Source organism: Mastacembelus armatus, chromosome 18 (assembly GCF_900324485.2).
Source record: "Mastacembelus armatus chromosome 18, fMasArm1.2, whole genome shotgun sequence".
Taxonomy (NCBI): domain Eukaryota; kingdom Metazoa; phylum Chordata; class Actinopteri; order Synbranchiformes; family Mastacembelidae; genus Mastacembelus; species Mastacembelus armatus.
The window spans coordinates 5132507-5235917 of record NC_046650.1 but is presented as its reverse complement, the minus strand read 5'-3'; the positions used below and the strand labels follow the sequence as shown (position 1 = coordinate 5235917).

The 103411-nt window shown below is 41.0% G+C and overlaps 3 protein-coding genes across 3 annotated transcripts; all 3 read left to right on the top strand.

Moving 5' to 3' along the window:
- The first annotated feature begins 558 nt into the window (after window positions 1-558).
- On the top strand, window positions 559-64322 carry fgf11a (fibroblast growth factor 11a). The gene is made up of 5 exons (XM_026292221.1): window positions 559-958; window positions 35812-35922; window positions 46654-46757; window positions 62879-63077; window positions 64180-64322. The coding sequence occupies exons 1-5, from the start codon at window positions 766-768 to the stop codon at window positions 64320-64322; spliced, it is 750 nt and encodes a 249-aa protein (XP_026148006.1). The 5' UTR covers window positions 559-765.
- Window positions 64323-73868: 9546 nt separating this feature from the next.
- chrnb1 (cholinergic receptor, nicotinic, beta 1 (muscle)) lies at window positions 73869-90277 on the top strand. Its single transcript, XM_026313055.2, has 11 exons — window positions 73869-74123; window positions 76048-76181; window positions 76814-76858; window positions 79502-79611; window positions 81807-81915; window positions 82047-82191; window positions 82542-82727; window positions 84069-84292; window positions 86093-86268; window positions 88981-89128; window positions 89397-90277. Exons 1-11 carry the CDS (start codon window positions 74063-74065, stop codon window positions 89541-89543), a joined length of 1485 nt encoding a protein of 494 aa, XP_026168840.1. The 5' UTR covers window positions 73869-74062; the 3' UTR covers window positions 89544-90277.
- A 3567-nt stretch (window positions 90278-93844) lies between these two features.
- chrnb1l (cholinergic receptor, nicotinic, beta 1 (muscle) like) lies at window positions 93845-102392 on the top strand. The gene is made up of 11 exons (XM_026296659.1): window positions 93845-93914; window positions 94275-94408; window positions 94693-94737; window positions 95097-95239; window positions 95339-95447; window positions 95570-95717; window positions 96028-96213; window positions 96673-96896; window positions 96992-97167; window positions 101756-101894; window positions 102109-102392. The coding sequence occupies exons 1-11, from the start codon at window positions 93845-93847 to the stop codon at window positions 102247-102249; spliced, it is 1515 nt and encodes a 504-aa protein (XP_026152444.1). The 3' UTR covers window positions 102250-102392.
- The last annotated feature ends 1019 nt before the right edge of the window (window positions 102393-103411 follow it).

Sequence of the window (103411 nt, the reverse complement as noted above, 5' to 3'; positions counted from 1 at the left end):
TTCTACTTCTTTTCTGAGATATTTTTTTTGATAGAGAAATTTTAGAGATTAGGGACAGAAAGAAAAGGAGCTGCAGTGTGTACTGACAGCGTCACTCTTGTAATTTTGGAGAGTTGTGTTTCGGACGATTTCTGTCCCACTGAATCAGGCTTTTTGATCTGCAGGACTGAGTGTATTAGGAGGACTAAATGTGATTTCGGTTTGGGTCTGGATTCACAATGCAGCGAATGTGTTTGCTGCTGGACCCCTTCAGACTGGATTGAGTAAAACTTCCCAGGATATCCAGGAGGGGGGTACGGGTACATTTGGACCGGGCATCGGGGAACATTGGCTACAGCGCACTGGTCTTGGTTGGATAACAACATGCCTTGTCCTAACAGAGGAACAGTGACATGCCAAGGCTTCACTTGAACATGACCCCCAACCAGAAAACTAATAACTAGAAGGACACACAAAGACAAACGCTGATCGGTCCAAACACCAACGAGCATTGTTTGCCTGTTTTGGGAGGGCCTTTTGAGGGATCCACCCTTCTTTTCTCCCCTCCTACCCTTTCTCCTTTCCTCTCATACTTTTTTCTGTCTTTCTTTCCCTTGCTTCGGTCCATCCTCAGAAGCCCCCTGCTCCACTCTGCACCCTTTCCTCAGCAGTGCTCCATCGCCCTGGGTGAGTGGGTAGGGGGGTGGCCCACGGTACCCCCCAACACCTGGGCGCCACTGAGCCACCAGAGACTGGTGAGGTGGCGGCAGGGTCAGCGCTGGGAAGATGGCCGCTCTCGCCAGCTCCCTGATTCGCCAGCGCAGGGAGGTCAAGGACCCCCAGGCGAACCGGCAGATCGCCAGCAAGCGCAAGCCCTGCCCGAAGAGCAACAAGTCTCTCTGCCAGAAGCAAATCCTCATATTAATATCAAAGGTTCGACTATGTGGCAGTCGAGGGAGAAAAATGGACAAAAGACCAGGTGAGTGTCCCCAGGCCTTTCTATTAAAATCCCCTGTTTTCCAGAACACTTTCTTCCTTCACCCTGTTCATCATCTCTCCTTATTTGCTGCCTTATTTTCTGCCTGTATTGGATAAATGGATTTTGATGGTTGACTTGCCAGACTACAGATTAATCCTCAACTGTAAAGCCTCAATACAGAACATCCACAGTCTGTAATTTCTAGTTGAGGACTTAATCTGAATCTGGGAAACATCCCAGCCCATCTTCCTGGTAGCTATACACAACACGCCCTGTATTTATGATAGTACAGGAAATTCCAGCTAAGTACACAGGTCTCTACCACTGACCAGAGGCATGACCTAGCCTGTGCTGAGACCGTGGCGATGACTGTTGAAGTGCATGTCATGTCAGCACATCCACATTCGTGTTGGTGATCTGGAAGCGCACAATTAACTTGGCTCACACGTATAGTAATTTACTGTGATATAAAAATGTCAAGAGGCACCTCATTTGCGATTCTAGGGGCCATTACTCTCCCTCTGCTTCCCTCAAGGCAAGTGAAACACAATGCGTCCCAGTTTGTCTTCTGTTTTCACATGTTAAATGCAATTGAAATTATTCACTGAAGCTAAACAAGAGAATGACACTCGATGTTTTGAGTGTCTGTGCTGCACACACTAATGACTTTTGACATTATGAATCAAAGATAAATTTAATTTTGAAAATAGTTCAGACATTTTATCTCGGTCCCTCACAATAATGCGGTTGTTCAGAGATTGTGTGGTTTGGTGATGCTATTTAGAGCCAGAAATATTTAGTTAATGATATTCTACTTGTAATTCAAGAGGCATTTATATCATATATTAGAAAGTCATATGTCTTTGTTTCTTAACTTTTTCTGTAAGTAATTTTAGATTTGAAGGCGTCTTGCCCTTTTTGCTTTATTGGAAATCATGTCACCTTTTATCTAAATGCACACTGCCACTTGTGGAAGTTAAAGTTTCTTCTTCTTTTAGTAATTTAGATTTTTGTCAGTCCTATTTGTTTGTTTTGCTTTTTCAGCCATATTGTCTACTCCTATGTACAAACTTGCAGGTTTAACACTGTACTATATATCACATAGATCCTGGGCTACTGTGTGTGTGTGTGTGAGAAGGTGTCTTGAATGAGCTTATCCTCACCTCACCATGCATGTGTGTGCTATTTGGTGTATGCTTATGCACTGTACAGTCTATGTGTGTCCTTGCCGACCTGTAGAACTGTATTTGTATTTTTGTGTATGTGTGTGTCTGTGTGTGTGTGTATGTGTTCTGTGGTATTTATTACCGCCGTGTCCTAAGTTCATCATGATAATTACGTGGGGAAGCTCTAACATGGGACAGAGGCACCTGCCATAGAGGCAGCTGCTCTCTATATTGTAATTGTGGTTGTAAAATATGTTGGACAGGTCACGACAGTGCTGGCTCTATGGGAAAAGGCCACACGTGCACCGTGCCCATTGTTGGAGACCATTTTCATCCTAATAGCTTGAGTGTGTCTCACATTCTTATAGATTTATTATGGTAATTGTGGGGACAAGGTACAGAGGCTGTGGTGGAGACACTACTGGCGTCACCATGTGAGACTGTGATTTACAGGGGCCTATGTTAAGTACCGTGTGTGGCAGTGTGCGTCTTCATCATTCCCTCAGTGAGTCTCTGCATGTGTGTACTCCTGACCCCAGGCCATGAGTGTATGTGCTGGCTTGTGTATGTGAGTGTGTATTTTTCATCATGTATGAGTGTGTCTCTCTCTAAGCTTCAGCCCGAGGCCACAGTTGACCCCTAGCCAGGAATAAACAACTAGAATATTCCTGAGCCACATCATCCTCCTCCTTATCTCCCTCTGCTTTTATTCTACCCCCAACTAGCTTCCATTGTTTTTACTGGCATGATTTAGCTTCTTTGGCTTATTCTGCACTCTATGGCTTATAGTCCTTTCTATTGTCTTGTATTTCGATTGGTTCCTAATGTTTTATGGTGGCGTCCTTTGTCTTAGATTTTTCCTCCTTTGGTTCTGGTTAAGTGTTGTTGGCTTCTGCTAACTTTGTCAGAGCCCATCACAGCTGACATTGGGGTACACTCTGGACAGACTGCCAGACTATCGCAGCTAACCAGAAGTTTTAATAAGAATGAAAATGTTCAGACAAAAATTGTGTAAGAACACATGAGGTCCTGAGCTCAGGTTTAAAAATCTGGTCACTGTATTTACAGTCCAGTATGTTATGACTCTTCCCTCAAACTAATGACACTTCAAAAAAGGTTTCTCTGTCTAACTCTGACTCTGTGTGTGTGTGTGTGTGTGTGTGTGTGTGTGTAGATGTTATCATGCATCCAACACTGCCTGCTACTGTCATTGCATTGTCACAGTATAGCTCGGGTTCTCTTTGTACTGCTGTACAGCCAGCTGCTCCGCTAATGTAGCAGGGGAGGAGTATTTCTGAAGAAATGTGTGTGTGTGTGTGTGTGTGTGTGTGTGTGTGTATATATGTATTTATGTACCTATATACATAGGTATATACAATAATGGACAACGGCGTCATTAAACACCTGTGAAGTGGAAACCCTGGTGACAACAGGTGCCAGTTTTTGGGTCCCCTCTTGACATGCTTTAATTCATAAGAAAATCATGTTTAATTTGCTCTGAGGATTTTTTTTTCAGTTTTGCAAAGAGGAGACCTGCAAGTGAGTAAGTGTTAACACTCCACCTCCCTAGTGCCCCCGCTGGTTCGAGCAGGGACTGTAATGACCCATTCACACGTTGTTTTTAAACACTCTTCCAGTTTGAATGTCGACTGCCTAAGGAAGCATTTGTGACTATGGAGGGGCTACTGAGAAGTCTTCCTACTGAAGGACGGAGTCTCTTTTGGATTTAATTTTAATGATAACAAATACAAAGGCCCAATTTCGGTGGAGGCACTAACAATTTTAACATTTAGTATTACATTAGAATTACCATCTGCCCCACATACTAGCTGTATTATAAGCATTTAAAACTTAAAAAGGTGCAAAAAGGAAAAATAAAGCAAAAAAAAAAAAAAAGCCAAACATCATGACTTTTTAAAAAATTTACGACTGAAATGTACATACTAATGTAGACTTATTCATCCATCTTGGGGTTTTACCCAGGGCTTACTGTAAATTTAAGAGTGCACAGTCCTCACAAAAACAGAAATCTCTCCAATGCTTCTTTAAAAATAAAAAAATAATAAAATTGCATTGTGAGAATATGTATTGACAAACAGGAGGGAAAGATCCACACTTTCACTGTGCAGAGCGACAGGAGTCTCCTGTTCCCACTAGGGCGACATTCACACTCCACAATAGATCAATTACATAAATGAACAAAGATAATAACAAAAATAATAATCTAAAGTGATTAGAATCTAAGTTTGTTGGTAATATTTTACGTCAATAAAATAAAGTTGTGCTCATTAGGACATTTAGGACTTATTTTCTACACACATTGATAATACAAAAATTAAGTGTGGAACATGTTGTGTAAATGACACGTGAAGGTTTATGACAAGAAGGTCCACTGTTGGACTGTGGAACGGTAAGTGTCCCCTGTTTGCTGACAGACAACGACACGTGTCCATCGTTAGATATCATGGAGCAATATTCACACTCAAGTGTTTAAAGACAGAGAAAGGCATGAGCCTGATGAATGATTTAGCAGAGTTACATTTCAGATGCCAGCAGGTAGATTTAACAATTTGCCATCTTTTATTAACTCCAAATACAACATGAATCCACTCAGTTTAACTGTGTATGTTAAAGGATGTCTATGCTAACAACATTAGCTCTAAGTATAACACTAAATATCTAGTTTTAAAAATCATTAACTCAAGTTGATGATCATAAGTGTTTTATGCAACACTGAAACTTAGATTTGAACACACATAATGTGTATTTGCTAAATCCAGTCAGGGAAGCTGGAGGGTTAACAATGTCTCTAAATTTAAAGTAATAATAATTTTAGAAATACACCATTAGCAGGTGTTCAATGACAGGCCCCTCTTGCTAAGTAAAGGTATGTGTGTATGTGTTTGTGTGTGTGGGTGTGTGTTCAAACATTTCCTGCCTACCTGCTTCTCAGCGATGGATGGGAGTGACGTGTGTTTTCATGTCCCAGCCTGACCCACATATATCCCCTCTAACACTGTCATCCCCCTTCTCTCCCAACTCTGTCATTCATCCCCTCACCTCTTCACACACACATACACACACGCACACACCCTGTAACCCTCACCTAACCCATACTAATGATGCCCCGGCACTACAGCTCACTCAGCTAATAACAAGGTCAGCTTGCCCTGCACAAACACACACACACACTCACAAGCAAGCCTGGTTTAACAGACACAAGTGGAGATATGCACAAGTACATATATTTATGGACACACACACACATACATAGATGCAAACAGAAAAAAAAAAAAAACATCCACACATACTCAAAGTAAATCAACAAGCACACAAACAAATGGTGAGGTTTCATGATAAGTTAGGTAGAATGTAGGAGAGAGATGGGTTTGTGTGTCTTTGTGTGCAATGTGTGTGCAAGGCTGATATGATCTAATGAGGATGTTAAGCTGCCTATTGGATATCAAAGCTAAACCAAAATAGCTCGTGTTGTGCTGTGACTGCCTGCTGGAAATGCTGTGGAAGCCCTCCTCTCTTCTGTTAACAGGATAGAATAACACTCAGAGTTGTTACTGCAGCACAGGGGCCAAGTGTTCGTCCGGCTACTGCAAATTGGTTTGTGTGAGCGTGTTGGTTTGTGTGCAGAAGAGGGAGGAAATATGGGCGAGCTTGTGTCACAGACAAAGACAAATGACAGCGTGACAGTAGTCGGCACACCCGCCTCGGCCAGTCTCTGAGACCTCGTGTGTGCCGGTGAGTGTGTGTGTGCGTGTGTGAGAGGCTCATTGTTGTGCTGTGACTCATCGGGTCACATCAGCTCCTCTCATTAACACACTCTGATTTATCAATAATGTGCAGCAGCGTTTGGACAGCGCGCATTGAACTGGGGCGATTTACTGCCTCATAGACTGGACATTGTGGATGGGCCACACTGGGGAGGACTATATTTCTCTCCCTCCCCACCCTCACCCATTTTGACTCTCTCTTTCTGACTCTATCACTTTCCTCCCCCTCTCCTCCTCCTCCTCAATCTTTTGACTTTGTCTTCCTCACCCTATCTCACCTCCCATTCTGACCACATTCTTGATCGCCCTGTCCCCCCTCCACACCACACACTTATCTTCTCAAGGACATCAGGCTTTCTTATAACTCTCTCTCTCCCTCTGTGTCTGCTTGTCTCTTCACTCACTTTATTTTCCCACAATGTCTAATCATCTTGTTTTGGGGCCAGTCAGTCACAGTCCCTGGCTGCTACAGTGGCACTAGTATTTTACTGCCATGTTATGTAACACAGGTCCTACTGTTAATGGATCAGGAGAGATCATGATTCACGTTGAATGTACATTTAGCAGCTGTAATTGCTGAGCGTAAGAGTTTGTTTACTGTTCTCCTCGGTGTGTACAAGTAACCATATTCATATTTCTCAGGTGGATTTGACAGTGTAGCTTTGGTTAGGGAGATACAATGACGTCTATATGAGTGCTATTCATATTCATTTATTTTAAGACTTTCTAATGAAATCTTTATGATGCAGGTCACTGGCAAAGTTGTCTCAATGCATAACTTAGCACCACACAAGCCACAAATGTAGTAGCATTTCAAACAAAGGCAATGTCAATTTAATGCTTTATATGGGATTTATCTCTCTATTCTGTATTTGTATGGTGAGTGGAGGATCCATCCTGAACACCAAAGTTAGTTAGATGACTTTGACTACTTTACCACCTGCCCTCTATGACTCTGGGGAAGTTCTTTAGACCTCTGTCCTGCAGCCCTGCTCCAGTCTGCTGCTGCTGATTTGGTAGACCATCACGCTAAAGGAAAACTTTGCAGCATTTGTTGTTTAACAATTTACTGTAGCGTGAATACATGTTAGGAACTGTGGAGCTTTTTATTCAATCTAACTTAAAGTGCACAGTGGTACTGAAGTGGGAATGTAATGTTCAAAAAGAAGGGATCCTAGAATTTGAAGGTGAAATTGAGAGAGGCAGCCTAATTTTAGCAGGTGCAACAGGTGTAAAGTGTGCCTAAACACTAATTCAACAGCCACGAATCTAGGCCAACTCCCTCAGTTCAGCAAGTTTCTGTGGTTATGTTTATATTATTATTATCATTTTGTATATGGAGTAACACCGACTTTCCACTATGCAGATTTTATTATGTTTCCCACTGACCCAATTATTGCCACAACCAACCAACACTGACATGCTGTCCATTCATATTCAGATTTTCTTTATTTGGCTGTTTTAATTTCATGGTTTAATCAAAGTTCACTTACAGCATAGAAGTGTATAGAGTAATATTGCATGTCAACTGATGGCAGTCTAACATATTCTGAAAATAGCACTATAAAGCACATTACTCTAGATAAAGCAGTGAGTGTAACATAAGCCTCTAGGAAGGAGGAGGGTAAGCCAAGCAACAACAATCTGGAGCTCAAAGAGTTAAAGGACACTCCCTGTATTGAAACAGTGCAGTGGAGATGCACAAATGAACAGTCGTACAGTAAAACACAGTAAATTAACCTGCTACAAGGCAGAGGCCATTTAAAATCGCTTCATTACACTGTTGGTTCCCAAAAGATGCTCATGAAAGTAGTTTAACAATGTTGTCACTATCCAGCAGGCTAAAGCTGTCTCACATTTTATCAGGTGACTTGTCTATTCTGCTCTCTGTGAGTTGGCACTGGCATGTACTCTGCACTGAACACACGTGACAAATGACACGTTTAAATTTGATCACAAAACATCACGGTGAAGCATTTTCACTCCATTTGCAACAGTCTTGGCTTATATGTCCCAACAAAAATAGTCCTCATGTCATGTAGTGCCAAAAACAACAATATTTTGAAGTGGTAACAAATAACCAAAATTTTTAATAAGGCTCATCTATTAAAAAAAAGCAACACATGCCTTACAGTGTGTGTTGCCAACAGCTGATGGCCTCCGTTGTTTTGTAACAGGTCCTGCCCTCTGTCTCTGCCAGTATGGCAGATGTGTATGAAATGGTGCCTGGAATAAATGATTTGGAGATGCTAACATTTGGCCTGACTGATGATCAATATGGGCTTTCGGTGGGGCCCCTCCCACCCAATTGATTTATGGAGTCAACCACAATTTGTTTTGCTGCAGAGCTGTTTTTGGATGGGCATCAATCATCATCAGACAAAATTTCTGTTGGATGTGCCTGTGCATATTTCTGTGTGTGTGTGTGTGTGTGTGTGTGTGCTTCCTGTTGTGTTTCAGTGTGTTCTCCAAAATAAGTGCCTGAAGCATGTCCTGTATGTAAGTGTTGGTGAGGATGTGTTTATTTAGGCTGCAGTGCCCTGGTAGGCATGAGGTGAGCTGCTTGGACTGAGCAGGGCACATTCCTGGCATGGCAGGGCACAGAGAACACCAGAGTGTAAGGAAAGCAAGGCGATGAGGCCGAAGGGTTTCAGGTCTGGGGACTTTGCTCTTCAAATGACCTCCAGTTGATATTGTACCAAGCACATTCATGCAAATATGCTCATGTTTATCCACAAGAGCACTCAATATCTTATTTTGCATCGGACAATTTCCACTCCACTGAGATTTGCTGTCTTTAGAGCCCAAATAACAAATGACCGGCAAACGGCAAGTCAGCATCTTATGCCCCAGCACCAAGTCAACCTTGTCTTCTTCAATGTCACAAACCCCACAGAAACAGTGCACTGTCCCTTTAATCAGAGCCTATAGTTTAAATTGCAATAATAACATGCAAAGGACAGTGAAGCCTGCAGAGGCATTATATATGCAATCAATTTGCTGCATGGTTTGTGTGCAGAGCTGAGTGGGACGTGTCACATGGAGACTGAGGACACAGACTCACATATACTCAAATTAACCGACACAACTTTGGGAAGATACAGGGTGTGTGAAAGCTTTCTGGCTAGATCACGACGAAGACACAGAGGCACGCAGCGGTACAGAGAGATCTACAATGGCTCTGAGCACATACACTCACACATGTCCTGGGCATGCGTCAGCAGTCTGATCTCTCTCTGTGTCCCTGACCGAAAGACAACTCATTATGTCATATGGCATTTTTATCCCCTCTCTCTGAATGTGTGTGTGCATTCCCCTTTCACTCTCACACGTTTGCTGTCAGCTGCCGAGCGATGTGCGAGAATAAACAGGCCTTATGGGAAAAGTCTGTGTGCATGCTTTTCTTCTTGCATCCGTATCTGATTACACATTAATTTACTTTGATCAAAGAGACTTTGGCACCCATGGGTGGTGTAGGATTTAGTGACAGGTGCTCTGGAAAAACAGATCAGCACAGAGTGGACATGGTCCTCACATATGTCTGTTACTGAAAAGGTCAAATGATTCCTCATAAATATTTAATCACATGAACCTTAAAGGGTCATTAAATTGAATATTATTGGTAAGAGAGCTGACAGAGAACATGGAGATAAGATATACTGATTATATGACTGAGCTCTGAAACTCACAGAAGTCTTCATGGCAAAGATTCTTTAGTCTACACTGTGTAATTAGCTTCTGGTGACTCTAAAACTGGATGGATGGTTAACTTTAATGAGTATAAACCTGCCAGAGTTGTTTAGTGGATCAGTGAAATGCACTTAATGCCTTTTATCAGAGAAAGCCATTGTAGTTTTTGAGTTAATTGTAATTTTGCATTCAAAAATGATAAATATTACAACCAATAATAGAGTAATACTTTTAAGGGCTGTTACACTCAAATTACAAGGAAAGTTTGGGTGTGAATGGCCACTAAAATGTGTAACCTCTTATTTAGATTATAGTTATTAGCTAAGAAACTGTACTGTTAATGACAGAGAACAACATCTTAGCATGTACCAATTAATGTGACCAGATGGCTAAAAAACAGATCCATCATGATTAAGGCTGAAGGATTCTGTTTAAACTGAAAGTTAACATCTGCTGATAATAATATGCTGTGTTACCGTTTTCCTTGCTTCCTCAACAAAACGTTGGATTTTACTAGCCGAAGAAAACTGTTCATAAAATTATGTATCATGTAATTTTATGAATGTATTTGTTACTTTGTAAATAGTTTTTAGCTTTGTTTAAAGTACACTAAAGTATACAAAATTGGATAATCCAGTTTTGTCAGTTAATCCTTTTAAATGGGTCCTATAAATCCTTTTGAAAATTATTTTACTTTAATGGGCAAGTTCCATTTATCCTCTAAAAACAGATTTAAGATCCTACATGGCTTTAGAAAGTGCTGTGTAAAGTCTTAGGAAATCACCCTGATGATGCCAGACAGGATGTTTGAAAGCCAGAGGCATTCATTAAGCACAGAAGGTCTAATAAAAGTTACTGCAGGGTTGTATCATGGGAAATGCAGGATCTAGCATTTCTGCAGCCTGACCCGTACTAAGGAGTAAATTCTGAGCTTATCTCAGCCCTGCTGCTTCAATTTGGACCATTCCCTTTTTTTAAAATGTGCCTCTTGCGAGCCACAAAGTGGTTATATGGGAACGTGTAACCATCATAATGGGGCTGATCTGACTTTATTACAGTGTCCAGCACCAGGGAAGGAAATTCATCTTAAGCAGTGTTTTCTGTTCCTGGAGGAACAAACACACAGAGACACAAGCACGCTAAATTTATTATACTCTGATTTCTACTGTATCAAGCTCCTCCAAGCATAGTAACTGAGGACCTGCAGCAGATACATGTGCTCTCTGTGTAAGGATTTGGCATGTGCTTGCTCCCTTTGAAAAATATACAAGCCAGGTACACAAGTGTGTATGTGTGTGTGGGGCACCTTGCTGATTCCAGCACCCTGTCTACCTGTGTGTTGTTCCTCTGTGGTGCACAGGCACAGGTGCTTGACACGTCCTTCACTTTAACGTGTCATCAATCAGTAAAGCTGGAGACAAGCCAGAGTGCAACTTCCCCAGCACCTCACAGAAACACAAAGCCATACATATGTATAATACAATACAACAGGTAGTACTGGTACCTAAATGTAACCAGAGTGGAGGTTCTACATGCAGATCTAAAGCCCTAGTTCTGCCCCTGCCATTAAATTATCCATCATGCAATTAATACTCCTATTCTGCCGAGAGGGAGAGAGATGAAGACTCAAACACACAGAGACAGAAAGCACTCATAGCCATTCATTAAGTCTAATGCTCTTATTAGCCCCGTGAAAAATCGATATTTTTAGATATTGTTGTCCAACATGTCTTACTGTGTGCCTACACCGATTGATTATATCATGATTACATCATCAGTTACAGTGACAGTGGAAAAAAATGTGGTATTATCTCTGTAAAGACTGTTTCAGGCCCTTCTCATAAAATGAAACTAAATGACTGAAGACAGCTGCACTAATCCAAATGTTATATTAACAATGTGTTAAATTACTACGTCTAGTAATTTAGTGGTTGCTTGTAGTGACCCACAGAGATTGATCACCCATCTCTGTAGCTCCCCCCTCAGCATTAAGTGTTCTAAGGGACTGGTACACTTTGTAGGAAATGCATGTGAGATGAATATAAAGGTCCTGAATTCCCCTCCACCCACACCTCAACAGTGGTAGATTAGGAGGATCTGTGTCCGACCACTGTCTCTAGCTGCACAACAGTTGAGGCTCTGACTAAATCTACTTATCCTCAAGATGAAAGTTGTGCAAGTTAACAGAAAGTCACTTAAATAATTTTCATCCATTTGCGGCAAATTATGAAACTCACAGATTCATGCTGGATATGTGACTCACACAAGCATCAGGCGGCTAAAGGGCGGAACCAAGATAGCACGAAGAGTGGGTGCTGCTTAAAATATCTGCAAGTTGAGACATCGTAAGCCCCTTAAAGCCATCGGGCCATGAAGGACAGCGATTCACAGATATTTATAATCATTATTTTTAAACCATTTCAGCTTTATTAGACATTTTGAAGTGGAAAGTGACGGGTTAGAGCAGCAGACTGGTGCTGACATTCACAAAGGTCACAAGACAGATTCAAAACCAGGATGCTTTCTACTATGGTGACATATTAAGATATGTCTTCCTGCTCAGTGTGTTCCAGAAGCATTAAACACTAACCAAACTAGATGACATAACTTATTCAGTCACTTTTCATCACAAATTCATATGACACTCTTTAATGAAGGCTCACCATTTTAATATGTCTCACCGCAGATCGGATTCTAACATTAACACATTAATGTTGTGAACACATAAAACTTACTTCAGACTTAGTGCGTACAGTGTAACACAGCATATTTGTGTGAAACCCATTGCCATGAGCTGTCATCTGACACACAAAAAAATAAAATGTTCATCGTAGAGGTTTGTGGATTTCTGCCCAATGGTGGCACACAGATCCCGGCTAGAAGACGGAACAGGGCAGATAGAATGACAGAGATGTAGAGCTACTGTAATTGGATGTGACAGAGAACACGCTGGATTCAGAGAGCTGAAGCAGAAGCAGACAAGTCTGTCACAGATTCATACAGTATAAGCTAAAGTGTTTCCCTCGAACTTTCACGACTTGGCTAGTGAACCTCCCGTGAGCTGCCTCACTCCAGACCAGCTGAAGTCCCCCAGCTGTACAAACAGTGTATCTACTCAGGCAGTGACCGGCTTCTGCCAACACTCCCCAGAAAGTGGCAGGACGCCATCTTAGCATCCCAGCACAAAGGGAGAAAGAAAGAGAGAGAGACAAGGATCTGTTGTTCGCCAGAGCACTCTGCACTGGCTCCATCCAACAGAATGAGGGACTGAATAAAGAATATTTATACAAAGGTGAGACCAAATGCCACAAGTGGATTATTTATGAAATCACCACCCACATCTCAGATTTGCAGTGGAGAAACACCCACAGCTTTGCAGCAGGAATTACAAACAGGGAAATCATCTTTACACAGCATGACATCAGCCAAGCTACACTGACTTAAACTAACTCACACAAAAATAGTCACAACTGCCAATGGGAAGTTAAATAAATTATACATTTTTAAATTATTAAAACTAGTGTGCATATGCAAAGTTAAATTGGCAGAGGACTTTTTCAAGAAATGTTTGTAGTAAGGCAAAGCATCTGTCTAAAAGACTGAAACTAGAAGTGAATTGGGAGATGGTTTGATTAGCGCACACAAGGACAGACTGAAATCTGACTCTTGGCCAGAGGTAACCAAGAGACAGGACAAACAGATGCAGGCAAAAGGTGGAGGATGGAGACAAAAAGAGATATGTGATCCTACTAATGCCCGTTTTCCATTTCACAGTTTTAGCACTACTCGGCTCTACTCCACTTGACTCGAGTAGCGAATTAAAAAACACTAAATTAAAAAAACACTACAGGGCAATAAGCGACTTTTCCCTCTTCCAGATGTGCAAACCACGTGGATTTGACCCAGTAGTGATTAGTGTTACCCATTTGTCTCGCTAAAGACAGTAAAACTGGAAAAACAAATGGTCGCTGGTTTTTAAAATTGACGGGTTGGATTCTTGTGTCGGACGCTGTCAGACGTAGTGCTCATGACTCCTCTAGTGATGTCACTCCTTGGCCAATCAGGGGCCTGCAGTCTGTTGACGTCACATTTTAGTATCGACTCAGCTCGCTTGGAACCTTGGCCAAGGAGGTACTAAAAAAGTACCTGCTACCATTTACTATTCCCTAATGGAAAATCAAAAAAGTGTAGCTGATTAGTGCTAGTTTAAAAGCCCCATAAGAGAATAAGACAAAGGTTTTTAAAAAAAAAAAAACATCTAATGTTCATGATCAGGCTGAAGGAGGGTTTTTCTTCTACTCCCAGTTTTATACGTTTACACTGAGATGTAGTTTTTTAAAGATCACTTCACTAAGCTTGATTTAGACAGAAAGGTCCATTTTGGTTTCAGTTTGCCATGTTTGGATTTTGCAGCCATCTCTTTCACAAAGTGGGAGCCTCTGGAGGGTATTGACTTTTTGTCAGCTCTTGTTGAACCACAGAATTTCGGAGGGCTGTAACTTTAAAGTGCTGTGATATCAGCACATCTCTGTTTGGGCTTAGAGACATAAAAGCACAACCAGCAGCAGGAATTCCACAGCCTCCAGCCTGAATGTTTGGTTATATAGTACAAGCTGTTGCTATAACCTTCACACACTGTTAACAAAATTTCACCATTTGAACAATTTTACCAAATCACGTGTGTGTTTGCGCATATTTGTCTCTAAGTCTAGTGGTTCCTAGACTTGGGGGCAGGACCTCGATGGGGACCACTGAAACAGTCAATGCAGCACCAGCAACAGGCATTTTTTAAAGTTAATTTTAGTAGAGTAATAATTATTCTAAAAAGTGGGGACCCTGCACGAAGAATTGGGAACTACTGCTCTACTTTATGTGTCAGTGTTTGTATGTAAGCATAAAATATGCAATCTAAAACAATTTCAATTGTATTCAGGCCACTATGTGTATCATTTACCATTGAGCACAATTCCCATTGATAAAGAAAAATACCACTTAATTTGTCACAAAAAACCCTTAAAGGTGCAGTGTGTAAAATGTAAAAGATATAGTGGCATCTAGTGGTGAGATTGCAGAATGCAACCTTTTGAGCACCCCCAACCCGCCTCCCCCCAAACACACACACACACACACACACACACACACACACACACGCACACACACGCACACGCACACACACGCACGCACACACACGCACACACACACAGAGGTATTTTCCAGTGATCACTAGTGTCAACATATTTGTAGATACTATATTCCATTTCTGCTAATAGACCACACTTAATATTGGACCTTTAAGAAATCTTGCAACACATTTTTTTCTGATGAAATTGCACAGAAAAAAGAAAAACAAAAAAACGGATGAGAGACGAAGGTAAGAAGGGAAGGAGGTGAGCATCTACACAGTTATATCTTGGTGAGCCAGAGAGAGATGGACAGATAGGGAAGAAGAAGCAAGAACTAAAAGCAGCTCTAAAATGGTGAGGAAGAGATGGTGTGATAGAGAGATGGAAGGATAACAAGAAGGTGTGCCTGGGTGGAAAGCAAGGAGGGAGGTAAGAGGGCTCAGGAGCAGCAGGGAGAGATGGGCCGATAGAAGAGACTAGAGAAGGAAAGGGTAAAAAATGGAGGAAGAAAGATAATTGAAAAAATAGAAAGCAAAGGTAAGGAGTGATGGAGGGAAGAAAGGATGAGATAAAGGTAGGCCTGGGAAAGATGAAGCCACCAGCAGTGATCAATTGTAGCAAGAAAGGCAGGAGGAGGAGGAGAGAAAGAGTGAAAGTAAAGAATGAAAGAGGCTGAAGTCAATTCATGACTCTCATAGGAACCTTCATCAGATAATTTAGACCGAAAAATACCAATAATTCAATGTGTGTGTCTGTGTATGTGCGTGTGTGTGTGTGTGTGTTGGTATTAACATTTCAGTGTTGTGCTGAAAAGACACACAAGTTATGTACATACTGTGCCTGAACTTTGGTTTGTGTGTGGCTGCGATTGGAGTCTGGGGGCAGCACTGGTGCCTTAGAAAAAGATAAGCAGACATAATTAAGAGGTCATTAATAATTTGTTAATGAGCACTCCGTGAGCGTGAGCGTGAGAGAGAGGGATGATGGGTAAATGTGTGTATGCGTATGAAGCAGAGAGGGACAGGCACACTAACTTTGTGCACATCTCTCATATTCCATATCAGGCGTATCTGCTGGCTGCGATAAGTTATCATTATGAGATATGTCCTTTCTGTGAAACACACACACACACACACACACGCACACACACACACACACACACACAGAGTCATCTCTGCTCCATTTGCATAAAGAGAGCTTTTAGCGATGCCCTTGTACCCTCAATGACAGTATCTCTGCATTAGTCAGTGCGCACACACACACTAACTGGCTCACACAGACATATTTGCAGATACACACATATGCTTTAAATGTACCAGCTGCTTATCATATAGTCATGTTTTAATGAGCAGATGGATTTTATTCCAAGAGTTGAAAACACTAAATGCCAAAACATATATTATATACCAGTAATAATGGCCTCCACAGAAAAGTTAGTCACTGACAACAGATTTTTCATGAATGAAATTAGACTAAAACTTGGTAAAATGTCACATTTGATAAACAAAACTTTGAGGAACTATATTTTGATTTTTGTCATCAAACGACCTTAATGTGAAAGATGGACGACTAGAAATGAAGTGATTACTTTGTTAAAGTAAAGTCTTATTCAGCAGCGTCTGTGAAATCCCAAACTGTAGTTTTAGATCAATAAAACAGCTTTCTCCTTCAATTAAACCAGAAGGTAGAAAAAAACAGCTGAGACAAACTAGGAAACTGCAGGCAGCATGCCATCTTTTATGATACTGTAACAGTTAGGCCTATGGACGTGGACGTGACGTTTTACTTTGAAATCTTTTATCTTGCTATCAAATAGGTAAGTAATGCTGGCCATTTGAAGCTTCCTCTAAATATTCGTTACAAAGATAAAGCTGTAAATGTTGTCGGATGATTTAGCTTCTCTTCAGCTGGACCCATGTAGTGAACAGGATTTTAGCCACTGTGCATAGTGCAGGGACACAGGCCTGGTATATGTACAAACAAACGTACTCTTCCACAAACCTCGCTACAGATGACAACAACTCCCATAACCATGGTAACTATACACAACAAACACGGCAACCGCTGCATCCTCAAACCTCTTATGTAGTTGAGATTCCAGACACATAAACACCATTTTATTATCCTAAAATTAGGAACGTTCACAAAGGCAATAAAACAATTATGAATGTATTTTTAAATAGCTGCTTTGGGTATTCAGAGTCCACAACATTACATTAAGGTCCTCTATTATATCAAACCTGAAATATTCACTCTGGCAGGTAAATACAAACTCTACTCTTGAGTTGCCCTCCAGCTAGAATGAACATGACTAACAGCTTTGTAAGTTGCAGATTCGCTTGGAGCAAGAAAATGTTTATGTCTTTATAGATTGCTGTGAAAAAATGAAGACTGGTCACCGGTGCCTACAAGCTGGATCTTAATAAGCCGTGTCACATAAAATGAATTAGCTGGGTAGAACTTCTACATATGGAGGACTCCTCCTCCCAATATATGTCAAGGTAAAGTGAACACTCAGCCTCACACACTGCAGCTTCAAATATTAAGCAGCTCAGACACCCCCCCCCCACACACACACACACACACACCCCTTAGGGTTGTGTTGGCCAAGTCCCTCCATTGAGAATGATCAATCCTAACTACACTATGGGCTTGTGGCACGTGTACAGGTGAACTGGAACTCATGCTGCTTCAAACTCAGCTGCTCATACAGCAGCTGCCTTGAATCATAATGATATCGAATGGAAATTACTTTCAGCTTCTGTGAGCTAAAATTGCTGGATAGCTGTTACAGAAGGAAACATATCTGACTAAAAACCTGCTGTGGAAATGGATTTAACATTGACATTTTGTTTAGTGGATGCCATATTAAACAGGAACACCATTCAATTTAAGAGTGCTTGCAGGTTATGCTTATAGCATTGGACACTCAAGAAAATAATTTCTGGAAGCCTGAAGCTCCAGTGCCCAGACTGTAATCCGTAATGTCAACATGATATACAGCCTGGAGGTTGTCCACTGACAATGACTGTGTGGACTCATAACAATGTTTGCCTGAATTTATCAATCCAAACAGGCTTTTTGCTCTGGTATTGTAATCAATCCAAAAACACAGGTTCTTTTCATTGTGCCCTGTCAAGTGACAGAAACAAAATAAAATACAAATAATAATATAAAATACAAAATAAACAGTAATAATGCCAAATGTATCATGTACAATGGTCCCTTATGCTTAGAATATATATTCATTTATCTGACAGATTAGCTTTTACTGTATGTTTTCGCAGAAACAACAAGGCGGTTGCTTTGAGAACTACCTTTGCTCATATTAATGTACCTGTTTTTGCTCAATTAGACATATGGAGTAGATACGAGGGTCTAATTGACTTATCAATTAAACATAAGCTATGCTGTGTACATGTAGTTCTTTACTCCACCTCCATGGAGCACTGATTGGGTGCTAGGTGTTTCTGACATAACTGCAAAGCTTCTGTTCCCCTTCAAACATAAGTATCTAATATCTTTTTCCATTCCCACATTCCTCAACCTCCCTGGTCTCAATCCTCCAGCAGGCTAACGGGACCTTGACTTAACTATAATCTGACAAAAAAAAAAAAAAACTACTCCCATGCCCAGGAGCAATTATAGATGGTGGCAGTGGTGGATTTCTTCTACCACTGCCTTACTGTCCCTCTAATTAAACAATGGAGTTGGAAAAGGAGAGATTTAAGCAATGTGGGAAGGCTGATCACCTTATTGAAAACCTGCCTCGCTACACCCTCACCTCTCTATAAGCCATCATTTATGTACACAGTAAATCTCCCAGGACCTTAGAAGAAAACAATTAGTCTTGTTTTGCCTCCCAGTTGCATGACAGTAATGATCGCCCTGACAATAGTCATTATGGCTTAACATGTTGGATCTGTGAGGTGGTTGCCAGATTCTTTACATACTCCACCTTAAACAGCAAGTGAGCTGTCCTCAGAATAATCTGTGGCTCTTGAGGAGTCTGGGTGGTGGTCTTAAGTGTGCTGCAATTACACTTCCCTGTTGGGAAGCATCTGCTCTACTGGAGCGTCCTTGAGTGTCCTTCAGAAAAACATAGACAAGCTCCCAGAGATGCTTCCTGTATATGACCTTAACCTCTGTGATATAGAGTTTAGAGACTTTCCACACAGACTCAATGTATCACATTATTATTTTTAACATTATCATTTAGCAGTCTGTAAATTAAAGTAAAACTGAGGAGTCAGTGTTTCAGTGTGGAGAGTCTAAGTATGCTGATACTGTATATTGATGTGGCCCCTCTATTTGTAAATCTTTTGGTGCACAGTGTAATCCTGACTGCTACAATCTATGTATTTTAGGATTTTTGGAAAGTACAGCATGTTCTAGTTTGGTGTCCCTTTAATCTTTAATGGCTATATGCTTAACCAAAGCCAGAATTTACAGAAAAGTCAGTTAAAATTAAAAAACAAAACAAAAAACAATTCATATATGTGTTTCTACATATTTATATTTGGCAAATTATTTGCGCAGTAAAATGTCACAAAAATAATTCAGATGAATTTTTTATATCTCTGATACCTGTCTGCTGTGTGTGTTGGCCCATGTCTAACGTGCCTCAGTCAGCAGCCTCAGATGTTATGTAGACCCATGCTGTTGTCGAGTCTAGTTGACTGTCAGACTTCACTTCATCACAGGAGCAATAGATTGCGTGTTTGCATGAATGCTTTTTAGTGGTCATGGTTTTACTTGGGTTTGTGCGTCTATATGGGGCAGACACGAAGTTTTCTAACCACTGTACCACTAGAGAATTGTTATTTTTGGCACAATACAATATGTATATACAGTGTACAGTGCAGCAATGCATCCTCAAGACATGATTTAATTTAATCCCTGGATAAATTTTGTTCTGCACCTAAATATCTCAATAAATCACCCACACAAAAACACTTAAGTCTTCCTAAAGAAGCTCAGTTACTTTTATCCCTTTGAATAACACAGCACACACCCTCGCAGGCAGCCCCGCTCTACTGCAGTGTAATGGAGATACACGACAGCAATAAATGAATCACGAGCAGCGAGCCAGACAAGCTGACCCGCCGATAGAAAAGTGGGGTACTAAAGGCACGACTGGGGGAAGAGAAACAGAAACGACAGATGAACAGATGGACAGATGTAGAAGGAGATCACCGGGCCTGCTTGATATGACGGGGTTGCCCGGATGGGTTTTAAGGGAAGGCTCGTCTCTGTAAGCATAAAGGGAATTATCCACATCCAGTTCAATAAAGCAGCTTGTATAATTACAGTGCAGTTTACTAGCTGGAGGGAAATTGAATCCTTCAGAACTGAGGTGAGAAAAGTGAGAGAAAGAGGAGGCAGATAAGCAGGTGAACAAAGAGGAAATTATAAAGAGAGGAAGAGCGGGGAGGGGAGCATACTGTAGCTTCTCTTTTTCTATTATCTCTGTGCAGCAAATTAGACTCAGAGGCACAGGAACCACTGTACAAATAGTGTGTGTTTCAGCTTGTTTGCTGTGATTAGCTGCGGGAGGTTAAGAAAATGAACCCCATCCCTCTAGGTTCAATTTCGGCTGACAAATGAACTGCATGAAAATTGGCCGGAGACAATTTGACTTCTCCACCCGCCCCGAGGTGTCATCTCAGGACATTCTGGTTGGCCGGCTATTGTTGAGTCGCCGCTGTTTGGTGTCACCAATCAAAGAGCGATTGTACTGGATGGGAAACAGCTGCTTCAACGAGATCAGGAAATAATTAGGAGTAACATTTTGTGAACTGCGTGGCATTTCGGCTGATTGCTGAGCTGCCAACAAGAACACAGGGAAATGAGGACGTACTGCACGAGCGTGTATGCGTTTTTAGTATTGGTGCATGAATGAATTGAGGACAGACTGGAGGAGAGAGTCTCGGCAAATCAGTTTAATTAAAGACCACCGATGCATGAGATTAGATTGGGAGCCTATGGTGTAAAGGATATGATTACACAGTGAGGGAGACACAGACTGGGAACAGAGAAACAGAGAGAAAGAAAGAGAGTGAGAGAGGGAGTGAGTGATGGTGAGAGATTTCGCAGTAAATACAACCACATTGCAGCCAACCCCCATGGTAACTGTTGTCCCTGGTGATGCACAGCAGGCTCTTTAAGTTGCCACAGCACACGGGGTGTTTCCTGTCTTGACGATGTGGTACTTTCCGAGTCAGGCTGTGTGTGTGTGTGTGTGTGTGTGTGTGTGGGCACGCACAATATATCTCGTGCTATGCGGCTTCTTTGTCACTTAGAGCCTGATTATTGTGTCGTACAGAATCTGGTGACAACACAACTGCTGCAGGACACACATGCAGAATTGACTGTATGTCCTGGGTTCTTGTTCATGAGGAGACCAAATCCCTCTGTCAAACTCTCCCACACCTCGGGCACCTCTGTTAATGTCATGAAATAAAAAGCATTTGCTGCATGGCCAGTTTACATTCAGAGCTAATCATGTTTCTGCTGCAGTGTTTCTAACCATCTTTGAAATTGGATTTACAATTACTGCTGTCTTGCATGAACCTGCGTAGAGTGTCAGAGTGAAGTTAAGCAGCAGCCAGTTTAGATCATTGTCAGGTCAAGTGTGAATAACAGCATGGTATATAAAACTGACTTGTAGTTACATGTGATTGCTTATTTGACTATTTTACCTTTCTTGTCAAAAATTAAATGGGAAGACTGATGCTTATGTTTCTATTGAAGGGCTTTCCAAAGTCTGACACTGTGATCCATGAATATACAGTTTCCATAATTCAAACAGGTAGATAAACAGGTAGTATACATTCTGTTGAAGAGGAATCAGTTACTGTAGTTAACTATGTCTATTAATTTGGGACCTTTTTGTTTTGCCTGCAAGCAACATTGTATAACTCTTCTAGTCCTTTATTTAATAGATGTATTGTTTTTTGAGGTGGCGGCCATTCACTCTGCCAACACATCAGGTGATTTAACGTGTAAACAGGGATTTTAGTGTGGCACCCTACCACAAGCTTCCTAAGTTGCATGCTTAATCATTAGCACACAAACACAAAAGTTTTATGCACTTCATTCCTGTGCTTGTGGAGTCCATATTTGTCTACACGCACAGACTATGCCACTTAAACAATTCATAGACCTGTGCACTAAACAATTACCAGTGATCAAACCATTGAAGACTTGGGGATACTGTAAGAAAACTGCAGGGAGTGTGAAAGTTAACTCTGTAGTAATATAATCATAAATACTGTACCAAAGGTGAATCATATTAGACTCATTAAATGCCAATTAGATGCTTTTCTCTGCTACAGGTACAATCTCAGCACTTTGATGATTGAATTTAGCAGGCGCTTGCAACAACTAGCAAAAAAGCTGTAATGGGATCAAATAATCTGTGCTTAAACTGGTGGTGGGTGAGCTCAACAATGGAAAACATATGACAAATACATATACAGGATATTCAGGGTTGATGTGCTGGGTTATGCGCTGGGTGTGTGGTATGCCACTGCAGATACCAAAAAAGACTGAATGGAAGGAATTTGTGCTTTACATGTGTTTCATACTGTGAGCTTCCATCCTCTGTAGTGAGTGAAAATTGATTAAAATCAACAAATCCATACACAAAAAGGTTGCTGATTTGTTCCTCATGGTGCCCTGTGTATTTCTGGTAGAGACCATTTTAAAGCCATTGTCCTTTAAGCTCTTCAGGCTGCTGACAGTCCAGAGCTGTTCTGGCCACAGATCTAAAATGCATTCATTGTGAACTGCATGGAATTACCCTTCGGTAGGGCTAACACGCTGCTTATGTCCTGCTTTCAGTGTGAATTCCCAGTAAAAAAACAAAAAAAAAACAAAACAAAAAAAAATGCTATACTCTATGTTTATTGATCTCTGATCCATTTCACTAACACAGACATTGTGGCATCCACACATGCACCAGCTACACAACAAACTCTGTCCATGGTTCTGAAGATACAACACAAAACACAACCATCAGACACAATCTATTGCTTTTAATTTTGTGGGTGTGCAATTTTTAGGCTTTGACGTATCACCAGTGGTACCTGTACCTCAGTTTGGGAATCACTGGTTTAATGACGTTAAGGTAAAAGACTGAGGTGATTTTTAGTCACCATCACCAGTTGGTGGCAAGTGAAGAAGCCTTTCAGATGAGAAGCCAAATGTCGAGAACAGACAGTTCAAAAACCTCAAGCAAGCAAGCACTTTTGAAAGTGGGCAGCAGGATGATCGGCTGGATAAGATGCCATAAGAATATGTGAGCGAGGACAATGCTGACAGTGTGGGAAAGTGGAAATTGGAGCAGGAAGAAATAAAGGGCACAAGCAAAAAGCTTCATATGATATTAAGCATCATTTGTGTGACATTCAGAATCATTAAACCCACCCATAGGTTGGATTTATCAAATGACACTATTATTGTTCAACTTTCAGATGGAACTATCACAGTCTACTTGACAGATGGCTGTAAAGTACCAGGGATATAACCTGAGGAAAAAGCACAGCATTATAGTTCCATGGCTGCTGATTGTCTCATTTGGGAGCTGACGTGACATAAAACAAATACAAAGGAGAGAGGGAGAGAGAGAGAGGAAGGGACTGGGGGAAAGGAGGAGGGAAAAGTGAGCCAGATTAAAGGCGAGGCTACGTTTGCTTTCCTCTTACAACTGCTGACACTCGTTACACGGGGTTTTCTATCTGGTCTGTGTGTGTGTGAACGAATGAGTGTGTGAGAGAGAGGGAAGCGTTTGTACAGGGGGGGAGCCTGATTAGCATTGTGCTCCATGTTCCACTGCTGTGGCTTGTGAGGGAGGGAATGAGTGAGGGAGAGAGAGGGCTGAAGGAGGCAGAAGTGCTGGCTCAGCACTGTGCCAAAGGAAGAAGGAGAAGAAGAGAGGAGGAGGAGAAGAGAAAGAAGGTGAGAGTTGTTGGCTTGGGATGTTTAGAGATGAATGAGAGGAGAGTGTTGGAGAAAAAGAAGCATTTACGCCAGGAGAAGGTAATACTATGTGTCCCATATGCATACATTGTTTCTCGAAGTCTAAAGACCCCTATGGAGACTGAAAACTTTTAGGGCCAAATGTCTCAAAATGTTAAAGCTAATTTGACCCACACGTGCAAACCAACCAATGAGAAAATGGTATGAATAAATGCAGAACACAGGTGGAGAACAGGTGGAGTTGACGACATGTCCGCTGAGTATCTTCCTCTCTGTTTACATTGCACTAAGAGCCACTGTTCATCACATGCTCTGCCATGCCTTAAAATGAAGGTCGTGCACTCTGATACAGTCTGTGAAGGTTTTTATGAGATCATTGTTTCACTTTCACTTGTCAATTTCACTTTTCCTCCCTCCTATTTTCTAACATGCACACTTTACACCTCTCCCTATATACAAGCAAAAATGGTCTACTTTTCATCATTTACCCTTAAAACAATGTTTTTAATTACTGTGTGTCTGTACTACACTTTAACAACACATCATGAGGAGGGCTGCTGGTGGTGTAGTGGTAGTGTGCCTGTCCATATATGCAGGGGGATGTTGTCATGTATGACCTGGGTGATGTATAACCTGCATGTCTTCCCTCGCTCTGTCCCCTAATTTCCTGTCTCTCTCCACTGTGCTATCAAATAAAGGCAAAAACTGCCCAAAAAATAACTTGAAACAAACAAAAAACCCACACACATCATGAGTCGCATGTTTCCTCAGTGCCATCAGCACTGTAGTTTATTTTGACTCACCAGCTAGTAGAGCACTGAATGTTAATTCACAGCTGCTGTGGATGAGAAAACCTCAAGAACCATTCACAAGTACTGTTCTATTTTCAAAACAAAGCCTCTGTAATTTCCTTCATTGTCTGGGACACAGCAGGATGATGTGAGACTGACTCAGACAGACTACAGTGTGTGTTTATGGTAATAAAGGAACATGTCACCCAGTGCAGCAGTGTGGTTCATCCATCCATCATCTATACCCGCTTATTCCTTAACCAGGGTCACATGGATCTGCTGGAGCCTATCCCAGCTCTCTTTGGGTGAAAGGCAGGGGTCCACCCTGGACAGGTCACCAGTCCATCACAGGGCCACATAGAGACAAACAACCTCACACACTCACACTCACTCCTATGGGCAATTTAGAGTCACCAATCAACCTGACATACATGTTTTTGGACTGTGGGAGGAAACCAGAGTACCTGGAGAAAACCCACACAAGCACAGGGAGAACATGCAAACTCCACACAGAAAGGTCCCTGATGGGTTTCAAACCAGGAACCTTCTTGCTGTGAGGCAACAGTGCTCTGTGTGGTTCATTTATGTGTTTTTAACAGTTTCTGCACAACAAAAATATAAAATATGACCAACCTCATTTTTTAACAAATACTTCAAATGTATGCATGTCCTAAGACTACCTAGTATATTATTAAAATCAAATAAAAACGTCATAATAATAAAATGTGAGTGAATGATGGCTGATATTTATGTTATCTGGAATACCGTATCAGTCCAACCCTCACACTCATATCCAAATTAATTTCCTGATGACATCCTGATATTTAGAAGCACCACACGTTGAGAGCTGTGAAGTGTTTCTGATAATAACGTAAAAGCAAATTGATTCGTCCTCGTTCTATCAGCCACTCTGGACAAGATCCAAGTGAAAAATTGAGCAAAGAGTCATTCTGGGTTCTTTAAATTCGTCAAGTCATTGTCGAATCACCCTTCCCTCCAGCCTATTACCCATTGGCTCCAATACACACACACACACACACACACACACAGACCACATGACTCTTCCTGATTATGGAAAACCCACCAATGTATGTATGTGTGTGTTTGCAGGAACACAGTGAGTGGTTATTAACTAATGCAAGGTGGGAGAATGTGTCGGCCTTGCCAAGGTCAGAGGTCACTGACGCAAAAGCGCACCAGTCCCACGCAGGACCGTCACAGCCTCATACATCTCTGTCAGAGCCTCAGCCAAGAACACACACAGTTCAAGAACACGTGCAGCGAGACACATATAGTGACTCTCTGGTGGATATCTAGACACAGAGTTTTCATGTCAGACATGCACACAAATATACGCACATGCACTTGTGTGTTCCCTACATACACACCTGTACAGAACATCCTTTAAGCAGCTGGTGTCACTTTTCTTTGCTCCCTCCAGTGTCATAACCTGTTTTCTGTCACTTTCCTGCACCTTGAAATTCAGCGTTTCACTTCCATTCATTTAACAAAAACCACACGGACATGGTCACATCTACATTTATCTAATTTCTAAGTGCTTTGACAATCTGTCCATTTGTGTCTTTTCAGGTATTATGTAATATTTATTCCCTGCACTTGTGAGTTATGGTATAATAAGTGTCATCTGGAGAGCTTCAGGAAGTTGGCTTGTATTTGCCCTTAATGGTGCTTTAGGGAATATTCCTGTTTATCTCTGTATGGGTCAGCACTTACAATGAAGAGCAGAAATATAGTTCGGTGTTAAAAAGCTGAAAGATGTAAGGTTCTGTTAAGAGAGGCGGAGGGAATAAAAGCAATAAACAGAGAACAGGAGAGAAAAAACAGGAGGGTTTTCCTGAGAAGGAAGAGATGAAGAGAGAACGAGTGTGTGTGGGTGGAAAGCTTGGTTCCTGGCTGCTGACTCTCTTCAGTGCTACACCACCAGGCCCTGAGGTGATTGATCTCTCCACTCGCCTCCCACCCTCTGCGATCACCCTCCGCTCCTTCGTCTCTTGCTGAATCACTCGCTTGTTTCATCCTCCACATCTGCAAATGTTTTCACACAGTCTGGCTCTAACCTTTTTACTCCCTCCCGTCTTTTTTAACCCCTAATGCTGCTGCTTTGTTGTCTTTTCTCCTTCCTTTCTCATTCCACTTCCACCTTTGCATTTCTCCTCCATTTCCTTCTTCCTGCCTTCCTTCTTTCTTTTTTTTTACTCTTGAATTTGTTTTATCTCCTTCTGATCTCCCTTATTTATCTCCTCTGTTCTTCCCTTCTTCCTTCCTCTGCCCCCTTTTACCTCTTTCACCTGGTAAACCTGCTATTTATCTTCCTTCTTATTCTTTTAGGTCTGCAGTGTTCTTCCATCCTCCTTTCCCTAACGCTCCACCCATCAATCATCCTTTCTCATTCCTCTTCCCTCACTCCTTTCTCTCTTCTGCAGCACTCTTTCCTATCTCCCTGCTCTTCTGTGTCCATCCAGTCCTCCGTGGCTCCTCCTCCCTACACCTCAGGTGAAATAGGGTCTTGGCCAGAGGCTGCAGTGGGTGGGCGGGGCGCCGGCTGATTGTTAGTGTAATTAACATCAGTAGAGAAGGGTCCTGGGATAGTGGAAACCTCTGCACTGACTGCTTACACTGCTCTCTGTCTCCTTCGATCTGGCCTCTGCAGCGTCCAGTGAAAGCACAAGTTCTTTAAAGACGAAACACTAGAATATAGAAATATTGTGTTATTGTGACTGGTTGCTGTAAAAGGAAAAGTACAAAAAATAGATGGGTAATGGAGTGACTGAACTAGCTTTACCTGGGTGGTAGTCCAACCTGGCCTTACCAGAAAAATCCCTTGAGTGTTTCTACAGCACCTGCTTGTGTAATTTCTCTCAATGTATAAAATCCTTTGTAATAATTCTTTGGTGTAATCGTTACGAAAATGTCTAACAAACATCTGTGTTTCTGTGAGCTGGCAAATACTCATCAGGAACAAAGGGAGGATGAAGGATGACTTGCTGGCAAAAGCTGGATTTTCTTGAATAGGTTCAGATAAGTTCAGATTTCACTTTGGTATAAGATGTTTGTTCTCTCTCATTTGCTTTTCTGCCTCTTACATTTTCTCTTTGACACTTGCTCCCACCTTCCACTTGTTTTCTGTCTCTCTCTCACTCTGATCTTACTCTGGGTTATTTTTTTAATCAGTTGTCTGTTCTCTTATTCTGATTCTGGGTACGTCCGACTCACAGGGCAGCTTCTCTTTGCTGCTTCTCTCTCTTGGTTTTCACATCTTTATGTTTGCCTATTACAAACACAACAACCCCCAGGGGTATCGTTCCTTTTGCTTAGCTGAAGTGTCGTCTTTTTGTCTGTACTCTTTTCTTGATTGATGCCCACCGCCTTTGAGTGTGTCCCTCTCTCTCCTTCTCATCTCATTTTTTATCTCATTCTTTATCCCTTTTTCTTATCTTCCCCTCCATATACGCTGCCTCACTCATTTCCTGAGACAGCTGCTTTTGTTTCTGTGTCTCTCCCACTCTGACTTAATCATTAGGCCATTCATTTAAGCTTTAAATCATTAAGCTTTAGAGCATGGCCTGAAAAACTTCACCCATTGCTTTTCTAATTAATCCTCAATGTCTCACTCTTCCCGACCTAGGAGTGCAGTGAAAGCGGTTTCCTTTTCCCAGTGAACATTTCATCAGTGTGTATTCATGGGCCGATATGTCCTAGTCCAGGTGTGGTTGCTATGCCATTCTAGTGAAAATGTCATTACAGTTATATTTATATTGAACAGTCCAGCAGGGCCTCCAGTCCCAGTGAGGGTTCAGTGCAACCTAATCTCCTGAAGATTATGTTGATTTTTATTTTTATTTATTTTTTTTACTTTAACTGCCACTTTCTATAGCCATGTGCACAGAGCACAGGTGCACACACTTTTTTACCTGCCTTTGTAATGATGCAGCCATGAGCCCATCCATCCATCCATCCATCCATCCATCCATCCATCCATTTTCTTTACCCGCTTATTCCTTAACCAGGGTCACGGGGATCTGCTGGAGCCTGCCATGAGCCCAGATCTCATCAAATGCTTTAGTGAGGACAATGTTGTCATAATCACAAAAACAGCACAGTTCAAACCACAGAACAAAAGCCTTTAAGTTGAAATACACAGGCAGTTCTCTCCTGTCCAGCTCTATAGTCTTTCTTGCTGTTTGAGTCATTGATCTCCTCTGAAATACACATCTGACACATCCGAATTAAATTTCCACAAATGTCAACCTGATCATCCCTTACGAAGCAGTTATTTTTCTCCTCCACTTTAGCCCACTGCAGGGCCAGGAAATTCATCTTTGCTGGGTTTTTTTTTTTTGCTTTTGTTTTTTTTTTTCTTGCTACCTCACCTCAGCCACTCGCTCTGTTGTCAGGGCCAGGCCACAGTTTATGTCATTGCTGTGTTAATTTCATATGATCCTTCCTATAACCAAAAATATGTCTTAAAGTAGGGGGCTGGTAAACTTTCAGCAAGGTCGCACTTCATCACTTTCATCACTATTGATTTTCCTAAAAGCTGAAGTTGAACAGCAGTGAGAAAGAGAGAGAATGATTGGATGAGAAAGAAGGAGAAGCAGTTTGTTTTCAAAGTGTCCCGCCCCTTTCTTGCTCTCCATCCTATGAGGGATGAGGCTGCTGGCGGTTTGCAGGTGATTGATGGTCCTTGTAAATACAGCCATTACCATATAGGCTCTCCCCGCCTTTATCCCCATTATTCACTGTCAGCTGGTACCAGTGTGAGCCCTTAATTTTATGCAATTTAGCTATGCACTGTGCGAATGGTGAAATATGATAATTTGAGAAGATGTGCTGCTGCCTCGTCTTAGATCCAGGATCAAGGTTTCTGAGCTTTTTAGAAGTGTAATTACAAAAGAAAGAACTTCACTATAATATATATATATATATATATATATATATATATATAAAATCTTCACTTCACTTGTTCTCATTTCAATACCGGATGTGTTATTGCTTTTGTGGCTGCCGTCGAGCGTTTACCATTGGATCCAATAAATGCTGGAAGATGAAATACTAGCAGTTGTAAAATCCATATGTCCATGGATTAATAGCTTCAGGCTCTCATGCTAGTGGTGAGAAAGACAATATTAGAGTCAATGGGGAGTAACAAGCTTATTAACTCTGGAGAAAGCTCAGAAGAGTTTCTGGGACTAGTGTGCAGAGGCATGGCATGTTAAGTAGCAGCAGCCATGCAGAAATGGAGTGCTTTATGTGCTAAAAGAGAATTACATTGAAGTGACCTTTGTCCACTGCCTGTTGAGGGAATGAAAATGCTCTGAAGTGGATTGACCAAAAATCCACAATAATAAAGAACAAAACAGCTGAGTGCACTGCGAGTTTGCACGCGAAGATGCCTGCATAGCCTTGTGTTGTTCAGTGACAGCAGTGCAGGCACTAGAAGGATGACACACTCTTACTGCATGAACAGTGTGCAACTATATATTACTGCTGCTTTGTTGCTCGGCCTCAAGGAGTAATTACTTGAAAAATTCAACTGTGCCTTGTTTCCACCTGTCAGGCAGCACAAAGAGCAATCTGTCAAGCAGCTGACTGGGAGTTTTGAGTTGCAATATGCCTATTCAGTTCTGCCTCGTGGCTCAAAGAATGGAAAGAAACAACCTCTGCAGCAGTGTAAATTTTGGCACCTTATTTCTATACAGCTTTAGTCGATTGATGAATTTTTTTCTCCGGCTTAAAATGCTGCTGCCAGAATTCAGCTAAGCCCTAGGAAATGACACCGATCCTGGTGTCCTTACACTGGCTACCAATTAGTTTCAGTGCTGACTTCAAAGTCTTGATGTTGATAAATAAGATACTGCAGGGCACCTCACTGTCATATCTTGCTTCTGTGCTGCAACCTATCACTCCCTTCGATCACTCCATTACCCAAAATGCACTTTTTCTTGTCATCCCATGGGTACAGAAAAGAATCAGCTGGTCCACGTGTAACGTCCTGCCGTACTCCGCTCCTTTGGAACTCACTCCCCTATATCAAAACTACATCCTTGTCTGCCTCTTTTCAAAGTAAACCTAAAATGTTCTCTCTTTGTCTGTACAATGTGTTGCTAAATTTGAGATTTGATGGAAATGTGTTGTTACGGTAAGATTCTAGCCATTCGATTTAAATTCAGTTCAGTCATTGAAATTTTAATCTCTTTTGTTACGTTTCAATGTCAGGATCAAATCATTTTAAGCCCTACAGCTGTCGCCACCTTGTGAGAAGTGTCCTTCTCATCTGTCGCGAGGTTAGTGGGAAACCTTCCGCTGCACAAATATAGAAAGAGTCCCCAGAAATTCTTGGTGTTGTGTTCACTGTCTGGGTTTTCACTTAAGCAGCAGCTAAAACACTGAATGATGAAATTACATTTCTTTAGTAAACATCTAATGTCTGCATTAGTTGATGAAAGGCTGACAGCACAATACTACTTATTTTCGTTATATGAAATAGGTGTTGCATTTTAGAGGATGCTCCAACAAACAGATCAAACCATCAGCTACTGTTGGACCACTTTCAGGTGGTGTGACAGACTTTAGTGCCTGAAAACAAATAAATGAAACATCACCGGCTGTGTATGCCAATACTGCTAAAGTCAACTGACTTCCTGTCGGAAAGACTTACTTTCTGTATAAATACACAGTTGTACAATAAAGAGAGACTTTATCTACCTGTCTCTCTGCCATTCATTAACTAACTTCTAACATACCACTGTCTCATTTCCTTTTCTTTTTTACCTCCTCCTCAGCCTCTGAGTGACATGTTGGCAGATTTTGTTGCTGTTTAAGTAACTTTTAATTGATGTTTTGCTCAAACAGCTATTCTTCCCCTTTCTCCTCTTGCTTCCTCTCACTTTCATCCTCTTTCATTATTTAAAAAGAGCAAAAGTAAGGACGTCCGTGCAGATTAGGTATGCATATTCGACATAAGATAGGGAAGAAGTTAAAAAAAAAAAAAAAAAAAAAAAAGAGAGGAAGAGAAAAAAATGAAGTGGACAGAGGAGGTGAGAAGGAGAACAGAGGGAAGGGCAAGGCTGGATTCACCTGTTCACTAAATACCCTGTGGCTTCCATTCACCTTAATACAACCAGCATCCCCATATGTGTGAATGATAGTTTATGATCATTCACAGTGATTTATGAACATGCACCATGTGCACCACACTGAAACATTAAAACCAGATTTCTCTGCTTGCCTTCGCATATATTACATTTCAGTGACAATTTCTCCATGAATGTAAAATACTAAATTACCAAAAAGGGGCTGAATTGCTCACTTTGGTCAATTGGTAATTCAGCCTCCAGCAGAAAAAGGCATTAGATTGAAATAAAAGCAGTGAGAAGCGAGGGAAGGTAAGAGTGGACAAAGGAAAGTCAATGGGGAATTAAAGCAGAGCAAAACCAGCGAGGAGGAGGAAGGAGCTGAATAGAAAGACAGAAAATAATTTGTCTTTGTCTTTGCAAAGAGAGAGGTTTAGAGATTTCAAGAGAAGTGCACAGGCCTCCTTTAACTCTGATTCTACTAAATTAAAAATGACTGAGGAAACAAGCCTGGGAACAAATAACAACCTGAATATTTATTAAGATTCCCACCTTTGCTAATGCAATCAGAAATCTTCCACCACCCTCACCCCTACACCCAACTCCTGCCTAGCTCCATATAGCAGGACACTGTTCTGTCACTGGTTCTGAATATTGGCACCAGACATAAAATCGTGCCCTTCACAAGTGTCCACTGTGGGCATTTTCTGAGGCTGGACTGTACATGGTGAGAGGAGAAAGACGGGGATGGACAGTGTGAAGGAGACAAAATGTTTCAACTCTGTGAGACTGTGTGATGACTGACAATGTCCTTGGCAGACCGTGGCTGATTCTTCAGCCAACCCCATTCTCTTGGTGTCCAACACATACAACACACATTAAGAACTGCAGAGTGAAATGGGGGTGAAAATATCTGTAGCTGCTGCCCAGTTGTCATTTGACTCAAGCCATCGGGCAGCCAGAGGGTTCAGGGTGACTTTAATGGTTGAAATTCTTAATAAGTAAAATTAATCTTGCTCTTTATTAAGGTCACTCTATAATTGGTGTTGAATGTCTGTGGAATTACGCATGCAAATCCTCACCCCACATGTTCTTTTGGTGTAGGGTATGATGCACTCTGATGATAAATTTAGTCTGTTGTATAATGCTGTGATATTCCCAGGATGCATTCTAATATGACAGAGTATCAGAGCATGAATGAGTTTTAGTCCCATAGTCTTTAATGTTGTTTCAAAGGCTGTTCTACCCTGCCAAGAATAAAACTCTAAGGGAAACTCTGCACAGTTGTAATTCTGGGGAAAAAAATACTGTGAGCACAAAAATGGTCAAATCGGCAGCTTTAATCCCAAAATGTCACAATGTGCTTTCAGTTAAAACCTGAGGCTGGACTCAGGCTTTAACTAGCCCAGTGTTTTAGCCTCAAATGTCTTAACCCAGGATCACTCTTAACCCATCTATCAAAACTCTCTGAGAAGGGGTCCTGTCCAAAGAGAAGATACTTAGCAGCTGCAGCATAAGGGCCCAAAAATATGCCATAGATTGTAGATCATTACAGTTTCAGTCTTTAAAGTCAGTTTAGTGATGTAGCTTATGAAAACAGTCATGCAATATTATCTGTTGCTCTAGATGAGTCTGAGAAAATAACCCAGGTGAAGTCATCAGGGAAGATTGGATAACAGAAAGCCTGCGTTACAAATGGAGGTGTTGAGGAAAGACTGTTATTATCTTTATGGGAGTACACTACCAAATTGCCAGATTACCCCTTTAACAGTGTCCTAAAGGACCAGAGTCTTAATCACCTCCCACATCTGATGCAGACTGGACTGTGCTGTCTGTACACAAATACAGATAAATACTAGCAACTTCTTTTCTTCTACACAGATTGAGTATGAGATGCTCTGTGTGCAGCAGCAGCAGCATTTCCACTGAACGTTTTGGATCACAGTGTCTTTACCAAACAGGACTGTACTGAGACAGAGTCACGTTAAAGGTCAGCAGCAGCCTCCTCCCTGGGTTTGCTGCTCAGCTCTGTGTAAAAGCAGCACATGGCCTAGTGTGTGGTCTGAGGCTTAATTTAGGATTATCACTCAGGATATTACAGATTACCACACTCCACATTTGACCTTCTGTGTCTAGCCAACCAGCGACGGATGGATGAGCTTTTATTTTTTAGTAGTTACAGAGACTCTATTTTGTTGCTGAGACCAGAGCCTCCAATGAGAAGCTTCCAAACATGGTGTGTCTCACTGCCAGCATTCAAAAGAGAGGATTACACACTAGCATTACTTTGACTAATTCACATACATCACAGCTCAGCTCAAAAACTAATGAGCTGCAATTTAGCAGCTTCCAAAGGTTCGCAGAAAGATGTGTTAGTTGTGCAATGATGAAACAAACGATTTCAACACTTTTAATCAAGCATTCATCTTCTTAAAACTGAAATAAAATACTGTAAAAATAATGAGATACTGATGAATTTGTTAGGAAACAGTAAACTGTAATGATTTCTTTAAAAGGGATATAATGCAATAGAATATAAGTAAGTAGAATATGAGGTTGTCCTGCTTCTCCCATGATGCCAACATTTTGCAAAATAAAAGGACACAATTTGAAAGCATTATGGGACATGTAGGATTCAGACAAAACATTAGTTTTAGGCCTACACTTTAGGATATCTCGGACTGTTGTGTTTTTTTTCTGTTTACTTTTAATCTGTCTCTTGTGAGAGACTTCTTGTACTTCAGGGACAATTTCAGTACATATGTCTGTGTGCTTCTTTCTCTCTCTCTCTCTCACACACGCACACGCACGCACACGCACGCACGCACACACATGCACGCACGCACACACACACACACACACACACACACACACACACACACACGCACGCACACGCACACACAACACACACACCCCTGCTGTTAACTTAGGGCTAACTGCCAGCTGCCCCTGCACTTCCCTGCCTTCATTCATATTTGATGAGTCTCATTAAAAGTTGATCGTGGGAACACTTCAGCATTCTGACATTCCTTCTGATCCACTATTTAGTCTCCCTCAGCACTTTACAGTGAAAAGTCCCCTCAGTCATACGTGTGTGGCCTGAGAAAAGATATAACGCAAACACGTGGTTGAAGGATGATAACTTAGATCCTGAGAAGAGGCAGATGCCTTCGAGTGCACTGAGGAAATGACAAGCAGCGTAAAAAGATGACGGGGGGGGGGGGGGGGGGGGGGGGTTTGTTTCATGTGTTTTTGCCTCTTGCATGGCAGCAAATAGGTAAATTTTCAAAAGCTGTAAACATTTGACACCTAAATATTGTGTTGTGTGTAATAAAAAAGGCCCAAAAAATAAAAATAAAAGCCATTCAAACAAAATTACTAAAACTAGCAAAACACTTTACCAACCCTTGCTCACCCCACCCCTATATATACATCATACTTTCCAATTAAACCACAAATCAGGGCAAACTGACCTTCCAATCACTCTTTATCACACATTCCCTAATGTTATATCTAATGTGACATTGACGCCCCTTTAATCACGATGGAAGGAGAGATGCAGGAAGAGATATAAGGACAGAGGAAACCAGGAAATATGTTTTCAGAGAATTAAGAGGTATTTTCTTGTCAAAATAAAATAGCCCAAATATTTGAACTATTTTATTCTAGCTAGCAAATACAGTTTTACTAACTCATTAATGCTGATACTGCACAGTAAAATAATCAAGACTAATAGTCTCTCAACTGTTAACATCAAGAAACTAGTGTTAGCTGATATTACCAATAATGAGCAGCCTATAGCTTCTCTTTTTCTTTAATTAGAAAAAAGTTTCATTCCTTGATACTGAACAGCAGGATTGATGCAGTTCTCTGCTCATTTGTGTGTGATGGGCACCCAAACACCTGCGCGGGTGTGAACACACACACACACACAAAACGAACAGCATGCCTCCCTCACTTCAAACTGTCTATGAAAGATGCTTCTTTTTAGCAGACACCCAAGGGCCCATCAATCCTGCTGAAGGCCACAGTCATACACACACACGCAACGCTGTGTGTGTGACACTGTTTGACTATTTCACAGTGTAAATATCAAGACCTTCCTCATGTTTAGTCATTGCGCACACTCACAGGTAAGTGTGTGCGTCAGTATCTGTGCACTGATAAGGGTGGATCTGCATACCTGAATGCTAACGTCTTTAACCCTGCGTTTGTTCTGCAGAGCCTCAGCTGAAGGGCATCGTCACCCGGCTCTACTGCAGACACGGCTTCTACCTCCAGATGCTGCCAGATGGCACCATGGAAGGCACAAAGGACGAAAGCAGCTCCTTCTGTAAGTGAACAATCACACACACAAAGATGTTGCCTATTAGTTTAATCAAGCTGTGTATTTAATGGCTGAGTCAGTACCTGCACTGATGGGAGTTTCCCTGCTTCTGAGCCAAAAGGACTTTCTGGTAGGAGAGTCATATATGTGAACATCTTGACAGCACATGAATGCACAGCAACACTGCCATGCTGTGAGGTTTGATTCACACTATAGGATCAACCAGGCTGAAAATGTATGCACGCTTGGTGAGGCCTTTGGGTGAACACCAGCCAGATGGAATTCATTCACATTAAAAAATATATCACAGCTGATTCCTTGTCCCCGATTGTGCTTTTCACACACATTTGAATTGTTTTATTTGCAATTATTAAGACCTTTAGGTTACAAGCTTTGCATATCTATGAATAACTCATCTGTCCAAATCTTTTCAATATACTGCATGTGTGTTTAAATCATATGAAACTGTAGTTACTGTAGGCACAACTTGTTTACTATGTTAGTTTAGTGTGTCAACATGATAAAACTTGTTATTACAAAGTAGAGCATGGGAAGGTCATTGGTTTTCAGGTATTTTGTCATAAAATTGAGTACCAGCCATAATCACATTTTGATTTAATAGGCAGGAAAGGCCAGGGGGATTAAAATTTGTATGAAATTCCTCCAAATACTAAATGAAAAAATGATCTTCCACCCTCAATATTTAGTGTTAAAGCAACTCAAAAATGTATTTGATGTTCACTGAGCAATAGGGAGGTGCAAAGCAGAAAAGCACCTCAATACAAAACGTAATTGCTGCCCTAAACTGTGTCGACATGGCATGCATATTCTCTGTGCCCCATATCTCACATTCATTAAGCACCGTTTTGGGATGATTATATTCACTCGGCTTGTAACTGCAGTATTTTAAAATCACTTAAAAGCAGCAGAGAATCCTCTGAGGATCTGAATCAAGACTTAAAGTTCTACCTAATTGTACAAAAACCTGTTGTTGTCTTTTGCTGCTGAGACTCCAGATGCGCACATACACATAAACACCCAGAACAACAATGTAAATCCACAGCTGACCGTGGTAGGGGTCATCCCCTGGGTGATTATTGACCAAAAACATCACATCCAATGATCCCCCACAGTCTCTGGATTCCCTCCAACATACCAGGGAGATCAATATTGTATTACAGCATATCCCTGATGTGTTAACACAGCCTTTTTTTCTGTCAGAACACCAGTTTGAATGGAAAACATGAAGTTAGCACAATTCTGGATTTACAATCTACAAGGAAGAGGAAAAAAACTCTGTCGTTACTTCAGTAAAGTTTGTATTTTAGCAAAAATACTTAGTGTTACCCATTAAGAATAACCTGGATTTAACCCCAAAGTTAAACTTTTTAGGAAGTTTTCCCTGTCTTCCCAGAATTGTGTTTGGTAGACAACTTGCAGTTATGTTTAATTGGACAACAGTGGAGTACTGGAAAAACTTGTGAGAGGCAGCAGGTATGGCAGCAGGGCTAAGGATTTATCCTCCAATCACATCTGTTTGGTTCGATTAGACACACACACACACACACACACACACACACACACACACACACACACACACACACACACACACACACACACACACACACACACACACACCTCCAGAGAGCTCCTTGGTAATGGATGAGACCTGCTCTCAGCACCCCCTCTTATGTAACAGCACATCTACACTGAGGCAAACATCACCGCACAGTGAACTTTAAACATTTTCATGTCCAATCTGAAATATTCATCACATGGTACCATAGGGCACATCACATGGCGACCGAGGCTCATTTTCAGGCGGATGCACAGACTCTTATTACATAACAGTGCTCTGGTGTGTCAAGGTATTAAACATCAGTCAGTGGTGATCATGCCACAAACTGTTGTTCCATTGTATGACTTACGGTTCATTTTACAACAACTATAATTCCATCAGTCCCAGGACCAGTTTTAATGCTATCTTGGTTTCTCAGGGGACAGAGTGCGTGGGGGGTAAGTCCTGTAAAATTTTCGCTTTTTATCTGACTTTAGGATTATTTATTCATTCATGCAGGCATTGTTGAATGACTGACATGATTGTAACTGAGTATCAATCAGCAGCACAATCATTATCCAGCTGTACAGAATACTGAAAGGGCAAAAAAAAGCTGTGTGAGCATGTGCAGCACCTTTGTGGAAGTATGTGTGCATATGTGTGTGTGTGTGTGTGTGTGTGTGTGTGTGTGTGTGTGTGGCGAACTGTCAGTCTTTTCTTCAGTAGTCTCGCTGGGAGCAGAGGCTTTTACTGTGTGACACAAACTGGACTGCAACCAGACAGCATTCAGGCTCACTCCATTTCAATCATAGCCTTAATTTCCTCCTGGAATCTGGTTTTTGCTTCTTTTTTGATAGACATCATATTTGGCCACTGGAGACCAGTGACTGTATCAACAAAAGGTTATTGATATTGTCAACAACTTCACTGACCGTGTTTGGATGGCTCGACTAACCTGCTCAGGGATCACAGGACAAAAATGGGCCTTTATTAACCACCTGTTTCTCCCCCTCTCTGTTCACTTTACTCCTGACCCCAGATCTTCTGGGAAGTAATCTCATTAAATACAGACTGATTTTGAAATTTGCACACAAAGTAACCCTGAAATCAAAATGTATCTTGATCTAAACCTGCTTACTAAGTCTTTGAATTAGATAGTCGCAAAATAAGGTGACACGCACTAGCAGTTAGAGGAGGTGACAGGTTGTAAATAAATTCTGGCAGATTATCTGAACCACTTTGAGTTCTCAAAAATGCCTCATAGCACACTCACTCAGTTCCACTGCAAAATTTCCAAGTGCTTTAGGGCTCTCTGGGTGCCTTTTCGATGACTTTTTACACACTTTCTGTAACCCTGCAACTTTGTACAAGGGAATAACCCACAATTCACAGTTTCACACCATTAAAATGGCAATGTTACGTAAATTCCATATCATTAAAAACAAGGCAAGAGAGGGGACTGCAAGAAGAAAGGTTCCTTTTAAGTATAAACATACCAAGCATGGCAAGCACTCCGATTCCCAAAACTATTTCTGCCTCTCAGTTGACTGTCCACAGAAATGTCTGTCCATGTACAATGGTGTCACACAGCGCCTCACTAAGAGAATCCTGAAACTTGTAACCTACATGTAATTGGCATCAGATTCCAGTCCCCTTCATCTCCAGCCTTGGTTGACTAAATGATCAACTGATGCATGTAAAAAGAGTGGTGTCAGTGGAGCCTCATATTAGCACACGCATACAAACACACCTTTTCCAGGCATGCATAGTATCTGTTCAGCTACTTCACAAATACAGACCTTCTCAGTGCAGCAGCGCTGACCTCTCCCAGGATGACTACCTCTCCTCCTTCTCTTCTTGTACCAATTTTACTTTACTTTCCCCTCATGACCCTGATTTCTCAGCATGTTCCTTTACACTTGTGACCTGCTGTGACTCTGCTGTAATGATAAAGAACCGATGACCTCTGGAAGACAGGGATGAGCGCAGAGGAAAGGGGAGGAATGAGTAGCCTTCTGACCGCCTCCTGTCACCTCTCTTTTTCTGGGATATCTGACTTTAACCAGCTGCTTTTACATACTGGGCCTCCAGAACATAAATGTGTCAAGATGGCAGGATATTGGAAGGAAAAAAAGTTAGAAGAAGGAATGGAAGGCTCTGAGGAGGATGTAGCAAAAGAAAAAGTGACAAGTCAGTTTTGTATGGCCTTGCAATACTTTTATGTTTTTTTTTTTTTTACTTCCCTTAGGGCTTGAATGAATAAGTAGGCAAAAGGGGAAGTTGTCACAAAGCTGGAAGTGACTGGATATTAAAGCAAAAAATGTCAAAGGGATGGGAACAGAGAATAAGAGGATCAGAGACGAGGAAGAGAAAGAGGCCATGGTGAAACATGCCAGAGAAAAGTGAGCAAATGAGACAAGAAGAGCTGGCACAGAAAGTGAGAGGGAGGGGAAAAACGTGAGGATGACAGAGAGGACGGCAAGAGAAAGGGGAGGGAGCAATGGAGAGCGGTGCGAGCAGCTGGCACGCAGCTGATCGCTCCTCAATCACCGTGTCTCCCCCCTCTGGTGGGAGGTCAGAGGAGCTGACACCCCCTTCTTCCACCCTGCTTCTGTCTCCTTCCTTGTTCTTGGCTCCTCCAGGATGTTATGTAATAACGCTGGAAGAGGAATGAAGAGAGGAAAGAAGAGAATGGTGAAGACAGGGCCATACTGTCGTCTGTCCGTGTGGTAATCACTTCACTATGAAGTGGATGTAACAATCCCTTATTCTTTTACATTGAGTTTTAGGTCTTACTGCAGTTTCACAGATGACCATAGGCTTCCATTCAATTCAGTGTGTCGTGAAACACTTTCCTATGTCTTTAGGTAAAATTTCATAGACAGATACACTAAAATATTAGACAAATTACATTTAGGACAAGATGATGGGACTAGATAAACAGTAACAACCACAAACCTTTCTGTGGCCTTTAAAATATTCATGTCATACAGTATGACTGTGTTCATCTGGGAGCAACTTGGGGCCAAAAGCACAGAAAAGCACAGCTGTATCGACTACTGCAATAAACATCAGACAGGTGACAGAGCCACTTTTCGTTTTGGTTATGGAAAAAGCCCTGATGGAAGCTTTAACATGCATAGAAGAAAGCAGAGAGAGAACAGATATACTGCGCAAGTCATGATGGACAGGCCTCTCTCTGGATTTGGTCTTTTTCTGAATTCTGTTTTTTAAAGTTGAGGAAAGCAAAAAAAAAAAAAAAAAAAAAAAAAAAAAGAGACAGCTCGACAGACTAAAAGAGAAGAACTGCAAAAAAGAGAAGTAAATTGATTCTTGGGAAGCCATGAGGAGAAGCTGGATTCCCTGAATTGTATCCACTGTAATTACCACTGTTAGAGGGAAGTTTTACATATCTCTCTCTCTCCCTCTGCTATGAAACAAGTGTGCTCTTTCTTTCTAACTTTCCCCAGCGCTCGATAAAGCACTTTCTCAGAGGGCAGAGAGAGAGAGAGAGAGAAAAAAATCAGACTTGAAAGGCAGATAAGGAAAACTTCAGTCTGTGTGAGAGCTGCAGCACTAAAGGATCAAAAAAATGTGATCATGGAAAGCAAAAGCTCTCTCAGCCAGATGAGGAGAAAGGTAAAAAAGTAGCAGAGCAGGGTTGTGAGGATGAGAAGAAGAGCAGAGGGAATGCCAAACGAAGAGAAGTTGAGCAAAAGAGAGGAGGGAGAGAGAAGAAAGCAGGGTGATGAAGAGACAGGCAGAGGAAGCAGCAGGGCAAAATAGGACAAAGATGAATGGATATGGATGGAAAAATATTGGTTTCAGTGGACTGACAGCGACAGCAGGCAAAGCGGGAATTGAAAGGGAACAAATAAAGAAAAATGGAGTGATGTGTAAAAAAAAAAAGAGATAAGAGAAAGGTTGTTAATTTGGGACAAGATGGGGTGAAAAGACAGAAAAGCACCAGGGAAAGAGCAGAAGAGAAGAAAGGGAAATATAGACAGACTGAAAGGAAGACAAATAAAGGCCCAGAGATATCTGTTATGGAGACGAAAGCCTGGGGGAAGAGGAAGTGGTTAAAGAACAGGAGACTAAAGGTAGTTGTCTTATCATCAGAGTCATCAACCACCTGGGAAATCAGGTGTGAACTTTAGCTACAAGTCATTTAATCCACTACTTTAAGGGGTTTAAAACTTTTTTTTTTCAAAACAAATGACAGCAAATAGATGGAGAGATGCTCTGTCGTTTGTTGCCAATGCAAACCACCTTGATTTCTACAGCATCATTTATGATCATCTTCACTGAGATCAGTAGAGAACATAGATTCTTACAGTAACAGAAACAGAAAGAGGACAGCTCAAGTATGTGTCATTAAATAGTAGCATAAATGACTTTAGATAATACTAATGCCATATTCTGCCCATGAGTGAGATCTTACTTTAATAGTCAGGCCTTGGTATCAAGTAAATCTGATGTGAAACTCAGTATAGTGATTTACAGTTGCTGGTCCACCCACTGGGTTCAGTGTCTTGTCCAAGGACACTTGAACATGTGGACAGGACAAGCTGGGAACTGAGTGAGGGGACAACTTGCTCTTTTCCAAAACAACCAAAATTAGTGCAAAATAGAGCAATATAAAATAATGAAATTCTGTATGACTGTATGAAAACACGTCAGAAAGATTTGATATCTTTTTGAATGATGTATTTGATTGTGTGTTTTAATCTTGGCCCTGTCTACAGAGGCATGCATTAACCCCATATGGGATAACCTATAAGCTATTTTCTGAGACTGACTCTCACTCATGCAGATCAAAAACTACCTGAGTGATGTAGGTTGTGTTTTTATACTGCCTGATCAAAATACAGTGGGAGTGCCAGTGCAGTAATAAAATATTTCTGATTAACGTGTCTTTTAGTCAGATATAAAGTATGTGTAGGTGAAAAAAAAACATAAAGATAAGAGCTCCTTAAAAACCTGTACTGTATTCTGGGTACCAATCATTTCAGCATTAAATTTTGAGCCTGCTACTCTTCAGCCTCAGCCTCTGTGTTTAAGATTTATTTGCCGATGCACTGACGACTGATTTCTCAGGTCATTTTCAAAAAGACCACCTGATCTCAGGAAGTCTGGCTGGATTTTTTTTTGTGCATTCAAAAGGAGTGAAAGACACTTCAAATGAATCCATTATAGATGCCTAAGCAACTATCGCATCACAAAGAAAAACTCTGTGTGACTTCTCACAGATGAATATAATGCTCATCTCAGTCCAGTAGAGACCAACGGGGCTGCACAATACAACACTGCAGAGCAGCCGCACAGTGTTGGCCTGCAGATGCCCTCTGCACAGCTTAACTCTGTGTCCTGCCACTGCTTCCCCTCTCCTCTCCTTTATCCCATCTCTTGTTTATTTATTGTGTTGATGATCTCAAGCCTCAAATTGACTTGTGGAATTGATTTGGCAACACCCTCCTCCCCTTCATTTCCCTCCCCTCTTCTTCTTTCCCCTCCCTCTGTCTCTCCCTCAAAAGATTAATCTGGTGGCCTCCTCTTTAAATCACAAAGAAAAAAGTGAGTTAAATGGAAGGGCGAAGAGAGAGGGGGAGGTGAGGGAAAAGGGAAAACAAATAGATGCTTCAATTATCCAAGCAGAATGTTATACGATTAATGTGATAAGCAAAGATCTTAATGATTGATGATGAGAAAGGAGGCAAACTTTATATGTGGAGGGGGAGAGTGTGGGGGGAAGAGAGGGATGATGGGAACAAAAAGTGTTGCTTCCTGTGAGACACAGTACAACAGCAATCATTCAATAAATTATCACATTAATATACACTTAAAACATCCTCTTACCTCCTCATAACTACTTTATAGTAAAACGAAACAAATTTACTAGGTGTTCATATTATGCTAATGAGTGCTGCAAAGTCCTAGTGGTGAGGTAGAATTTTATGGTGCTTTGGTGTGTTCATTATTATTAAAGGCAAAAGGCTTGTGTTCTGTAATGTTTTATGTAGTGTTTATGAGGATCTGCGCCAGAGGTCTCATTTTGGCACCAAGAGTTTAAGTACCGCATGTTGCTAGTAAAATTAGTCATTTTATGAACAAATAAAACATCTAATATTTGTATTATCACAAAGCTCCATTCTGCTCTACTCGCTCCGTCAACCCGAGAATCCAAAGTGACACATGTCCAAACCTTGAGCCAATACTTCACAGACCAGACTCCTCAAACTTCAGCATGGCTGAGAAGTTTTGCTGTAAGGACCTACAAGTACGACCTAGTTCAGGACTTGGTAGAAGTCAACCACCAGTGAGGCGTCCAGAATGGTCATCATCAAACCTCTGGAGATAAGAAAATCCTGCAGAGACCTAACAGAACCCTGGAAAGCAGGAGGAGGAAAAATGGTAGAGGATGGTATCTGTAAAAACAGACAACTAAACTAAACAAACAAACAAAAATGGTCATTTTTCAAGAACGATTTCAAGAAATCATCTCCCCTGAAGGCACACGAATGAGGATGACAAGTGCAGGGGAGAAATATAAAAAGCTACACAGCACCACTGCAAAGGAGCCTTCCCCTCTGGTTCAAAGTCAAGTGCCAGAGGAGGAGGACTGCAGGTCTTAGAGTGATACTAGAACCTTCAACAACATGTTGAGGAGGAAGAGGAGGAAGGACTCCAGAGCAGAGAAAAAAAAAAAAAAAACTATGTGGATCACTGGGTATAGTAATATTCACTGTGGGGAGAACACAGCACATAAGAAGTTCAGGGAGTATTTTGAACTTTAATACCAATGCCCCCCCCCCCAAAAAAAAAAACCTGCACATGAAATAGAGGGAATTGACTCATCTCTATGAAGAGTTTCCCTCAATGACATTTGCATATTCCTGCATCAACGAGCAGAGGGTGTGGGGAACTGGATGGCCAGGGACGATCAATAATGACAGGAAGACAGTCAACACAGTGATGAGAAAGGCTGTTGGTAACTTTGGTGGTGAAGTTATTGAACATCCCCTCCTGAGGTTTTACAAGACGATTATGTTCCTTGCAAATGGAGTGCACTTCACTGAGGAGAGAAATGATATGTTCGTGACCAGCATCCATAGAGCCATGAAGAAGATCCTTCAGACGTCTTTTCCAGGAAAGCACACTTGACTTCAGCAAGATAACCGGCCACTCTAAACTGAATGTAGATGAGAATGTGAATATGTGTCAGCCCTAAATAACTAAATAAATAAAAAATAATCATTAAGACATGATTGATTACAGTGCTGCAATGATGGTATGGACAAAACAAGAGTAATTAAATCCTAAACAACTTTCAAATGTACAATTAGCAGAAATTAGCATTTTAAATGTAGAGGTTTGTCTGATGGCTGTCTGGTCTCACCTCTCTGCCATCAGCTTTATGTCTGAATTATGGCTCTTTGATATGCAGAAATAAAGTGTATGACAAATGCTCTTTTCATTTAACAGCTTATTATTTAAAGCAGTACTGTGCTGCTTGTGTGGTGGGGATTTTCACCGTGTGTACCTCAATGTGCAGCAGGTTATGGGCAGTCACCGACACCACAGCGAGGCTACCAGTGAAAGAGAATGAGAAGCCAGAGTAAGGGGGCGGATACGCATGTGCATTGCTCTATTCGTCATCTTGGTCATGGTGTTGATGTGACACCTTGTTCATTTGTGAAACCGACTGTTTGATATGCAGGAATCGATCGAGCAAATAGAAGTGGGGCCCTGAAGCCAGAGAGACAGGAACAGAGAGACACATTTAATCTTTGCACTCCCAAACTGAGCACACAGCGTGATCCGTGTTGCTTTGTTTCATTTAGACTTTTTTGGTAGACAATGGACATATATCCTGTTTCATTTGACCCTACACTCACATTGGTGCTAAAAGCTAAACATTTTTTCTTTCCACCATCTACAACACACAGAACACGAAGCCAAACTACATTTTCCAATTTATAAGCTTTCCTCACCTAGAAGAGGTGAATTATGAGAATAAAAGAGAAGACATCAAATTTCCATTAATAAAAAGGGAAAAAATTCTTGAAGTTTAAAATCATCTTTCTCAAAAACAGTACTGACGAGGTATTTGGTTTTTTTTTTTTTTTTCCATCGACTTTTTTTTCTCAGCTTCATAGCTCAACATCCATTCATTATGTTGGCTGAACTTCTGGCATGAATCTAAAACACGGTCCTGTGACAAAATTTGTCATCTGTATAAGAAATCTGTCATTCGCAAAGCCATGTTGTCACTTTATAATACACAAAAACAAAACCACTCACAAATCACTGCTTGTTTTGATATTGCTTACAAAAAAACTCAGTCTGCTGATTAAGACCACAAACCACTGACCATGACCATTCTTAGAAAAAATAAAACAGATATGTAAAACAATCCATGGATGCTCTTCCCGTTTGGCAGTCTCTCTGCTTTGTAGGCTTTGATCATCATTTAGTCATAATGACAATCTGACAGTGGAGCAGCTAGAAGCCAGAGGCTATTTCGTCAGTGCCACTCAAGCTGTCATTTTCACATCTTAAGACACCACTTTGCGTGGCACACTAAACAACAGACACTCAAGAGATAAGGGATAACACACAGGTGCTTTCAAATGTACACAAAATACATATTACATCAACAAGTTGAGAAGTTGCTTTAGTTACTCCAGGGGCCAGATTCTTTTTATGTTAGTTTACATGGACAGCTATGCACATAAGAAATCCAAGGCTCCACAGGAGGGGATTACAGAGTGCTGTTTACTGTGTCAGGACAGAGGAAGTGAAATTCAAGCAGGCTTTAGAGATGTCACTCTCTAATGTTCTGTATTCCTAAAGCTAAACTATGCTCTATTCACTGTACCTCTCTCTCCATAATGTCTCTCACCATGTGTGTCTGACCCCTGTTGTATCGTCAACCAGACTTATTTTCTCCTCAGTCGCTTTCACCTAATCCCTTCCTCCTCCACTCTCACTCTCTCTCTCACACACACACACACACACTCAGGCTTCCTATAGTATTCCCACATTCGGCAGATATACTGTACAATGGAGTAGATGGAATAGGTGACAGCTGGGAAGCAATTGTCTGTTCTTGCCACAAAGAACCACTGTGTATAGTTATAGCTCTAACATCACTCCCTCCTCTTTGTTGTTTTTTCCAGTGCAGTTCAACTTGATTCCTGTGGGGCTCAGGATTGTGGCCATCCAGAGCACCAAGACAGGGCTCTACATTGCCATGAACAGCGAGGGCTACCTCTACACTTCGGTATGGTCAGCACAAACAGTACATTAATGAATATGAAGACCTCACTAGTGGCTTTTTTTGTCCTTGTACTGAAAACACAGGTCACACATGCATTTATTGTTGCTGTAGTGGTAGTTGAAATGAAGGCAATACAGACAAATGATATGTTATATGTGGTTTTGAAAGCTTTTTTGAAGTCCATCTGTCCAGCAACATCAGCTAGATTGATGCCAGGCTAACGTGCGAGAGTTTCTTAGATGCTACTTTGCTTTGCCCTTAAAAGGTAAAGACTGAAATAGGGCTCTACATTTATTATTTATTCTCATATTAGAGCTAAAGTCTGTACAGTAACTTACCACACAATGTGCAATATTCATACATACTACTGAGTATTTTAAAATAATGTTAGTTAAGAAGCTTTGAAGATACCAGCTTTATTGTGTGCTGTTAAAACTGCTGCATGCTGTGAAATATAAATGATCAGTGAGAGTTTGAGGTAGTGACATCTTAAACTGCAATGTCTGCATGCATCCGTGCATGTAACAGTCCGCCACTCGTCACAGCAGCACTTGTATGTTACAACTTGTGAAACAGCTCACGCGGTGCTTCCTGAAAGTTGTTTCTCAACGATGTGCAGAGAGACGCGGCAGAACTGAGTCACAGAATTGAGAGGTAGATGGAAAAATAGATGAAGAGACAGAGGGATGGATCAGAGGGCACTCTATCAGGATGCAGAAGAAAGCTCTTTTTTTTCAGCCTTTTCCTCTTGGCACACAGGTAAAGTGTGTGAGATCTTGTGTGAAGTGCATCAGTCCCGCTCACTTCAAAGTCAGTACAATGCTGTCTGCATGCCTAGTTTCAGAGAGGGGAGATACAGGGGCTATATCTGCTGGGACGATAGAAAACCAGCCTGGAAAGAACACACATAGACTGAAATACAAAAAGTCCCCCCCCTCTCCTGCTGCAAATACAGTGTCTGAACATTATTCAGCACATTACATATTGTCAGTTCTCACTGTTCCAACCGCAAATAGCAGCAGGATATAACAGTACTTGAACATTTCCTTCTTGGTCCAGAACCCACATAATACAAAGTACTTGGCAAGTCTGGCTTGGACTCAGGTCTTGTTGGCTCCTGAATTTCTTAGTTTTGCACAACATAAAATCATAAAGTAGTCCCTGGGTTTGTTATTGTACTGCACAGGTATTTAATTATAGGCTAACAAGGTTAGCTATTTGGTTAGTCAACTCTCAAACCAATTTGGCTTATTTATATATTGTACAAATATTAATTATCCTACCTGTAGTTGCACATTAATGTAAAAATTATTACAGTACTTTATTTGAAAAACTTTAGGATACCTGGTTGGGAAAAGTGATCAGTGGCCAAAATTTCAAAAATACCAAAATTTCACTTTACAGTTTTATAACAAAAAAATATTAAATTGGGTGCAACTTAGCCCCAATGCATATTTTATCCTAACTCTAACCCTACTGTGTCAACACCCAAGCCAAAAAACTAAACTTTTTTCCTAATGAGCCCTAGAAAATGGTCCTTGTACATGACTTTTCCAGGGCTTGGAACCCCCCTAGACAGTAAAAACCTTACACACACATACACACACATGTACATAGAGGTTATATTTACCCAAGCATTCTCCTGACAAAAGAAAGGTGACCCAATTTCACTAAGGAAAAGCACCATAGGGAGAGAGAGTGGAGGGGAAAAGAAAAAGGAGAAAATCCCTCTGAGAGGAGAACAGAGGGAGGACAAGGGAGAGGAGGAGGATTTTTTTTTTTTTTGCCTTAAACTGCCTGCCTTGCTAGTGTTCTGTGCAAATATGAGCAAAGCAAAGAAAGACAGAATGAGATGGAGAACAGTACTTGTTGCCCTCAGGGTCTGGAGAGAGTGAAAGAGAGTGCACAGGCTTAACACTGTTATGAAATTGTTTGCATGTGCAGAGAACAAGGATCAGGAAAATTTCGGGGAAAAAAAACAATGTAAAAAATTTCATAGGAATGTGCAGAAATTCCAGAAAATATTTTTGGTACATGTGGTATTTTAGGTCATGGTTACCAGTTTACTTACAGTTTCTTGTAGTGGAAACTTAAACTGTGGGGCTGAGGGAGAACAGACACTCTTGTTTCATTTCTTATGTGTACCTTCTTTAAAGATTTATAATGAGGGAGATTTTGAGATAATGGCCATTGTAGGCTGGTTCTTTGGTCTGCATTGCAGGGAAAAGAGAGAACACTCACCATGTGACTAGAAACATAAGTCCAAGAGAATACTAATACCACTTAATGCCTGATGAATGAAGCAAGCAACTGTTTGCTAACATGTAAGCCATTAAAGGTGATGGGATTTAACTGTTTCTTGTAGGACTTTTTTATGCTGCCCTCCAGTAAAGCAGGTTTAATGACAAGTGTCCACATTCACAACCAATTATATACAAATTCTTAATTAATACATTTTTCAGGACAACCTTATTGCTGTTTGGATTATGCTCCATGGCAATGTTTTGTCCAGTGAGTAAAGTGCTAGATCAGGGGTGTCCAACTATCCTTGCCCTGCCCACTGCTGATTACCTGGATCAGGTGTGTTCATCCAATCAGAAATTGGAAGATACCACCTAAGATGAGGGTAGAAGTAGGGGAAGACAAAGTGAATTGGTACCTTCCAGCTTCTAATTGGCTGAAATCACCTGATCCAGGTAAGCAGCAGTGGGTATAGCAGGGAGTGTTGGAAAACAAGCAGGACAGTGGCTCTTGAGGACCATGTGTTGGGTGTCTCTGTGCTAGCAAGTGTTAGCAAACACCGTTTCCTGCAATATGCCTTGAAAGAAACTGCAGCTGAATTGCTGACAGTTAGTATTCCCAAGCAACATCAGTAGAAAAATGTAACCAATGTGAAGAGGTGTTTCCCTTTTCCTTTTGTAGTAATAACAAGCTCACCTCAGCTGCAGTGGTGTTCCAGAGGCTACTCAGCATTAATCTTTCAAGGGCCTTTGTGGCAGACGTGTACCCCTCTGCAACCACACACACACACACACACACACACACACACACACACACACACACACACACACACACACACACACACACACACACACACACACAAGCAGATAATTACAACACCTATTTAAAGGATTTAAAAATGAAGTACCTCCTCCCAGCTGTAAATTTGCCAGTAATGGCTCAGAGAAAAAAGAAAAGTCGTTTTTCCATCTATGCCTGCCTCAGTCCCATCATTTATCTTTATTTATCAGTTGCATCATTCTCATTTAATGCTTTTTGTTGTAATTTTCTTTATGAATTATCTTTAGTACTTTCTGCTAGATCTGTTTTCATTTTGGATTCTCCAGCCTTTTGGTGCCACAACTTATTTTCCACATTTCATCAAATCATCTCATCTATTTCAATTATGACACCCTTTATAAACATTTTGAATATGGGCTGTGACCTCAGTTTATCCTGAAAGCTAATCAAACAGGCTGAAGACACTTGATTATGTGTTTGGCATCTAATCTTGTACAAATTATGAGAAATTGGCCAGTAAACATAAATAAAAATTAAGAGAGTGAAGAATGTGTCTGCCAGAGGAAGGTCAGAGGTTAGGGGTAGCTGCAGATCAGCTGTCCTAGAGCATCTAGAGATTTACTTTCTGTGTTCTCTCAGGTTACCAACTGGACTACCTGGAAGCATCCAAATGTGAAAATATTATAAAGGGACAAAATCCCCAATGATTATAGCTAATGGAGAAAAGCCTTGAATCAACATTTGTAGACTACAGTTTTAAGACATACAGTCCTGCCATTGGAAATGCCCACTGAGAGGCCTGAAGCTGAAAAGTTCATCCACATATATGTGCAAAAGCTGTTTCACCCTCTTTAAAAAAAAATGAAAAATTGTCCGCAGTTTCTGCTGGATCATTATACTTTTCATTTCCTCACACAAAAACTAAACACATGATAAAAATCTGTGTAGGTAGCATCTGATTACGTCAGTGTGTGGGGTTTCCCTTGCAACACACAGCATAAATAATTAATCGCATGAGAGTATTTGCAAACTCCCAACTCACCTCTCTGGTTTTGTTTCACCAGACCACACACTTCACTCCAGACATGTTTAACACCACAGCTGTGACTGCAGCTCCTGCCAGGAGAAAAGAAAAAAATAAATAAATAAATAGCAATTACTTTACTGAAGAGGACTGAACCTCTTCTCTGTCAGGAATAGATTCACATACCAACCAGTTGGGCAGCCAATACTCATCTTTAGCCCAGAGAGATACTTAAACATCACCTAAGCTGCACAAAAAAACAAAAAAAAACAAAAAACAGCTAAATGAATATCTCGACACAAAATTACTACAGGTAAACCTTAGTGGATCTATGTGTTGTGCATAAGATAAATAAAAAGCAGAGTGGGAGTGACGGGCTAAATGATGGACTGAATGTCCTTTTGTCCTTACATGAGCTTCTTGTTTTGGAAGGATAAAGTGAGATGATAATAGAGGTGAAGAGGAGAACAGAGGAGTGAGTCATTGCAATGCATCAGATTTTCTGCATCTACATAAGAAAGTATATACTTTTTTAAATGATTAAATCCATGCTGACTCCTAAGCCTAAAAGTCAATTTATAATGGAATGAAATCCTGGGACTGTTTTTAAAGAAACAAGTATACTTAACATTTTTGACCCCACACGTACAAAATAAAGCTGATGTGTATTCAACAAACTCAGTGGTAAAACTGTGCCAGGGCAGTTTGATTGACAGGGCAGGCTGGATCTTACAACTAGTACAAACAAAGTGAACTGAAGATTTTTTGTTGTCTTCAGAGGAGAAGAGGAAACAAAAAGAGAGGAGAGGGGAAGAGGATGCTGGGAGGGCGAGAATGAGGATGAGAGGATGGCCTGACAGGCCCAGACTCATAGCAAACTTAACGTCTCCACTGGGAGGAACAACCACCATCATGCTCATCTTTCTTCCCCCTCTCCCTCCCCTCTCTCTGACTTGTACAGCTTTTACCCACCTGTCAGTCTGTCCCACTCCCTGTCTGGCCATTTGTGCCTGTTTGCCTCTTTGGTGGGTTGAGTCTTTCCCCCCCTCCACCATCACCCCTGCCCTCATCCCTTGTTTTCTGCCAACCCATGAAGCTCTTCATTTTAAAATTTATATACTTGTCTTGATGTGTCCCTTGTTTGCTGTCCTTGTCCTTTACCTCTGTGTTCTCCTTTTCCCTCTGTCCTCCACCTACTCACCCTCATAACTTTAGCAGTCCGCTCTCCCCTCTCACATTTTTATTCTTTCTCTTTTATTTCACCGTTCGTCTAACTGGACCCAGTCCATGCACAGAATGTATGTTCAGAGAAATCTGCTCCTTTTTAGGGCCTATTGGTATCTATTCTGGGCCAATTTCTTATTCTAATAAGAGCTGGTAGTAATTTAAAGAACATTTCTGCTTGTTTTAAAAGCATTCCTCATTCAAATGACGCAGGCTCCCAATATACCACTCAGAGATGTTAGTCGATGTCTTCCATGTTAATGCCGGCTCAGCAAAGCTGACACGGTGCCAAAACAGTGACAGCTGTCCCACGTGAACATTAATTGTAAGAGCAACATCCAGTGCAAGTACAAGCCACATGCAGATGGCATCCTTTCATATAATGTCAGCACAGCTCCAAAACTATGACTCATGCTGATTAGAAGTATGAGATAAAAAGACATGGGAATATGAGCGGCAGTCAACAGAGGAGAGAGTGCTCAAGACCAAAACTACAAATACCATAATGTAAAAACCTTTAAATTTAACTTTCAGTCAAAGCTGCAATAACCTATTATTGTATTATAATATTAGCCTGTGATCAAATGCAGTACATGTAGCCTATTAATGACAATGTGATGTAAACAAAGTTGCTTATTGTGATGAACCTCTGTAAAATTGGCACCAAATCAATGACTTCTTTCTATTAGCAAATTCACTGTTTACCTGTTCACTCTGACCACTTTCAGTTTTCAGAACATAATGCAGGACGCAGCAGACAGCTTACTGGCTATTTGCAACACTAACATGGACGAGTTTTTAAGTGCACTGAATGTCCTATACCCAATGTCCTTAATCTTTTTCCTTTACATTCTGCACGCTGTTTAGCCCAACCATAAACCAAGGGTTCTCAAATACTTGTATGCAAAGATTACAATATCTATTATAGAGATATGCATGATGTTTTGAGCTTTGACTTGGGGTAGTTTCAGCTACAATGTAAAAAAGCCAGAGGACTGACTTGCCTATAAACATCTCATCGTTCACACTCAAGATTCCCATAACAGTCTTTACTGTTCCCACTACTGCGTGACCTACATGTATACAGTTTAACATGTCACTGTGCTGCAGTTCAATGATGATAATCAGCAATACCTAAAGCCCGACCTTGTGATGACAGCATACACAAGCAGAAGCTTTTTCACTGCAGAGCAGTAAGTCCAGCTGTATGAAGAGTCCAGATGGGCTGTGTGGATCCATCTGTCTATGTACATCCCCAGCAATACATGTCTTCTTGATCATTCGCTTGTCATCTTCACCTCTACAGTACCTTACTTACTGGGTACTGCACATCTGTTATCTTTCTCTATATCATGTCTAATGCCCAACAAATTTGAAATTATACATACTGGGAATGCACTAAAAAGCCAATACTCATTTAGTGGTGACCACTCATGCACCCATTTAGTATTAATTAATTAAGGTACAATAAGTAGTTTTTGAAGGTTTTGATATTAATGGAAGAGCAAAGAGCAGATCTCTGCAGACCTATGCAGTGGCTGTACAGTCCTTCTGGAAGACTGGGACACACCGGTAACTCAGCAGAGGTTAATGGCGAGGGGAAACTCCTTGTCATGGCTCCATTGTCTGAGACGCTGGGACACACTTACCTGTGGGCACCTCCTGAAAATTGCTTTCTGATAAAAATAGTGCTCAGCCGCATACCTGGCCCACTTTATTAGCAGTGTGCTCTGGAAAAGCCTCCCGGGTAGAGAGGTGGCAGTGGAGAGGGAGGCAGGAGTGATGTGTGGACGGTGGGAGAAAGATCGGCGTGGTGTTTTGAGATGTAGTTGGTACACACACACACACACACACACACACACACACACACACACGCACGCACGCACGCACACACACAAAATGAACTACACACTCCCCTGTGGAATGTAGTCACCCTCCACATCCCCACAAACACATATGTGCAGCCAGGTATAAACAGCCTGACAGAGGCAGGCAGACATAATTGGGCCGGACTTCAATACCTGGGACTAGCTCTAGCTAAAGTCTGCAGTTTAGAGGAGAAAGTTGGGCAAAGTGAAACTTTACTACCCAGATGACATTGTGGATCTACGCTCAGAGGATACACGAACATAGCTTCGACCCAATATTGAGAAGCACTGGAAGGCATGGAGGCAGAAATTAAACTGATTTTCTGCCTCTTTTCACATGCAGTTTCAGGACAAAGTGAAACATAACTATACTATGAGTATTGATAAGTTATTCAGAGGTCTGAACAAACACAAGAGCGAACTCTTCATTTACCATGTTTACTGCACATGGTTCCAGGCAATATTTCGAGTGAGATTTTATTAACAGATCACCAACATTTCATGCAAACAAAACCCTGGAGGTCAAAGGCCACAGTGCTCAAGGACACATGGAAGCAGTTATGTTCATGGCTGCCATGGTGCCCTTATGCACACTACAAAGAAAACACGAGGCCCAACAAGCTTTTCTGACCAACTAGTGCTGGCATGTCCCTGGCTGGCTAGAGTAAGTGTAGTGTATGACTGAGCTGCTGACCTCATCTTTATCCTCATCATCACCATTTCACCTCCCTGCTCTGTTATTCATCCTCTAGACTTCCACACTGTTTATCTCTCCTACATCTAATTTGCTTGTTGTTTAGTCTTTCTCCCTTGTTTGCCCCCTCCCCTCCCTGCCTGCTCTCTGCACTTGTTGTGGAATTCTCTAAGCTCCCCACTGGGGAGTCCTTTAGAAATGCACGCAGGCACCAGCTGCTAAATAGGGAACTACTCTGCTAACATAACCAGACTAGGAGAGAAGGGAAAGAGGGAAAGTGCGATAGAGGAAGGAAGCATGGCAGAGGATGAGATGAGCGAGGAAGATATGGGGCATCCTGAAGGAGAAGGAAGAGGAGGAAAAGCCAACAGAAGCCTGGATTTTATATCCACCTAAAATGCTGCAGCTACACCCAGAGCCAACGCACTGGCCTTGATGCATTTTGAGAAGAGTTATAGCTGCCCCGATGAGCTCACTCCACATTGTGATGAGCACTAACAATCCATAAACACACACACACAAGAAGACAGGGATGGATAAAGATGCATATGAGCAGATCCATTTTAAAAGATGACTTATAGGATACCAAACCTGACCAGATAGAAAAAGCCCAAGTACACAGACTTTGTTACTGTAAATTAATTCCTATGAGTGGACGTGTTCTTCATAAATTTCATGTTGTGGCATTCTGCTGCCACGCCTTTCAGAACTACTTAATTGGGATGGATGTTCTTTGGCAACATAGAGAGGTACCACATCTATCATGACACTCTGTTCTTCAACAGCAAGCAGTTCCTTTGTCTGCAGAGACTGGCAGAGAGGAGGTGTGCATGTGTGGGGATGGCCTCTTCAAGATATTTAGTTCAATGGTTTGCCTGCATTGTAAAGAGTAGGTCACATGAGCATGCAGGGATATACTTAAAGTCCCTTTTTAAAAGGATTTTTCTCTTTTTTTTGTCTTTCTCAGCTGCTGACAGAGCAGTAAGACTGAACTAAAAGTATTAACTTGACCACAATAAAACCACCACAACAAGCTAAGACTATATATAAAGCTCACCATCACACACACCTGACAAGTGGCAAACAGTCCTTCAGTCAGTCCCCTTAAAGCCTTCAGTCTTCCTACAATGCGACCTTAGAGGACCTTTCCCTCCATCTGTCCTCAGCCACCCATCGAATCAAAAAGCCAGTCTCTTTTTCTTCGAGTCAGCATTCTTGTTTCCTTTCCTCTGCTCTCCTTCTCTGTCTTTCTTTTGCACTGTGATCAACCCCCCAGTTCACACACATACACACACACCTTTCACCTCTAATGTGGCAGCAAAACCGTGCAGACACACGTGGACTAAAGGAAGGGGACGGGTAAGTAATGTGAAGGATGGAGGCAGACTCAGTAGAGGAGACGGTGAGGATAAAGAGAGAAAGGAAGGATTAGGAAAAAGAAAGGGAAAAGGAATACAGACAAATGACAAGTGTGGAGGAGAGAAGCAGATATGAAAAAGGAAAGGGAGTTAAGACAGGCTCCCTCTGGAAAATCCCCAAATGCTCACCAAGGGTCTGGCAGTCAAGGTGAGAAGCAGAGGACATCCCTCCCTCCCTCTCTGCTTCCTCCCCCTTGTGCACTCACCTGCACCCTCTCCAGCTGTGCTCATTACAGTGTGTGTGTGTGTGTGTCTTCTCTCATTTGTTTGCTACTGTGTTTGTGTGAAAGGCTTCTTTCATGCATATGTCATGTTTGTTTATCCTTTAAATCATGAAAATGTGCTTACAAATATGATTTTTTTGTGCTTTTTTTGTATGTTTTTTTTTTTTTACACACACACACACACACACACGCACCCCTTCTGTGTCATGCATGCATATGTCTGGTGGTATTATCTGGCTGCTGTGAGCCCACCATTCATGGTCAAGCTCCAGCACTATTTAGGGAGTCCCTGTAAATGCTGGCACAGATGAGGACCCCTCTCTACCTGAACTAGAAAAAGCTCTTTTCTCTTTTCTGTCTGCCAGCAACTCAGACACATAAGAGGGTTCACACAAGCAGTGAGAGACCAAAAGGTGGAAATTACACAGAAAAAGACAGAAAAGTCCCTTGAAGACTAACCAAAGGGAGCTAATCAGGACAATGGGGACAGGTGTGGTGGGTGTGGGAGTTCATAGGAAAGTTCAGAGAGGCAGACAAACAAAGGGCAGACAGAAGACCAGGATTGGGATTGTAACATTAAAAATTGGAGTTCAAAGTTCACCCTTGAACATAAAAACAGCATTTGATAGAAAAAAATTCAATTACTGATATTGCTGATTCTTTTTTTTTTTTGTTACACCAATACAGCAGATGAATCTAGAGCTACAGCTGCATCCCTTGAACATATCCTAAAAGCTCTCCCTACCAAATGAAGGGCAAGTCAACCAGAAAAATGGTGCTTTTAAAAGTCATGAAAACTGGCACTACTATAGAGCTTTGTAAGGTTGTTTTGTCAGAGGTTATTTTCACTCATCAGCTGTAGAGGTTTATGATTTTAACATTAAAGCTAGGCTACATTTTCGACTATGGGCATACAGTGGTCTAGATAAAAACTACATGGTAATTTTTATGTAGACCAGTTTTCCTCCCTACATGCTGAGTGACGGCTGAGAATTTGAAAGCAGCGTTGATGATAACATCACAGAGAATGCCAGTGGGGCTGTATGTTGTCCATGCATAAATTAATAAATGATAATTACTTCTATCTTTAGACAATTATTTTTGCAAGCTCCTGTGATGTTTCCTCAGCTGTTTGTCCTCAATTAAAGATGTTTTGCTGCTCATTTGCTCACATAATAATCAGCTGTGCTGGTAAACAAGCTTTGTACATCTAACCTTGCTCTGTGTGCGTTTAGTGCTGATTCTTATCTTTCTGACACAAGTTGCATCCTCAGGTAAATATTTTATCATTTGCTATACATGCATAAAAACACTCTGTCGGGTTCTTCCTCAGGCAAAGTCCTGAATTCTCATATCTTTGTGTTCTGGTTATGATTTTAGCTAACAGTTTTAAGTATTCACATATAATACACACACACACACACGCACACAAGCTATTTCTGCACACAACATCTCAAATCCTCCCCGACAAACATTTTTTTGGATGGGGGAAAAAAAAAAAAAAAACATTTTTAAATTCCTGATTAATCCAATATATTTTTACAACCCAAGCCATCATTTTAATCCCACAGGATATTTTTATGACACAAGCATTTTTATTGGATGATGAACTGAAGGGACAGGTCACAGAGCTGAAATGTGATCTGACTGACAGGCAGCTTACTGACATGAAGTTTTGACCTTTGTCATGACATGTCCCCATGCAATAAACAACACCATAACTTTTACACATTTATTTTTACAAAAAGATGACTTGCATCAAAGTTTTAAATGCGACAACAGTTAAATCACTGGCCCTTGAATTGATCATCATTTCTCCCCACAGCACACAGCTGTTTTCAAAATAAGCCACTGTTGCTAGCTAGTGCAGCAGCTAAACAGATATTTCCCTCATGCAAAGATGAATTCTAACGAATGATCCCGTGTCAGAGTGTTTACAGTCTTTAAAGTTTCTTTTTACAGCTCCCTCACGGCCAAAACGCTGTTACTGCTGATGCTGGGAAAGACCTGTTATGCATGCAGGGATTTAGTGTGTCAAGAATATTTTCACAGACAGTATTTGAGAGGTTGGACCTCGAGTCATGAATTGGATGAGATAGACAACGTAACACAGCCATTTGAATGTGGGAGGTTCTTTACTCTTTGGGGACTAGCACCATGGGGGTCTCCTCCAAAATATCACAGAATATTGCACAAATAGTTGGATCTGATTGAACTTTTCAGCAACATAACAGGTAAGGTAAGGTACTGCACTGGTTAAACACATACACACCAGCGCCCATTCCTGATGTGTTACACTGCTTTCCTGCTTTACCTCCAGATTCCCATAATGACACAGTTGCATTTGCAGCCCTGATAATTTTCCAGAGCTGTAAAATCCAGTGTTTGTGTTAGAAACTGTGCTGTGTTTTTGTCAGCTAATAAACTTTAAACACATAAAGCCATTCTTCAAACTGTGAATCCTCAGTCTTCATTCCAATTCATTAAACAGCAACCAGAGTTTTTTCATGCACATGTATGTCTGAATACACCCAACATGACAAACTTGCACCTTTTGTTTTAAAGCTCCTCCACAAATTTGACTTGACATTTTTCCTGTCGCCAAGATGAAAAATGATGCTATAAAATGTGCGGTGGAATGAAGACAACAGCAGGCAAGACTGGAGGGAAAGGTGTGAAAAAATTTTATTCCTTCTACAGATTAAAAATTTAAATTTGGTTTACAGCGCATTATTTCTTATTTAGGACTTGGACTTGACTCTGGACACCACAGCAATATATGTGAACACTGCAGCTTGCTTACAATAGCCCATTTTGTTAAAATGAGGCCATCCAACTTCCCAGTGTGTTAGTTCCAGGTACAAACGTGACAAGTATTGATCAGGTGTAGCTGATGACTCGTGTAACACAAACGGTAATAAAAGTAGTGAGAAATTCAACAAATGTATATATTTCCTCAGTTATGTCCAATACTCATGAACGCGCGCGCGCACACACACACACATGCACGCACGCACACACGCACAGACACATGCACACACGCACGCACACAGCTCATACATTTCCCTATAGACACTGTGAAATACACCTGTCCTATGGGATGAAGTTGATAAGCAACTTAAAGCCCCTGGATTAACCTGTGGTCATCTGATCACAGCTTATAAATTAAAAATTTTCAAGTAAGTTCTTCACAATCAGTTGTGTCACAGTGCTGCACATCCAATCAAAGACTAATCAAGTTTTTTTTTTTGCTTTAATGCCTATTGACTTTTCACAAAAGGTGCTAGATAGAATCAGTTCTCCAGCTCAGCACATGTGGGGCTCAGTGGTTAATGGCAGCCATGTGCTTGTGACCGGGGCTGAATAACTTTAGATGCCACTGAATGAAAATGAGAAGAGGGTTTGTGATTAATGGAGAATAATCCTACTGTACTTTCTCTGTGTTTCTTTCTCCATCTCTCACTTTGCTGTCTACCTCTTCTCTTTAACTTTTCACCTTTCTTATTTTGTGTTTTTATTTTTGTTCACTCTTTCCCTCAGCTGCTCCCTCCTTTTCTCTGCATCCCTCTCTTCTGTCGGTGAGAGTGAACGATAAGGGAGGCAACTAGTCCATCCGTCACTGTTGTAATGTGTATGAGTGTATTTGTGTTTATTTGTGTGTGTGCATGTGTCATCTGGTGCCGGGTGGCCTCACACTGATGTAAGAGAGATTCGTCATGTCTCTCTGTCACAACAGCAGACACGCATGAGTGGATGTACACACACACACACACACACACACACGCACACACACACACAAACACACACAAACACACAAACACACAAACACACACAAACACACACAAACACACACACACAATCCTCTTGTCTCCACTAAAATGATTTATATATAACAAGATTTTAGTAATGCTGTCAATTAGTTTGTTTATGGATATTCAGCGATTCCAACTTGATCTGGTTTGTGCGAAGCTGCAAATTCAAACTAAAATATACAAAACTACACCACATTACAGCACAGAGTGAAAGTTTTCTATTGTGGCTACTCTACAGCTCGAGTGGTTTTCAATGTGCTAAACGAGGTCCTCTGGGGGAAGTTGAATATAGTGGTGAGTAGATAGATGCAAGTTAAATTCAGAGCATCCACAGAAACAGCAGTGACAGGAGCCTGGACTGCCTGTGTGTTTGGAGCAGCCCCTGCTGAACACTACAGGAACTGCATCAGTGATAATGAAGTCTGGCTTTTCTCTTTTAGATGAGGGGGATGAGGGTTTCAGGCGTCTGGTGACAGCTTTGAGTGTTTTTTTTTTTTTTTTGTTTTTTTTTTATAAAGTAGGAGAGTTTAATTATCGAGCACTTCTCTAGCTCTAACATCACAAGGTGCCTCCCAGTAAATAAAAAAAAAAGTAGAGGCATATTAGCTTAATAAATAAAGCAGAGATAACACATATGAGTGATTTGCTGTTTACTGTTACTTAAGCATTATTATGGGCATAATAATTAAGAGCTATGTAATGAGGTGAACATTAAAAACAGCTGGAGACTGACAGATGAGGAAACAGCTCAGCTCAGTAAATCCCTCAGTAGAATCAACACTGGGCTAAACCACCAGGCGTATGATTGAAAGCTTGATATCCTGATGTGGTAAAACTGTTGGTGTGGCAAGGTCATGAGAAGACAAATCTGCATTTGAACCTATTACCACCCACTGTACAGTACAATATCTCTAAGCATATGAATAAAACAAAGATATGGTGGCTCCCTTTGTGCAAAGCAGTCGAGAAATCCTACACTGTGGATGTTCTATCAAAAATTATTTTGGTCTCATCTTGGAGGACCACAAGTTTATTACTACTATTATTTGACAGTTAACTACATAATGTTTTCAGGGGTCTGGAGGGGGCTTTCCAGAGTTTAAAGTGTAAGGCCCAGTATTTTTATAGTTTGAACAGTCAAAATATCTGAGCCTGCGCCACTTACATTTTGACCATTATTTTAATTAATCTATCTCCAGTGGTTTCTCAAAGGTTATGAAAGTGAAATGATTAAAACCCTTTTGTCATAATGTGGACAATGACTGTTTTTGCCAAAAGTGATTCTTAGCTTGTCTTAGCTTGTTGTTGTGGTTGATACTCCAGTGTGACTTATAGTCCGGAAAATACAGTATGTCTTGAAGACTTATATAGAGTGGTACAGCAATAAAAAAAACAGGAATTATCATGACAAACTGTGACAAACGTCTCAGAAAAGATCACTTGTTGAACTTCACACCTTTTCATTCCTGGTTTAACCAGAATAACTACCTTTGTCTGGTGGTAAAATCCCAGTCTCCATATCTTTCTCTCTTGCTTGCTCTCTGTCTCCCAGGATGATAATGGCTAATTGAACAGCCCTCCTTTACACGAGGTTGGTCATCTATTGGTAATGATGCAGCCGTAATGATGCACACCTTAGACATAACTCACATGGCAAGACGTTAATTCATGTAATTAATCAATTAATGAACTTTGAGCACATCTCACTGGGAGAATGTGTGTGCTGGTGATCATTCAAGTCCACACACACACACACACACACACACACACACACACACACACACACACACACACACACACACACACACACACACACACACACACACACACACACACACACACACAGAGACGCACACTCACACACACGCACACACCACATTGTGGTGCAAACACAGTCAGTGATAGCCATCTGATGACACCTTCCAAGAGACACCAGACCTCCAGATTTTCCTCTGTGCTAAGTTAATTAGGGGTGTGGAAATGAATGGCTGCCTAAGTGAATGAATGTGTAATTAAAAAATGGTTGATACAGTCAATGTAATTAGCTTGTTTATGTGTGGTACAGTGAACAAAGGCAGGCATTAAGACCCTGCGCCTGCGGTGAGAGGGGAAGAGAAGACAGAGAACTGCAGGAGTGTGGGTGAGAGAAGGGGGAAATGAATGACAGTAAGAGAGAGAGAGCAAACTCCTTATTCAGGACTTTTCTGCTAACCTGTCACATCAAGGCTCCAAATCAATCCTGCAAATTGGTTTGTTCCTCGACAAGGTTACCAAATGATGGCAGGATGGAGGGAATGAAGTGGGGAAAAAAAACAGAATATGAGCAAGAGATGTGGGGGGGGATGTCCCCTTGTTGACGTATTGTCTAATGCACTGCTGTGTGTGGGTGTGTGGGTGTGTGTGTGTGTGTGTGTGTGTGTGTGTGTGTGTGTGTATGAGCTGAAGGCTTGCAGCAGGTCCGTAAACTATGTTGGAGTTGAAGGATCATGTTGATTGTTGTTTGTTAAAGATAAACTGAACTGACTGAGTTATGGCATCCCAAGTCACCTACCTCTTTGTCCATGTGGCAAATACTCATGTGCACATATTGTAATGAGTTTGTGCTCTGTGTGTGTGTGTGTGTGTGAATGTGTGTGTTGTCCCATTTGTCAATGCAGTCACTCCTGTAGCTCTGTCACAGTGAAATGTGGGGCCCATTTCCTCCCATTCCCGGCTGAGCCAGTCGAATTGAAGAGTAAATATATAAATAATAGAACAGATGAGAGATGGCTGATGCTCCAAATGTGTTATTCTTCCCTGACCTGATGTGTGTGCTTCTTTCTATGTGTGTTTGTTTCAGGAACACTTTACGCCGGAGTGTAAGTTTAAGGAGTGTGTGTTTGAGAACTATTACGTCACCTACTCATCCATCCTGTACAGACAGACCCAGTCGGGTCGGGCCTGGTACATCGGTATCAACCGGGATGGACAGGTCATGAAAGGGAACCGCGTCAAGAAGACGAAGGGAGCTGCTCACTTCCTTCCCAAACTCATTGAAGGTGCGACAGATAAACACATGCACTTCCAGAGGTAGCTAATCAGTATAATCCTGAGAAATGCTTTTATTTTTTCTAGGTCTACGGTCCTGAATACCTATTCTTATGTTTGTAATCACTACTGTACCCACTAGAAAGAAGTCTTTGACCCTATAGTCATTCCCACAGCACACAAACTTGAGGGCAGGTAGAATTTCTGCATAGAAAAACAAGTGTTTTTTCCATATAACGGATAAAGTATTGTATATTTTGTACTTAATTCCAGGCAGAATCCTGCAGAGGTCCACCCACACCTGCCCCACACCTCTGTATCTGACCTGATGCGTTACCTGCAGTTATCTCTAGATGAAATCTGGACCTGACCTGTTAACATAAGACCCCCGACCCAACCCATGCCCATAATTAAACAGACTAAGCTACACAGTTCTCCATTTAACTTGCAGTCGATTTTAATAGCCTCAGAAATTAATACTCACTGGAGGAATATGCATTAAAATATATAAAATGCTTAAAAAGCAAAAATAGAACATCATAAAGCAGAAAACACATGGATGTAGGATGATACACAATATAAACATGTGCAACTTAGCTTGCTCACTGGCTGGTGCACTAAATCAATTAATTACAGTAAGGCAAAAAAAAAAAAAAAAAAAAACTTTCTAAACCTATGCTAAGGTTTAATAAGGCTAACCTAAACCACAATCCATAATACTGTTATCTTTAACTTTATTTTATTGGCCAACATTTTGTGTCCTGTTCATAAACTTCTAATGGCAGCCCATCTGGCCCCCTCCAGGGCACAAGCCTGCAACGTCTGTCTGGGAGCTATAATTCAGAGCACGGACAAACTCTGCTTTTTCCTCTACTGTACTGTCCTCATTGTTAAAGTCCCCGTGTGCAATTCAGTGGTAGTTTCAATAAAGAGATGCAGGTGGATACACTGCCTGACATGGAAATACACGAGAGAGTGGCTGACAGCAGCACATCAACAGCACCAACTTGTACCTCATACCATAATCATATTTTTTAGACACCACCATGATCAGGTTAAAACTGTATGTATTGTATAATGTCATTTAAGCTCTGTTACTCTCTGCCTCCTCAGTGGCCATGTACAGAGAGCCCTCACTACACGATGTTGCTGAACAGAGTCCACCCAGGAAAACGCCCAAGACCTCCAGTGACTCGCCCGTGCTCCAGAACGGCAAGAAGGACCCTCAATCCAAAACCAAAACCTCCTCCTCCTAGCGCTGAGAGAAACGGGGGGTGGGGGAGACCGAGCACTGGGCACCAGCAGACACTTGAACAGGGTTGTTAGGGCTACCCCCTCCTGCTGCCTGCGACGATGACCCTGCACGAACTCTGCATTCCACAATGCACTGGTGTAAATTTGGAGAAAAGGAGCAGGTCTGGCCAATGAGAAGCCCCTCTAACCTTTACAGACCCGCATCGACACCAGCCCTCCACCTTTTTATTTAATAACCTCTTATTATCAGACCTGGGGATATAAAAGCAATAACTCCATGAAGAGGTGAACAGTCACCTAGCATCACATAGCATGTCACCACAGCGTGTTTAACCAGCTGGAAGAAGTCCCACATGCTTTCTGTTCTTCTTCAGCAAACATCCTTCCAGTCACCCGAACACCCAAGCACCCAAGTCTTCCTGGTTTTACCAAAATCAAATCCGCCTCTCTGCAGCACATGCGTTACAGATGGGTTGTGTTTTTATTTCCCTGAAGAGCTCCATGCTAATGTTAGCTTGACACAGCCATGCTAATGCGAGGCTGTCACTGAGACCCTTCCAGACTTTTGTTTTGCAGCCATCTGCTCAGTCCACATCTTCTGTGTGTGTCAGCGACTTTGTGAGATGGCCTGCATACCTGCCAGCCCTGTTTGTGTGTGCGTGTGTGTATTCCCTTCTTCAATTCACCTTCGGTGCCATTTGATTAGTTTGTGACATGGACTCAATTTTCCTCTCAGCGGCACAAGAACACCCCTCCTGTCCTCTCTGGCTCTGTTAATGGAGTCTGAGGCTGATCAGAGTCTTTCGACCCTTAAATGAGGGGCCAAGAGCGCCCTCAGAGCGCTGCATAATCACACACAAACACATACACTCATTAGTAGACTGACATTAACACACTGCAGTGAACACACACACCTGATAGCCAGCCACCCACCCACGCACACACGCACACACACAGTGATGTGGCGTTGAGTGTGTGTGCAGGCTTTGGGAGATGATGAGGATATCATCGGCGAAATAGGGTACTGATGGAGCCTGACTATGTAGCTTGTGATTGCACTGCAATAACTTTTTCACCCCCAGGGCCCACACAGTAGCTGTGGACTATCTCAGCATGGTACCATTGTCTAAAAACATAGAGGTAAAATTCTGATATTTAGTTATCGCATCCATATTTTGCTAATTTTGCGTATAAGCAATTATGCAGATTCCTTGTTACCCACTACTGGCCCCAAGCAAGAAATACTCGGCATGCTATATTCCTATTATGGACTGTATGCATAGAGAGTAGTGTTCACTCATTTTTAAAGGGGTACTCCACCCATTTTATAGGACAGTCACTTAACAAGTCATGGAGAGTACTACACAGTCTGTAAAATGTCTGCTGTAGGGAACCGACACAGCTGCAAATTTGACACATAAATACACAAAGCCATATATATATTTTATATTTCACGATAATTCTACATATGTTTCAATTATGTGGTGTGTTCACACCCAAAAGGACAATAAATAATTATTTGAAAATAAATTGTGTATTTGTGAAGTTTAATCGATTGACATGCAAAATGGTACTAGAGCAATCAGACTTTACATGCGACTTGTTTTCATATTTACACACATTCACATGTACACAGACTTACGTATAAAACTGGTGGAGCTCCCCTTTAATAATTTGCATTTGAAAATAAGCTAACCTGAACCCCAGATCTTCACACAACAAAATGGCCCTTCACATCCGTCAGCAGAGCTCTAGTGGGGAATTTGTGTTTATCAGGCAAAGAAGGTCTAATGACAGATGCTATCAGATGGCATTATGGGAAGAGGAGGATCCTGTGTTTATGGGGAACAAACAGTCGAGATATCTCAGCGTCTGCCGCTCTGACTTTGAACATTCTTTTTAAATCTGCCTCTTGTAAGTTCCCCAAGTGCAATACTAAATCATTGGAGTTGTTTTGAAGTTCATACGCTCATGGATATGTGTGACTCATATGACTCACACGAATCATTTGCTTTCAAACATTCACCTACAAGCCACCAGTTTGAACAGATTGCGACAGAGTAAGAAAAAAAAAAAAAAAACTCTCTTTGCCCATGTGGTGATGTGAATTACCATAAATATCTCCTGGAGACTTTGGTTTGTATACAAAAGAATTCAAGCCTTTACATTTCATTTCACACACCATGATTCATCTGCTGTGTTTATGGGGGACAATAAGAAACCAAAGTTAAATATAAGTATCTAAACTGATAGATGTATATACTGTGTTTCTAAATACTGTAAGAAGAATCGCGGTTTTAAAAAAGGAGATGGGAACAACATTCGATGACATATTTAGTAATGTCACTAATAGGAGAGTAGTGAGAACATGAAGGTCTTGATTTATGTGTTTCCGTTCGTTATGTCCATTCAACATCAAAAGCAGTCCTTTCAAGCCTTCTTGGTACAATATGCCAGGCAGGGTAATTGTTTCTGCCTAATGTTTATGTATTATGGGACACAAGGGAGTCCCTTGTGTTCAGGGGGTAGGGGCGAAGCAGGATTGATGATCAGGGCTTAGAGAGAAGGACAAACTGAAGAAAGGAAACAGAAAGAGACTTTAAGGGAGGAAAATGTGTGGTGATGAGCAGAACAAAAAGAGATTTAAGAGGAAATTATGGTAATGCAAACAGCACACAACCGCTTCTCCTTCCATGAATAATTCCCTGTTCTCCTATAAACCTGTGATTGTAAATAAAAATAGAGGATAACCTGTGGGGAAAAAAAAGCAGGCTGCTGAGCAAAGCAGCCTGGTACCTGATACAGTTTATTCAGAAGAGAAGAGTGGTAAAGTGATGACTTTAAGGGAAGGAAAAAAGGGAGCACCTTTCCGTTTAAATGAATTGCACGTCATTAGAGAGTTATTTCCATTATTTTTAGATTTGTTCCACACAAGCTACTGTTAAAACCGCCGTTTCTCACTAAAGACCTTAATTAAACTGTTAAATAGACCTTCAGGTTGGTGTGTCTGACCAGTCACCCCCCTGTGGATCACTATTTCCGGAACACAATGTTTGACTATTATTTGCAAAGTAATTACAAGTGGTTAATTAAATGAGGCGCCTGTCTGCTAGAACAGTAATAAGCGTGTCTGGGAGTAGATGGGAGAGATACTGTTAGATGGCAGGATCGGAAGAATTCAGCAAGCAGACAGCCATGAATTCTGTGACACCCATTGTCATGTACTTAAAGGGCTGGGAAATCTATGTTGCAATATTTTATTATGTATGTTAGTTGTTTTCAGAACTCAGAAAGACAAAAAGTTGGCGAGAAGAATTAAGGGCTAAAAATTTTAGTTCAAGTGACTGTTTTAACTTAGATTATATTAATAGAGAAAGAGAGTTGGTTTGGTGTAATTTCAGTAAAGTGTGCCTGTGTCTATCATGCTCACAGGCATCGTTAAAGGGGCACTCCCCCAATTTTACACTTAAAGATCTGTTCACTCAATCTGTTTAAACAGTAGTAAAATGTCTTCTGTGCTTCAGAGAGGCTTTAAAAAGGTTTGTTCAGATGGAAAGAAAAGCTCATTTTGGCAACATATCAGTTGTGCAAATTTGACCAGTGGACATATTATTCGCCACAAACAGCCAATGTACCAACTGTACAGCCATTAGGCGTTAGATAGCCCTAAACGGACAATGTGCCTGTTGTGTGTGTGTGGCACAGCTCAGTTTCTGAGCTCAGAACTCACTAGGAGCACCAGGTCACAGAGTAAGTCTGTGTTAAAGCCTGTGATAACACTGGTCTACAAGGAGAAAGCCTTGGAAATGAAAGGAGCTAAATTTACCCAGAATTGGGTTATTAATAAATGAAAATTGAGTCCTGAGCCTTATTGGCTCTACTTTCCAAGATACGGCTTCAGGTCAAAACTGTATCATAAAAATTAGGAGAGGGGTGTCCGATTATTCTCCATAGCCTTCCTGCAAAATGTGATATATCAGTGAGAATGATGCCACACCAATCATTCGAAATTTATCTTTTTATTGTTGCCACTTTCCATTCATTTATTGGGTTTTCATGTAACATTTTCGTGCTTTTTTCATGACAAACTGACCGAATTGTGGCTGCGTTGGTCCCATTGCTGTGTAGCTTCTACCGTACTTTGTCGAGAAGTTACGAGGCATCATGATCATCAGACACCCCCTCCCATGTAGGCAAGTATATTTGCCTGTGTATAGATTATTATTAAGTCTTTATCATAAAATATCTTTAAAACGTCAGCCAACCAGCACCTTTATCACCTCTTTTCTAATTCAACGAATCAAAACATAAAAATTAGCACATTTTATCTCAGAGGTTGATAATTTCCCAAAATTTGTAGACCAGTGTAAGCAGTCCAAACATTTCAATCCCCCACAGACACGCCTTTGCCTCATTTAATTCCATTTCTTCCAATAATCTTCTATTGACAGATTAAAAAAAAATAAAGATTTCATCTGTACTCACACTGCATCTAAAATTCAATTTGCATTCTGTCTGAACACACCTTTAAGTTAGAAAAAGAAAATGTCCTGATATGACATCAAGGTTAACTTGGAATTAGAGTGAAACTAATTTTTAATACAAACTCACATAAACTGGAGGATTTGGCTTTAAAGAAGTAAGCATTTAGGACAGAGTTAGGGTCTAAAAACAGCATTATGGGAGACTGCAACATTAAATTTCTGGGGGTGCTCCTTTAAAGTTAATGCTGTATTATTTTTGGTTTATTAATATGCCTGTACAGATGCAAAAATAATAGCACATAAAGTGGCATTTTTATATAAGAGAATGACAAGAACTCTTTTTATTTGTTTGCAATATTTGTATGGCAACATTTCCTGCCTCATGTGTTAGAATAACTTTAACGCAACAAAGATCACAATTTAATTAAACCGATCCCTTAGAGGCGCTTTTCAGATCTAGTGAGTATTTGTCAGCAATGGCATGTAGTGAGTGATGGATTTATATCTCTGTTTAATATTGAGATATCCATCCTCTGTGTGGAGTCAGCAATTACATGCAATCCATCACAAATGATCCATCAGCCACTAAAAGCTGTATCAGTAATCAGTATCTGTTCATTTTTTCATCATAGAATGTGCCAACAAAATAGTTTTTTCCCCCCAATTCGCAGACTGTAATGTCATAATAATGCTATTCATGAGGAGGATCTATTTCTGAAATACAATATTATGTTATCCAGATGTTTCCAGAAATCTTTTTTTGTCATGCAAACTATTTTTTCAGCTACATCTGTAATCTGGTTACTCTATTTTGTGCAACTGTAATATCTTTTTTTTAAATCGGATTAATCCAAATGTGACGGCAGTAAATACTGGCAAAGTGGGGGATAACCATTTAAACAATGAAACATGAAAATGTGTATCCCAGTGTGTTTGCAGTGTTATTGATTTCACTTTGGTAGATTTACAAACCATTTATTGTGAGTAAAAAGTGAAAAGGCATGCCTGCATGTGTGTGTGTGTGTGTATTACATGTATTGAGTGTGCTTTGCTATATTGTCATTCTACAATTTTTTTCTCTTCTCTAAGACCTTTGTAAAGTCTGCTATCAGCTTCTGTTACATCCTGACTGCTCTGTGCCCTTCAGGCATTACATCAAATGGGTCTGTGTGAATCAGAGGATGTAAAGATTGTGTCTGTCTGAGCACGTTTGATCAGTGAACATGCCCCCCACCATGGCTGTATTTCCTCCTTTGAATCCGCTGATAAATATCTCTAGGTTCAGCAGTAAATGTTAAGATATTGGTCCTTTGGAGAGCTTGGCATCCTCGTTCCTTTGCAATACAAGAACAAAGATGGGAGAGGTGTACCTCATCGGTGTGAATGTGTGGATATTGAAAGGGGTTAAATGATGTGTATCTGATTCAACTGCACCCTTTACACATGACACACACACACACACACACACACACACACACACACACACACACACACACACACACTCTCTCTGGGGACTCCCTTCCCTTCCATTCCTCCCTGGTCAGGGCCCTCCCTGCTTACTGAGCGAATTCTGTCTGCAGAGGGTCATCTGGGGTTGTGAAGGACCGAAAAAGCAAGAGTCGCGTATCATATACGGTGGTGTAGCTATCACGTGCCCTCACAGCCTCCCCTTTGATGTTTCACTTCCCCTCTGCAAACACCATTTCCCTTTAACCGAGAGACAGTACGTATGCGCGCGTGTGTGCGCAGTGTATGCATTCTTTGGTCTTTGTTTGTAACTGTTGTATAACTGTGATTGAATATCTGTGTATGTCCTTGTATCGAAGAAAGCTCAGAATATAGTATATAGAAAGAGAGAGAGGAAAACAGAGGATAAATCAGAGGCCAAATCAATGAGCATGAGTCCCTGGGCAGAAAGCAATAAACACCATTAACAAGGCGCAACCACATTATCTGGGAGGGTGTAGGGGGAAAAAAAGCATTAATATTGATAGAAAGCAACTGAGTGTTTTATTAGAGCTTTTATTTTTCTAACACTGTGCCCTTTTTGTGAGCTGGAATTTGCTGTTTAAGTGTGTGTGTGTGTGTGTGTGTGTGTGTGCGTGCATTACTTTGAGGTGGAGTCCCTTCACCACATCTGCAATGCAGCAGAAAACACAAAAAAGAGAGGGAGGAAGAGAGTGGCTCACGTGCTCCAACAAGACTGACGCTGTCCTCGGACAGATTTTCTCTCTCCTTTTTTTATTTATTTATTTTTTAAGCTGCTTCACCAAAAAAGTACTTTTATATTGGAATTCAGAGCCTGAGCATCTAATGTCACGCCATGTACAGCATGAACTATCAATTAACTTGATATATAAAGGCTGTGTTTTTAAAGGCACACCCACAATCCCAGGACACATCTGCATTGCACACAGCACCCTGCACCAAGCCAGCGCAGATGTGGCAAAATGGGGTGACCTTTACAAACTGATCATGGAAGGACTTCACCTCTTACAAGCTAATGCACCAACAATGTTTCGGTGACTTTATATTATAAACCATAGAAAATGTATTTATTTACCGCTTTTTAAGCGCATTTTGTTTGGGTAGAAAGTATGGACTGTGTTTTGGGTATTTCTCAGTACTGACAATACTGTGGTTATTAGTATCCATTGTATCAATCATTGTTAGTCTGTTCATGTGTGTTTGTTGATTTGCTGTGTTTATTTTTTGCTGTTAAAATGCATATCTGAGGTCTGTTCTCTTCCCATATAATGTCAGACATTGAATAACAGAGCTCAGTCTGCAAAGAGAGGAAAACTGAGTACAGAAAGATTGGGGGGTGTCCAAGCTCCTCCTCCTGATCCCCAGCCTCCTCCAGCACTCACCTGTCAATCAAAGACCGACTGACTGACCTCTGACCTATAATCTCTTAATGAGATTTAAATTGGCTCACCGGCAGCATGTGGACTGCTCATTTACCGTCTGTGTCCCTCTAAATCACACACACAAATATCAAACTGTGTGTGTGATTCTGTGATCAATCCTTGAAGGATTTTTTTTGGACTTTTTTTCCTTTGTACTGCATGGACGATCCAAGTTATTGTGTCTTCCAGAAAAGATTTTGAGAAAACCACCATAATCTTACTTTCCTTCTCGTCTTCCAAATGCAAAAAGAGTGCTTCAGTCTTCCAGCTATCAAAGCCACAATGACACTATTTTTGTATTCAAATGGGGTATAAAATATATCTATATATCTCTATATATAAATATATCCATGCAAATGCAGTTGGGGTGCAATAACTCTCCCTGTTGCTGGCAAGGTGGAATAACACAACTACACCAATGCCATCCAAACCAATGGATCACTTGGAGAAATAAGCGGAGGAGGACTACAGAGAGTTGTGGGACTTGCAGTTTGAAACTCCTGGGCTGAGGCAGAGGATCACAGACAGGCAGGAATAAAAGCATGCATGCGCCAAACATTTACTGGACACTTTCAAAGAAACAGTCTTTACCCAATATTTACTCTTTAACCCCTTAATCCCTCCCTTCACAACACTATTATCCCAAACTCTTGTCTCAGCATTTGCAATATGATCTGTATTTATTTCTATAATAACATACACAAAGTCAAGGGAGACGTATTATTGGATATAATTGAATAAAACAAACTAATATATTTGTATGATTGTAACTATGGTGTGCTGAATGTTTTTTGGGAGTGGGGGAATTAATTCCAGGCTACTCACAACTCCAATACACACAAAACCTGGACGTACTGAAACAAGTCAACTAAATGACCAAATTACTCATATTACTGTGCTCTTTTAGTCTGGAGTTGTTGTTGTCTAACCTCGGTCCATCTGAAGTTCTGTTCAATTGGTCTGGACCAAGAGTTGTATAAGGTTTACAGTGTGATCCACTCCCTTTTAGCAATATAGCCATTCCCCACCTGCATTCAACAAGAGTTCCCATAATGCTTTGGGAGAATGTAAAAATGAGCTTTCACACAAATCCAAAGAAACAGAAAAGAAACCAGTGTGTCTGAACCAAACCAGTTAGTTTATGAGTGAAATCACCGAAATCCAGATGTATTACCAAAAATCGTCGGCAAAATTTGAAGAGTCACAATAAACTAGAAAGTGTTTTCTATCCAATGATACCAAGCTCATCAATAAAACCCTTAAAATATAAGTACAACAGCTAGTTTAATTTAAAAGGAAGGTAGGTAACAGTTTAATTTGAAAACTAAGATAAGTTTATCACCGTGGATTAATTAGGAGCATAAAAAAAAAAAAAAAAAAAAAATCTAAAAATAAAATTATATTAAGGTGTTACACTGACAACATCAAGTTTTTATGTAAATGGATAAACAATCACTTCGATTCATACTAACTGCTGACTCCTGAATTAAAAAGTGATCTATAACCGTTGTTCTGGGAGAGATCACTGAATTTGAATCACTGCCAACAGGAGCTTTATACTCTCCCTTCTGACCACCGATTTGATGTGTGACTTGACACTGGCTGCTAGCTGTTAATAGTTAGCTTCTATGGTAATTAAATTGGCAGCAGGCCAAATGGCAGCGACAGTAGATCATAAATTATGTTGGCGTGGATGGCCGACGAATGCGTGTGAGAGCAGAGTGGCATGAAGAGACGAGTAGAGGGGGGACAGATATGTTTTTACTGCAGAGGCCAGCAGAAAATACAGCAGTTTGATCAACTTAGTGTTATAGTGTGAGTAATGGTTGTTGTACATGTCTAGTTATTACAGTGGTACAATGCAATTCTTGACAATGATCACAAATAAATTGGTCTGTATGAACTTCAATAAACAGCTGGTTGGAACAGGGAAGACCAAAACCTTTTATCAAGCTAGTCTTCTCTATGTGATCGTATCATGACACTGTCCTCCAAGTGAAGTTTTTTTAAACCGTACAAGGACACCAGCGGCACACCTTGACCAGAAACAGTAGTTGAGTGAACTCTCACAGGGCAGAGTCAGGCCAGGTCCACACTGAGATATACAGTGTCCCACACAGCCTCCCCTCCCCTCCCCTCAGGAGGTAATTGGAGCAGACAACAGTTGGCCAAGCTGCCCTGACTGACAGACGACAACAGTCCAAGCAGACCAAACCAAAACTCATACTGAAGATTTCCACTGAGCTGCACTGGAAAAGAAAAAGAATAAAAACAAAACATCAAGAAGCTGTTTAACCCACAAAGGATCTGATTTAGGAAGGAGCGATATTTTTTGTTTTGGGATTCGTCATGAAAAGCCTGGATCTGTTCCTGCTGGCATGTTTCTTATGCAGCCTGAGCACAATGGGAGGTAAGCCACAAGCTGACACAGTACGCACATGTAATAGAGGGATTTTTTTTAAATCATGTAACTTCTCATGCCACCCTGAACAACAAACTAACCTGAAGGTCACTCCTCAGTACAAGATGAACAATCTTGAATCCAGCAAAGACAAACTCAGACCAAAGCCTAAACTCAGAGCAGCACTAGAGAAAAAGTTAGGGAATTGCCAGTCAGTACGATTCCAATGACCACAAACTTTAATGGAATCCTATCCCCACAGATAAGTCACTTGTGTGGCAAAAAATATAACACTACCCAGAATATTAAAATAAACCATTAAGTAAATTTAATTTAATGTTTACCACAGATATACATTTTTAATTTAAATGTATTTTTAAAAAAATAAAACTGGCATTGTTAGGTGTAGCCAGAAAATTCTGCCATCTAGGCTGTGATAAAGAGCTTCAAAATGTCAAGTATATGGAGAAACACTAAAGCCATAAACAACCATCATAGTAACATGGCTTCAGTTTCTGTAGAGAAAGCTTTCTAGTCCTCAGACAGATGATTTGATAACTGACTAGTCTGAAATAGTAGTATTTAATGGTGAACTTTATTGCTGTCAATTCCAATTTTAAAATCCTGTTTATCACTACCCAGCAAGTGGCCTCACTTGTGAATTTATTGTGTGGGAAAAGGACCAAACGTTTCTGTATTTTCACAGGTTCAACACTAGCCTTCAACGTCCTATCCTCTGGTCTCACTGTTCTTATATTTTACAGTCTGATTTATTTATCTCGTCATCCAAACAGGCCAGTGAAAGGAACATTTCTACAACCACTTCCCATCCCCACCCTTGAGCAGCCATGCAGCCCTGTGCCTGGCTAATAGGGGTGCCTTGCTGGGTGTTTGTTGTCATTTATTCCTGTCAGGTCAGATCCTGCTGGGACCACAGCTATGCCGAATGTGATGAATCCTGCGTCACAAAAAGCTGCTGATTAAAAATGCTTCTAACCTTCCAACATTGGGAGGAAATTGATGCAAATAAAACAGGACTTATGTATAAAAATGCTGCAGCATGCAAAAATTTGGATTTTGAAAGGTTCACAATTTACAATTAGGCCTGCTTGGCATTTATATTACTGCTAATGAGCAATAACACAGCTTAAAGGGTCCCCAGATTTAGTCAATACACAGGCAGAAAGATGTTCTTAGATTTTTGGGGGATTTCATAAGATGTCTACAATGTTTATTAATAAATGTATCTCATGTCTCTGCAAACAGATGATAGTCCAGTCACACACACATATAGCCCACCAAAACAAATCAGCACATCTTTGCAAAATATGTGGTTCTAGCAATGACATAGTGACAGTTCACAAGGATCTGAGCTCTCAGGATTGGGCAGTCAGTCGTCTGTCAGTTAGCATGGGTAGTTAGTTTTAGTTGCTACAGTAAGGGGACAACAGGTTCACAGAGTTTGCACAGAAGAGTACAACACAACTAGACTAGTAAGTTCTTCCATTATGAATTCTGTCTCTTTCCTAAAAGGTCATTGTTCCCTGTAAGGCGTGTTACTGGTCAGCAACATAAATACACAGGTCAAAATTCACCAAAGTTGGACTCACTCCATAAGATTTTCCAAATGTACTTATTCCCTTCGAGTGAATCGAGGAATTGCAACAATTTAATTGGAATCTCGACTAAATATTTGGATCAACTGACAGCTACAATACAAACACATAAGATTACAAATATTTGCCAATGTTATCATGGTTTAATTAAAAGACCTATTTAGCTCTCACCAAGCATTCTGTTGCAAAAAAGGGAATGCAAGATTCTGTGGCAGCTTAATCTGACTCATGGTTTTATTGTGAACAAAGTCATAATGGTTAATCAGCCTGAAACTACAACTCATTCAACCTAAAACCCATCCTCATCTGTCATTCAGGTGCTGCTGACACGGAGCAGGCTCTGTTACAGAAAGTGTTTACCAACTACAACCCTAAGGTGCGGCCAGCACGGACACCTGAAGAGAGGGTGGTGGTTCGTGTGGGAATGACTCTCTCCTCCTTCGTTGGATTGGTGAGCCCCAAGAGTTGAACACTCAGTACAAAAACATGCATACATAATATAAAATCCAGAACTGTCCAGAACTAGTTAGCCAGATAAATGCAATTATTGATGAAGTATCAGTAAGCGACGGGAGGTATTTCTGTGTTTGAGAGAGAGAGTCTGTGTCTCTCACCCCACCCCCTGTATCTGTCCCAGCTGTCTCCCTCACATTCTTCCTAGTGTTTTAAATAGCAGGCCTGGTTCAGAGAAGCCTTGCCTTCCTGCTGGACAAACAACTGCAAACACACTTACAAAGGCACACATGTACACATTCACATGCACATGTATCTTTTTCTTTACTAGTGGAACTAGGTTGCTAGTGTGTGTACATTTTTCCTCATCAGCCAATGTCTATATGACTAGTAGCCATTTTATCTGTTGGTTTGAAACTATCATCCAGTCAAAGCTCTACTTACAACATAGCTCCTTAATATTCCCCAATGCTACTTTGAAGATGACATACTGTGAATTATACTTGTGAGAGTACATATATGTACAATGCTTGATACTCGTCGGTTTCATTGAGTTTACCTGTTGTAAATTGAGCTATTATTGATGCTTGTGAAAAGAAGCAATAACACCTGCTTGTGTTTTCCCTTTAGAATATGAAAAATGAAGAAATGACTACAACTGTTGTCATGAATCTGGTAAGGCAATTTATGTCAGCATCTCTCACTTGAAGCACTTTTTACTGCATGCTGGCTGAACAGACTGCATGAAAGAGAAGGGAATTATGAACAACAACACAACACAAAACCAGGGGAACATGAGATAGGATAATAATGGGAACAAGTGCGGTAAGTCCCAATACAAGACAGGTGGAACAGCATCCAAATGGGAAATGAAACAGCACTGAAGAAAGCAACACAGACTGGGTGCATGGACGGAAAAATGTGAGTGTTCCAAACACAATGAGATGCCAACTGGGGACTGGCAAATAGCAGATATATGAAGTGGCCAAATCTCAATTTCCTTATTTTATTGCTCCTTGATTGACATGGGAGTCTATCCAGTCTGCCAAGATAAAGGATGTCCCAAAACTTTTATTTGGAGCAAAGAGCAACACCAACAATACACTAGTGCATTCTTCACAGATCTTCTGACAGATGATTACCTGAACCAGGTGTGTTCAGCCAATCAGAAGCTGGAAGGGGAGTGTGTGGTCCGTGGTGTCTGTGTAGTTCTTTCTGTAGCTAGTGAGTGTCTTTATCCGTTGTATTCGCTGTTTGTATTTGCGCTTAGCCTTGCTGATCCCCCTCCTGAGGTTCCTCTGTCCCCTGTAGTTCCCTGGACTTGAATGCAGAGTCCTGCAGTTTAGTAGGGACCACATTTGCCAGTGAACCATGGTTTTTATTCGGGAACACTAACATTTTTCCCTTGTAGAAACATTGTCAGAGCAGAAGTTTATGTAGGACAGGACAGCTGATGTGTTGTCCCTCCAGGTCTGTCCGCTCAGCAAAAAATTCCCCAGTTTGTGTCCTCAAAGCAGTCCTGAGGTGGTTTCCTCAGTCCAAACTTTGATTGTCTTTATCAATGGTTTCTGTCTGCAGCTGACTGATTTATATGCTAGAATAAGGGACAGAGACAGATGATGGTGAATCCCAGGTGTGGCAGTGGTCTGGCTTTGTAGGCATGTGGGATGTTACAGTAGACTTGATCCAGTGTTTCATTCTCTCTTGTTGGAAAATTTACATACTTTGGCAGGAAACTCCAAGATGGGCTTGGTTAAAGTGTTAGCTTGTGGTGATACACAGACAGCTGTGATGGTTAAAGAGGTAAATTCCTGAGGCAAGTAAAAGCGTCTGCACTGTAACATCATGTATTCTGTGTCTGGAGAGCAGAAGCTATCTTTAACTGTGGCATTAGAATACCAGTTTGTATATATACAAAGTCCACCACCTCCGCTCTTATCAGACTGAACAGTTTATCCACTCACCCCAACCGGTCGAGGCAGATGGCCGCCCAAACTGAGCCCAGTTCTGCTGGAGGTTTTTTCTTCCGTTAAAGGGAGTTTTTCCTCTCCACTGTCGCCAAGTGCTTGCTCATAAGGGATTTGTTGGGTTTTTAGTTTTAGTTTTCGTAAAGTGCCTTGAGATGATTTGTTATTGTGATTTGGCGCTATACAAATAAAACTGAATTGAATAGTCCCATCCCCTCTGAAGACAGTGCTGCCTGCTGGCTCTATAGCGGTATCCGTGTTTTGATTCAACCAAGTGTCTGTTATAATCGTAATGCAGAATTCCAGATTGTGTGAGACTATCCGTAGTCTTAATGTGTCCATCTTGTGGTGGAGAGACAGCGTATTCGCGAGGAAAACACTCAGGACGACTGGCTTAAAGGGGTTCGCTTTAATAACCTGTAAATATGGAGCAAATATTGACAAAAAATTAGGACGATTAAGAGCATGTTTAAACAAAGATGAGAAAGCGACTTAGTAATTGGCACTGATTTTTCAATGAAAGTCAATGGGAGCCACGGCTGGTTGGAATGGCTACTTCCTATATGGATTCAAACCCGGAAGCGGGCTTGCTATGTCCACCCCTTCACTGATTAACATGTTTCCCCAGCTCGTGTCCTTGCATCTTATATGGGTGGGACTGAGACACAAGGAAAAGATACAAGAGAGGGAAAAGTGGAATGGCACTCACTTGAAATGATAAATAAAAATGATCAGCAGAAATAACCATCATGTAAAACTCAAACGGAAGCAACAGAGACCACAGGAAGTGGGAAGATATAATAAAAGTCTGAAGCAGAAGTGCAGGTGAGTTGTGAAGTTGCAGTTGGAAATTTTGGGGTTCATCTATAAATCTATATAAATAAATGACCTATGAGCAATTTATTTGCACGAAAACAAGGGTGCATGCATGGGCAGCCTCATACACAGTTTTTATTAACACAATTTTATTACTATAATAATATTTCAAGTCATTTTAACCAATTAATCCAGCTTCACCAGAAATGTCTATAAAAGCAAGAACGCCTTCTTCATGTAAAGCTCAGTGCCAGTGCATTGTTCAAATAACCTGGCAAAACATTTTAAGTAGGCACAATATTACAGAGAAATGCAAAATGAAAAATTACGCAATATCGTGTTTTGTTATCCTGGCCAAAATGCAGAGAGAAAGCATCCCTATGGATATTGATTACAGCAGTCGAATAATAGAAAATTAAGCAATAAAATGTCAAACTCTCCACATTTTAATGCAAAGTTTGCTCCTGTCATCTTTTATGTATTTGTGTGGCACATTTTTGCATATAAAATACACCTGCAAATTTCTTTTAAACAGGAATGGACAGATCATCGGTTGTCATGGAAACCAAAGGAGCATGATTGGATTGAGGTGCTGCGTATCCCCTCAGGGAAGGTTTGGTTGCCCGACATTGTCCTCATCAATAAGTAAGCATAAGTACTGCACTCACACTGACATATACAGTATTAATCTGCACCAAAGAACAGAGGAGCAACCATTTCGCCACTTTCCTAGACATTGAACATTTTTGCTTTTTTGGGCCTTTGGGTTTTACTCATCTTATGAACAAATACATTACATATAGCTCATCAATATCATAACAAAGCTAAAAGCTGGGATCTGCTGGAGCCTATCCCAGCTCTCTTTGGGTGAAAGGCAGGGGTCCACCCTGGACAGGTCACCAGTCCATCACAGGGCCACATAGAGACAAACAACCTCAACACACTCACACTCACTCCTATGGGCAATTTAGAGTCACCAATCAACCTAACTTACATGTTTTTGGACTATGGGAGGAAACTGGAGTAAAAACTATATCTTAATATTAAATTAAAAAATTTAGAAACTCTGTAGTCTCTCTTTCTACAGCCCTGTACTTACTGTACATATGACCTATTCCCTTTAACACCCCAGTAAATATCCCCACAGCTCCATTCATCAACACTTTGTAGGCAATTAAACAGCCTGGGCCCTAATAACTGAGCTGATGGCACCACTTAGCTACTTGACCTTAGATGGCACTAACTTGGACCCACACATGTACAAGCAAATATGTACAGTATATACAATACAGAAAAGTGTATATATCCCTTAATGTGTGTATAAGTTCATTGCTGATCATATTAGAAGCAGCAACTTCACAGGGACAAGGTTTTAGCAGGGCGAACTTTACAGACCCATGCTTCTCCCTGTTGAATTAGCAGAGCCATGAAAGCCAAAAACTGTACCCTGACAGATGGCAAAATCTGTTTCTAATTGACTTTATGTCTTTGTTGTGTATAGTGAGATGAGCATAATGGCCAGAACAGCTTTGTATACATTCAACATTACTGCCACATTTAGAAGTGTCCCGTTAAATGTGTTGAACTTCTCCATTCCATCCATGTCAATTAAAATGTTTTAGTGCAGTTTTGCAGTATAGGACTGCTGGCAAACACTGATGTACTCTATAGCTGTGGGGAGGGAACAGAAGGAACAAATGAAAGTTGAAGTAAAGACACACAGGGATTCTCACATTCAATTCACTCTGACCACAGCCTTACCCTGTCTCCTTCTCTATGCATTACATACTTTTATGCAAAATGAGCTTTAAGCAAATATACAGGGAGGCTCAGTGAGAGGGATCCGAATGTCATATAATAAAGACTGGGGTATGTTCAACTGAGTCAGCAGGATACTGCTTTTTAACATGCTAAAATATGCTAATAATCACTTAATGTCTAAAGATCACTGCAAAACCTGACTACTGTATTTTCCAGACTATAAGTTACACTTTTTTTACTCCTCTGGCTTGTCCTGTGACTTTTATAGCGAAGCAACTTATATATGTGTATATTTACAGTCATTTTGTCTAAGCTACAACTTAGTGCAACACAGGTGAAAATACCACCCAAAACAAAGAGCTATACTGCAGACCTCAAAGTGCAGCTGAAACAAAGTTTGGAGTGAGTCTTGGCATTCACACAAACAGAGAGGAGGAGGAGGAGACGCTGCTTCATCGTCTCCCCACCTCAACATTGGTGCAGTTAACGTTACTTGACACAGATGAATAATTTTCATAATGCACTTCTGGTTGTTGTTATGCCTAGCCTACGTTCCTCAAAGGCCAATTTAGACTGTACACTGTAACCAACATAGAGCAATAAAAATGACAAATTAGGTTATGTCCAAAGAATTCTGGCCCAGAACCACTTTTTTGTTGGAACAAGTGACAGATGTTGGTTTTCTGGTACGTATCTGATACCACATAACAAAATAAAGATTGGATGAGTCAGGACAAAACATTGAAGATGATGAGAAAACATGATGCAGTAATATTAGACGTTATGATATGCTATGATATGAGACATAATACACTGAGAGGACACAAAATGATAAAGACCAACACAAGAAAAGACATTAAGAGATGATAGGAGACATTATGAGATGTGACAAGATACTGTGACACGTTAGGTCACATTAGCTGGCATGTCTATTCAACAGCATATCCCTCATTCAATAATGGCCACAGGCTATGCTACTGTACTGTGATATAGCAGTGCTGAGCAAAACAATGAGTGGAAGATTAAAGATTATTAAGAAATTATTGTTTGTGATTAATGATCATAATCTATGTTTGCAGTAATGATGGAGTGTTCAATGTGGCCCTGAATGTTCACGTTCAGGCTTACAGTAACGGAAGGGTAACCTGGACTCCCCCTGCACTTTATTGCAGCTCCTGTGGAGTTAAGGTGAACTTCAACACAAGATCATACACAGCCTTAAACTTAACTACACTTTTATCTTCCTTTATAATTTCACATTTTCTTCCAAGCTCACACCTCCTCTCTGGACACTGTTATATGCCCTTTTCTCTGTTTAGGTAACATATTTCCCATTTGACTGGCAGAACTGCACTATGCAGTTTCGCTCTTACACTTATGACTCATCAGAGATTGACCTGCAGTACGCACTGGACTCAAGAGGCAACGAGATACGGGAGATTCAACTGGATGAGGCTTTCAGTGGTGAGGATTTTGAAGGAAAATACATAGAAACTGAAAATTTCAGAAAACTGAAGCAATTTCATGTTTAACTTGCTTTAAACAGGAGGAAAACAAAGACATTAAGGGTAGCATGCATGATCTCAGCCTGTACAGAGGACACGATGAATATTTTTGTTCATTATGCACTTTATATGTGCTTTTGCTTAACGTCAAAATCATGGTCACTGGAGTGTCTTACTTGTTCAACTGAGTTTGCACTTTTATTTACAAAATTCTGGTAGGCAGATTTGCTGCTTGTTCTGCAAAATAATAATTTTGCTGATCTTAATTGAAATCTTTTCTAAATGCTTAAAATGTGAATGTGTGTCCAGAGGGCGGAGAGTGGCACATCAGGCACAAGCCAAGTAGAAAGAACATGAATGATGACCTGTATGAGGATATGACCTTCTACCTGATCATTGAGAGGAAGCCTTTGTACTATGTCCTGAACATTATCCTCCCCTGCATCCTCATCACCATCATCGCCATCTTTAACTTCTATCTCCCTCCTGATGCAGGTACAAAGTTCATAAATATAGTCAAAGCTGTTTAGCAATAGTAAATGTTAAGATGATTAAAGAACCATTACCTCTACTATTGTATGGCAATCTGGTTAGAAATAAATACTGTTCCTAACTTATTGCTTTTGTGAGGATTATGCTGCTATATTACTGCTCTCTAAAACTGCTAATACGATTTATTTCTTAATTGTGTTTGTGTCGTCTATTTAAATCGGGCAATCGCACATCTGTCCAATTAGTGGCACAAAGGGATTCAATTACAGATTAAACAGTTGTTTCCTGGAGCACTATGCTGAGTCGATATGATAATGGCAGAAAGCAGCCCAGAACTACAGGGAGTAATCAGTTTGACATTGTACTTTATTCACTTTACAGTAGCCGCACGGTTTGAAGATGATTTCTGTAATAGCCTGGTGTACACAGATTCATTAGTCAAACATTATCTAACAGTATATCACTACATTGTTTACTTTATGAAGACAATATCCAGACTACTGCTGAAAATATAGACTTTTAGGACTTAGGAAAAAACTATTTGCATGCTCCAGTAACTCAGAGTTCGTAGAAACTGTGTTATGAGTTATGCATATTAAAAAGGTGCGCACCATCAATTTATTGTTGCACTCCAGAAAAGTAAGAAGATGTACTCAAAAAACATTGGTGATGATTTGCATCGCTTCAGAAAAAAAAAAAAAAAAAAAGCTGTATCCTACATTTTCAAATCATACATCCATTAGCATTTCTGGCATTAGTACTAGCTGATTAAACTTAATGTATCTTTGATGTATGATGTTCCCATTTACAATAGTCATTGCTCATTTAAGCAGAAGACACACAGAAACACTTTAGCTTTAGTTTGCATGTGTCTGTGTATAAAGAGCAACTGTCAACCAGGACAGAGCTCTGACATGTTGAACTTTGTGGTGATGCATTCAGTAAGAGAGACGTTGCCCATTGAGGGAGAATATGCACTGCTCTAACACACAACAGTTTATTACTTATCAGCTCTAAACAACCTGAGGTAAACGTGTTTTAACACAGTGACCACTGAATACACTGGGGAGGCTGCGCTCTATTTACCTATCAGTTTCATTTACAATGGGAGATGAATTTTCCATTAGAGTCATTACTGGTGAAGTACATGGGCCATATGCTGCTGACACAGTAGACCTCACTCAGTTGAATGAGAATCAAGCCTTGTCCAAGTAGATAGATAGATATTTTATTCATGCTCCACGGGGGAAATTCAGAATAATTAAGTAAGTTGAATTTAAGTAAAATTCGATGATTCTGAAGACAGGCCTCAATTTTGTTTTTTTGTTTTTTTCCACCGGCCAGGTGAGAAGATGGGTTTGTCTATTAACGTCCTGCTGACGCTCACTGTGTTCCTTCTGCTGCTGGCTGATAAGATCCCTGAGACTTCACTGGGTGTCCCCCTCATCGTCAACTACATCATGTTCACCATGATCTTGGTCACATTCTCCGTCATCCTCAGTGTGGTCGTCCTCAACCTGCACCACAGATCCCCCAACACCCACCAGATGCCAATGTGGGTTCGCAAGGTGAGGTTTCTCCCTCCATGGGCTCAAGTATATGACACACACAGCCTGGTTAAGAACATTATTATCCAAATTTTTTTTAAAACATATTACAGATCTTTCTTTTATTTCACAATGTGTTTCTGGGCACTCTGGCTCTCCAAAAAACAGGAAAAATTATGTTTTTTCTCCATAAAGAAATCATGCCACTGTGCACTTTGCCATATTTCAGAAAAGCCTAGTACAAAGCACAAAGCTAGTGAAAGCTTACTTTGTCTTGTGAGAGGCTTGAGCAGAATACCAGCAAAAAACAATGAAATCAATATCTCCAATATCCATGCCTTCATTTTCTTGGCAGTTTGCATCAAAGAGGTGTACTGAACGATGTCAAAGTGATGTCAGGAAAGCAGCCATTCTCAGCATATTATGACTGTCAATTTGTCAATAAGACAAATCAAACGTGTTGTGGAAGTCTGAATGTCATGTTATGCCAAGAAACTAAGGTACTCCTATGGCCGACATAATGCAGATGTATAAGTGCTCCAATCCACACCAGTCACCCAAAGCTCAGATCTGCATTCACTCTCCTTGGGTCTCTATCAAGTCTCTCAGCTTCTTCAGCTCAGCCTGGATGTTGCTTTATATACTCTGCTGCTGTAGTTATGTAGCTGTGTTTAAAGCTCTGGTCCTCTAGGGTTACTGCAGGCATTACTGAGGAATAAGACCTTTGTTGTTCCTGGGTGCAGATTACCCTTTTATATTCTCTACTCATAATGAACCAAGCTGTGGGAAATTTGACAGTTATCCCATACTGTAGGATCAATAAGAATGAACAGGTGCACGAGAAAAGTGAAAAATTGAAGGTGATGGTCTGCAAGAGCTTGAAGTGAGTGCTAACTGCCCTGTTTAATCACTTTGAACTGAACTGTATTTATTCAGGATCATGAGCAGTATATCTTGTCACTATGTGTGACTCATTGCTCTGCTGTCTCAGACAGAGAAGACTGTCTATGTGAAATATTACAGGTGCTGCTGTAAACTGTAAGGAAAAAAAGGTCAGAGGCGGCTGCGTGAGGACATGGGCATATTTTCTTCCAATTTAATTCAAAATCAATTTTAAGGCCACCATTTACAAAATCAAGTTGCTTCACCTTATGTTTCATTCACTATTGCAGCTACAGTGTGTTCATTGCCCGCGGGACATTATTGACAGCCATCTGTCAATACAGGCAAGTCAGGGATTATTTCAAAAGATGGATATCAAAGCACTTCAGAGTGCAGACACAGGAGTCATTTACAGTATTTATGATATCGATCAAGAATAACATTTGACCTGTGATTTACAGTCTGATAGAGGAGATTGTTATATAAAAAGGCAACTCTTTTTTTATTATATCCATCCTGGAAGTGCTCAGCACAACTACAGTCCTTTTCTAAGGAGCTCCAGAGCATCCAGAGTTTCTGTTCAGAGCCACCTTGAAAGTAGATGCTGAGGAATTGGAAAGCGCTGCTCGTTAGGTTTCCCCATCCTCATCATCCAATGGCAACTGTTAGCCAACTGTTATTCATGGATACATTCAACATTTTGAGCAGGTTTCTCACCGTTTGTAGGCAAATACATTTCAATCATCCCATATATTATGAAACAAATGGATTTTAAATAGGTCTATCTGAGCCAACAAGCCCAAAGAGGAAAAATAGCCTCGTTTCCTAACGTAATTTTCAGTCAGAAATACACACAAACGGTTATTTTTGTCATTTCCGATTTTAAGATCTATTTATATCAAATGTAACCTTTGCTCTTTACTTCACCTCTCCTCTTAGATCTTTATCCACATGCTGCCTCCCTACCTTGGCATGCTACGACCAAAAGTGGAAACTCCTCTATCCCTGGAGACCATACCCCGCAAAGAGAAACAGATGGTCGCCATCAGCAAAGTGGCTGATGAATACTTTATCCGCAAACCAGACCCCTACATCTTATTCCCCAAGCCCAACAGGTAAGACCAGACATGCCCATGATTCATATAGGTAGTCCAGTCCACACAAAACCCTTTCTTTTTTAGGAAAAAGGGATTTTCAAGTAAGATACATGACACCAGCATATGCACTTCTCCATGAGTTGTATGTGACGTGAACATCTTCTTGCAGTACAAGTGATTAAAACTTCTAGTATACAGCTGAAATGTGTTAGGTTGCACTTTAAAATGAAATCCAGTCCTGTTTTTAGTATTCATAGAATTTAGGTCTATGTACCAAGTTATCTTAGAAGCTGGTCAGCACTCCCCAAAGCTTACATTTATTTTGTGAAAGTCAATTTTCATTCTACATTAAACTTTGCCAGGCATATTGCAGCTGTCACCTCAAATATACAAATTCATAATTTTTAAGATGCAATTGAACGCATCATTCCTGTACCCATATTGCAGTTGTTGTCTAGACTAAAATCAAGGTAACACAATAAGGCATTGGCTCATTGCTTGGCTCTAGGTTCCACTAAAGTCTTTGAGCAATCAGTCCTTAAAATCCCATATTGCATTGCATATCACTGGGTAATTTTATAGGCTTACTATATCCTCATTTTTGGAGTTGTGGGTCACTTAAGATGTGATCAGGGAACAAGTCATTGGGGAAAATAGGTTAAGACCATATCTTCCTGACCTTTGGTTTATACTGTGGGAGGTGTGCTGGTGTTTTCAGATAGAAACTGCCACCATGCAAAGCTCTAAGCCACCAATAAATGTATTCAAAGCAGGCTATTATTGTTAAGGTGAAATGGCCTCTAAAAAGGTCCTTAGACCTTAAACACCTCCAGTGAAACCCAGACTGATGATTTTCATCAAAAGTTTTCTACAGCGATGCCCCTGAAGCTGTTGAGTAAGGAGCTGGATTTGGGCCAATGCTGGCACAGAAATTGGCCACAAATTGTCAGTCTAATCCTGGTCTCAGTACTTTGTACACAAGGAACAAGTGACCTTGTGCAGGTCAATTTTGGTAGGAGCTGTAAGTGAGCTACTACATGACATCCTTAACTAGCCAGCTTCAGTGCTGTTCTATTAGGAACTGTGCTCCTTCACAGTGTGTAGCTGTCCCTCTTGCTCTCCTTCACCTCATGTTTAAAATGAAATATGTCTAGGAGGACAAAACAGGAGACAGCAGAGAATCATTGCTAAAATAATAATGACCTGCACAAATCGGAGCAGACACACTGGGTGTCTGGGTGGAGGAACAGGTGACACAGGAAGGAGGGGAGATCTATTAGGGCGATTTGATGACACAGCAGTGTCTCTCTGCACACACGCACTCACACACCTTCTTAATTGGGTTTAGTGCATGTGTTGGCACCAGATGCAGCTGGTTTTAGTTCAGTTAGTCTCCTGAACAGTCATTTACTTCTCGCTGATGAAGCGTTATTTTCCGCCCCCTTTCCTCTATCTCTGTAGCTAATGAGGATCCTCCCCTTTTAGGTCACAGCCTCTTCATATGCTACACTCACAGGTGTGGCAGCGATGGCTACACTACATTGTACACCATCAAATTCATGTACTGAATACACTATACATTTCCATCTATTGACAAATGACCATACTGCCCTCTGGTGGTGAGTGGTCTGACCTGCTGCTCATTTTAACTGGGACTTTTTTTTTTTGTCAAAGGCTCTAAAAATATAAGAAGAAGAGGTGTTTAATATTTGAGGTGTTTCATAAGGAAGCAGATGTTTGGTAAAGGTCCAATGCAGCTGTTCTGCAAAGAGGATAATGTTATCATATTTGGACAAGGTCATGAGGACCAAAAGGAAATGAGAATCCTTAAGAGACCAGAAAAACAGTCCCAACAGTTAGTCAAGCTGAAAAAGAAAACAAAAATGAACTGTCAAGTGATTACTTAAAAAAAATGTGAACTTCTTTGACAGTATAAATAAACTTTCAGATTCTACTTTGATTTACCCTATTTGCAAAATTGTATGCAGATGTTTTTGTATGTACACAGGTATCATTACAGGCATTTCATGTGTGCATTTTCAGTTTGACCTCCAGATAAAGTCTGGATATAAATGAATGAGAGAGAAAGAGAGATAGATCCATGAGTCATTGCTTAATGACATTCTCTGCAACATGCATAGAAAAGTAAAAAAGAAAATCAGAGCAGAAAAGCTCAATAAGTTGGGTTAAAGCTGGACTACACAACCATGAAAAGAGGAAAATAGTTTCTTCTTACAAATGAAAACTCATTACACCATAAACTGCTGATCTCATACCCGTGGTAGTCACAAGTAATCACAAGTAGTCACAAGGCAATACAATGATCTTCTGTGTCATATGCACACCCCTCAGGGTAGATAAAGGAGAGCAGAGAAAACACAACTCAAAGTTTTAATTTATCACTTTGAATGCAAACACACTTTTAGAAAACTGTCCAGACCTCAGTTCTTTTTTCATTCTCAATCTCACTTTTTGATTTAGAGCTTTATTTCTGTGTTATGATCCTAAGAATGAGTAAAAACAAAGTGAATCTACTGTTAAAGCTGTGTGTGAAAACTAAGGAGTGACAGCACAGAACCATCAGTGAAACACACACAGCGGCTTTCTTTAGCCAGAGGAGCCCAAGTAACAGATGCAAGCTTGGACTTCATATCTCTAGAATCAAGATTTAATGTTAATATTTTAAAAAGACAACATCCTTTGCCAAACTCTTTATATTGTGATCTGCAGGTTTCAGCCAGAGGGCATGTGTACAGACCTAAGGAAATTTATCGATGGCCCCAGCACCTACCTGACACTACCTGATGAGCTTAAGTCAGCCATTGAAGCGATCACATATATCGCTGAGGCTCTGCAGTCTGAGAAGGACTACGAAGCTGTAAGTTTGTCTGACGTTTTCTGTTTTTGGCCTTTTTTTTTTTTTTTTACTGTTTCGTTCTTGAAAAAATGTTTCTTCATTTCTCACTCTTGTCCTGTTTCATTTTGTCCCTTCAATCTTTCTGTTCTCTTCCTCACACATTATTTCTTTATGTTCTCCTCTTTCCCCTATTTATGTCATTGCATTTGTCTTCCCTTACATCTATTGCTCTTTATAATCATTTCTCTTCATTCTCTTCCTCACCGCTTCCTCTGAACAACCCGCCCAGCTGAAGGAGGACTGGCAGTACGTGGCCATGGTGGTGGACCGCATGTTCCTCTGGATCTTTGTCATCTTCACTAGTGTGGGGACTTTGGCAATCTTTGCCAATGCCAGCTTCAACCACACACCCACTGACCCCTTCAAAGCCACCTGAAACATTGGAGCAACTGCTTTAAATCACTATAATAAAACTAATTTTCTAAGTGTAGTTCACTATAGGGCATTTGTGCCAACAGGTCAGTTGGCTCCACCGGCAAGAGAAACCACCCCTCATGTTTTCAACTAATGTCTTGGATGTTACTGCCAATTTACTTTGACTTGATATCAGCATGAAGAATACCAATCAAGACAATGTTAGCATACCTAACATATGTGTACAAATAGGACAAGAAGCTGCTGCCGTGTTTTTAGTGTAATAGCTGCAGTAGGACTGAGGAATGTGGATTCAGCACCACATGTGCAGGTGTTAACACATCAACACCAAGACCAACCAGAAACTATAATGAGCAAGTTGTATGCCTTTCATTTCCCTGTGTCAGAATGTGCTGGAGTGTGGCACATGCTTTGTAGATATTTCTGAAACCTTAGTAATCCTCTTTGTTCTGTTGGCACTGGTGTATGTGTGTGTTTGCATGGAGGCTATTCTTATGTTGGGGGGCCGAGTAGCATGCCAACTCAATTCACCAGCTGCACCAACAGACTGTGGAATTCCCATCATACAGTATAGGAGACCTCTGTCTCCAAATGTCTCACTTTTCCGCAGATGTGTACACACGCCACATATCCTTTTGGATTCTCTCATATGACACCATTACACTGCTACCCCTTTTCATTTTGTGATTTTATGTTGTTTTTATTAAATAAAGATCTAAGGGGGAAAAGCCTCAATCATTTCCCTACACTGCTATTAATAAACCTGCACAAACAACTGCACACACTGGGACTGGCTATCGGACACTGTTACATGGGCTTCCCTGATATTTCTGAGTGTATAGACACTCCTGCATACATACACTGTGAGCTCCATCAGCTGAAGCATGCGAAGGATAAAAGCCTGCAGTCATTCACACCATGTCACTGTAGCGACAGTGCTGATAGTGCCTCAATATTACACCCAAGGCTGGAGCATTACTGACTCACTACTATTTGAACTACATTCATTTCCATCCCCAGCATATCCCACAGTTTGACCTTGCATGTAACTGCAGTGTGGAGACTACAGGCTGTTTGACAGATGTACACAGGGGCCATTCTGACTGATGTATTTGTACATAAGGGAGTAATGGTATGTAGTAGGGCAAGCAGAGACATTTTCCTTTCAACTCTTAACATGGTCCTGATTTACGACCTCCTCGTATTTTCACATTTAAAAACCTGGCCAGCACGAGGAAGACAGAATAGTTTGACCTCAGATTCAAAACAAAGGAGTTTAGAACAACTAGAGGCAGAATGGAGAGAAGGTGCATTGTTTATCTTATGCAATACACAAAAGAACATTATGATCCTTAAAATACAAACATCGACTTCATAAAAAGCATGATGAAGGACTGGCAGGATCCAGACTTCAATCCAAAACCATCACCTAATCAATCCTAACTTTCAGTCTTATCTTACAGCTTCAATCACTATTTCCATAGCAACAAGATCCATCTCTTTTTATGTTGATCGACATGTTTTTTCTTGCCTCAAGCTCACCTCGATGTGTCAGTTTCTATGGTCAAACTCTTCAAATGATATAAAACCTCTCCATCACTCTTCACTGTTTGCCAAGAGGCATGGTAATTCTCCGACCTCTGCAACCTTACCCTGTAGGTTTGTTCTCCACAGCATCTAAAGCCAAGCTCTTCAGCTTCTCTCATTTCAATTCTCACACTCATTAGCTTTGACGACTTAGAGACGTATAAAGTCACATCATGTCAGCCTTACTCTGATAAATGATGTTTTTGCTGCTCCCCTAAGTGCTTTCCAAACAATTTCTATCAGTAAAATGTCAGTGGCGGTGATCAGATTCTACTTCTTACTATTGCTTCCAATTTTTTTAAAAATGGCATATTTTACTGCCGTTTGGCATCCACAGGACATAGCCATAATCATTGCCTTTTCCTTGATCCACCCAATCTCCTTCCTGTACTCTTAGGTGTCTCACTAAGAGAAGGTGCCATCAAGTGGCTGGGAATTTTAAAATTCCACGCACGGTGGCTTTATTTTTGTCCAGGATACCTTAATGATAACAGATCTTTCCGCTGTATAAAGGACTTAAAACTGGAACTGAGGACAAGTAAACCAATGAGCTGTAACTCATATGGGAACAACTAGGACAGTCCTGTTAAATGTGAATCATTTTCTGATTTGTTTTTTTTATTAAACCCAGTGAAATTTGATAACCAACTCTCTAATGAAGTCATTAAAAAGGAAATGAAGGACACTTATTAACCACTTCAGCTCCAAACCACCACTAATAATTCTTTACCCACAGAAAAAGTCAACCCTTCCAAAACAAAAAACACTCCACCCCACATAGTACTACTCCTTCCCAAAAATATCTCCATTGTCATAGCCCATAGGCCACACTGCCATTCCTTTAACCCATCCCACCCCCTCCACCTTCTCCTTTCTCCACCCACAGTCCTAACCTTAGATTGGTGAGCACCAACAGGTGCTTCCCAGTACAAATACATTCCACCCTCTTGTCACTCCCAGCAAGCGCACCCAATCAGGCCATGGTTTCACCCATGGAGCCCTGGTCACAAAGAGAAGAGGAGACAGCAGAGAGGGTTGTTAACGGAACAGCGTGTGCGGTTGAAGGCGTCAACTAGCTTTTAACCAAACAGAGTGTGAATCTATTTGCTTGAGCTAGAAAGATTTATGTTTTAAAGCTGCTCATCCGTCTCAGTTCCAGGTGAGGGAGCAGTACCTGGTTGTAGCAGGGAGTGGGCCTTTGACTGGCACATGAAGTTGTAAGATGTCAAGACTGTCATGATCGGACAAACCAAGATGAAGCTCAACATTCATATGAGGAGGAGGGACACACTTCTCATCATATGCAGCTGCCTGTGCCTAGCTTTCACTGGTAAGGATAGTCGTAGGATGCTGATATGTGCTGTGATTATTGAACATTGATTTTGTTTTTGGTTAATAATTCTAAGATTTGCTCAGATTTACAAGGTCAAATTATTTACAGAAAAAATTTAAGCTTTTAACACAATTTAGACATTTTTTAACATCAGGATATATTTCATAAACCTGAGATTAAACCATACTCCTCTGTCTGAATTTGTATGCAAGACATACACTCAAATTCATGTCTGTCCTGATGCAACAACCCATTTCATGTGAAACTACTCTGATTCCTTACAACTTCCATTTCCAAGCAGGCACATGGGGAATTCAGGCATTTCTGTAAAATGTTGTACATGAGATAAGTATCTCATATCACATTGCAAACTTTTTATTTCTGTAAAACTGGTATTGATTCCACTTCCTCAGTTGTTTGAACTGATTTGTGATGAGTAGCTCTTATCAGGGCTTTGATTGACACTGACCCCACAATAGGAGTAGAAAGCAAAACTCTTTTTTTAGTGACCTCCATGTGGTATTGTTCATGTCTCTCTTCAAGTCCTTTAGCTAAGCTGAGGTGATTTTACAACAAAGAAGACAGAAAATGAGACAAAAAGGGGGAAGTCCTAAAAGACAGTAGTACCTATTCTATTTCAAAAGGTACTTGGGTTGTACTACTTGAAAGCAAAAAAAACAAATAAAACTGCTCTGGAACATATAATGAATCACATTAGTGCATCATTGTTTGTTAATCAGAGTCTATTTCTGTCCCAGATGGGGCTGATATCCCAGACATCCCTTTGATCCCACTCCCCTGCTGCATATCAATTACATCAGCTCAGCCATCTTTGCTACCCACCGTACACCACCAGCACCTGATCTGCTGCCTGCTTCCTTTCCATGTCCTCTGTCCTTCTCTGCCTTTTCCGTGAAGCATCAGTTCCAGTCCTATTGAGACAGATTTTTTTGAGACGCCTTCTATTGCTAAATGCTGCTAATTGTCTTTTTTTTTTAATTTAATGTTGCACCTTTCCTTAAAGTGGCATGTTGTTATGGTTCATACTCAGCCTATGAATGATCTCTCCAGTTCTGTCATTATTAGGTCCCAAACAGTAATGCTACTTATTACATTTGCATGACACAGAATCAGAAAACAAGTACCAATCCATCCAATTCTGAGTAGACATGAGCACACAGTGTATTTTTAGCATGGGTCATCCCAGCGGGAACCACTGCAGACCTGACTCTGATCCACAGAGAACCAACATGCTGTGGTCTAGATGTCAGTGGTGTGTGTCGTGCTGGGACAATGTTGTCATTGTCCCAGGCAGGGAAAAAAACCTCCGACCTAAGCTGCTCTCTCAATTCAGTAGAGGAAGTGAGAGATGATGAACGCCGATGGCGAAACTGTTGCCTATTATGGACAACACCACCCACCCATTAAAGATCACCGTGGTTGCCCTGAGTGGTGTGTCTAATCACCTCTCTGACGCCAGCATGTGAACTTTACCCTACACACACACACACACATAAAATAAAAAAAATTTATTTTCACACTTTTGTCATTTTTTTCTAAGATCCAGTAAGTTTTCTTCACAAGCCATTAGTCATTTGGTGACACTGGATAAAAACATGTATACGACTCAGGCTCTTCTCTTCTTTCCATCATTTTTGATTTTTGGTCTTTCTCATATTTGTTTCCCTTTGATTTTCAGCCCTATCACCATTCATTGCTATTACTCCTTTTCCAGGTGGTGACTGTCAGTTCATTAGTTCTTATACTCCCACTCCTCATTTTCTACATCATTGCTTCCATCCTTTGATCCAGGAGCCTCAGAAACAGAGCGAAGGCTCCATCTGAAGCTATTTGAAAACTACAACATGAAAGTCAGACCAGCTCGTTACTGGGAGGAGAAGGTGATGGTGCGAGTGGGGATGACCCTCTCTCAGCTCGTCAGCTTGGTAAACACAAATGCACACAAAACATGTACTCTCATACAAACAAACAGATACTTAATTATTTAAAACCTGTTAATGAAGTTGTTTTATAAAGATACCATTAGAAATGATCACTTTCCTGCTTTTACACCATTACCCATATCATGTCTTACATCTGCATTTTCATATCCAAGTAGGTTCCATAATGCAGGACTGAAAGTAACAGCACTGCCATGCTCAACAAGACATGGTGGCATCATTAATGTATGTCCCTCACTCTCTTTGTGTTCCTCTCTAACCCTCTGCAGAATGAGAAAAATGAAGAGATGACAACCAACGTGTTCATGAATCTGGTATAAGGATAAAATCATTCATCCTCATCACTAAGCCTCACTCCGCTGCGCTTTGTCCTCAAATGGACTTGTCACTTTATATAACCACAAATTATTTCTTGCTTTAGCCGTCTTATTCTCTGACTTAGTCTTTCATTTCTGTCCCTCACCCCAACTAATTAGAATTCAGTGTGACTTGAGTATTTCTGACAGTAGTGTGAGAGTGTGCGTCTACACTAGTGGTATTTAAACGACAAAGACAGGAGAAAGGAGGAAGTAACTGACAGACACATCACAGCCTCGTCTGCTCTCTGCTCTGCCCGTTTTTGCTTGGCTTTATTCTTTAACGTGCCTCTTTTCTCACTGCCTGCCTTTCTCCTTCATGCTTCAATTCTTGGTCCCTTCTATCCCAGGCATGGACAGACTACAGATTGTCATGGAACCCAGAGGAATATGATAACATTAATGTTTTGAGGATTCCTCCCAACAAGGTGTGGCGTCCTGACATCTACCTCATAAACAAGTGAGTGTGCTGGCTGTTTTTACAGGCCACCAGGATGTAGGAGAACAATTGAAATCTCATGGCATTAACAACATTTGTCTTTCTTTTATCTCCCCACAGTAATGATGGTCAGTTTGATGTGGCTCTGTATGTGAACGTCTTAGTTTACAGTGATGGGAAAGTTAATTGGTTTCCCCCTGCCATCTACCGCAGCTCCTGTTCTATAGAGGTGCAGTTTTTAATGACCACACTGCACTGAAAATCACATCATACATATTTCTATCCCTATTGCTAAATCACCATTTTCCCTGCACAAATTTGCTAAGCTATTTGCACACTCTGCTTCCACAGGTGGCATACTTCCCCTTCGACTGGCAGAACTGCAGCATGGTTTTCCGCTCATACACCTACGACTCCTCTGAGGTGGACCTGCAATACTTTCTGGATGATGACGGCAAAGAAATCCATGAGATTGTCATCGACAAGAATGTTTTTACTGGTTGGTCCTTACAGTAACCACATCAAAACCCTGTAATCTACCTTCACACAGAGTTTTCAAAAAAATCAAGAGCAAAAAAGCAAACAAATAAAAAGTCATTCACTAGCAGAAAACAAGTTACAGAAGGTAATCTCTATTCTGCGTTTTTATAAGATACTTATCTGCACATTTTGGGAAACACTTAATGATATCAGTACCTTGCTGAGCATTTAGAAACCTTCTACATTACTAAAGAAATAGTAGCAGATTCCTGCAGAAGCCTCTCCCAACGCTCAGTTTCTGCTCTTTCCCAAAATATTGTATGTCCCAGAGAATGGAGAATGGGCCATCTGTCACAAACCCACCAGGAAGAACATTAAAGTGGACTTGTACGAGGACATCACCTTCTACCTCATCATCCAGAGGAAGCCTCTTTTCTACATCATCAACATCATTGTGCCTTGCATCCTCACCAGCGTGCTGGCTATATTTGTTTTCTACCTGCCCCCTGGAGCAGGTCAGCACATCTGACATGTTTTGACATTACAACTACACATCACTGCCAAGAGAAGATCTGAGTCTCTATACCAATACACTAATGTCATGACACAAAACACAGACGACCTCATGGTACAGGGCAGTCTTTGAAGGAACAGGTGATTAAATGATGAATTGTGCATTAAAAGAAACTGATCACAGCCAGGAACCTACTTTGTCAATGTCTGGTTTTATGTGGTCAGAACTGATGGAAAAATACAGACTTAAGGCAACAGGATGGGGCAAGCAAACATGCTGAATTTTTGGCTGATGTAAGCTTGATTTCAGGGGATATGTAACACACACATGAATGCCTTTGTTACAACAACAATATAAAATCCATGTTAAAATCTGCAGCTAATATAGGCTAGCAGAGTAAATACTGTGTTTGTTGCTTCACATCATAACTGATTTTTCAACCCATCCCTGTCATCTGCAGGAGAGAAGATGACCCTCTCCATCTCTGTCCTCATCGCTCTGACTGTCTTTATGCTGTTGCTCGCTGACAAAGTGCCTGAGACTTCCCTCGGCATCCCAATTATTGTTAACTACGTCATGTTCACCATGATCCTGGTCACTTTCTCTGTCATCTTGAGCGTGGTTGTCCTCAACTTACACCATCGAACAGCCAGTACACACATCATACCAAACTGGGTCCGAAAGGTTAGAGTGGACTTAACATTTCTATAAATTCACGAAGCAAGACTCACATATTTGAGAACTCAGATTTCACTAACATTTGCCCCTGGAATTTTCAGGTTTTTATCCACTTCCTGCCCAAGTATATTGGCATGACGAGGCCGAACCAAGAGGAGCCTCTGTTGAAAGAGGAGTCTAATGATACATTTATCAGAAGCTTTGATGGGCGGCAGCCTGGGGGAGAGTACTTCATTCGCAAGATCAACCCTGATCTCGTCATACCCTGGAGAGGCAGGTAGGGCCACATTTTCATTTCATTTACTTCTTTAATGGAGCCATTTATTTGTTTATACTGTCTCATTCTGAAAAAGTACACTGTGAAAGTTGTGAACTAGCACTTTTTTCTACTAACTGCAATAAATTATTCTGATCAGGATGAATGTAAACAATTGCCAACAAACTGTGATCTCAGCCTCCTAAAAAAGTTGCATCAGATAAAGGATGATTTTACTTCAGCATTTTTAGGTAGGCTGTGAGATTTCTGAAACACTTCCAGCATAGGTCATGCTTGTGTTGCAAACACAGGAGTACTCTAACATAGGCAAGGAAGAGGAACCAGTGTAAACAGACCTCAGAACCAACCACAAATGCAAACAAGGCAGAAAAATCTGTTCTGCAAATGTTTTGAACAGAAGAAATTTCATTCAACACATTTCTTAGATTTCAAAGCTAAGTGCAGTTTGATGGGAAACCCATGGGAAGGACACACCTGATCCAGGTAACCAACAGTGGATAAGGCACGGATAGCTGAAAAACCAGCAAGGCAGTTTTACACACACAGACACACACATATATATATATATATATGCAATATCTAACAAACCTGGTTAGATTTAAGCTCCACAATGATCTGGCTTGACTTTTTGAAAGCGATAAACTGCCTAGAAGTTATAGTGTGCGGTACAGTTAAATATCATAGCCCTGGAGTCATATATCCTGATTCATCCTCTTTCCAGACAAAGATGTGCTGATCCTGATGCTACACTTTCAAAAAGCCATTACTAATGTTATTAAAACCCTGCACAGGCCTGAATCTTCATTATAGAGTGTGCCAAAGTGTGAGTGTTGTGTCTGATGCCAGACTAGTATTATGGTACAGTACACAGTGTGCTAGACTTGGCAGAATTACAGCCATCAGTTCAAAGAATCTGTCAAGACAGTGACATGTTTTGCTGTAGACTTATTTTCAGTGTGATGGTCAGAGTTATACAGAACGTTTGAGAGTCAATGGACAGACGTGGGATTTGTATTTTTATTCATTCTATCACTGTGGCTTAGGCCTAACAATGTCAACCTGCTGTCAGCTGGTGCACCACTTTGGTCCACACACATATAAATTAAAATAGATTGCCATGAAAACTTGCGCAGGTATTCACAGTTCCAAGAGAGGATTAGTGCTACTGACCCTGCTGACCCTCTGACCTTCCTTGCAGCACCACTAGCAGCTCGACATGAGTAGTTTGGGGTGAAATGCCTCAGTCTGACACTGGAAAGTCACAACACTCAGCCTTCAGCTGCACTTTGTGTTTCTGACTGATAAATAAATGTTAGCGACTCTGATGGTAAACATGAACTGATAAACACCACAGTGCACAGCCTTGGCCTTTATTCAGGACGAGCCTTTGCGACTTCAATTTTAACAAGCGACGCACCGGAAAGCACAGCCTCGCAATATTAACGATGAAAACCATTTCAAAACTCCATTACGACAGAAAATCACGTTTTAACACTGCATGCAAAGCAAAACTGCGATTTCCTACCTTTTCTGTTGTCTACCAGAGATGCACATGTTGAAGCTTCCGTGAAACCTCCAGACCATCCAAACTTTTAGTCCTCTGAGAAAAGTCCATTAAACCGCCGTTGGTCATGTTGTAGGTCTCCATGGTTTGTTGGTTTTTGGGAGAGTTTTCATCATTTGGCTGCTGTATCATCTTCCATCCGTTTCTAGGATGGCAGGAAGAAAATCCTAGAGGTCTCAGGTGTTGGCAATTAGTGCGAGTAAGCCGATCCTTCTCCTATGCGCACAGCCAGCCAGTCACATGATTTGTTTAGGAAGACTGAACAGATAGTTCAGCCAATCAAATCATCCATCCATCCATCCATCATCTATACCCGCTTATTCCTTAACCAGGGTCACAGGGATCAGCTGGAGCCTATCCCAGCTCTCTTTGGGTGAAAGGCAGGGGTCCACCCTGGACAGGTCACCAGTCCATCACAGGGCCACATAGAGACAAACAACCTCACACACTCACACTCACTCCTATGGGCAATTTAGAGTCACCAATCAACCTGACATACATGTTTTTGGACTGTGGGAGGAAACCAGAGTACCTGGAGAAAACCCACACAAGCACAGGGAGAACATGCAAACTCCACACAGAAAGGTCCCTGATGGGTTTCAAACCAGGAACCTTCTTGCTGTGAGGCAACAGTGCTAACCACTAAGACACCATGCTATGCTATGGTATCTTCCTGGACATATTCTTAGATAGAAAAATCCAAAAGCTCAGTTTATTGTCTTCTTCATCAAACCTTGGCCTGGGATAGTCCATCCATATGCCTTTCACTAAATTGTGTGTCTAAGTTGTGTGTATGCCAGAAAGGGGGTGCATGTGAAGGGGCTAACTTGTTTATTCTCTGTCAATTACCTTGTGAAGACATGGTGACATTTTTTCTATTTTGGGTTGATGGAGTAGATTTTCTCTACTTCACACTCGGCCTGTTTAAGCCTTGTTGGCTGTCACTGCTTAGAACTACACTCTCAATAGACTGAATATACTCTGGACATTTAAATAGACATACTGTATCAGTCAGTGGTAAAGCTCAAAATTATTTGTCTAAAATGTGACTTCAGTCCATGCTGTCTGTCCTTCACCTATGCTTCATTCTGACTAATGACCCGATAGTCCTCTGCCTTGCCACTCAGCCCAGACATTATAAAAGGCTCCAGAGTCCCCTGCACCAGACCTGATGCTGGGCATCTGTCATCCCGTTCCAAAGGCATCAAATTCACCCACAGCTACACTCCCGTCCCCTGAACATAGTCGCCACTCACTAAGCCTCTGTTTAGGCTGAGTATTAGGGGTAATCCCTCAAAGAGGTGATGGACAAGGGTGAAGAACAGAATTGGTAGATGAGTGGAAGGAGACCCATGATAGCTGATCAGAGCAGAAGAGAATTGTGTCAAAGAGATGATGGACACACTATCAGGGACCATCTACTATTGTCTATTCATTCATCCTACTCTCTATGTGGAGGTGTTGTCCTTCACATTTTATGATGATTTTGTGCATGTTGTTGAGTTGCTTATATTTGTCTTTACCCTTTACATGTGTGAGCCCATGGTTCTTATGTTGTGTCAACATGTCATTTAATAATCCCAAACATATTAACATGCACAGGTATTTACACTATCAAAGTACAGTGTACATGTGCCTGTGTAAGGGTGTGTGTGAATGTGATGTGTGTCATAGTGAGAAGCACTCCATGTACTTAGGGTAATAAATACAAGCTGTGGAATGTGGTGGCATGCAGCATGTAGAGCACCTCAAAGTTGGCCACACACACACACACATACACACCTCTTGGACACTTTTTTATTGTCTAAGAGTCCATCTGTTGTCACACTCTCTGTGACTAATAACTTCTCGGACACCTCACCCTTTCTGGTGCCAGAGGTTCTGCACATCATGCGCACTATACACTTACATATTTGGATTGTGCGTAAACGTGTAAAAGAAGTGTCAGTCTGACAGGTGCACTGTGGTGATGAAGAATGAAACCCAGGCTGGTGAAGCTAGCTAGTAATGACATCAGACAGAGTAACACACAAGAATGGTTGACTGAGCACACGCCAATGAAAAAAAGGGTTGATGAGGCTGAAATCGTAAATGACTAGTATATATCATAATATTTATACAACAGCATGGCAACTGGTGTGGACAGAAAAAGGCTTTATATTTATATATTATATATTTATATTCATGCAATGTGATTATTTACTTTTATTCACCCCGAATCGATAAACATTTTCTGAATGAAAGAAACTTAAAGTAAATTCAGCATGTCAACACACATGACCATTCATTCAAACAATGATCTAATATAGGGACTGATTCTGAGGATATTCCCTTGGATACATCCATGACCTATGAATGTATCTGTGGATCAAATACTCCCAAAAGTAAAAACTAAGAGCATAAACAAGAACTTTTCACAGTTCCTCTTGGTGCTGGTGCACATATTGAGTGCTACTCCTAATTCCTTTTCATTTCAAAGTAAAATGAATTTTTTTATAGCACAGCAGTGAAGTTCTAGAGTCACATGTTGGCTAGGCATCACAACAATGCTGTCCAAGAGTCCCCCCCCCCCACTCTGCTCATATGTTTTGCTTTATGGAACAGCTGTGTGAGGTAAGAATGAAGGCGTCAAAGGTCATGGTATCACGTACATGTTGCCCTGGTGCTTTGTCAATGTCACACCTGTGGCAGGAGTGTGCTGCTGTCACAAGGCCACAAGGACACATTCTGTATGTTCTGAGGAGACTATACTGACATCCTCGGCTTTGTCATGTTTTTAAGCGAGTCATTCAAATCTTTATAAATATTACCCTAACAGTGTGGTAGAGTTCTGTACAGGCAGGGTCTTAACTCCAGGATCACTTCAGATGCAGATCTGGAAAAAGCCACCAAAAGGGCCTTGAGTCAGGACTAGGCTTATAGACTTGTTGCAGCCAGTGCTTGTTCCTATACCCATTTCTTTTTTTGTTTTTTACATCCTTATTTCCAACTTCACTGTTCTTTTCTTCCCTCTCTGCATTTGAGGTGTGAGAGCACTGTGCAGCTCCAGCGCCTCCCAAACACAGACAACTACTGTTTGGTCCTACCTCCCAACCTGAAGTCAGCCATTGCTGCTGTGACATACATGGCTGAGCAGCTGAAGAAACAGGACATCGACGACATGGTGAGAAATGCACATGACACACACTCTCAGACAGCCTGTTATTCAGTCTGTCAGCAGTTACTGAGCAGATAGTTTTCCAAACATGCCTCAGTGATGTTCATGTATCATTGGATACACACAGTATACTGCTGAGTCAGTGCTTACAGTAAGCACTTTTGTGTGTGTGTGTGTGTGTGTGTGTGTGTGTGCGTGTGTGCGTGTGTGTGTGTTCCAGATAACTGGTGACTGGCAGTTCATCGCCCTGGTTGTGGATCGCCTCTTCCTGTGGTTGTTTGTCATCATCAGCACCCTGGGTACCCTGGCCATGTTCTTGGATGCCAGTTTCAACTACACTCCTGATAACCCCTTCCCATAGACAACAACTCACACACACACACATACACATAGCTGGATGTCACATTACTTCTTGGTGCTTTCTGAGATCCCCAGATGTGACTTTCCATAAATAACTATTCCACATTTCTGTTGTCAGCCCCTGACAAGGTCAAGCTGCCGATAAAAGTCACATTACATAAAGACACATAGTTGCCATAACACAATCCAAGTGTGCAGATTTAAGGATGATAAATGTTTATGTGGCAACTCTCGGTGGCTTTATATTATTTTTGTCTATGTTATGTATTTAACACATTGTGATCTTTGTTATTTGAGTCGAAAAGCTTGAAATATATGTTTTTGAAAGCAACAGTGTTTGATTTAACCAGCAGCTTCGTTATGAATGTGCTGTACTTTGTGAAACGTACAGAAAACTATTTATTTGTGTTCAGCTGTAAAAGGGAGCAGTGATTGTAATGTTGGCCTTTAGGCAATAGATGGCAGTAATATAATGTCAGTTCCATCCATCCATCCATCCATTTTCTATACCCACTTTTTCCTGAACCAGGGTCACGGGGATCAGCTGGAGCCTATCCCTGCTCTCTCTCGGGTGAAAGGCAGGGGTACACCCTGGACAGTATAATGTCAGTTTAAACAATCAAACTACTGGCAATATGCACAAATTGTGATTAATGTGAACCACTGACGGTGTATTTAACCTTCTACATTCATTGGTGTGAACAGTATTTTTGGAATCTATCTATCTATCTATCTATCTATCTATCTATCTATCTATCTATCTATCTATCTATCTATCTATCTATCTATCTATCTATCTATCTATCTATCTATCTATCTATCTATCTATCTATCTAACCCTAATGTGTAGTCCAGTTTGAGGCCAAGACAACGAGTAGGAATTCATTACTTTTCTACATATAGGGTTTAAATAAGGTCACAGTGAGGAAGTAAAGTTAATCATAAGACTTTATAATGATTTCCAGGGGTATCACCTTAAAAGGAAAGAATTTATCAACTTTTGCGTCACCTTTTTCAGTGATTTTCGCTAATTTATTGTCACACTGTTAGCTACACGGCCATCGTAGTCATGTCTGTGAATAATTGTAGGAAGCAAATCAGCAAACGGCAGCTCTGCAGCCCAGTTATGAATTGCAGGAAACAGGGCAACCATTTGGCATAAC

What these genes read in the sequence shown, in the direction of transcription:
- fgf11a (XM_026292221.1), top strand. Translation starts at nt 766, where the DNA reads ATGGCCGCTCTCGCCAGCTCCCTGATTCGCCAGCGCAGGGAGGTCAAG. An exon ending in AAAAATGGACAAAAGACCAG is followed by an intron (nt 959 to 35,811) that starts GTGAGTGTCCCC and finishes TTTGTTCTGCAG; the next exon opens with AGCCTCAGCTGAAGGGCATC. An exon ending in AGGGCTACCTCTACACTTCG is followed by an intron (nt 46,758 to 62,878) that starts GTATGGTCAGCA and finishes TGTTTGTTTCAG; the next exon opens with GAACACTTTACGCCGGAGTG.
- chrnb1l (XM_026296659.1), top strand. Translation starts at nt 93,845, where the DNA reads ATGGCGAAACTGTTGCCTATTATGGACAACACCACCCACCCATTAAAG. An exon ending in CACCGTGGTTGCCCTGAGTG is followed by an intron (nt 93,915 to 94,274) that starts GTGTGTCTAATC and finishes CCTTTGATCCAG; the next exon opens with GAGCCTCAGAAACAGAGCGA. An exon ending in GTCATACCCTGGAGAGGCAG is followed by an intron (nt 97,168 to 101,755) that starts GTAGGGCCACAT and finishes TCTGCATTTGAG; the next exon opens with GTGTGAGAGCACTGTGCAGC.
- chrnb1 (XM_026313055.2), top strand. Translation starts at nt 74,063, where the DNA reads ATGAAAAGCCTGGATCTGTTCCTGCTGGCATGTTTCTTATGCAGCCTG. An exon ending in TCTCCTCCTTCGTTGGATTG is followed by an intron (nt 76,182 to 76,813) that starts GTGAGCCCCAAG and finishes TTTTCCCTTTAG; the next exon opens with AATATGAAAAATGAAGAAAT. An exon ending in TTATTCCCCAAGCCCAACAG is followed by an intron (nt 86,269 to 88,980) that starts GTAAGACCAGAC and finishes TGTGATCTGCAG; the next exon opens with GTTTCAGCCAGAGGGCATGT.